The sequence below is a fragment of the Neovison vison genome, chromosome 7 (genome assembly GCF_020171115.1).
Source record: "Neovison vison isolate M4711 chromosome 7, ASM_NN_V1, whole genome shotgun sequence".
Taxonomy (NCBI): Eukaryota; Metazoa; Chordata; class Mammalia; order Carnivora; family Mustelidae; genus Neogale; species Neogale vison.
In genome coordinates, this window is record NC_058097.1 from 18,132,283 (window position 1) to 18,251,213 (window position 118,931).

General features: G+C 46.4%; 5 protein-coding genes, 1 long non-coding RNA gene and 1 other non-coding gene across 17 annotated transcripts; 3 read left to right on the top strand and 4 right to left on the bottom strand.

The window, feature by feature from the left end:
- Positions 1 to 210: 210 nt before the first annotated feature.
- LOC122911348 lies at positions 211 to 7,323 on the bottom strand. Its single transcript, XR_006385454.1, has 4 exons — positions 7,241 to 7,323; positions 6,126 to 6,301; positions 4,260 to 4,417; positions 211 to 1,333 (listed from the first exon to the last, which is right to left on the bottom strand). It is a non-coding gene; the product is annotated as an uncharacterized LOC122911348 (long non-coding RNA).
- On the top strand, positions 6,913 to 24,672 carry ZDHHC1 (zinc finger DHHC-type containing 1). Of its 6 annotated transcripts, XM_044255950.1 has the most exons (14): positions 6,913 to 7,148; positions 10,609 to 10,727; positions 12,616 to 12,775; positions 12,916 to 12,962; positions 14,306 to 14,548; positions 17,581 to 17,756; positions 19,303 to 19,404; positions 19,762 to 19,886; positions 19,985 to 20,143; positions 20,439 to 20,551; positions 23,457 to 23,539; positions 23,782 to 23,875; positions 24,015 to 24,093; positions 24,197 to 24,672. In XM_044255950.1, the coding sequence occupies exons 4-14, from the start codon at positions 12,954 to 12,956 to the stop codon at positions 24,478 to 24,480; spliced, it is 1,467 nt and encodes a 488-aa protein (XP_044111885.1). In that variant the 5' UTR covers positions 6,913 to 7,148; positions 10,609 to 10,727; positions 12,616 to 12,775; positions 12,916 to 12,953; the 3' UTR covers positions 24,481 to 24,672. The 6 variants fall into 6 exon arrangements, with proteins under 6 accessions (XP_044111885.1, XP_044111887.1, XP_044111883.1 ...); XM_044255948.1 differs by lacking the exon at positions 6,913 to 7,148 and having other exon boundaries at positions 10,092 to 10,727; XM_044255952.1 differs by lacking the exons at positions 10,609 to 10,727; positions 12,616 to 12,775.
- Positions 24,673 to 25,619: 947 nt separating this feature from the next.
- TPPP3 (tubulin polymerization promoting protein family member 3) lies at positions 25,620 to 29,280 on the top strand. The gene is made up of 4 exons (XM_044255954.1): positions 25,620 to 25,775; positions 28,181 to 28,374; positions 28,490 to 28,643; positions 28,745 to 29,280. The coding sequence occupies exons 2-4, from the start codon at positions 28,187 to 28,189 to the stop codon at positions 28,931 to 28,933; spliced, it is 531 nt and encodes a 176-aa protein (XP_044111889.1). The 5' UTR covers positions 25,620 to 25,775; positions 28,181 to 28,186; the 3' UTR covers positions 28,934 to 29,280.
- A 4,049-nt stretch (positions 29,281 to 33,329) lies between these two features.
- On the bottom strand, positions 33,330 to 77,896 carry LRRC36 (leucine rich repeat containing 36). Of its 6 annotated transcripts, XM_044255960.1 has the most exons (15): positions 77,824 to 77,896; positions 64,234 to 64,361; positions 61,060 to 61,252; positions 59,733 to 59,829; positions 56,980 to 57,068; positions 48,364 to 48,491; positions 46,376 to 46,421; positions 42,050 to 42,490; positions 41,175 to 41,464; positions 39,061 to 39,226; positions 37,956 to 38,101; positions 37,037 to 37,160; positions 36,225 to 36,339; positions 33,842 to 34,008; positions 33,330 to 33,587 (listed from the first exon to the last, which is right to left on the bottom strand). In XM_044255960.1, exons 1-15 carry the CDS (start codon positions 77,891 to 77,893, stop codon positions 33,571 to 33,573), a joined length of 2,217 nt encoding a protein of 738 aa, XP_044111895.1. In that variant the 5' UTR covers positions 77,894 to 77,896; the 3' UTR covers positions 33,330 to 33,570. The 6 variants fall into 6 exon arrangements, with proteins under 6 accessions (XP_044111895.1, XP_044111896.1, XP_044111894.1 ...); XM_044255961.1 differs by lacking the exon at positions 33,330 to 33,587 and having other exon boundaries at positions 33,669 to 34,008; positions 41,175 to 41,410; XM_044255959.1 differs by lacking the exon at positions 33,330 to 33,587 and having other exon boundaries at positions 33,669 to 34,008.
- On the bottom strand, positions 47,074 to 47,180 carry LOC122914793. The gene has a single exon (XR_006385870.1). It is a non-coding gene; the product is annotated as a U6 spliceosomal RNA (small nuclear RNA).
- A 222-nt stretch (positions 77,897 to 78,118) lies between the features above and the next one.
- On the top strand, positions 78,119 to 106,838 carry KCTD19 (potassium channel tetramerization domain containing 19). Its single transcript, XM_044255956.1, has 16 exons — positions 78,119 to 78,130; positions 82,624 to 82,920; positions 93,444 to 93,594; positions 94,818 to 95,009; positions 96,230 to 96,361; positions 98,112 to 98,322; positions 99,477 to 99,637; positions 101,146 to 101,249; positions 101,737 to 101,879; positions 102,083 to 102,166; positions 102,433 to 102,547; positions 102,855 to 103,479; positions 104,738 to 104,929; positions 105,107 to 105,261; positions 105,592 to 105,693; positions 106,640 to 106,838. The coding sequence occupies exons 1-16, from the start codon at positions 78,119 to 78,121 to the stop codon at positions 106,751 to 106,753; spliced, it is 2,790 nt and encodes a 929-aa protein (XP_044111891.1). The 3' UTR covers positions 106,754 to 106,838.
- On the bottom strand, positions 106,831 to 116,590 carry PLEKHG4 (pleckstrin homology and RhoGEF domain containing G4). Its single transcript, XM_044255955.1, has 22 exons — positions 116,574 to 116,590; positions 115,275 to 115,986; positions 115,021 to 115,116; positions 114,816 to 114,939; positions 114,635 to 114,728; positions 114,474 to 114,548; positions 114,279 to 114,395; positions 114,023 to 114,121; positions 113,783 to 113,931; positions 113,502 to 113,640; positions 113,293 to 113,409; positions 111,491 to 111,673; positions 110,712 to 111,232; positions 110,390 to 110,636; positions 109,633 to 109,722; positions 109,328 to 109,549; positions 109,064 to 109,234; positions 108,806 to 108,983; positions 108,271 to 108,387; positions 107,890 to 108,126; positions 107,689 to 107,804; positions 106,831 to 107,518 (listed from the first exon to the last, which is right to left on the bottom strand). Exons 2-22 carry the CDS (start codon positions 115,783 to 115,785, stop codon positions 107,513 to 107,515), a joined length of 3,609 nt encoding a protein of 1,202 aa, XP_044111890.1. The 5' UTR covers positions 115,786 to 115,986; positions 116,574 to 116,590; the 3' UTR covers positions 106,831 to 107,512.
- Between the last annotated feature and the right edge of the window lie 2,341 nt (positions 116,591 to 118,931).

A 118,931-nucleotide genomic window follows, 5' to 3' on the forward strand; every position in this document is an offset into this window, starting at 1 on the left:
ACCATCTGGTCACACTGCCTCCTGGCCTTCAGCCTAGGGGGCTGGCAATACCTGGGTGAAAGACTATCAACCTTTTTTAAAAATTTGCTTCTAGACTAGAAACATGTCACCCAATGGTAGAATTAAGGCAAGTTGTTAAAACAAATTCTAAGACTTGCTTCTTTATAATTCCATCACGGCTGATTTAGGCCTTTTTTTTTTTTTTTTTTTGGCAGAACAACTGCAAAAGATACAAAAATTAGTTGCTGTTGGCTAGCTGATTTACTTTATTTACATATATAAAATTCACCCCACCCTTGGTGGCTAATACCCCCCTGGGGAAGCTGTGGCTGTTTTCTGATTGCTGGTGGGGAGGCCTGTGTGCGTTGTTTTTTTAAATAAACTGAAACCAGATGGAGGGGGGTTTTGTTCACAGCCTTGCCTACAATTTTCTCCAGCAAATTCCTTGAAAAGCCAACCACCTATGAGTGGTGCCTGTTCTCCTAGGAGGTCTCTCACCGCTGGTATGCAAATGGTGAGCAGGATGGGGATTTCTGAAAGTGAAACAAAATAAGGGGCAGAGGAAGCTTCTTGGGTCAGGGGCTTTCTGGAATGCGGGGTCATCTCATGGAGCCCCAGTTTTAGGTCTGCACTTAGAGTTTGTGTCCTCATTCCCCACTTCTCCCTGGAGTTGGGGGTTGGCCTGGGGAGATGGAGTCTTGGGCTGGGCTTGAGTCAGAATCACCTGGACCCATCACCGGGTGAAAATAAGGTTTCCAGACTCCCCCGTATGTATCCCATTTGTACTGCTAACTGCTGGTGTGAGACGCCACCTCTTCAAATGGGTTGATTTTTGAGTTGGTGGAGGGGGGGGTATATTCCCCAAAAGGGGCCCAAGCCATTCTGGCTTCCATCCTGGGAAGACCACTTGCTCATGGTGGTTATCGAAATATTTTTAATCACCAGCCAGGTCTAGGGCTTTTGTAATGTCCCTCGAGCACCTCGTTAAGTGATTCCTTGCTTGGAGAGATGAAGCAAAGCCTCCCCCTGGTCACAGTGTCAGAGGGTTAGCATTTTTCTTTGGAATGTGAATTGGGTATTGTCGCAGTGAAGTATGACCCAGTCCCCGGGCAGGGGGAGGACACGTCTTTCCCAGCTCCAACCTTCATTCCTAGCTCAGAACACTGTTCTTTTGGATTCCGAGCCTTTTCAGATAATTGTGTCAGGTTACATAAGGTTTCAAGATATGAGCACTCAAAGGAAATTCCGCTGGGAACAGGCCTGAGAGGTTCCGGCGCATAATTTGCTTTCAAGTATTCCAGGAAAAATTCAGGTGTTTCAGGCCTGCACATTTCTGAAATAAAGTAACCACAGTCAGCAGCTTTGCAAGCATGTACCATTGCCCATAGAAGTGAGCAAGCAAAGAGAGCAATTTCATGCAGGATGAAAATACCCCTCCCTGGGGAGCATGTGCAGGCCCCAGGGAGAGGAGGTCATTTACAAAGAGGACCGCTTTGACCAGGTGGCCATAGATATTTTCACCAGCACAAAACACCCTTTACCGCCCCCCACCCTCTCCTGCGTCTTAGGTAACACATGTGGTAGACACAAGCCTTCAGTTTTCCAAGAAACATAAAATAAAAACTGAATTACTGGCAGAGAAGTTTTAAAATCTTTAGTTCCTCGGACTCTGTGGGCACATTTTTCACACATCATGATTTTTATTACATTTGCCTCCAAGGGACTACCCTGCAGCAGCTCTGTTGCATAAGGCGCTGTTTCCAAACACCTTGTCCCCAACGAGACACACAGAATAAGTTTTATCTAGGTCTGAGAGAATTCTGGAGGGGTGACATCGTGTTCCAGGCTGCACTGGTTATAGTCAACAGTGGGAAGGCTTCCAGAATCTTCTCACCAAAGAAGCTGAAAGAATATTCTGAATACCGAGCAGTATTTCTTTCTTAAAGCACAAAGTGGTCATAAAAACCATTTAACACGGAAAAATTAATGGGAGGAAAATGTCCTTTGTGTAGCAAATTTAAAAAAATCTTTACAAGGCATACGGAAAAAAAAAATAGATGTCCTACGTTGAAGGGATAATAAGATAGGAAAGACAAAATTTTTGCACCAAAAATAATTCAACAAGTATCATTTACTTTATAAAAGGCTTCACAAAAGAACTCCTATAGGAAGCACTATCTTTTCATTTATTCCATCTTTCTGCCCTCCCTTCCTTCCTTCAGCAAACATTTATTGAGCGCTTGCTGTGTTCCAAGCTCTGTACTAAGGAGTTAGATAAGCATCATTCCTCCCCCTTGGGGTCTCTCTGGCTGTCTGGAGGGACAGCCCCTAATCAGATCAGTACACAATCAGGAGCCACTGAGAGTGGAAACCAGAGTCCCATGGTGCTATGGGAGTAACAGTGTCTTCTGAGGGTCGGGGAAAGCTAGCCCAGAGGAAGTGATGATCCAGGTAGCAAACAGCATCAGTGCAAAAGGCCTCAGTATGACCTCGAGCCTGGTCCTTTGAGGAAAGGGAGGCCCATGAGGCTGTAGGAATTACCCGGAGCCAGGGGGCACGGGAGGTCTTGGAGGCCACTGTGAGGAGAAGGGTTTGATTCTAATTTCATGGTGTATTGAACTATTGCTCCCTGGGGAGCAGGGAGGGTCATGATGGTTGTAAGTAGGAAGTAAAATAATCAGTTTGGCTTTAAAAAAAATACTTTTTTTGACAGCCACAAGTTGTGAGGAGAATGGACTGAGGGGGATGGGAGCCCACAATGGAAGCACTAAGACCAGTCTGGAGGCTACTGAGCTTGCCGGGGCAAGAAATTCTGGTGGCCATGGGCAGAAGCCAAGTGGAGGGGCCGGTTCATCCAGGGTTCATTGGAAAGTGTACTGTGACCCAGACAAAGTGGACCCAGAGAATGAGAGCGATGGCTGGCCACATCCCACCCGGGCTAATTTGACAATTAAAATTTAATTTTATTAGTTGATGAAATGGATAGCATCATCTTCCCGATGGAAAGATAAGCAAGGTCTAGATGATACGTATGGATGTCTACTACCGGCTGAACACTCCATGTGCTTTAGTAGTACAAGCCACAATTTCAGTCCTCATCACACTTGTGTTGTAGCTAGTCACCTTCATTTCACCAAAGGAGCAAATTGAGACTCACAGAGGTGAACGAGTTTGCCCAGCTGGCGATGGCAGAGCTGGGATTGAAACTGGTAAACTATGGACCTGCCCTGGGATGAGTGACAGGTCTTGGAGGGGCCCAGGTGCACAATGGCTCTAATGAAGGATGGGGCTGGTTTGGCACAGGGCATGGGGATTTTTTAATCTTTAAGGGTGTGCAAGCCCTTAAAACCACAATTGGGCCTTTTCTCCCTGTAGCCTGGTCGCTTCCACCCTGGGCAGACTGACCCTGTGGGGCAACCATTGTGGACAGGAACAAGTTCTGCCCCAGGGGCTGACTTCTGTTCCAGAAAAGTGGGCCTTACATTTTCATGGAAATTGGCCAAAGGGGCAGGAGGAGCTAAGACAACACTCCAAGTAAAGGGAATCCTGTGGGGAAAGGCCTGGGGGTGGCAGCAAATGCTGTAGGTTCCAGGAGCTGTGTAATCCTCAGAGAGGACAGGGCTGGAGAGGTGGACAGGAACTTGTTCTTCAAGTCCTTGGTAGCCGTGTTGTGGTCTTTTAATTCATCCTAAATGCAAAAGGGACCCCTGGAAGTATCTTACACGAAAGACCTATCAGCTGTTATTTTCATATTGAGAAGGTTTCTCTGCTACGGGAGTGGGCAACGTGTTGCTTGCTTTCTTTAGTAGGTGATGCCCTGGGTGGTGTCAGGTTCTGGACTGGGGACCTCACTATGTTGACAGAGTCCGGAAGACTATGATCAAACTGCCTGTGCTTTTAAAGAGCAAGTTTGACCAAGGGTACATGACTGGTTCAGTTTGTAGACATGGACCCTTGATCTTGAGGTCATGAGTTTGAGCCCCATATTGGGTGTAGAACTTAATAAAAATAAATAAATAAATAAATAAAAAGCAATTTGGCCAGAGGGAGTCCTTTTCTCAGAGAGCCTGGCTTGGAATCATGCAGACAGGCATGGAGGGAATTTGAGCTGCCCCTTGGACTTTTGTTTCAAATGAGACCTGTTTTAATTCATTGTATGTGTTTAACCCTATTTGAAACCCACTGTATTAATTTCCTATTGCTACAATAAGCTAGTGCCACAACACATATTTAAAAATAATACACATTTTTTATCTTACAGTTCTGGACGTCAGCAGCTTGAAGTGGGTCTTACTGGGCTGAAGTCAAGGTGTCAGCAGGCTTGTTCCTTCTGGAGGCTCTCGGGAACAATCTGTTTCCTTGCCCTTTCCAGCCTCGAGGCTGTCTGCATTCCTCAGGTCCTGGCTTCTTCCTCCACCTTCAAAGCCAGTAGCACAGTGTTGTCATATCTCTTTGACCTTTGCTTTCATTATCACATCACCTTCTCCCATTCTGACCCTTGGGCCTCCCTCTCATAAGGGCCCTATGACCAACAGTGAGCTGACCTGGGAAATCCTGGATAATCTCCGCCATTTCAATCTCCTTAATTTAATCAAAGTCCCTTTTGCCTTGTAAAGTGACATATTCATAGCTTTCAGAGATTAGGATGGGGACACCTTTGGGAGGCCATAATTCAGACTACAACCCACTTTAACAAATAAAGAGAAAGGGGGAACCTGGCTGGCTCAGTCAATAGAGCGTGTGACTCTTGGATCTTGGGGTTGTAAGTTAGAGCCCCATGTTGGGTGTAGTGATTACTTAAAAATAAATTTTTTATAAGATTTTATTTATTTGACAGAGACAGCGAGAGAGGGAATACAAGCAGGGGGAGTGGGAGGAGGAGAAGCAGGCTTCCCGCCAAGCAGGGAGCCCGACGCGGAGCTCCATCCCAGGACCCTGGGATCATTACCTGAGCGAAAGGCAGACTCTTAACAACTGAGCCACCCAGGCGCCCCCAAAATAAAATCTTTAAAAAAATATGGAGAGAATGATAAGCCCAGCAGCTGGGAGAAGAATGGTCTGGATGTAGGCAGGCAGTTGTTAGGAAGCTAGGGTAGAATCAGCAAGTAAGATGCTGGTGGTCCGGACTGGAGTGGAGTGGGAGGAATGGACACTGGACAAGCTGCCTAGTCTTGGGAACTATCTGGTTTAGATGGGCAAGGACCAGGAGGAGACTGGGTAGTTAGTGGTGCCCTTTGGAGGGCGTGAGCGAAGGAACAACTTTGTGGCAAAGACAGAAAGGGTATATAGGGATATGTTGCATTTAGATGCCCATGGGACATCCAGGAGACATGCCTGGGAGGCAGGTGGACCCAGGGCATAGATGGCTGTGACTCTCAGATTCTCTCCCTTCCCTATGGGCATAAATGGGCTCATCCTCTACATTGATTTCTGGGTCATCATCTCTGTTGGATCCTAAGGTCCTTCAATTCCAGGTAGAGTCATCTTGATTGACATCTAAACAAGAGAAATCATCTTGTATTTCTGAGGCCAGAGTAGCAGTGATATTTATTCCACACCGAGTTTGAGTTTATCAGGCCTGGAAACAAGAATTTATATGGGAGAGAGATTAAATCACTTGCACAATGACTCACAACTGACTTTTGACAAAGCAGGAGTTGTTATGTTGCTTTTACTGTACACAAGTGGCTCATACATTTTAGGCATAGGGATGCTTTCTGTCCAACCTGTTATGAGCAGGTAGCCAGCTAGCTGCTCACCATTTTAGGGCCTTGGAGATATGCATCGGACTGCTGGCAGAAGACAAAGTTTCTTCATTGTTTTTTTGGGGGCGGGGGAAAGCCTGAGCTCATGAGAGAGTCCATTTCCAGTGCTCCCTGGCTTTCAGGGAAGTCAGGTCCAGGAAAGAGTCTTCAGGCCCTGGGACCCAGGAAGCAGGCACCTGTCCCTGGCAATCTTTTTTTTTTTTTCCTTAAGATTTATTAATTTTTTTTTTTTAAGAGAGTGAGAGGAGAGGCGGAGAGAATCTCCAGAAGAATTCCTGCTGAGCGCAGAGCCCAATGCGGGCCTTGATTCTAAGACCCTGAGATCATGACCTGAGCTCAAATCAAGAGGCAGAGGCTTACCTGACTGAGCCACTCACGTGCCCCTGTCCCTGGCAATCTTGGGGCAGCAGGCATGGCCCCTCAGAGCCCGACCCTGGAAGTCCTGTGATTGGGACAATGGCCGAGGCCTCAGCACCAGAGAGGGCTCGTGACTTCTGAGACTGCTGCTGCAGGAGATCCCGAGTCCTTGGAATAACCTGGGTAAGAAGAGTCCAGTGGAGACTAAGACTGCATTTCCTACCAGCCTGGAGGATGGGGGCTCACAGTAGGATATATACTTGATTAAAAGAAATACAAAAAGGAGATATTTTGTGCTATATATTTTGCTCTTACACTTCACATTTTATATTATGGGGAAACCTGCATATTGGCTGTACCTGTCTTTCTCTTACCCTATAATCTCCCTGAAGGGCAGGGATCTCATGAGTGTTCCCCATGGAATGTCCAGTGCCAGCACATACTCATAAAGTGTGCAGGCTGACTGCGGGGGTGGGGGGGAGGAGTTCTCCCTGACAGTGGTGGTCTAACTGAAGGGTGTCGTTTTGGGGACAAGTTAGGATTTCCAGAAGACATCTGTGGGATGGGGGGTGGGGAGGGGGCGGGGATGGGTTTTTGAGGAGAAAAGTTGAAAGGGAATGGGGAAAGGGGTCAGCTGGGGTTCTAGGGGTCCCTGATGGGCCCCTCCCCAGGCTCGATGCCCGTGCGAAGCAACGCAGCGCGGTTTGGCCGCTGTGGGGCGCCGTAGCCTGCGCGGTTGCCAGGGGAACGGGCCCAGCGCCTGAAGAGTTCCAGCCCGCCGCGGCCTGGCCCGGCCGTACCAGCAGCCCGCTCCAGCAGGATCCCGGGGACTTGCTGGCCCAGCCACCGTCGCGCGGCCCAGGATGGGGCTCTGCTCCGGGCTGCGCCGCCGTCTGGTCCCGGGGATCATATCCGCTGCGAGAGTCTGAAGTGCTGCCGCCCTGGAGGGTGGACGTCCAGGCGCGGGGGCTGAACCACTGGGTGACCTTGGCAGGGCCGCTCTGGCTCGGTCGCCGCGACGCGCAGGTGAGGAGCCCCCATCGCCACCCTCACCTGGAAGCCTGGCCTGAGCCACAAGGGTTGTGGCTGTCCCCCGCCCCGCCGTGCTCTGCGCTCACCTGGGCCTGGAGCCCGTGGCTTGGACTCCAGGGACCAGCCAGAGCGCGGGGCTTCCTTCCAGCATTCATCAGGTTCACGTATCTGCGTCGAGCGCCTACTGTGTGCCAGACGCCGGGCCACGGAGGACTCCAAGAAACGGCTATCTCCAGAACCCACAGAGTATTTGGGGGGTGTGTGTGCTGGCGCCAGATAGAAGACAAAAGTGATTTTAGGTCGAGATAAGTGCTCTGGTGATGTAATGAGGGGGCGGGGGTGGTGGTCAGGCAGGGTCTGCTGTAAAACGTGACTTTGAAGCTAAGACCTGAAGGTTGAAAAGAAACCAGCATTGTAAGTAGGGTAAGGGTGTTTGTGGAAGAGGGAAAAGCAAATGCAAAGGTCCAGGGACGGCAAAGTACCGTTAAGGAATAGAAAGGGGGAGGGGAGCATTGCCGGGTGTAATGGGGGTTTCCATTTTATCCCAGCAGCAGGAGGAAACCGTTGAAAAGTTTGGAGGAGTCTGAAATTTTGAAAAGCTCACCTTCCTCTGGCTGCTGTAGGCAGCGCCTTATGACCACACACTAAGTCAGTTGAGGGCCATCCTAATTCTGCCAGGCTAGCTGTGTCTCCTAGAAGTTAGTCCCTCTGAGACCCAGTGTCTTCATCTGTGAAAGGGAGATGTTGTTCCGCATGTTGTTTATGAGAGACAAAGTGATGGATCAGCCCATGGAGACCAGTGATGGAGGAGGTCTCTGAGATCTCTGAGTTGTGAGGGTTTGTAAGTGAATTCTGTCAAAGCAGTTAAAGCAGTGCCCCCACACAGAAAAAGTACCCTCTAAATGCTAGTATCACTGAAACGATGGAGGCTTGGATTAGGGTGCTGGCAGCAGAGATGGTAAGAAATGCTGTAATTTTTCTTATTGCAGGAGAGTTGGATTTAGAGATAGGTGAGGGGTGCTCTCTGCTTTTGTGGAACTGGTGGTTCGCTGTGGGAGATGGGTTTGTAAACAGATAATCACAGGAGCTGCAGTAAAGGCAACATTGGTGCTTAATTAGCCAGTTTTTTTTTTTTTTCCTTTTGTTTTTCTTACTTTGTTTTGACACAACTTTGTTCTTAACGACTGTTTCTTGGTGGGTGTTCCTTAGGGCTTGCTCCTACAATCATGTGAGTTGATTTCCTGGTTAAAATCAACAACCCTTGGCTCTTCAGTGGCCTTGTTTTCACTCCATGTTACTCCACCCTTCTTGTCCCCTTTCCCTGGCTGCACTTGAACCCCAAACAGTTTGCAGTGGTTGCTTTAGGAGGAGAACGGTACAGACAATGTTTTCGGACCATGTCAACTCAGGAATGATTGAGGTTTCAGGCTTTTCTTGCTCTAGTATCAAACTTCTGCATGTTGTTTGTGTGAGGAGCCCAGCTAGATCTAAGAACAGTGATTGGCGAAGACTAGGAGAACAGCTTGAAGTTCCAGTTTATTTTCTGGGCCTTGTTATGATGTGCATCTTTTAGTCAAACTGGTGCCACTTCCCAGAATTTTAAGGCAAGAGACTTCTCTGGCACCTATGAGGAATTTTTGTAAACAAAGTATTTGCCCCAAAACTTCTTCTATAAATGACTTTTCACATCGTAAAACAGTGTGCACCATGCCACATTTTTCTCCAGCTCCTGTTTAGGTTGAAATTGGGCATCTGTTAAATCTTAGTGAAAATTATTTTAAAAGCAGATCCAGGGGGGAAAAAGATGAAAATATGGTAAGAAGTATCCATGGAAAATCATTCCGGTGGCAGCCATAAATCCTCTAGCTTTTCTTAGCAAAAAGCAAAGATGGCTGTGAGCAAAACCATTCTGTGGTGTGTACCTTCCCTTTGGGTTCTGGAGTCATGGGAAGCAAAGCTGGCCTTTGGCTGAGGACTGGACCAAGGTCCTGCCCAGCAGCTCCTCTGTTGTGCTTCCTGGTGATCCGGTTCCAGCTTTGACATGACCCTTCCTCACAGCTTTGCAGATGAACCATTCAGAATTGCTTTGGAGAGTAAGAAAGCATTGAACTAAAACCGGACACTCTTTTTGCATGGTCGTTAGGCGGGATTTCCTTGCTTGGCAGACGTGGTACAGGGCTCTGGAGCCCACATTTGGTCCGCATGGCAGCACAATGGGGCCTGGAGGGTAAGAGGTGACACTCCTCAATTATTTGACATAATTTTTTTTTTCAAAAGCATTAAATGCACATGCTAGAAAAAAATGTCAAACAGTGCACAAAGCAAATCTCTCTCACCCCAGCCACTGACTCTTCTGCCCAGAGGCTGGCTGCCCCTGTGTCTGTCTTCTTGCATTTCTTTCCAGAGAGAATCTGTGCAAGTAGAAACTTAAACATCTCTCCATCCTGCTTTGTTTTTACTCACTTGGTAGCACGCTCTACAACTAGCTGTCCCACATCTTGCTTTTCCCCTTCACTGTGTGTCGAAGGTCATTTCATTCCTCCTTGTTCAGATGTTGTACAGCATTTCACTGTGTGGATGTCCCACAGTCAGTTTACATTGTTTTTTGTCCTTTATTATTACAAACAAGACTGCAGTGACTCTATGTGTACTTTGTGACCATATGTATAAGATAAATATCTAGAAATGGAATAACTGGGCCCAAGGGTATGTGTTCTTAAGTTTGGTAGACATTGCCAAATTGCCTTCCAGCTAACTTTTTTTTTCTTTGTAAGTGAGCCCAACACGGGGCTTGAATTCACAAACCTGAGATCAAGAGTTGCATGCTCTGTTGAAGCCAGGTGCCCCCCCCCCCCACCCCCAGCTAACTTTTTAAAAAAGCTGTGTAAAGGAGACACCCAAAGAGGTGGGTCTGAAATTTGCCTCTGGCTTGCCCAATCTGAGAGCGGTAGGGCAGGAACCAGAACCTGGCTCTGTCTCCAGGCCTAGTCCTCTTGCCTAGCTCCAACCTGCCTCTCTCCGTTGGTGGCTCAGGCTCCCAGGCCCTCAGTGCCCCTCAACAGCCCAGTTTCTTCTCCTCTGACCCCATCACTCTACCCTCCCAGTTCAGTGGCCTCCTCCTACAGATCCTCTTTAGTAATTAAGTTGATTTTTTTCTGAAATTCTAAGGCATCTTGCAGGAATGCAGGGTTGCCCACTGCCTCTCCAGGGCTGGGACTTTTCACCTCTGGTTGGTTGTTTTGAGGGTGCCGTTCATGAATCTCAGAACAGCATTTCCAAAAAAATTTTTTTTTTGTTTGGGGGGTGAGAGCAGAGGTGGGCAAGAGGGAGGTGGATCAATCATATAACGATTCTGCAGTTCATAGTGAGAACTTGAAATGTTAAAGAGTTCCCTCATTTAAATCAGGCATATAAATTAAGGTCACCTAACTTTCTTTTGAAAATGCTATTTTAGGGTTTTAGCAAGTGAGTGTTAACAGGAAGAGACTGTTGTCATCCGGACAATGACCTTCACCTTACTGGGAGTACTGGGAGGGGCCTGTACAGCCCCCTCCAAGCCACCTAAGAAGCCAGGTGGGTTCTTGGCTTACCCAGGCGGTGGGGACCTTTGCCCATAACACTCCATGGGGCCTCTTCACTCTTCACTCGTTCCTCCATCTCCACCAGTTTCTGTGACTGCAGAAGGTACATGAAAAATCTTTTACTAAGGCTCATATATACCTCTCAGCCCACCAGAGATGTAGCTGGGGGCATTGGGTAGTCTAAGGGACCTTGTGGCTTGACCTCCATCTCCTGACCAGTTCCTCCCCAAGCATAAGGCGGCTGCCTTCCCTGGCCCACCCTGTCGTGCTGTCACCTTTCCCCTCTTGCTCATGCCCTCTTCCCCACTAGGACTAGAAATTTTGTAAAACACCCACCACCCTTATGTGATTCCCCTGCTTTAAAGTTCCTTTGACTCCTGGTGGCTCTTTAGTAGTACCCAAGCTTCCTTGGGTACTAAGCCTCCTAGGCCCCATGGGTTCTGACCCTGCAGCTTCTCAGGACTCAACTCTCTCTCTGGCTCCATCCCTTGCACACCCCCTGCCCTTCCCCCATCCACCCTGTGTTCTGTTACACTGAATGGGTGGCCCTTGCAAGACCCGTTTACCCACTGCCCTGTCTGGGCCCCCAGAAAGCAGGAGCCTGGTCTCATCTGTGTTTACATCTTCAGCACACTCAGGGGGCTGGGCCGCCAAAGTGCTGACTGGGCCAGTGTGTGAGTGCAGAGGCTGGCCAAGTTGTCTGGGAGCAGAGCCATGCATCGTTCAGTCTGGTCTCCTAGAGAAGTGCCGAGAGGGAAAAGACAGGGAAGTTCCTGGGTCTGGTGACAGTACTCGGTCCCATCCCTGCTTGAGGCCCCATCTTGGATTCTCTCCGACCTCTCAGCCCTTTTAACCAAAGTCCTTTGGGCCCAAAGAATGTCCCCACAAGGGCCCAGGTTTTGGGGGCAGGTGGCGTGCCAGCTTGGGTGTCTGCTCTGGAGTGCTGTCACTAGAGCAAGGGCTTTAGGCCCAGTAGCAGCATCCCCGTGCCCACAGTCTCATATGAGCAGCACCGTCCCTGGGCCAAGGGTCCCTTGGTTTGGAGTCAGAGCCACCCTCAAGGCCTTAGATGGTGACTCCTCCCACTTCAGGTAATCGGGGAGGCAGCAGCACCGGGGGATGCCTATGGCCACTGCCAGCCCACTCTGGGCAGTGGGGATAGGTCAGCCATGTGTCTCTGCACTTTTCTTTAGAAACTTCCTTAAGGAGTAGAGCTGCAGAGATTTGAGGAGGGCTCCCAATTCATGGGTTCTCTTTGAAGTAGTTACCCTGTTGATGATGTCACTGGAGAAGTGAGGTGCAAGCCACAAGGATTTGCCCCTGAGCAGTCACCCAGCTCGGCTGTTCACCAAGCTTCACCTGATGACCTTTGACTGTTTCCAGAAATCAAAGATTTGTTACCTCTGAGGACATCGAAAATGAAGTTGTGCCAGTTTTTTTGTTTTGTTTTGTTTTTAAAATCACCTTTGTCCCTTTGATCAAAGGTGAGATGGTTAGAATGACCATGCAGTGGCCTAGAACTCATGGTAACATGTTTTTTAGGACCACTGGTTTAAGAAAGCAGCTTCAACCAACCCCATCACTTTGAAAATTAACCTCACAGAGTATCAGATGCAGCTGCTTCCCTTTGGAGAAATGAGGACAAGCCAGAGGGCTATTTTAAGGGTAATTACAATATCTGTCATTTAGGGAGCATTTATGTGTTAGGGCTTTTCTTACAGGGTCACTGATCTACACACAGTCCTGGGTAGCCATCCCTACCCTCCCCCCGTTTTCCAGATGAAGAAACTCAAGCCACTCAGCCAGGACTTGAACCTAAATCTGTTTCCTCCAAGCTGGGGCTCTTTATTCACCTTTCTTTTCACTGTTTCTTATTGAAGACAAAGCAGATGACCCAGGGATTCCACTTGAGTCCCTGAGAGAAAACGAAGGCCACGCCATTTAGCTCAGAGATGAACAGGGCAGACTTGACTTGCAGGAGGCGCTAAGCCTCGGGCGTGATGAAGGGCAGTGGCTAAGTGCGAATGTCCAGCATTCAGGGTAAGAGCCAGTGGTGGGGGCGCTGGGGCAGGAGGGGTGTCTGTATGGCGGCTGTGCAGACTGAGGGCAGAGTGGGCCATGGTTTTGCATGGGCTAGGATTCCACATCATTTATTGCACCCACATCTCCCTTTATTTCAGATGTTTTCAAGTCAGCAAACATTTACTGAGCAACTACTATGTACAAGGTATGTTGTGGATGCTTGAGGGAAGGCGTGTGGGGAATAGGGGTGAGTGAATCAGTATTGTTGCTACCCTTAGGAGAAACTGGCAGAACAGGGGGATGACACAGTGTTCCGAGTGGCAGAGTGACTTGCCCAATAAAGACTAAGCATGAGAGCCCCCTGAATCTGCTTGGGGCATCAGGTAAAGCTTCCTGGATGCTTAGATTGGGCTCTGACGGTCAAGTCACATTTTGCTGGGCTGAGAAGTGAGGAAGATGTTCTTGGCAGATGTTGCTGAGGGGTGTTTGCTGTACTTTCTGGCATAGTCAGACTTCCTGACCCACGGGCATGGCCTTCTAAAAGTAGAGTCCAGCTGCCTGGGTTTTGTCCCCTGCTCCTGGTCTTCCTACCACGAGTTCTCCCAGTTGTGGCACTGCCTGCCCAGGCTCTAGTCCCGCTTCAGTCCCAGAAGATAGTGGGGGTGGGACTCTTCCTTCTGGAATGACTGCACACCCTGCCTGCCTTGCTTGTAATTTTGCCCACGAGGCCACCTCTTAGATGGAAGGATGGTGACTTGGAGGCTGGGGGAGTGCTGCCACCTGGTGGTCGGCCTCTGAAGGAGGCTCTGCCTCCCGTGAGATCTCAAGTGAGTCAAAGAGTATCAGCTCACCTTCCTGTTCCCAGTGCACCAGGCCCCAGTTTACCTGGAGAAACATGGTCATCTGCTGGGAGTGAAGCAAGGAGGGATCCTCCCTTCTCAGTTGCATGCTGGCTCCTCCTCAGCTAAGAAGTCTCAGGCAGCCCTTCTGAGGCATAGGAAAGATCGTTTAGGGTCTCCCACTGGCCCCTGTCCTAAAGGGAGTATGTGCTGGCCCCGGGACAGAGGCCAGACCCCCTTCTGAGCACCCCTACTCCCTGTTTGCCCTTGCAAAGAGTAAGGGGGCCCTCTCTGACACTTGCATTTGGGCCTCAGGACGGAGATGACTAACAGAATCAGCATGTGTTCTCACAGCTCTGGCTTCAGCCTGATACTGTTAACAGATGACAACATGTCCTACTGGGTTTAACTTTGATGGCTGTGGAGATGGAGCACTTCGAGTAACAGGCGGCCCATTGTGTCCTAAATAAACCCTGGACCCTCCTACCTTGTCTTGGTGGGGGCCAGGGCCAGAGCTTGCTCTGGGGCTTTGAGAAGAGCGCTACGCTACCACCCTCCCCCACCAACTGTTGTCCTCATCCTGGGGCGCTAGTTCCCCCCGGCTGGGAGATGGCTTCACCTCCCAGCCTGCTCCCCCCTGCTGAAACCTGGCTGTAGGCCCATCCCGGGCCTCAGGTTAACGCTCTCTCTACTTTTTTTTCCTCTGGAGATGAATATCTGCAACAAGCCCTCCAACAAGACAGCTCCTGAGAAGAGTGTGTGGACGGCGCCCGCACAGGCCAGCAGACCCTCGCCGGAGCTGCAGGGCCAGCGGTCCCGCCGGAATGGGTGGAGCTGGCCCCCTCACCCGCTCCAGATTGTGGCTTGGCTGCTCTACCTCTTCTTCGCTGTCATTGGCTTTGGGGTCCTTGTTCCCCTCTTGCCTCACCACTGGGTGCCCGCTGGCTATGCTGTATCCTTGGGAAAGTGTAGTACCTGGAAGTACTGGGGCAGTGGACAGGGCATGGCAGGGGCCAGAGGCTGTGCTCTGGGGCCCCCGAGAGTGCAGGCAGGCCCCTTCACTGCCAGGGAGGACCAGCTGCCTGCCAGCCTGGCTTCCAACCCCTATTTGACCTCTAGGCCTGATGGGGTGAACAGATGGACCTAATGTGCCTCGGAGCATTTAAAGCCCACACAGCTGGGAACCTCATCAACTGAGGTACCACAAGAGTGATCACAGAAGAAAGCCTTAAAGCTAATTATGTCCAGAGCTTGACAGGGGATAAATTAGGGAGTAATTATTCCATTTACAAAAGACTTTTTCACTTTTCAAAAAGAGTCATGGTAGAATTCTTTTATATACTAAGTTTCCTGGTATATTTAAAATGTGGTTTTATATAGGGTCAAATAATTATGCTGTACCCGGGGCTGTTTAGGAGCTCCTTGGTTCTGTAAATCAGACTCTTAGGGTGAGGTTGAATTGACAAGAGGAGGGATAAAGATGCCCTGGAGGCTCCTGGGAACAGTAACAAACACAAACTTGCCTGAGCCTGGTGGTATGACAGCCCCAGTTGTGGCCACAACTCACAACTGGGAGCAGGGGACATGGCTACCAAGCTGGGAGATCAGAGTGCAGCAGGTGGCCATGTGCCCCTCATCGTCCTCATCCTAGACCCCAGAAGGGGGTCTGGCCTGTGGGTCTCCAGGAGAGAGTGCCCTGGTGTGTGTGTACTTCACGAAAATGATTTCTTGGGCTTCTTGGGGGAGGAGGACTAGAATGAGCTAAAGGAGGTTCGCAGGGATGAACTTGAAAACTTTGAGCATAGAGTCAGCAGCTCCTTTCTCGGCTGTACCAGGCTGAGCAGCTTCTGCCAGCTCACCGGTTCTCGGCCTCATCCTCTGTCTGGCAGGAAGAGTCCTGCCAGCATCCCAGAGGACAAGGAACGTGCAGGAGTGTGTGTGTGAGCCCTGGAATGTGTGAGCTAGAAATGTTAAGTGTGCTTTGTTAGGAACTGCAGAGCCCTCCTCTGATGAGTGACAAGGACAGGTGTGTGGAGAAGGACTCTAGAGAAGGTGGTTGTTCTCAGACACCAACAATGTCACTGGGGGGGCTTCCTGGTTCACTAGGGCCCAGGGCCATCAGCTCTGTGAAAACTGGCCTTTCCCTGAGGTGACTAACAGGCTTTAGTCAGTGCTCTTAAGTAGAATGCTTCATGAAACATTCCTCCCGTGATCTGCAGTGGGCACACCCAGCACCCAGGATTACCTGGGTTTTGGCCACTAGGGTACCTGGGAAGCCGGACAAATAACCACATGGTGGTTATAACTCATGGTGGGAGTAAGTACAGTTGCTCCCAGTACCCAGCCAAGCCCCGCCTTTCCTTTCGTTACCTACCAGGTGCCTGCCTCTTGTCTGTTCCTCTCCAGGTCTCAACTGAGGTGATCTGTCCTCTGGGCAGCCTTCTGGATCCCATCAGACTAAATGAGGCCATAGTTACTTAGTCTCTTGAACTTCCTCTGTTGTAATCAACCTATTATGTGATTAACATATTACGTCCCACCTGACTGTAGGCTCCTTGGGGTGAGGGACTAAGTCTGTCTTGCTCTTCCTATTGCCCTTAGGGCCGGGTGTAGAGAAGGACCTCAGTGAACAGTTGAATGAATGAACCAAGGGGTGGGGAGGGGAAGGAGTGTTGGAGCAGCCAGGAAGCTAAATGTGTGCTAAATATTCCGTGAGTCTGAAGAGAGGCTGCAATGGTGAGGAGTAGAGGTTGGTGATATGAATAGTAAACTTTAGCTTGAGAGCCATTGAGAGCCACTATAGAAATTGAAGCAGGCAAGGTTTTAGGTTTAAGCTATTCAAAGCTCACTTCGGGACCAAGTGGAGGGCCGGCTCAAGGGCACGCAGACTGGAGGAACAGTCAGGAGACTATGGAATAACCCAGGGAAGGGGTGAAGGCCTGGCCTCCAGCAAGGGCCATAGGGACAGAGAGGTTGTGATAGTCTGTGGGACTCGAATTCAGTTGTGGTACAGCACCTTAGGGCAGAGCCTTGCTCATGCAGACCTGTAGGGAAGTTTAGCCACTGGGAGGAGGAGGAAGAAAGAAAAGGAGGTTGGGCTGCGGATGGATGGGAGGATAAATGGTGGAAGGAAGGTGTCTGCCTGGTTAGCAAGAGAATGGATGGATGGATGGATGGATGGATGGATAGACGGATGGATAACTGGATGTATGATAGATTGGGAATGGCTGCCTGGGTAAAGTCTCTTGGCAAATTTTTACTAATTTAGACTTTGAAGCAAGTTGTCAGCATCCTTGTCCCCAGTATTTGGTCTAGTCATTGAGCAGATAGGTCCTAGAAGATCTATGTTTTAGCTCCAGAGTTAGCCATGCTGCCCCTGGCCAGGCCCTGAATATGTCAGGTCACCTTAGCACCCTCAGCCCTAGGTCTCCAAGTAGCTGGTCTCCAGTAGGGGAGGTGCTGGGTATATGGAACACTGTTTACAAGTGATTCTGCATCTGGCCCAGTTGCTGAGAAAGGATGGCTGCTTCCCTCTCAGAGTTGACTTCCTATGAAGGCAAGAGAAACAAAATTAGAATTTATATTTTGGGTTCCTCGGCCTTAGAGGATAATTTCCTTCAGTCTCACTTCATCATTTAGCATCTGAAACTAGATCATTTGGATTTTGAGGTCAGATCAGCCAGCCCTTGTGCCTGTCCTGGAGGAGTGAGGCCAGAGCCCTGGGGTTGGGCCCCTCAGCAGCAGTAGGCAGTGGCTTGTGAGCTTTGTTACCAGATGGCTCCTCTCTCCCATCTAGGGCATGGGTATGCTGAAGAGGTCTGACAAGAAAGCTCTTGTGGGGCTGGAGGTAGGAGGTGGCACAGGCAGAGAGAGTCACATGAGAGAGTCACATGGAGGTAGCCAGCGGTTGTCTGGCTCCAGAAAGTTGGGGAGGGCCTTCCAGCCAGCAGAGTGCGGAGTTGAGTCTTTAACCTGCTGGGCCAGTGCATGGGCGCCATCTTTGCCGGCCACCTCGTGGTTCACCTGACTGCTGTCTCCATCGATCCAGCAGATGCCAATGTGCGGGACAAGAGCTATGCAGGGCCACTGCCCGTCTTCAACCGCAGCCAACACGCACATGTCATTGAAGATCTGCACTGCAACTTGTGCGACGTAGATGTGTGAGTGAGTGTGGGCTGAGGGTGTGTGGGTGGCGAGTGTGCCCCGGGAAACTGCCAGTGGGCACTCAATGCAGAGAGGGGCAGGCCCAAGGCTTTAGAGTGATCCTGATGCCTCAGAACCCTTGTGTTTTACCTAGTCAAGAATCTTGATAGAGTGACAGAAAACTGGGTGGAGAAAGAGATTGGAAACAGAAGATGAGGAATGGCATTTCCAACAGTTAAAGTAGGAAACATTTGGCACTGCCACAGACTTTCCTAATGACTAACTCTGCCAGTAACCCCAAACCTCACCCCCCCAATTCTCACAAGCATTTCCAGAGAGGGGCAGGAGGGGAATTAATGCTTGAGTACTTATCATGTGCTAAGTGCTTATGAACAACCTTGCAGGGTGGGCAGCATCTTCATCAGCAGAGCCCAATGCTGCAAAAGACTGAGAGGCCTGCCTGAGGTCATATTGCTGTTGGATAGCAGAATAAGATTCACAACCCAGCCTGCTTGGCCCCCAAGCCTGTACTGTTATACTCAGTTACGCATGAGGAATCTGAGACCCAGAGATGCCAAGTAACTTCTTCCAGATCACACTGCTAGTGGGAAGAGCAGTCAGAACGTGCAGAGCCCATACCCCCTTGGCTGTCCAGGACTGCCTCCCTAGGCCCCTCCTTACCCTCCTGGAGCTTCCAGCCTCAGGCAGGGGTTTGCTCCACAAACTAGCTAGCAAGGCTAGCTCCACAGTTCTAATCTTAAGATCTAGCAGACTGTTGAAGGTGGTGTGTCCATAGGACAGAGTAAGAGCCAATGGCATTAAGGCACTGGAGAGTTTGGTGTCAATCATCCTTTCCTTCACTAGGCACCAGTCAGTGCATTGTTCTTTAGTGGATGCTATGGTAGTGGCTACCCACTCCGTATTGTTCTGAGGGAAAGGGTTGCAGCTCTCTCCTTCACACCCCTTTGGGCTTGCATCCCCTGCAGTGAAGTGTTCATCTAGATGTCAGCTTGCTCCTCTACTTTTGGCTCTCTTTAGGTAGCCCAGACAGACTGAGGTTTTCTGGAAGAATGCCAGTAAAATTCCCATAGACTGGCAGGGAAACAGGGACTCAAAAAATGGAGAATTCAGAAAAAACCAGTGCATGCCCTGGACCTAGCAGCGTTGCCTGGTCCCAGACCTGCACCGTCTCCTGGCTGGGCTCAGGGGTCCTTGCTTGGAAAGGAACCCCCATTTCCATTTCATACCACCGTCATGCAGGTGTGCAGTCCCAGAGCGGGAAAGTGTAAAGCCTTCCAACCACTCCTTACTGCCTTGGAGTCCCCTGGCCTTTCAGAAGCGAGGCCTCCTGTGGGTGCTCCGCTTCGCAGTGCCGCCAGAGGGCGTGCACGCCACCTGTCGCCACGCTCCATGGTGGAGCGGAGGGCCTGGTGGATAACCTGCTTCAGGTCTGGTGTCTGGGTCCCTGGTCCCTCTGCCGCCCCCTCCGCTGCCCAGCAGTCTGCGGGAAAGTGCGGAAAAAGCTAGCCAACCATGTTGTGCCCCTTCCACCCCTTCCCGCAGGAGCGCTCGCTCCAAGCACTGCAGCGCCTGCAACAAGTGTGTATGCGGTTTTGACCACCACTGCAAGTGGCTCAACAACTGTGTGGGCGAGAGGAACTACCGGTGAGAGCGAGACACAGGCCGCACCTTTGGCTGGGGATGCATGGGTCTGAGTGTGAGCCAGGGACCCTGAGTCTGCATATGCGGCGGGGCAGGGGTGCTGTGCATTAGCGTGGGCTGGTCTGAGGGCGATGCTCCTGATGGCTGCCTCCTGGGACTGCTGAGGGTGGGTTTGGGGTCTTCTTCGTGCTGGGGCAGCCGCCCAAATTAATCTTTGCCGTAAGCCATTGACTGCATGAGGAGTTGGGGCTGTGGGGTTATAGGCCTGGGTCCCCCTCCCATCCATGGGCCCTTCTGAGTTCTGGGCCCTTACCCAGCTGGAGCACCTGGGTGCTGACAGCTGCCCACGGCTGGGCCCAGGCTCTTTCTACACAGTGTGGCATCTGCCCTACTGGGTGTCCTGCTCCTCGTGCTGGTGGCCACTTACGTCTTTGTGGAGTTCTTTGTCAACCCCATGCAGCTGCGCACCAGTCACCACTTTGAAGGTCAGTTCCAGCTCCTGGCTCACTCTCACCCTCCAACCCTGGGTCTGTTCCGGTCACTGGTCATAGCCCCAGATGAGCAGTCTGCCTGTGCCTTGCAGTCCTGAAGAATCACACAGATGTATGGTTTGTGTTCCTGCCCGCTGCCCCTGTGGAGACACAGGCTCCTGCCATCCTGGCCCTGGCGGCCCTACTCATCCTTCTGGGCCTGCTTTCCACAGCCCTGCTGGGCCACCTGTTCTGCTTCCACATTTATCTCAGTAAGTTGCCCCCTCCCCTGCCCACACACACACACACACACATACACACACAGACACCCCTAAACCTACGCCTGCCTTGCAGGGGATAGGGGTCCCTAGGCCGCAGGGAGGTACCAGCTGTGCTGTAGAACCCTGAAGCTTTCTTAGTACTGCATTTCTGTGGTGCCTTGGTCTCACTTCATGGGTTAGTGTATTTGGGGACAGTGGTTTTAGGCTGGGGCTGGGTACCCTCCCTTACCTTCTGAACTCTAGGATCCCCTTTCCACTGCATTGAGCCCTCTCCTCACCCCCTCAGTGTGGCACAAGCTCACCACCTATGAGTACATCGTGCAGCATCGCCTGCCACAGGAGGCAAAGGGGGCCCACAGGGAGCTCGAGTCATGTCCCCCCAAGATGCGGCCCATTCAGGTATAGAAGTGGCTCAGAGGGCTAAGGGGGTGGGTGTTGGGGCCTGGGTGTGGGAGGGGTTGTGGGCTGTGTTGCAAGCAGCAGTGATGAGACAGGGCAAAGGGAAGTAGGCCTGGAACCGCAGCTGGATTAGGAGATGCTGGAGGCAATAGGAGCGAGGCCAAGCCTATACTAAGCATGTGTCTGCTTGCTCAAGAGTGGACACAGCCAGAGGGAGCTCTGTGTTTCCCTGACCCCATGTACACTCCTGCACAGGCTCCAAGCATGTATTGGAGGTAGGAATGTGGGAGCCTGAAAGTAGGAGCCTCAAAGTGAGCATCTTGGGGTTGTAGAAGGGAGAGGGATGGACTAGCAAATAGGTAACTAGGATGGAGCCATCAGTTCTCTATACCCCCCCACCCCCATGACCCTGAGCCCTTGTACCCACTACCCTATTTAATCCTTAAAAGAGCCCATGAGGCAGGTAATGTAACTGTACCCATGTTACAGATGAATCTGTTGAGGCCAAGAACGGTTAAATAAGCTGGGTTTGGGCAGAATTAAGGTCTTTGCACTCTGAAGCAGGAACCCTCCAGCCCAGCTCCTGACCAGTCTATCCCCATTCCCACGCCCCATGGCTTCCTGAGGTTAGTAGCTGGGGGAGGGGGTGGTCCAGTTCTTGGAGCCCCCAGGGACTGGGAAGGCAGGGGGCCCAGGCAGGCCTTGCTGGGAAGGCTGAACTCTGGATCCCAAGTCCTCATGGCAACTAGATACAAACACAGGCTGGTGGGCGGGTTGGGAGAAGGCTTGGGACCCCGCCTCTCCTGTTGTCATTGCTAGGGGTGGGCCAGGCTCCCAGGCCTGGGAGGCCTGGGGGAGTGCTGACTTTTGGTGGCAGCCCCCCTGCCACATCACTGTATAGATAAATTGGTGCCTGGCACTGAACCCATCTAAATGCAGCGGCAGCCATCCTGGGAGTGGGCATCTTCTCCATACCCACTTCACAGAGGAGACAGGCTGAGAAACATAGGCAAGGGACTTTCTCAAGCTTCATAATCAGTACCCACTGAGGCAGGGCTTGCCCTAGGATGCTTAGACTGGAGGGCTCTAGACCCCTGCCCTGTAGTCACTGCCTGCCTAGGCTTGGAGTCAGGTGTGGCAGCAAAAGCAACAAGGGCGTTTAATATCCTCTGCAAGTGACCTGAGAGAGGCCTCCCCAGGGGGAGGAGGGATATGCTTGTCCCATTGCAGAGAGGACAGTGCGGAGGTGAGAGGTACCGTTTTGAATGTGCACATTTTGAAGGGCTCTGTGAGAGGATCCTAGGAACAGCTGTGATGAGGGGAAGGAGGTTTGAGTGGGGACACCCTGGTATACCCTCAAACTTCCCCAGCTGGCTAGGGCCTGGCTCTTGTCTCATCCTGGCCCCTCAGGTTTCTGGGCCATCCTCTGCTGCTGCTTCTCCCACCCTTCCTGCCCCACCCACTTCTGGAGCACAGGGGCACTAGGGTAGGCTTTACCCCTTTCTGCCGGGCCCTGGAGGGGTGCTGAGTCCACACTGAGGAAGAGGAAAGATGTGACCTGAGTGTTACCTGGAGGTCCTAGTCATTGCCTTGAAGCCCCAGTCTCACAGCTGGCCTCTGACCCCTCTTCTAGTGTTCCTCGGATGAGGCTGTCACCCCCCCCACACTCCACACACACACACACACTACTTTTCACGGGGCTAGCCTGGGCATTGACTGGGGATGAGGCTTACCCTGGACTTCAATCTCTGTATCTGTACAGCCAGCATGGGACCAGCTGGGCTCTGTCCCCCAGATCTGCCAGGGCCCTGAAGGCAGCCTCCCCACCCCCACCCTGAGCAGGAATGCGGGAGGGGCCCCACTCTGGAGCCGTTGCCCCCAAACATAGGCTTGTTTTAGAGACAGTGTTGCTGTTACAGTGTCATCTCTGCATTAGTCAGGACGCCTGGGTCTCCATGGAAACGACTTCAGAGCAGGCGACAGCTGTCCCGTTGCCCTCCCCCACCCGGTGGGGGTGGGGCATCGTTGTCCTGGCTCTGCCCTACACCCTCCATACCCAGGTTGGCTTTTTCCTAGCTTTCGTCTCATCTGCATCCTCATGGGCGTCCTGAGTGCTGGATGGTAGCCCAGCCCATTTCTGTAACCTCCTGGCCCCAGGTCCCTGTACTTTCAGGGGTTGGGTCTGCCACTCCCAGTGTGGCTGTGAGGATCAGTGATTAAAGTAGACACAGAACTTGCCTATAAGCCTGATCCCCGATGGGGCTGTGGTGCTGTTTTTTTCTCCACTTCTTAATGCCTCCTCTTTTGAGGTGGGGGAGACCTCCCATTGTCCCACCAGTCCCATCACTGCCCCCTTCTACCTCTCCCACCCTCCCAGGTAGCCAAGATTGTGGCTGGTACCTTGAGGACTTAGCTCCAGTCCATCATGCACACAGCCTTGGGTCCACACTCCGGCATATGAGCGGCTAGCCAGTCTCCCAGCCAGGGTAAAAATCAGTTCAGAGACTGGAGCCCTGGGAGAAGAGAAGAACAGGAGAAGGTTACTCTGAGAGCCTCTTCCCCACCACCCACTTTGGCCAGAGCAGACTGGGTGCATTCAACCTATGAGGCTGGGGGCTTCCTAGAGGAAGAGTTTGACTAGATGAAGTAAAGCAGATGGTAGGGAGGGATAAGTTCCAGAAATGGGTGTTTTAAGCCTTGGCCTGCAAGAGGGATTTGCCCAGTATAGCTGGAAAGCTTGGAGGATAGTCATAGATCCCTGCACGCAGACTTGCCAGAGAGACCAGTGAGAAGGGGGTGTTCTATATAGGATGGGGTATTGTATACAGGATGGGATGGGCTCAGGACCCAGAAGGCCTTGCATCCAAACCTGGCCGCCAGCCTCCCTGACCCACATCTTCCCCAGGAGATGGAGTTCTACATGAGGACCTTCAGTCATGTGCGCCCAGAACCCCCTGGCCAGGCCAGGCCTGCCACAGCGAATGCCAAGTGAGTGCACCCTGGGCATGTGCCACCTGGACATCTCATTGGCATGGCAGGGACATCTGAGGTGGGGGAAAGGGGATAGATCAAGGCCAAAGTATAGGTCTGGGTCCAGACTGGCATGCCCTTAGAAAAATCAGTGCCCCTTTCTGTGTGCTAGGAAGAGAAGCTTATTTGAGGACCTCCTGTGGGGCGGGATTTGAGGGAACAATGGCCATCCAGCGATCATCCTTCCTCTTCCCCCTTAGTCTTTCCCAGTTCTTTGCCACCCAAGGCCAAGTGGAAGCCCCGCCACCCTCTTCCCCAGAGACTCGGGCTCTGTCCCCCCGGATCCAACCCCAGGTAAGGGGGACTGTGCTGGCCTCCTTACCCAGGAGGAAGGGGATGGAAAAGAACCCTCTAACCTGCCCCACTCCTCTGCTTCTTTGGGGGATGTGCAAGTCTAGGGAAGGGGGACTCAGGTTCTCCCCTCTCTCTGCAGAAAAAGAGGAAGCGGCGAGCATATAAGGTGCCAACCTCTGGGACCTTGGACCCTGAATCGCAGCTGCCTAGGCTGCCTGGTGAGTGTCTCTTCCTGACTGTATCCTGAGCTCTGAAAGAAGGAAAGGTAGGGTCTCGAGAGTGTCACAGTCCCCAGTTTCACATTTTCCTCCATCCCTGCAGGGCCCCGGGCCCCAGGCCACAGCTCCAGCTCCTTGTCGGATTCCGCGGGTGCCAGCCCAGTGCACGCCGCTGGGCCTGCAGGCGCCTACCACTCGGTATCAGCCGAGTCCATGGACGAGATTCCAGTGGCACAGACCCGCCTGGGCAGCGCCGCTCTGGCCGCCCCAGGGGGCAGGGGCCGAGAGCCTGGGCTGGCGCTGCAGGTGCGTGCGCCCGCGGTTTTCGTGAGCCCGAGCAGCGGCAGGCCGGGGGCGCGGGGCGGCCCGGAGGCTGACCTGGATTAGTCCGGAGGAGAGGCAGGAGGGCCAAGGAGTAGCGGCCAGCCCGGATTCTCTATGCAAACACCCCCACCCTCGCCGCACCGAGTGCACTTTAGGAGCCCCTGCGGTCGGCGGGATGGGACCCCTTCCCCCACGACTCAGCAATACCCGCCCCACCGGCCATCATGCTCCAATAAATTTTTTTTTTTTAAATGCTTTTGTGGACTTACTGCACACTTTCTTAGTGGCAAGGTCCACAGGCCATCCTGGAGCTAGACCATTGTCAGTAGGCCTAGGGGTGGGGTGGGAGGGGCTCGTACATGGAGTCAGCACCCAGATTGTCATATGGAAAGGTACACGTGGACTGAAGGCGCTCTATTACAAGGCTCCTGGTTGTGGAAAGTACTTGGAAGGCTGCTTGGAGGTTGTTATTTTTCTTGAAGATTAGGGTTTATATTTGAAGAGGGAAAGCAGGCTTTGGATCCGGAGGCAGGAGCAGAGACTTCGAGGCTGATACCGGGGTAGGATGGGAATAAAGGAGTACGCAGACGCCAGAGGTCCTGGAACTTTTTCCTGCAGTTGGGATGGCAGTCGGTGTACCAGGATTCTGGGGCTGGTCACTCGATTCGCTTATTGTTCCCTCTTGCTCCCAGTGCTCCCGAGTTGTGGCCTGGGGATGCTGCACGTTAATTGGAAAGCTGTGATCTTGAGCTCTAGACCCCACTACCATTGACGGAGGGGCCTTCTCGCTCTTCTCCCCAGCCTAACCCCCCCCCCGCCCCCACCTTCTGTACCCTTCCACCACCCCCTCCCGCTCCAGCTCCCAAATGGCCTTGGGTTGTGGCTCTGAGAAGCTTCATCTCCCCCGTGGAGGTGGGGGCCTGCTTTGAACTTTGGGCGAAGCCCCGGATGAGGCTGTTTTCCCATTAGGGGGTCATCCGAGGATGTCCAGAGCTGCAAGGAGCGGGCCTCTCCCAGCGTGAAAGCCATGGAGCTGCCCTGGATAAGGCTTAAGCAGTAGCTCCACCTACCCACCCGCCCCCGCCCCTTGGAGCGCAGAGGGGGCGGGGTCTAGTGGGTGGGGCCAGCGTGACCTTGGTCATTCTCCCGCTGAGACAGCCCTCGGGGTGGGACTCGCTGTCTCTATGGAGACCGAGAAACAGGGGATAATACGGCGGAACCGCCCGGGCTGCAGTCCCGCCCTGGAGCCGGCAGGGAGCAGAGCTTGGGAGCCGCCTGGTCTCGTGTCCGTCGGTCCGTTCTAGCGTCTTTCTGTCAACTGAACACGCACTGCAGGAACAGCCACCAGGTGGAAGCAGGTAAGAGACCCGGGCGCCGACCACCCTAATCCATATCCTGCATGATAAGGAAGGAGGTGGGATGGGAGCGCCCTGGAAGGGGTTCCAATCCCAGATGGTACCGAGCCAGTTGAGCGGCCCAGCCCTGGGCCCCAGGCGTTCCTCCCCCACCTCCGCGGCCGGCTGATTGATGACTCCAGCTGTCCCAGTGGGGGCCAGCGGGTGGCCTCCGTTCTTGGGCGTGGCTGCTGCATCCTTGGCCTGCTAGACTACTGGGACTGCGGCCTGTGACCGGACTCCACCTGATTAGTACCAAGAATCCTTCCCACAGACAAGAGTGAGCACTGGATGCAGGATCCTGCCAGTCACCTGGGACAAGCATCTGTGGCCCGCAAGCTCCCCCAGACTTTATCCTTGGTCTGGGTCTCTGGATCCCTGGTGGGAGGCTGCAGTAGGAGGAGGGAAGGGGAGTGCTGTGTGGCCTGGGATTGTGGGCCCACAGAGTCACTACAATGTAGGGGCTGTGGGACCAGTCCCAGAAATTGCAACTTAGGGACGGGTGAGGGTGGTTACTGGGAGGGGGTTTTCAGTGTTAAGGCCAGCGGTAAATATAAAGGGGGTGTAGTTCCTTAGGGGCCCAGGCTGTGGTGACTGGAGGCCTTAGGATAAAAGGCAGAAGTAGATGTTTGCGGAGGACATGACTGAGGGTGTGGTCAGGCGGCTGCACTGGAGATGCAGTGTGTGCTCAGGAGTCGACATGGGGGCTCTCAGTGCAGTACCTAGGAGTCTGGAAATGCACGTCTGTGGGTGTGGACACTTGGGGAGCTTCAGGGCGGGGTTGAGCATGAGGCCAGAAAACTGTGAGTTGCGGACAATGGTTACAGGTCTATGGAGAGGGGGTGAGTTGTGAAGCTCCGGTTGGGGGGCTCAGTAAGAGCTGTGGGTATGTTGGGGGGGTCCTAATCCCAAGACTGGGTGTGTGTGGATGGAGGCAGCTGTAGTGGAGGGCTGAAGGTATGATCAAGGAGGCCTCAGTACTGGGCTGTGATGCATGAAGGGAGTTTCAGTGCAGGGCTGTAGGTATGTTCAGGGGACTGCAGGGGGACTGTGAAGGTGTAGTAGGGACACTTTAGTGCAGGGCTGAGGGTATTATTGGTGGTTTTCTGTACTGAGCTGTTAATGGATGTGTGTGTGGGGGTGCTGCGGTAAAGGTCTAGGCCCTCAGTCCCACAGCTGGTTAAGGGCGCGGTCAGGGGAATAAGGCCGAGAATGTTGAGTGCCAGGGTTGAGTGCATTCAGCTATGGCAGTGTGGACTGGTGTGACGGTGCTCAGGGTGTGGCCAGGGGCTTCCATGGAAGATTGAAGGTGGGGGAAGTATTGAAGGCTGAGGAAGTATGCTTCAGCATAGGGTGTAGGTGTGTGGATTATAGAACCAAGGCCATAGTTCCAGTCACCAACATGCCTCTGGGGGCTTATAACTCTACAACCCCTACCCATGCTAGTCCCCAAATCACCTGCTCCTCCTAAGCTCTACACACTGGGAGGTTACAGCACCAATGGATGGCAAGGGGCCAGGCGGCCATGGTTGTGCTCCAGGCGCTGGGAGTGCTGGTGTGCCGCACCCGTGGGCCCCAGTTCCCTAGCCCAGCCCAGCCCAGCAGCACTGGGAGCTTCTCTCTGAGCCACTCTGACACCATCCTGCCCTTAGCAACATTCTCCCAGTAGCACTACCCTCCCTTAGCAACTGTCTCCAGGCTTCACAAACTGTGGCCAGGCCAGCCCCAAACTCCTGCTCCCCTCATGTTTTTGTTTAACAGCAAATAGTAACAAGGCCCTGGCTGGGCCAGCTGCACCCCTGCCTAAGGCACATAACCCCTGCTTATGCTTTGGCTCCCTTCTCAGCCTGGGCTGTGTCTTGCTGGGTCCTGATGACCCTGACAGAGACCCTGTCCTAAATACCTGCCCAGCTAGCAGCCAGGCATGGAACTCCTAGGGAGGGGGGCCAGCCCTGCCAACCTCACTTCCACCCCAGCAGGCCTCGTGCCAGGGCCAGACAAAGCCATGGCCCCAGCTGCTGCCCTCACAGTCTTTCTGGACAGTGCCACTCTGTTCCCAGCCTAGTGTGGGCATCATGATTTCATCTTTTGAACTCTACTCTAAGCCAGGGCTGGCACTAAGTGACAGTACCTTTCCTTTTGGGGCTCTGAGGCCCAGGGACATACGGAGTACTAGCCCCTTTCCCCAGGCAGCTCCATGTACGATTCTGAGGGTTTATGGCACAAGTGCGCATAACTCAGTTACAGCAGTTACTCAGACCTTGGTAGATTTTGAGGTAGAGGCAGTGATGTTCTGTGCCCTGGGGAGAGTAGGGGTATCTTGGCTGAGAGGTGACTGAGGTGGGTCATGTCTCCCCCGCCCACCACAGGGTGGCATGGCAACGAGCACCGATGTGGCTGGGCTGGAGGAAAGCTTCCGCAAATTTGCCATCCATGGTGACCCCAAGGCCAGTGGGCAAGAGATGAATGGCAAGAACTGGGCCAAGCTGTGTAAGGACTGCAAGGTGGCTGACGGAAAGGCGGTGACAGGGACGGATGTCGACATCGTCTTCTCCAAAGTCAAGTGAGCCCCAGGCAGTCCTTGCTTCTGATGTTCCCAGAAGGTGGGGAACTGGGGGGCTGGAACCAGGGAAGACATGGGGAAGGGGGAAAATTAATGGTGCCCACATACCTGGCAGGGGAAAGTCTGCTCGGGTTATCAACTATGAGGAGTTCAAGAAGGCCCTAGAAGAGCTGGCAATGAAGCGATTCAAAGGGAAGAGTAAGGAGGAAGCCTTTGATGCTATCTGCCAGCTGGTGGCAGGCAAGGAGCCAGCCAATGTGGGAGTCACCGTAAGTACCTTGGCTGACGGGGATATGGGGAATCATGGCTGGGGGTGGAGGGCTGGGTTCCCTAACCAGGCATCCCTGGGGGAACAACTCTATCCAAACAGAAAGCAAAGACAGGAGGTGCTGTGGAACGGCTGACTGACACCAGCAAGTACACAGGCTCCCATAAGGAGCGCTTCGATGAGAGCGGCAAGGGCAAGGGCATTGCTGGGCGTCAGGACATCCTGGATGACAGCGGCTATGTGAGTGCCTACAAGAATGCGGGCACCTATGATGCCAAGGTCAAGAAGTGAGGCCTGCGAAGGCCCCCAGTGCGGCTGCCCCCAACAGATGCTCAGGCCTGGGCCTAAAGGGCATGTGGAGCAAGAGAGCCCTGTCCCCTCCCTGCTGGACCTACCACCCAGCGCTTTCTACCCAGCCCCACTAGGACTCTCACCCAGACTGCTCTGCATCCCCTTCCCCTTCCTCTTTCCTCCATGACTTCAGCTATCTGGGGAGAGTCTGTGCCTATTGCCTCACTGCCCCAACCTAGCCCCAGGCATGGCTAACCCCTGCGTGCTTGCCTCATATTTAAGCTGCTGCTCTGGCCAAGTGCCTAATTCTTACCCAGACCTCAATAAAGACACCTTTTGTACCAATATGGCCTGGTCAGGTTTATAATAATAGGGTTAATGACATTCACACCTTCATGACCTCTGTTGCCACTCACTTGCATGTCACACTCTGCCCAGAAAAAGACATACATCAGGCCCCTTCCATTAGCACAGAGCCAGACTGCCTGAGGATGCTCCTTAGGAAATTCTAAGGCATCTCACCTCTGTTTTTACCCATAATCTTAAGATCACAGCTTGCTGTCCTATTAGGGTTCAGTCTTGGTCTCTCCAGGAAAGAGGAATGAGACAGCAGACTAGGCCTGGGCCAGGTATTAGGGAGGGCCCAGTGCCAGGCCTCAGGTGTATGTCTGCTGACAGGTCCCTACCTCAATGGGGCCACCAAGGTTAGTCATTTTGGGATCTAACTGAGAAGGTCAGAGAATGCAAGACCAGTAGGAATGTTAGAAAGTAGATAGTCCAACTCCCTAATTTTAGAGCTGAGGCCCAGAGAGTGAGGGGGCTTCTGCAGAACAGAGCCCGGAACCATGTCTCTTGCCCCAGGCCAGGCTTTTTCTAACAGCAAGCCCTAACACTGATTTCCAGAAATGGTGCTGGATGGCCAGTGATAGAGCCTGGCACCCAACACCAGCCTTTGGCAGGTGAGCAGGATGTCCAACAGTGAAGGGGCTGCTTACTGATTCCCTCGCATTTGTTCAACATCCCAGGTTGGGAGAGGAGAGGGGAAATCTCTGGTGCCTGAGATCAACCTGTTTTCTTCTCTAAGGCTCTGGGTATTAGGCCATAGCTATTTCCAAGCCCAAGGCTTTGGGGCCAACTCTCCTTCCTTCCCACTGACAAGCAGACTAGATGGAACTTAGGGCCTGCCCAGGAGAGGGCAACTCCCAAGGATGCTAGAAAAGGCTTAACAGATACACACCCACAAATGCCCCCCCCTTTTTTTTTCCTGACATAGATAAGGCAGCAAAGCTTATAGCTCTTTATTCCCTCATCCCATAGACTGTTCTGGGATGTTCCTTCCCCAGGTAGGCCTAGAGTCCCTGAGTCCAACTCTATTTGGGGTGGGGCTGGAGAAGAATAGTATGGGCAGGGACACTAGGGAGATGAGATGGGGATTTCAGTGGGGAGGTCAACACCTGGACACAGCAAAGCCTAGTCTAACAGCTGGCAGCTATGGGATCCTCCTGACTCAGCTGACCTCATACTGCCCAGAGAGGAGTTTCAGAGAGCTTTATCTCTCCCACCATCAGACAGTGAGAGGAATGATTTCTTCAGCCTTATGGAATTTGTTGAATTGCAAACTTAAGTGAGCAAAATAAGACTGAAACCCAAATCCTTCTGGCTTGCATTTACTAAAATAATTCCCATAGTGAAAATTTAACTGTATTGTCAATTGGTCCAGGCTATTAAGCAGGTGAGTACCATCCATTGTATAGGGGAGCAGCAAGCTCAGCTCCTCCTCTGACTAGCAACATGGTTTAGAGGAGTCCAGAGAGAGAAAAGGCTGAGCCACAAAACTCTACCTTATAGGAGTAAAGCACCTCTTCTTGAAAAGTAGTTATGGAACCTGAGAGAAATAAAGGCCCTCCTGGAGCCAGTAAACTCCTTAAGGACTGATGGATCTAGCAGAATCTGGTATGTGGCATTGGCCACCCAAATAATGCTCCTTCAGCCCTTCAGTTATCACTTCCATCCTCCACAGTCTCCTCATGGTGGAAAGCTTTGGGTACCCTGGCTAGCAAAGCTACGTAGGCAAGGAAGAGAGGTTAGGTTCTGTGGGACAGAGCCATTAAAACTCTATGTATGGCTGGCAAGAAGACTACACTTGTCAGATTGGCCCTGCTCCTCCTTTTGGATGTAGAACTTGCCTGAGAATCCAGTTTCAATCCCAGCCCTGTTTCCCTTTTCCTCCCAACAGTGCCAGGCCTATGGTGAGAAATCCCTCTCCACTGACTTTCTACTTGCTTCAGGAACCTTCCCCACTCTATGTTGAGCCCACTTAGCTCCACAGGGCAACAACTCTTTGGCCCTCTCTTTGACACCCCATCCCTGTCCCTGCCCTCTGGACCAAGGGAAATTAGGAAACACAGTTGACTCCCCCAGACATGGCCAGCAGCCCTAGAGAGGTGCCTGGCCTGGGGCAGGACCAGTCACTTTCAGTGCCAATAGGAAATAGGGTGAAAGGTAATTGACTCAGTCTGCTCCTCCTTAGAGGGACCCTAAATGTGTTTTAGGTCTAGCATTATCAGATGTCCATAGGGCAAGGAAGGGAGAGCTGGGGTTGAGAAGTTCATTATTTTCCCCTCAAGGATCTACCCAGTAAGTTGGCCTGTGTACTGAGCCAGGACCCTGAAATACGACAACTCAGGGCTATAAGGCTACTGGCTGAGCCTACCCTACCTGGGCAAGGTTTATAGTTTTGGGGGTCCTTTTAACGGGGCCAGGGCAGGCCTAGGAAAGTCAGGAAGGGGGCTGTTCTTACTACTTCCACAGAGTACAAGCTCACTTGAGTTCCTGCAGGGCCATGCTCCTCAAAGAAACTTACGGCTCCTTTGTACATGCTTCTTTTGAGAACCCATGTAAAATTCAGAGGTCTGTGGATTTTATTTATAACTTAGAGGTGTGCGATCTTGGTTGTGATCTTCATGTCTCATTATTTTGGCTATAGCTCTCCTTCCCTGCAGAGTACCTGGGTCAGGGGAGCAAATAAGTGTGTAATCTTTCCACCTGTCTGTCTCACTCTCTGACACGACCCTGGAGATGAAGAGAAGCACAACACGGAGTTAGGTTGACAGTCCTTTGCCTTCTGCATGCTCCCTGGCAACATTAGCTGCCTGGACTACCGTGAAGCAGAAACATACCTAGAGCCACTTTCATTATCTTTCCCATCGATTTTTAAATGCCCAAACAATCAGGATTTGGAAAAATTATGCCTCGGGGCTGAAATACAGGGTACTTATGTAAAGTGAACCCAAAACTAACATCTGGAAGCTTCATCTCTGGTCTGGACTACACCAGTCTTCGCTCACATCTCTGCCTCCTCTTTGGTTTCCCCTACTCCACATGGCCCTCAACCCACTCCTCTTACATAGAAAGCTTCTCAAACACAAATGTCACTCCTTTGTCTTCCCATCTAAAATCTTCAAGGACCAGTGCGACCTAGTTCCTACTCATCTCAGCACCTCAGTTCCCTGAACGGACCATGTTCCTTCCCATTGTCTCTGTCCCTGGCCCTATGCTTTGCTCGGTGACTTCTTATTCATTCTTCAGGTCTCAGTTAAAAGATCCTTTCTTGGGGTGCCTGGGTGGCTCAGTGGGTTAAAGCCTCTGCCTTCGGCTCAGGACATGATCCCAGGGTCCTGGGATTGAGCTCCCATCAGGCTCTCTGCCTGGCAGGGAGCCTGCTTCCTCCTCTCTCTCTGCCTGCCTCTCTGCCTACTTGTGATCTTTCTCTGTCAAATAAATAAATAAAATCTTAAAAAAAAAAAAAAAGATCTTTTCTTTAGGGGCACCTGGCTGGCTCAGTGGGAGGAGCATGTGACTATTGATCTTGGGGTCAAAAGTTTGAGCCCCACATTGGGCATAGAGATTCCTTAACATAACTACAATAAAATTTAAAAAAAGAAAAAGAAAAAGAAAGATCATTTCTTTAGCAGACATTTCCTGACACCATATCTCCCAGGCTAGGAAGGTCATATATATATATATATTTTTTTTTCCTTCTCCCAGGAGAATATATATATTCTCCCAGGATCATGACCCACATCATGACCCACATCTTTCCCGCCCTGCAATCCCTCTAGGGACTTCAGACTTTTCTGTGCATTCTTGGCCTGGGAGACTCCACATGCCCCTTCTATCTGTTACCACTATAATTCTGCAAACTTCCACTCATATGACAGGTCCTCACTGATGCCTTCTCCAACTCCCCAGAGTGGGAAGTCCTTCCTCTGCCTCTCTCTCTCTCTCCCTGTTTCTCTCTCCAGGGCACCTTTGGGCTTGTATTTAGACCTGTTTGATACCAATACCAAATACCATCACACGAGTTTTGCTTTTCTCAACTAAACTGTTGGTTGCTCCTGAGCTGACCCCAGACAGTGTCACCTTTTCACTATCATAGGAGGAAACTCAAAACGTGTTTGATGGACCAATCAATACAGAATCTCCGAAATTTGTTCTAACACAAAACATACCTGGCCGTTGATGTTCTTTTTTAACCTTCGACTACATAGTTTCAAGTGACACTCAAAAAAATGTCTGATGTTTTTTTCCTTTCAACATTTTCAGCCAAATGTTTCTATGTGATATGATGCGTAGGATTAAGTGCCAACTATTTCTGTGGGCAGGGAGAAAGAATGACCCAATGGGAGGAGATTAAAAAAAAAAAAAAAAGGAAATAAAAAGGACCAATACAATGTAATCAGAATAAGATTTTTTCTTAATCTTGTAGGTAAATACCACCATACTAGTGGCAATGACACCGAGAGCGCCCCTGGGGCTGAGGGGGAAGCTGCAGAGAAGGTGCTCAGCACTAGCTCCATAAACTAGGCTCTGGAACAGAGTCTGAGACACTCTGTATTAGATACTGACCCGTGTCATGTGCCACTGGTGAGGAGGAAGACAGCGTGCTTTTCCCAAAGGGTGACGATCTCCCCAAATGATGACTCTTCTCAGGAGGCAGGAGTGCTTTCCCAGAATAACCTTTTTGCTCTTTATTCAGCTGCTGCAGCAGATACTCATTAGTTACCACCAGGGATCTGAGGCACAGGCGAAAAAGACAGTCATGAAGTCATAAAAGCAAAGCAGATGCTATTCAGACCTGAAATGTTTACTAAAGACAAATGTAAAATGAAGTAACATCTTTAAATAGAAAGAACTGACCAATTTATGAGTGGGTTATTTTAAAAGCAGGCTGACAGTTTCTATCTTCATTACAGTTCTGTTTGATTATGTTCCAGACTGACTGTAGCAATAACATAAGTTCACATTTTATATAGTGATTGTTCTTTTCTTTCCAAAGCACTTTCATGATGAGGTAAGTGGAAGTACTGGAAGACTGGCACCTGACCAGGCCTCCAATTTCTACCCCCAAATCTTAACTTCTACTTCATCTAATTGATCCTAATTAACTAATGGTGCTAGTCATGACTGTATTCTTGGACTCTGTATTACCATGTAATATTAAAAGCTATCAGAGGCTAACAAAAAAAAAAGCATGCACAATATTGTTCATTGTAATACTATTTGTAACAGCAAAAATACTTTCCACCTAAATGTCCATCAATAGAAGACTAATCAGGGGCACCTGGGTGACTCAGTGGTTTAAGCTTATGCCTTCAGCTCAGGTCATGGTCTCAGGGTCCTGGGATCGAGCCCCTCATCGGGCTCTCCGCTCGGTGGGGAGCCTGCTTCCCCCTCTCTCTCTGTCTGCCTCTCTGCCTACCTGTGACCTCTCTCTCTCTCTCTGTCACATAAATAAATAATCTTTAAAAAAAATAGAAAAAAAAAGAAGACTAATTACAGTTGGAGTCCTATGCAGTTATAAAAAGGAAGCAAAATTAACTCTATATACTGCTGTGAAGTGATTTCTAAGAAAAAACGTTAAAACAACATTATGCTTTTTATATTTGTCTGAATAAGATAACATTTTGTAGATTTGACTTTGGGACCATGTAAATAAATGTTTTACATAATTACAAAACAAGAGTAAATAAAAACAACTAAATTCCTTATGAATCAAAAGCAAAATGAAACAAATTGAGGCTGTATATTGAATTGATGGTTTAACAACACACACAAGAATTCTTTCAAGTTACTTTAAAATATAGCAATTTGAGGGGAGCCTGGGTGGCTTAGTGGGTTAAAGCCTCTGCCTTCCACTCAGGTCATGATCCCAGGGTCCTGGGATCGAGCATTGGGCTCTCTGCTCAGCAAGGAGCCTGCTTCCTCCTCTCTCTCCACCTGCCTCTCTGCCTACTTGTGATCTCTGTCTGTCAAATAAATAAATAAAATCTTTTAAAAATATATATATAGCAATTTGACTATACATCACTTAAAGAGATATACCCTAATGTTTTCAAAATGCGGTCCCCAAATCAGCAACAGCATCACCTGGAAGCCTATTAGAAATGTAAATTCTCTGTACCCATCAGAACTGCTGAGTCAGAAACTCAGGCTGGGGACCCAGCAATCTATATTTCACTAAATTTTTCAGGTGATTCTGATACCCTGTTTGAGAAGGATGATTTTATGCTGCTTCCTCTACTTTTGTGTTTGAAATAATTATAATGAATAGTTAAAAAAAAGCCATCTAGAAAAGGTCTGGGTCTAATTCTCTGAATATGAAGCTATCCTAATTCGCAAGATATTCATGAAGTAAAGTGTGAGGATGCAAGTATGGGGATGGGGTTCTTATGTTTAAACTTCAAGGAAAGTCATAGCAAAGGTGTTTTGCAAATCAAAATGTCAAGAGCTTCTGTAAATGTACTAATAGTCTTGAAGCTTCTGATTTGTCTGGCTGGCATTCTGAGGGTACCATTTTTTGAAGAGGCTGATGTTGTCGAGCTCCTCTGAAGAGAACAAATACATTGGACTTTCATCACTCTCCCTAAGTGCTTGATGTCTCTCCTGAGATCACTGGGAGGCAGGCATTTCCCAGAAGAGCCAGATGGCTGATTTTAGGGGCACACAGTGACAAAGGAAAGCTAGCTGACTCAAACAAGGATCCTGTTGGATCTAGCGAGAAACTACTTATTTTTAAGGTGCTGCAACCCACTGATGCCAGCAAAGACATTTAGTCCCTCATGTGTCCTGGAACACAGAAGACTTACACACAGATACACCTACATGCATGAGGTTTACACACAGAATGGAGTTATTTTGAAAAGGATCCAGACATCATCAAATAAGACAAAGCTGATAAAGGAAAGTAAGTATCTGCCTCCAGAAGCTAGCTAGATAGGCCCTCTCCTACCTCTGACTTTCGTGGAGAAGGGCCACTGTCTCCTCCAGCTTTTTCAGCTGGGCAAGCTCCTGGTTCAGGCAAGCCACCTGCATGTTCAGCTGTTGGTTTTTGCGCAGAAGATCATCTACAAAGGGTACAATAGCCAGGCGTGAACAGGATTCCAAGCCACTATCTTTGAGCAGAGCTTAAGTAGTCGGGTGGCCATCTAAACAATTGAGGGCCCCACTGCCTCCATCTCTGCACTCCATTCACCATTCCTTCAGAGACAGCAGATATGGGGCTTAGGAACAGAGATATCAGAATTAAAATTCAATCATTTAATACTGCACATTAGTTTATTTTTCAGAATTTCACTAGGGTTAATAACCCTGCCCCACCATGGTCATGAGGATTCAATCCTCGTTTAGCAGAGTCAACACGTTAGACCTCTCTATATTCTCCATTTTGGTTTGTGAATGTAGGTCCTTCAGTGCTTATGGAATTTGTGAAAACATCTGGAACTGTGTTAGGCACATAGTAATAACTCAATGAGTATGCACAAACTGAATTTGTAGTCAAGGTACTCATACCTAGTTCCCCCAAAATGTTACCGTTGCCTGCAATAATGAAGCACGGGAACTCTGGTCCTAAGGAAGTCAGTCTCATAGAACAGTACTTCTTAAACTTTAATATGCTTGCAAATCACCTGGGGGTTTTGTTAAAAACAGATTCTAATTCAGTAGGTCCGAGGTGAAGCCTCAGTTGATGAAGCTTATTAAATGGGTCATCTATAAACAAACAGTTGTCTTGGGACACACCACATGTTGCTTTCCTGAACTCACCATAAGTGTGTGACTGGTGCCCACTCACAATCAAGGTAGCAGCACCTTCCTCCAACTGCTTGATTTTTTCTGACAAAACGAGGTTTTCTTCTAGCACTCTGACCAGTTTTTGCTTCAAACTTTCCTTTAGATGAGAAAACACAATACAAATACATTAAGAATCTGAAAATCTGTGGAGGGCTTTTAGAAAACTGAAAAAACATTTTCCTCTTTTAGTGATAAACTAAATGGAGCTCAGCATCTCTCTGACTTTCTCATTAGAATTTTAATTTTGGTAAAAATAGCTCAAGTGCAGCAAACAAACAGCACAAGGAGATGCAGTCTTTCCTGTGAGTTATTCACTACTCTTGCAGGACAAGTGCTTCTCGGACAGTGGCCAGCAATTCTGAGTCACCTCTCTAAAGTTCTAGAAACTTAAGTTGGTGTGTGAAAATCCTCTTAGGCTAAGAAAAGAGGGGAAAAGCCTACAGATATGGGTCCCTTCTTCCTTTCCCAAAGTCAGCAGCCTGATCCTCTAGGAATGGCTCCTGTTTCAAGGCTCTCTGTTCCATCAGAAGGGAGGAAAGACACAATCCCAGACACACTAGCCTTCCCTCATTGGAATTAAACCATAAACTTCCAAAATGCGAACCTAAGTATTTTCATTCTAAAGTAATTTTTTTTCCCTTTCTCCAAGTCTTTAGAATTTTTGGAATAGGGCTAAGATTAGGGAGTCATCCTTGCAGAACCTCCAAGTTGTTCCTATGCTGGCAAGTTTTGTGTTCCTGATTTGCCTTGACTGACTTCTCTGGATTTTGGTTCCCAAATACCTAGGTTCATGGTGATGATGATGTTTATGGCACAAAGCTGTTCTAGTTTTGCTGCTCTGTCCTTTTCTGGTAAAGAAAGAGTAGGAAAGGAAGACGAGAGAGAAACATACCATGTCATTAGGGACCACATGCCCAGCTTCCTTCAGTTCCATCTCTCTCCTATGGAAGGTTTTTGATGTATCTTCAGGATGTGAGTGACACCACTGCTGGGAAGGAGCAGGGACTACCAAAGTCAGAAGTAAATCTCGGGCAGGACCTGCCAAAAATTCAGGTTGGGCACACGGGCCAATCTTAAAAGCTAAAGCACAGTATTCCTAGTCAACGACTACCAGCTCAGTAGGACAAATATAATCTACTATTTCCTTTTTACAAGAATTTGCTAAGTATAAGAGGTGTTTCATAATGGATAAGAAATTCCATCCCATGCCTTCTATGGAGAAACAACAGTAGACCTTCATGAGTACACCCTCAATAGCCCTGTGCTATTATTCTCTAGTCACTGATGAGTGGCTCCTGAGGATAATTTCCTAAAAAATGAGAGCAGAGAGTCAATGTGGGAAGGAAAATAACTATACTAAGATTTTTTCTCTTATGTGTCCCTTTAGAAATGAAAAAAAATTAAGCCCAAGCAACTTTAAAGTTTCTAGTTCTTCCTAAACGTTTACCACCACCAAAATCTCCTTGAACTCTTTCCATTTAACAACAAATAAACACGTGGGGGCAACATTTGCAGTACTATTTTTCCTCCAACTTCCTAAAAAAGAAGCCCTAAGAAGAGTCCAAGTCATTTATTCATTCATGTTTTTCAAATCATAACATTTTAACAGGCATTTTAGAATTCTGATGATCAAGCCCAATTTTTATTGTATTTATTATTGGCACTGTCCCAAGGATCATAAAATCCTTTCATAATCATTAACACCACAGTGCTCTGTTTTACGTATGTCATCACTCTACATATTATCCAAAAACTAGCAAAAAAAAAGTCACAAAAGGTATAAAACAATTGGTACATGAGGGAAGAATATTGATAAACAGGGAAGACGACTATGAGAAAAATGCAGATTTGTCAATTACTGTGCCACTGACAAATTTTGATGATCATGCAAACAATTTTTTCCTTGCGAGTTAAGGGGGCTGAGTGGCTTTTATAGGAACACAGAGCAGAAGCAAGGTTCTGACCCTTCTTCAGGAGCTGAGAATGCATTCACTTACTGAGAAACTTCTTGTTAAGAAGGAGAGAGCCAGAGCCATTCCAGTGCTTATCCACAAGCTCCAAGAGCTGTCTGAGGACAGTGGCCACATGGGAGGTTCTGGCAGAGATCGGCGGACTGTGGTTTCCTGGCAAACCATGCAAACTGCCCAGGTCACTAGAGAGAGGCTCAAGAAAGAAAAAAAAAACCACCACCAACCATTTGTCATTCTTACACAATATGGGAAGTAAGATCCTGGACATTTAAAGTGTTAACATTAAAAAAAAAAAAAAAAGGTGGTTTCATCTCTCAGTTTGGATTTAAAAAGAATGTTATTTATGTCCAAGCAAATATAGTAGTATATTCAAGGATAATTTCAAAGGTAACAGTACACTCTATCATAATCAGTAGAGATTTTTAGAAGAAAACATTAAGTTTTGACACCTAGAACTATGGCTCAGTATATTAAGTCATGTAGTATAAAAAGATTAAACTTGCAGAACATTTTAAAAACATTTTACAGGGGCGTCTGGGTGGCTCCGTGGGTTAAGCGTCTGCCTTCAGCTCAGGTCATGATCTCGGGGTCCTGGGATCGAGCCCTGCATCGGGCTCTCTGCTCGGCAGGGAGCCTGCTTCCTCCTCTCTCTCTACCTGCCTTCTGTTCTGCCTACTTGTGATCTCTCTCTGTCAAATAAATAAATAAAATCTTTAAAAAAAAAACATTTTACAGATCACAAAATGGGGAGCATTTAAAAAAAATTTTTAGTTTACTTAAGTAATCTCTATATCCAATATGATGTTCGAACTCATGACCCTGATATCAGTAGTCACATGCTCTACTGACTGAGCCAACGAGACCTGCCAAAAATGCAGGTTATTGTATTTTAAGACATTTATTTATTTTAGAAAGAGAGAGCATGAGGGGAAGAGTAGAAGGAGAGAGAATCTCAAGCATACTCCATGCTCAGCATGCATCCCGATATAAGGCTCAATCCCAATGACACTGAGATCATGACCTGAGATGAAATCAAGTCAGATGCTTAACCAACACTGCCACCTAGGCACCCCTGGGGAGTATTTTAAAAATTGTAACTCATAAGTTTATATTTAGTATGTTAACATATAGTAAACATAAATGTTCTATAACATTTGAAAGATTTTCTTGATTTGAAAGAGAGAGAGAGAGAGAGAGAACACGGCCACAGGGGAAAGGAAGAGGAAGAGGAAAAAGCAAACTCCCCACTGAGCAGGGAGCTAGACACAGGGATTCCAGGACCCTCGGATCACAACCTGAGCCAAAGGCAGATGGTTAACTGAGCCACCCAGATTCCCCTGTAATATTTTAAATGTTATATGTTAAATGCTAGTGTTGGATCTACTACTAAAGACACTTTTTATTTAGTAAGAATCTTATATAGAAGTATGTATAGGTAGATCTGCCCAGTAAAATTCACAATTATTTTGTATTTATTTATATATGATATATATATATATGTTTATTCATTTATTACTAAATGAATAAAAAAACTGTGAATAATTTTAAATTTTAAGATTTGGGGGCGCCTGGGTGGCTCAGAGGGTTAAAGCCTCTGCCTTCGGCTCAGGTCATGATCCTAGGGTCCTGGGATAGAGCCCCGCATCGGGCTCTCTGCTCAGCAGGGAGCCTGCTTCCTCCTCTTTCTGCCTGCCTTTCTGCCTACTTGTGATCTCTGTCAAGTAAATAAATAAAATATTTTTTAAAAAGTTAAGAAAAATTTAAGATTTTAAGATTATAAACATTAGTGCTACAGAGTTCACTCTTCAGCCAACTCAGAGCCCCTGGCAATTTCTGTATTCCCTGCTGTGGTAAACTCTGTCTGCCACTTCTTATTATCAGAGTATGTCCCCACAAAATTTATACTCTGGAAGTAGATTAGGGAATGTTCTCACTGTAACAGAAATGAGAAAATGCAGCAGAAGGGGAATGCTTTTCCTAAGGACAATAGAGCACAGGATTTGGCCTGGTAGTATTAACCACTGGCCTCTGAAAATCCCTTTGAATTTGTACCAAGTACCCTTGGTCAGAATCACTACTACCCTCAACAGGTCTTGGATGTGATGTGTTTGATGAACAAGCACAAACAAATCAATACTTGCCTCGCTTCCCGTAGCATCTCTGAAACCAGTCTTTGGATTCAGGGTGGCAAGAATATTGTCCTTCCGTTTGAATCCTCTCCTTGATGGGCTTAATGACCTCTTGGTCAGATTCTCTCTGTGTTCGGAGGTCCCAGTAGGCAACAGCAGTGTCCGTAGAGAGTCTCCCAGGGCGGAATTGTTTGGGAAAGATCCATGTGCTGGTGTTACATCACTGAGACTTGTAGATAATTGTTGCTCTACATTAACAAGCAGAGCAGGGTCACTGTTGAAATGTGTTGTGGCATACAGATCTGTGAAGGAAACAGGCTGGGAGATGATCCTGCCTTTCAGCTCCTTCATGTCTTACTTTCAACCCTACCCCACCAGAAGTCCAATGGTCATAATAACCTCTCCCTACTATACTATACACCTTCAACTCTATGGATCCTTTTCCTCCCCACCTCCACCTGAAAATACCCAACTCTGGCTAAATCCAACTGTCCACATACTACAAGCCTACATGAGAGCAGTAGGCAAGGGGTGGAGAATAACATGCATCTCTTCTGTCTTCACTACTATGAAGTAGTATGTGAAGTGTATTGCTCCGACTGTGGCCAGAGAAGGCTAGACGTTACTAGAAATATGTCCTGGCATGATATTTAGCTATAAGAGTACATAGCTATGAAGCTTACATTTCTGCATATTTTCTTTAATGATATATCTATATGTTAAACTCATATCCTGCAGATTTCTGGAAGTTTCATTGGCTACTGATACCCCAAAATCAAATTAAAAAAATGCTAATGCAATTTAAGAAATGTTAACTCCAAGATCTTCAGTTATACCTCTATCTCATGACTAGGAAAAAGGCCTATAAACTCACAGGAAGCTATTACCTGAACTAAGCTTCAAAAGCCTTCCGGTGCTAGAGTCAGGGTTTGACAGAGAAGTCAGTAAGTCTCCACAGGAATGGGATGTGGTGGCCTTCATGTCATTTGAAGGCTTTATGCTATATTCACGGTAGTTCTTGATTCTCTGAGGCCTTTTTCCAAGACTTCCATGCAGGGACAGATTGTGAGAATAATGACAATCATAATTTTCTAGACCAGCATCTGAAGGTAACTGATAGGGATGGATCTGGCTAGAATCACCCACATCCAGACGTTTACCCAATGAGACATCATGGGTAAGCTGGTGATTATCAGGTTTTAGTATCAAATCCTTTTCTGGAGAAGAACCTGAAGACTTATTGTCCAAAAAAGATAGTCGGTACCCTTCTCTAGTCATCTTCTCTGGGGATCGGACCGTAGACTGACGAGGAGAGTAGCGTCTAAATTCTAACCACCGCCAAGGAGAAAAGAAAAGACAAAATACAATGAGAATTCTTCTTGGCTCAGTTAGGGTACCTCTGTTCACTAGGGTACCTATGTTCACTAGACATACCTCGGTCTACCAGAAAAAGTTCTTAGGAAGCGATGGTTTATAATTTTGATAAATAGTAGCATAAAATGATAAAAGGACTTTTACATGGAACAACAACAAAATGTGTTGGATGCTGTGTGAACAGTAAAGAATCTTTAGCATTCTGGAGATAAATTTCATGTCAACCTAATCCCCTAGGAATTTCCTCCTAAAACTATAGTATCAGAGTTTTCTAGATGCTGTTTTCATGCAAAAATTTTGGTGTACCCCATATGACAATAGTTGTGATCTTCTGTCTTCAGTCTATACACAATAATTGGTAGGTCTATGATTTCACAGACTCCTCACAATAAAGCTAAGCCCAACCTCACTCTGAAACTCCAGCCAGAGGTCCTATATTCATACACTGGGAACCAGTATCCTAAGCCAATTAAAAGGCAGGGAATCAAAAACCTATGAAAATCCCTAACCAGCTATAAAGCATTTCTTTCAGACAGCTGTATGTCATTGATAAAGAGTGTCAGAGTGGGGCAAGTAGAAGTCTTTGTGCTCTTTGGAGTTTCCAGAGTTTCAAGTGCTTAAAGGGCTTCCTTAGGAAGCATACCTGAGTTAGTCACATTAACTTAAAAGAAGTAGAACCAAGCATTTTTTATCTTTATAGCACCTATAGAATATCAATGTTTTACCCAGGGCCAGCCTACACAGTGAGGGAAAGGAACAGTATTTTTATGCAACAAAAAGAATCTAACAACAAATGATATGATTAGATAATTCAGACTGTGCCTCTTACTGAAGACATTAAAAAAGTGGGATGACACATGTTATTTAAAGCATCAAAGAGCTTATTAGCTGGTAAGGATTTTCTAGACCAAAATCTAGGAAACAGCAAGAACACATATAGGTAAGTCTAGCACTGAAAGTCACACTTACCCTCAGAAGTTTTAGGATAAAAGGGACAGAAGTTCAACATCTACCCAAAGTAAGGAGTAGGACAAACCATCCTTACCCCCAATTCCACCCTCACCTACACATTAAGATGGAACCCCAAGCAGAATGCAACCTTCAGAGTAAAAGTAAACTGGAAATAAGTCAGCCCTTGTACTGACTGACAATCCAGGTTTGTATCAACTGAGTGGGCCCAGGGAACCTTGAGCTTTGAGCCTGGATTTAAGTGATCCCAGAATGATAGTGCTGGTAGAAGCAAATGAAAATCTGATCTGGAAAGGATACCTTTATGTAAGACTTTAAATAATTCCTTTAAATAATTTTTCAAATACATAGCAAATAGCCAAAGCAAAGAAACAAAAAGGGAAACAAGACAACATAAGTATGAGTAGAAAAAAAAGATAATAAACTTCAGGTATCGGAATTTATAGATATAGCCTATGCAACAGCTATGTTTACTATGCATAAGGAAATACAAAACAGGGGCGCCTGGGTGGCTTAGTCGTTAGGTGTCCGCCTTCAGCTCAGGTCATGATCCCCAGGATCCTGGGATCGAGCCCCACATCAGGTTTCCTGCTCTGCAAGGGAGCCTGCATCTCCCTCTCCCACTCCCCTGGCTTGTGTTCCTGCTCTTATTGTCTCTCTCTCTCTGTCAAATAAATAAATAAAATCTTAAGAAAAAAATTAAAAACAAGCAGGAAATTTTCTCTTTCTAAAAACTGAGTCAGCAGACTTGAAAAAGAACAAAATAAAACTTTGTTTTTGTGGGGCACCTGGGTGGCTCAATTGGTTAAACATCTGCCTTCAGCTCAGAACATGATCCTGGTGTCCTGGGATCAAGTCCTGCACTGGGCTCTCTGCTCAGCAGAAAGCCTGCTTCTCCCCACCCCCTGCTCATGGTCTCTCTCTCTCTGTCTCATTATTTCTCTCTCTCCTTCAAATAAATAAATAAATAAAATCTTTAAAAAAACTTACAGAACTGAGAAATAAAAATAATGAAATTAAGAACTCAGCAGACAAGATTAACAGCAGATTGGGTGCCTGGGTGGCTCAGCGGGTTAAGCCTCTGCCTTCGGCTCAGGTCATGATCTCAGGGTCCTGGGATGGAGTCCTGCATCGGGCTCTCTTCTGGACAGGGAACCTACTTCCTCTTCTCTCTCTCTCTCTCTCTCTCTCTGCCTGCCTCTCTACTTATTATCTGTCAAATAAGTAAATACAATTTTTTTTAAAAAAGAAAAAAGATTAATAACAGATTAGACACAGCTGAAGAAAATGTTAGTGAGGGGCACCTGGGTGGCTCAGTGGGTTAAATCCTCTGCCTTTGACTCAGGTCATGATCCCAGGGTTCTGGGATCCAGCCCGAATCGGGCTCTCTGCTCAGCAGGGAGCCTGCTACCTCCTCTCTCTGCCTACTTGTGATCTCTGTCTGTCAAATAAATAAATAAAATCTTAAAAAAAAAAAAAGAAAAAGAAAATGAAAGATGGGTCAGAAGGAATTATCCAGGATGCAGATCAGAACCCCCCACAAAATGAAAAATACAAAAGAATAAAAGAAAAAGAGGACAAAATAAAAATTTCTACTACATATTTATTTAATCAAGAGTCCCAGAAAGACAGAGGGGAAGAAAGAGACACAAACAATATTTGAAGCACTTTCCAGAATTAATAAGACACAATTAACAGATTCAAGTGTAATAAATACTGAACAAGATAAATCAAAAGAAAACCACATGTCATGCCAATATTGAAGAAAACCAAAGACAACTGGCAAATCTTAAATGGAGCCAGAAAAAAAAAGACAGATTATCCCTGCAGGACTGAAAGACCTCCAGCTGACTTTTCAAAAGCAAAAACGAAAACAATACAGTGGAATACCTTCAATATTCTGGAAGAAATAACTACCAATCTAGAAATTTATACCTGGCCAAAATACTCTTTAAGAGTGATGGTGGATGGGGCGCCTGGGTGGCTCAGTCATTAAGCGTCTGCCTTTGGCTCAAGTCATGATCCCAGAGTACTGGGATTGAGCCCTGCATTGGGCTTCCTGCTCAGCGGGGAGCCTGCTTCTCCCTCTCCCACTCCCCCTGCTTGTGATCTCTCTCACTGTCTCTCTATCTAATAAATGAGTAAAATCTTAAAAAAGAAATAATGGTGGAATATAGGCATTTTTACACAAACAAAAACTGAAGGTGTTCAACAGAATAAACCCGCACTAAAGGAAATTCTAAAAGACATTCTGTAAGTTGGAGAAAATTGATCTCAGAAGGGAAATCTAGGATGAAAAAAATAAATGAAGAACAAAGTGGTAAATACAAAGATAAATTTAGATGAACATTGACTGTATAACAATTTCATGTGGCTTTAAAAATATAGTGAGAATTAAAATCTGTAATAATAATATTTAAATCAGGAAAGACTAAAAGGAGTAAAGTATTTTAAGGTCTTTAAATTATCCAAGAGAAGAGTTAAGGTATTGATTAATTTTTTTAATTATATAAGTTTAGGGCATATATTATAGTTTGGGGAATAATAATAAAGGTATTGAAACAGTATATAACTTATAAATAAACCAATAGAGAGAACAAATTGATGAATAAAGACATAAATCCAAAAGAGGGCAAGAAAGGTAAGAAAAAAGAAACAAGGAACATCCAGCCAGTACAAAAGTCAAAAAGGAAGTCAGAATATCCACTCTTCAACCAGAAAGGCCTCACAGGTCACTAAGCATCCAGGGGAGCCCCAACAAAAGCAGAAAGAGTTAGTTGTATAGGGCCCCAGGGCTGAGATATCTCCATCTTCTCATCTAGGTTTCTCTGATTAGTTGGACAAAAATACTTCCTGAACAAAATATTTACCATCTTCCTGGTGATTGTCGCTTGGGATCTCCCTTCTTGCCACTTCCTGCAACAAAAAAAAAAGTTTGAATGTTTAGGAAAACAGAGTTGATGGGCATCCAGACATGAGCTTACAAGACATTTCCTTTAAAACAAATACTAAGGGGTTCCTGGGTGGCTCAGTTGTTAAGCATCTGACTTCGGCTTAGGTCATGATCCCAGGGTCCTGGGATCTAGCCCGGCTTTGGGCTTCTTATTCAGTGGGGTACCTATTTCTCCCTCCCCCACTCCCCATGCTAGTGTTCCCTCTCTTGCTGTGTCTGTCAAACAAATAAATAAAATCTTTAAGAAAAAATAAATACTAAAATATTTTAAAATAGTAATTGAGATAGTTTCTAAGTCACCTAAAGAGAATCTCCAAAAGCAAAGGAATCAACTAAATACTAATCTGTCTTTTTTTTTTAATATGTCTTTTTATAAGATGAAAGTATGGTAAACTCAAACTGAAAAAAAAAATCTTACTAACCTTTTACTAGTACAGTGTTGACTATCCAAATGTGGATTAATCAGAGCCCTTGCTTCTTTTCTTTCTCCTTCTGGCTATTTTCAGCAATTTCATTGCTTGTAATTTATCACAGAAAATGCAGACAAAAGGAGAAGTAGAATATAAAGTAGTTAATTCTGCTTCCTGCATAATACTTATACACATGAGTCTTTTTTTTTTAATGGAACGCTTCATGAATTTGCATGTCATCTTTGTTCAGGGACCATGCTAATCTTGTCTGTATCATTCCAATTTTAGTATGTGTGCTGCCAAAGTGAGCACACACGAGTCTTATATAATGGTTGTATAACCCTCCCAACAATTTTTTTCACTAAAAACTCATACTTTTTTTGTTGTTGTTGTTTAGATTTTTATTTATTTATTTGTCAGACATAGAGAAAGAGAGAATATCATCGGGGGAGCAGCCGACAGAGGGAGCAGTAGGCTCCCCGCTAAGCAAGGAGCCTGATGAATGACTTGATCCCAGGGCCCTGCGATCATGACATGAACCAAAGGCAGATGCTTAACTGACTGAGCCACCCAGGTGTCCCTAAAAATTTATTCTTTTTTTAAAAAAGATTTTATTTATTTATTTGACAGACAGAGATCACAGGCAGGCAGAGGGGGAGAGAGAGAAAGAGAGAGAAGGAAGCAGACTCCCCACTGAGCAGAGCCCGATATGAGGCCCGATTCCAGGACCTCAGCTGAGATCATGACCTGAGCCGAAGGCAGAGGCTTAACCCACTGAGCCACCCAGGTGCCCCTAAAAATATATTCTTACTTCTTGCCTCATCTTGCACAATCTCTACCTCCCCACTGCCCACAACTTCTATGCCATCTTTAGCCCTTAACTTTTCTTCTTTTATGTTCCAATGAAGAGGTAGCTTTGGGAAAGCCATGCTTGAGATGCTGAGATTGAGTAATTAAAAAATCAGAGGTAAGGGCACCTGGGTGGCTCAGCAGGCTGAGCCTCTGGCTCTTGGCTTCAGCTTAGGTCATGAACTCAGGGTCCTATGTGGGCCTCCGAGCTCAGTGGGGAGTCTGCTTCTTCCCTCTCTCTCCCCCAGCTCATGCTCTCTTTCTCTCTCTCTCAAATAAATAAATAAATCTTTAAAAAAAAGTCAGAGGTTGAAAATGTAAGGAGTGAAGTAACAGGAGATGGAGAAATTTTAAAACCAGCCAAAACCTCTAATTGTTGTATTCCTGTTTGAGAGCCAAAATACCTGGCATAAAAAGTACTAAAAGTTGTATGTATAAATATACCACTTTTAATAATGGGATAGTAGGGGAGAGGGAAAAGGTAGGTTGAAATTAATGGAGAAGGTCCTCTGCATCCTGTTTGCCCTTCTTTCTTTGATAAATCAAACAAGTCTACCTAGACCTTCATAAATAATTGAAAGTCCAATGAACTGTTAGTATTAATCACTGACTAGTCAACAGATCAACAGGAAAATGAATACATTACCTGTGTTCCCAGCGGGAAAGTGTCTAATTTCTGATCTGGTATACCACTGCCCGGGGTTGCAGAAGTACTCATTAGGGAATCCTTTATTTCCCGATTGGGGAAGGGAATAAAAAGTCCTTTGTTTGAGTCTGTGTTAAAAGAAAAGGAATACAATGAAGCACTGACCAGACTTCAAAGACAACATGTCTTATGGAAAGATACAAGAAAGGAAGTCACAAGATTGAGAGCTAATTCTGGTGCCACCAGTTAGAAACCATGTGAATTTGGGCAAATAGCTTAACCTCTGTAATTTTCTCCATTGTAAAAGAGTGATGATCAAAATCTAAAGTATCTATCTCTTAGGGTTGAGGTAAGGTTGAAACAAGGTAATCGGGGGTTCCTGGCTGCCTCAGTCAGTGGAGCATGCAACTCTTGATCTCCTGATTGTGAGTTCAAGCCCCACACTGGGTACAGAGATTATTTAAAAATAAAATCTTAAAAACAAACAGAACTATCTCCTAGTCCTGGCCACCCTAGAAACTGTTAGAGCCAGTTAAGATTTTTATTAGATTGGAACGCTTGTAGAGAAGTTTTTGCACATTTTTTTTTAAGATTTATTTATTTGAGAGAGAAAGTGTGTGCACATGAGAGCAGGGGGAGGGACAGAGAGAGACGGAGAGAGAATCTCAAGCCGACTCTGTGCTGAGCATGAAGCCCAACATGGGGCTCCATCCCCATGTTCTGAGCCAAATCCAAGAGTCAGTCTCAGCTGAGTCACCCAGGCGCCCCTGCACATCCTTGATCAGTACTTACAATTCTGGGATCTGGATTCTTCTGGGGGAATTTGGATGAAAATAAGTTTCTTGTTTAGGGAGGTTTGTTTCCCTAGCAGGATTGTGTAAGAATTAAGATAGTTTTAAAAACTTGGGCCTTAGTCAAACAATGTGCTCTTCTGCTAGTTCTCATCTGTAGGCTCTGGCAACAGAAAGCTGTTGTAAGCCAGGGCAGCTGAGACTACACAGTGAATAAAGCCAGCTTTTTGAAAATCCAGCCCTTCAGTCCATTTGGGGCTCTAAAATGCTTCCTACTTGTGAGTTGCCTCCTGGGACTGAAATTTCCTATTACTCCAATATAAAAATGCACTTAGATGTTTCTATTTGACAGAACTACTTTTAAGCTCTCAAAGTTTATGTTCTCTGGCTCCTATTGCACTAGTAACATAGAAAAAACAAAACAAACAAAGTAAATCAGAAATTACTGGTCTTAACCTGATTCTTTGTAAAAAAAAAAAAAATAAGGATGGTAAGAACACTGCAATTTTGGGTTCAGGCCTCCTTTTACCTTCATCCTACAGAACAATACTTATACTTCCCAGGTGTCCCAGGTGTCCAAGACCCTGCTCCACCCTGGTTTTTTTCTACTGTATTTATATTCTTCTCCAGTTTCACAGGTTCTTTTTCTTTCAAATTCCCCAATACCAAAATTTTTTGCTAAATGCTCCCATATCTTCTCTTTATTACCTAAATTTGGATGACCCAAAATATTTTTTTCTTTAAAGATTTTATTTATTTATTTGAGAGAAAGAGTGATAGAGATGGCAACAGAGAGCAAAAGCCAGGAGAGGGAGAAGAAGGCTTCCTGCTGAACTGGGATCCCAATGCAGGGCTTGATTCCAGGACCTGAGATCACGACTTGATCTGAAAGCAGACTCTTAACTGACTGAGCCACCCAGGCGCCCTGAATGACCCAAAATCTCCATCTCAACTCTCCTCTCTTTTCATCTCCAGACCTAAGTTTTTTTTTAACTGCCTCTAAGGAGTGCCCCTGTCCTAGATAAATAAAAAGTATTTTCTAAACCAAACTCATTATCTTCATTTCCAGGCCTGCTGCTACTGATGTCCCCCACCCATTTCAAAACCACATCTCAGGGGGCACCTGGGTGGCTCAGTGGGTTAAGCCACTGCCTTCAGCTCAGGTCATAATCTCAGGGTCCTGGAATTGAGCCTCGCATTGGGCTTTCTGTTCAGCAAGAAGCCTGCTTCCCCTTTCTCTCTGCCTGCCTCTCTGCCTACTTGTGATCTCTTTCTATGTTAAATAAATAAATAAAGTCTTTAAAAAAAACACATCTCAGTAATGGTATTATTACTACTCAATCAATCCCTCAAGATAGAAATTAATTCTTTGATTCTCATTCACCTCAAATTTCAATCAGTTACCAATGGCTATAGAATAACTTTTGCGGGGGAATAAGGAATCTTTAACTTATCTTATAATTATAATTATAATAAGTATATAATATTTAATTATAATTATATAGTAATTATAATAATTACCTCACAATTAACCTTTCACAGTGTACAACTTAGTGATTTTCAGTATATTCACAAAATTATCGACTATCACCATGATCTAATTTCATTATCCAAAAGAAACTCAATTAGCTGTCACTTTCAATTCTCTTTCCTGCCAGCACCTGACAACCTTCAATATACTTTCCGTCTCTATGGAATTTCCTATTCTGGACATGGCATATAAATGGAATAATATGATATTTGACTCTTTGTGTGTGGCTCCCATCACTAAGCATGATGTTTTCAAGATATACATTATAGATGTATTCTTTTTTATTCTTTTTTATGGATACACCATATTTTCTTTATCTATTCATCAGCTGATAGACTTTTGGGCTATTATAGATAATGCTGCTTTATTCCTGTACAATGGTGATTGTGATGAATTTTTCTTTGCTCTTTTATTATTATTTTTTTATTTTTTTGTCAGAGAGAGAGCACATAGGCAGGCAGAGTAGCAGGCGAAGGCAGAGGGAGAAGCAGGCTCCCCGCTGAGCAGGGAGCCCAACATGGGACTCCATCCCAGGACACCGGGATCATGACCCGAGCCGAAGGCAGCCGTCCAACCGACTGAGCCACTCAGGCGTCCCACTATTTTATTTTTTTAAAGATTTTAGTTTAAGTAATCTCTACACCCAACATGGGGCTTGAACTCACAACCCTGAGACAAAGAGTCACATGTTCTACCAAGTGAGCCAGCCAGGTGCCTACCCCTCTTTGCTGTTTTAAAATAAGATACCTATTAGACAAATATATTTAAGGTACAATTCTGCCAAAAGGTAAAAGGAATTGGCTAAAAGAGTGAACAGGACCCCTTTCAACTCACAGAGTATATATGTGTTATTTTCTTTCTTTCTTTCTTTTTTTTAAAGATTTTATTTATTTATCTGGCAGACAGAGATCACAAGTAGGCAGAGAGGCAGGCAGAGAGAGAGGGGAGGAAGCAGACTCCCTGCTGAGCAGAGAGCCCGATATGGGGCTCCATCCCAGGACCCTGAGATCACGACCCGAGCCAAGGCAAAGGCTTTAACCCACTGCACCATCCAGATGCCCCTATATGTGTTATTTTCATGTAAATTATCTTTAGTAAGGCATTCATTGTTCTCCAATAATCTGACCTTCTATCCAAGTCACAAGGTCACTCACAGTCTATGACCTGCTATACTCATTACCACTTTCACATAGCTATTCACACCAATCTCACCAAGCTCTCAGGCTATCCCAGGGCTCCACAGCCTTTAATGACTAAGGACTTCTTTTCCACACTGTCCACAAAACATTTTCACGCATGCTCTTAGCACAGTCTGGGTTTCTATAGCATATGCCCATCTATATCAGTGTTTTTCAAACTCAATATTCTCACAAACTCTGAGAATATGAATCCAGTTCGAAAAACTTCAATTTAAGCAGCTCAGTATATAAAAAGATATTTTTAAAAAGCAGATTGTATTGGGTGACAGTTTGGCAGTTTCTTACAAAATCAAACACTTGGTATTTGCCCAAAGGAGTTGAAACCTTATGTCCACACAAACACTGCACATGGATGTTTATAGCAGCTTTTTTCAAAATTGCCAAAACTTAGAAGCAACCAAGATGTCCTTCAGTAGGTGAATGGATAAAGAAAGTTTGGTACACCCAGACAACAGAATATTATTCCGTACTAGAAAGAAAGGAGCTATCAGACCATGAAATGACATAAAGGAACCTTACATGGATATTACTAAGTAAAGAAGCCAGTCTAAAAAGGCTACATACTTAATGATTCCAACTATATACTATTCTGGAAAAGGCAAAACCATGGAGACGGGAAGAGAGCAGAGTAAGCAGCACGCTGCACCTGTCCTCCACCTAGGCAATAATTACACTGGCAGAATCTGTCTGATGTAACTGTTTTGGAATTCTGGAGTCTATTGAAGGCCTGTAATTCCAGGGGAAGACCTGGAAGTTGATTGAAATTAACCTCAGTCAATTTCATCTCTTGACAATATCAGTAATATCAGTAACAGCTACCCATGTCCCACCCTTCATGCAAAAGAATGAAGGTATAGTACACCTTACCTGGTCATCCCTTCCTCCCTCTAGCTTGGCAACCACTGATCTTTTTACTGTCTCCATAGTTTTGGGTTCCCCCCTCAATTACTTTTATTGTAGTTAAATATACATAACACAAAATTTGCCATCTTAAATTTTTAAGTATACCATCTATCATTTTAAGTGTACAGTTCAGTGGTATTAAATGCATTCATAAGGCGCCTGGGTGGCTCAGTTAGGTTAAGTGTCTGCCTTCAGCTCAGGTCATGATCCCAGGGTCCTGGGGTAGAGCCCTACATCAGACTCCTGCTCAGGGAGAAGCCTGCTTCTCCCTTTCCCTCTGCCCACTGCTCTGCCTGCTTGTGCTCACTCTCTCCGTCAAATAAATAAAATCTTTAAAAAAAATTTAAAAAATGCATTCATAATGTTGTGCAACTATCACCACCACCATCTCCAGAACTCTTCATCTTCTAGAACTGACACTATATCCATTAAATTATAATTCTGAGCCTCCCTGTAGCCTCTGGCAAACACCATTCTATTTCCTGCCTCTGTGATTTTGACTGCTTTAAGTATCTCATTCAGTGGGATCATATAGTGTCTGTCTTTTTGAGACTGGCTAATTTTGCTTAGCAAATGCCCTTAAGTTCATCCATGTTGTAGCACATGTTAGAATTTCCTTCTGTTTTAAGGGTAAATAATATTTCACTGTTTGTGTATACCACATTTTGCTTCTTCATTCATCTGTTGGTGGACACTTGGATTGCTTCCATGTTTTAGCCCTTGTAAATAATGCTGCTATGAACATGCATAAACACCTCTTCAAGACCCTGCTTTCTCTTCTTTGGCAAAATGCCCCAAAGTGGAATCACTGCATCATATGGTAATTTTATTTTTATTTTTTCAGGAACTGCTATACTGTTGTCCATAGCATCTGTACCATTTTATATTCCCACCAGACAGTTGGACCAGCAGTTCCAAATTCTCCACTTCCTTGCCAACATGGGTTATTTTCCAGTTTTTTTATAGTAGCCATGCCAATGAGTATCATTCTAAATGATTGGTGGGAAAGCACTGTTTGGAACAACTGAGCCAGTGGGAACTGTTCTCCAGAAAGCTTTCTTCTAGCCTGTGGCACAACCATTAACATGGCATAACCACTTTAGTCATATTGGATTACGAACAGTGCTTACAAGCAACACTCCCCAGGGGTCTAGCACAAATACAATTTTCAGTGGAAAGCAAAGCTCTTTCACGTTTCAAAGTAGCAACATAAATTTTATATTAAAAAAAAAATCCAGGCAACAGCTGGAACTTCCAAGAACATTTAGAAATGGGTCCTGTATCTGGTAAAGTAGTTTGTTTTCAGTAGAGACTACGCATCTTATCTTTTTTTAAAAGATTTTATTTATTTGTGAAAGAGAGAGAGAGACAGAGAGTACAAGCAGGCAAAGTGGCAGGCAGAGACAGAGAGAAGCAGGCTCCCCGCTGAGCAAGGAGCCCAAAGAGGGACTCCATCCCTGGACCCTGGGATGACGACCTGAGCTGAAGGCAATGGCTTAACTGACTGAACCACCCAGGCTTCCTGAGACTATGCACCTTTTTATTTTATTTTATTGTTTAAGATTTTATTTACTAATTTGAGAGAAAGAGAGATCACAGGTAGGCAGAGAGGCGGGCAGAGAGAGGGGGGAAGCAGGCTCCCCACTGAGCAGAGAGCCCAATGCAGGGCTCGATCCCAGGACCCCGGGATCATGACCTGAGCTGAAGGCAGAGGCTTAACCCACTGAGCCACCCAGGTGCCCCGACACTATGCACCTTAAAAAAAAAAATTTATTTGCGAGTCAGAGTGTGGGGTGCAGGAGAGGGGGCGGACAGGGCCAGAGGGAGAGAATCTTACCAAGCCAGACACCCCCCAAGATCATGATCTGAGCCAAAACCAAGAGTCCCACACTTAACCGACTGAACCACTCCAATGCCCTGAAACTATGCACTTTAAAACATTTTAACTCGTGGGGGTGAACGTTTATGTGTGCTAATGATGTAATATGACATAAATAACATAATAATAATAATATGACATAAATGAACTCAGCTCATACACAAAAAAAGCAGTCAAATTATAGTTCAAAGTATCTTTATCATTCTGGAAATGGATATATAAATGTTTTTACCTAGAAAAAATACAAGAAGGCTGTATAGCAAATTATTAATTGCAATTCTCTCTAGGGGACAGGCTTATGAGTGATTAAAATGCTATTCTTCATGCTTTTTAGTATTTTCCAAAATTTTTATAATAGGATTTCATCAGGGGTGTCTTGGTGGCTCAGTAGATTAAGCATCAACTCCTGGTTTCTGCTCAGGTCATGATCTCAGGGTCATGAGATCAAGTCCTGTGACACGCTCCATGCTCAGCAAGGAGTCTGCTTGAGATTCTCTTTCCTTCTCCATCCCCATCTGTCCTGCCCCTGACATGTACAAGAACTCTCTCTCCAAAATAGATTCATAAATAAAATCTTAAAAAAATAGAATTTCATCAAATTTTATTTAATTTTTAAAAAGATTTATTTATTTATTTTAGAGAGAAAGAGCACTTGAGCAGGGAGGGAAGGGGCAGTGGGAGATTGAAAGAATCCTAAGCAGACTTCCCACCGTGTTTTTATTTATTTATTTATTTTAAGATTTTATTTATTTATTTGACAGAGAGAGATCACAAGTAGGCAGAGAGGCAGGCAGAGAGAGAGAGAGAGGAGGAAGCAGGCTCCCTGCCGAGCAGAGAGCCCGATGTGGGACTCGATCCCAGGATCCTGAGATCATGACCTGAGCCGAAGGCAGCGGCTTAACCCACTGAGCCACCCAGGCGCCCCTATTTATTTTTAATTAATTAAAATCAACCACTTTACAGAGTGCTTGATGGGGGGAGGGACAGTAGGGGAAAGAGAATCTTCTATTTTTTAAAAAGATTTTACTTATTTGAGAGTGAGAGAGACTGAGAGAGTTAGAGAGAAAGAGCCACAAGCAGGGGGAGTGGCAGGCAGAGGGAGAGGGAGAAATAGACTCCCTCTGGAGCAGGGAGCCCAATGCAGGACTCAATCCCAGGACCCTGGGATCATGACCTGAGCTGAAGGCAGACATTCAACCTACTGAGTTCCCCAGGCGCTCAGGGAGAGAATCTTAAGCAGACTCCCTACTGAGCACAGAGCCTGACAGAGGGGTCCAATTCTATAATCCCGAGACTACAACCCAAACTGAAATTAAGAGTCAGACACTTAACTGATTGAGCCACTCAGGTACCCCAAAATGTCATCAAATTTTAAATATAAAAAATGTCATTTAAAATGAAATAAAGAAATCCATGCTCCAAGACATATGGGCACTGAGATTTCCAAGAAAGAAAAATAAAAATCATACTTCACTATGGCTTATGTTACCATAAAAATCACATGAAAATGACTTGCAGTATGTGTCCACACAGATAAATAAGTAGTAAGGAAAACAAAGTACTTTATGTTCTAAACGGGAAATTCTTAATGTCTGAACTACATAGTCCATCTATTAAAGTTATTCCTGGGATTTTAGGGATTAATTTTTAGAGATTGTAAATAATTTGGTGTATCCTTCAAATGGACAGAGGGCTCTACAGAATAAAATTTCCTCAAGTAAAAAGTCATCTGATGAGGGCCAGATTAATCCATAAGGGTCCACTGTATGCTATTCCTCTCAAGGAAAGCTTTCTCCTTGCCTGTGCCACAATCATTAAATGTGGCATAACCATTTTAATCCTATTAGGTTACCAACAGTACTTACAGGCAACACTCACCAGGAATATAGCCCAAACACAAGACATTCTGCAGTTGCAAAGGTTCAAGGTAGAGAAACCCAGAAGGGCCAGGGTCTGAGCTGCATTGATACAGATGAGTCATGAGTCTCTGGCTAACAGATCAATCACCTTAGCAATGCTCAGGGACCATGGGGACAGGTCATGCAATTTTCAGAATGTACTAATGATGTAGATTGATGTAAATGAAATTGAATTCTGAGTACAGCTTGTACTTGATGGGTTCTGGTTTAGGCCTGCTCAATAAATAGGGCCTTTTCAGGCATTGAGAGAAGGGAGGAAAAACACAGTAAATCTAGTGCTTACTTCAAATCTGTTATTTCTCAACTATTTTGTCTTCATCCTATTCAAGATGAGCCACAAAAGCTGAAATAACTAATGTTCTAAGCATTTTGTGATCAAAGAAAGGAAATTTACCAGTTTCAATTCTGTTATCAACATCGGCATTGACTTTTGATGCAGAGCTCTCATCGGTCACACAGTTTTTCATTGTCTTCTCCCTAGAACTGCCACACAGAATAATTTATTTAAAATTAAAAATTTTTTAAAAAGCTCAAAAGGAGCTTTCTGAGATCACCAGTAAATGCTATTTAGAAAACATTAATTCATGGTACTAAGATTTTTAAAATGTTCTATAAAATATTATTTTCACATTTCAGTTAAACCCATTTTTTAAAGCCATAATATTGTTACTGGGAATAGTGAGAGAGAAGGCACTATATAGTTCAGCCTCTAAAGTATGAAAATCAGGCTCAATAGGTTGAGCATCTGACTCTTGATTTCAGTTCAGGTCGTGATTTCAGGGTGGTGGTACTGAGCCCTGTGTAAGGCTCTGGGCTTAGCAGGGAGGGAGTCTGCTTGAGATTCTCTCTCTCCCTCTGCCCCTCTCCCTGCTCACGCAGATATGTGCTCTCTCTCACTCTCTAAATAAAATCTTTAAAAAAATAATAAAGTATGAAAGCCAGAAAATTCAGGACTTAGACACTCTGTTTTCTTGATACAAACTTAGGTCTAAGTGTTTAAGGGAATAAGATATTTTCTTTTGAATTAAAAAATTCATAGGAAACAGAAAGGAAAGTTCTGCTGCCAAGAATTGTACTGGGAGCAACTACAGCCATTAGTTAAAAGAAAAAAAAAAGATAATAGAGGCAAATGTTTGCTCTTGATTGATATAATACAGTAAGACTTAACTACAGACTGGAAGTACAGATAGCCTAGACTATGAGCCAGGCACTTTATACCCACCATTTCATCTAATCATAAAAGTTCCCCTATTATTCATTATTACCACTGTATAGGTTGGGGGAACTGGGATTCAGAAAGCCTTAAAAAAGTCTTTACCCAGGGTTAGAGATCTTAAAAGATATTAATGCTAGGACTGGGCACTTGAGTAACATTTTACCTCTGCTTTTGCAATCATCACATCATATGGTAACTATGATAAACAGAAATATGATAGTGCTAATTATCTGCCTTATTAGGAAGTGTATTTAGTTACACATTAATTCATCTCTGTATTTCTGTAATAAACAAGGTATCCCGAATGAATTAAAATAAGAATTACTTTATAAAATATATATACAAATAATTTTTAAGGAACATTCCATTTCTTTTTATAGCAGGGTGAATTTTACTCTATGTAAAAACCTCAATAAACTTGGGTTAAAAATAGAGAAATAAAAATATACATATAGAGAACTAAAAATGTTCTCTGAGCATTACATTATAAGACATCTAAAGGATCAGGGCAGAGATAGACAAAGAGAAAGATCCCAGGCCAAGAGAACAGTTATTGACTTCATTCATTCATCATTCAACAAATTATTTTTTTTGTATCTTATATGTGTCAGTGTTCTAGGCACTAGGGATACTGCAACAAATAAGACAAGCAAGGTCCTAATTCTCATGGAGGGGAACAGCAATAAAGAAAAAACTCATTCTGGAGAGGAATATTTAATGTTGTGGAGATATGTTCATATCTTAACAAGCTACAAATGTTATGTATAGGAAGCAAATTACTATAAAATAGTATATATATATTATTTTATTATTAATGTATATTTAGAGATCAATTATATAACATAGAATATTGTATATAAACACACGTATATATACTTAAGACAAAGAGGATGTTTACTATAATATAATTAATGTTTACTTCTCATTGGTGAAAATATGAATTGCTTATTTATTTCTTGTGATTTTTCTGTACTTTCCAAATTCTCAATAATAAGTAATGCTTTACTTATACCACCAGAAAGCAATACTAACAGACACATGTATATTTGTCTTTTGGTAAGTATACAGATGTCTAGAAGGATGTCTACCAAACATTACTAGTAGTTAACTCTTGGTAACAGAGTATGGGGTGATTTTCACTGCATTTTTCTGTATTATGTAAAATTTAATGGAGTTGTTTTTCAAAAATAATAAAGCTACTTTTTAAGAATAAAGAGCATGAGTTTTGGAGTAGAATACATGCTATCTTATTTTGATCAGATTTTAGTAACAAGAAGTAGAAAAATCTACCATTCAGATACTTTAGATCTTCAAGGTCTGTTTACTTTTGATTTGGTAGAAAAATGTTTTCCTTATCTTTTAAGAAATTAATCTCCCTGGTAATGAAAACCTTCTAATTCAACAGGAAAAGACTGCGTACTGATTTATAACTTCAGGAAAGAGTTGGTAAGCATTTATGGGGAGGATATCTCATGGTATCCCTACCTGTAAGCTTTAGAGAATTATCAATAATTATATTCAGGGACACCTGGGTGGCTCAGTTTGTTATGCATCTGCCTTTGGCTCAGGTCGTGATCTGAACCCCACATCTCATAGGGCTTCCTGCTCAGCAGGGAATATGGTTCTCCTTCTTCCTCTGCTCCTACCCCCAGCTTATTATTTCTCTCTCCCAACTAAATAATATCTTAAAAAAATAATAATTATACCCAAAGCAGACCCAGTAGTTCAAGAAAGCAGAAATGTTCCCTGTGAGGGCCAGATTCTCATCCTGAATAAATTTCAGTATGTTGAATAGATACGTTTTTGTTCCTGATCTGAGAATTCTTACAACTTGTGGAGATTTCCACTGAAAATGAAGACATTAAGTAGGAATTCACTGCTATCTGTGTCTGAACCAAACTAAAACATTTTTTAAAAAGTAATCGTCTTACCTTTTTTCCACCTCTAAAAGAAAATTTTCGCTGTTGCCCAACTGACTAAAATGCAGCTTGGCAGCTTTTCTCTCACTTTCCCGCACAGCTCGGTCATCTGGAGGCAAAAACCGTGGTCTGAGCATGTTTCTTTTTTGGAGTAAACAGTAGTGGGTCAGAAAACCATATTCACAGAGTAAAAACTAAAGATCAGTCTCATATTCTTTTGTTAGAGACAGGTCACAAAATAATGCTATTATGTTGTCACTGGAGCAAGTAGTAACTCAGGGAGACTACAGGGATACCATAGCAACAACTGCCACATAGGTATAGCTACCACTGCAGAAAGTAGAGTTTAGGCAGCAAACAATCCAAATGGCCTAGTAGTCTGCTGAAAGTTACACTGTTTCTGATGGGGTGCCTGGGTGGCTCAGTGGGTTAGGCTTCTGCCTTCAGCTTGGTTCGTGATCTCGGGGTACTGGGATAGAGCCCTGTATCAAGCTCTCTGCTCGGTGGGGAGCCTTCTTCCCACCCCCATTCTGCCTGCCTCTCTGCCTACTTGTGATCTCTGTCTGTCAAATAAATAAAATCTTTAAAAAAGAAAAAAAAGTTACACTGTTTCTGAAAGAAATTAGTTTCCCCACTAAGCAAGAGAAATCTTTCTTTCTCCAAGAATAAATTCAATTTATATCAATAAGAAATGTATACTCGGGACGCCTGGGTGGCTCAGTTGGTTGAGCAGCTGCCTTCGGCTCAGGTCATGATCCCAGCGTCCTGGGATGGAGTCCCACATCGGGCTCCTTGCTCGCCAGGGAGCCTGCTTCTCCCTCTGCCTCTGCCTGCCTCTCTGTCTGCCTGTGCTCGCTCTCTCTCCCTCTCTCTCTGACAAATAAATAAATAAAATCTTTAAAAAAAAAAAAGAAATGTATACTCAACAATAAAATTATAAAGAAATACAGACTAGCTCATTTGAAGGGATATTTATTGTTCCTTGTCAACGAAGACCCAAAGAGGAGTTGTATTCATTTTCTATTGCTAATATAGTTCCAAATTTGGGGCACCTGGAAAAATAAATCTCAACCTGGAAACTCTTTGTTGGGGAGGAAGTGGTGGTGAAACCATCAACTGAAGAAAACTAAAGCTGGAAGTAACTGATAAAATCATAGATTGTCATTCAATAAAAAAAAGGACTCGTCATACATCCTGCCAACACAAAAGAATTACATAAATATTGACTAATAGACAAATATATCCTGCCAGTGCACACTGTGGGCCAACACCCAAAAGGATAGGAGGCAGCTGGTTTAATGTAAATTCTGGGGCAAGGAACAGGGGAGGAGGGTCTCACCCAGTTTCTCCAGAGTTTGTAGCGTGTACACAGCAAAGAGCCTATAATCTGTATCTTTCCTGACAACAGGATTGAGTCTCAAATCTAGTTCTCTGAGGAAGGGTAAAGGCTGTAGGCGGGACACCTCCACTAATGAAGGAATGTTGTTATAATACAAATTCAGGTCTTGGAGCGAACATAAATACTGGATGCCCTGCAAGGAAAAGACCACATTATGAAACTGCACATAGGTAAGGACTAGGAATCTCACAGATAAGGGTGGAAATATAACTATTACTTCCATCCTTAAACATGTTACCTGAATCATCTATGAAAAAGGCAGGTTTGAAACTCTTATTTAGATGACTAAGAATAAGAACAATCAGCCCACAGGCACTAGACGTATTGTATATTTAAAAACCTGACATGGAGGGGTGCCTGGGTGGCGCAGTTGGTTGGACGACTGCCTTCAGCTCAGGTCATGATCCCAAAGTCCCGGGATCGAGTCCCGCATCGGGCTCCCAGCTCCATGGGGAGTCTGCTTCTCCCTCTGACCTTCTCCTCACTCGTGCTCTCTCTCACTGTCTCTCTCTCAAATAAATAAATAAATTCTTTTAAAAAAATTAAAAAAACCTGACATGGAAATATCTGCAGTCAGGTATTTGCAGTCAGATAATCTACTTCTGTTGCTCCCCGATCACTCTCCCTTGCAGTGGCTAAGCTAAGTCACTTTTGCCCTTCTCTCACCCTTGCCACATCCACTCTCCTGACCCCAGAAACACATCAATTTTCAAGAGGAAAGGAGATAGGCAAAAAAGATAGTCCTGAGGAAGAAGAGTACGATTAAAAAAAATTTTAAGTGTGTATATGTTGTGTGTTCTTGTATCTCAATGCCTCATGTTTAGGGTCAATGGAGTATGTGGGAAAACAAAAAAACACCATATCTAAGTCTTCCTTGTTGGAACAATCTAGTACCCTCTTGTCCTTGTCCTTGTTTCCCCTTCCAGAATTACCCCACTCCTCCATTTCTCTGGGATACTGGAGAGGAAAAGCCACAATACACCTTCTTTGATGAAATCTACTATTGAAAATAATTGTTTAATTTTCATGCATTTGGCTAGTTCGCTTTTGCCCAACATTAAATTTCAGGACAGTAATTTAGAACATGTACATATATGTACAATCACATCATTTTATAGTAAAACTTCATACCATAGAAGGAACTCTGTCATTGAGAGTAATTTCAGTAAAATTATTTTCCATCATGAATTTATAAAATAATGTTTTTTATTCTTCTGTTATTCAAAACCACCATTCTCTTGTTACAGAAAATTTAAAAACTCAAAGATATACACAAAGCAGGGGCGCCTGGGTGGCTCAGTGGGTTAAGCCGCTGCCTTCGGCTCGGGTCATGATCTCGGGGTCCTGGGATCGAGTCCCGCATCGGGCTCTCTGCTCAGCAGGGAGCCTGCTTCCCTCTCTCTCTCTCTCTCTCTCTCTCTGCCTGCCTCTCCATCTACTTGTAATTTCTCTCTGTCAAATAAATAAATAAAATCTTAAAAAAAAAAAAAGATATACACAAAGCATTTCTGAATAAAGAACCCAGTTTACACTTTGATTCATTTCTTTCTGGCTTTTTTGGATTCCATTAACTTCTGCATTGTGAAATGGTCAGTAGTTAGAAATAGTTGTCAGTGACTTTGGCCCCACTCCCAGCGCAGTACACCATTAGGACTCTCTTTAAATGTGTCTAATGGCCCAGCTCAAGTAATCTTTTAACGTCTCTCAGTGTAAAAGTCAAGAAAATGACTTCTATCTTCCTCTCACTTTTCCCACTTGGCATGAATTCACATTTTCCCCCAAATTATACTAGAAATAATCACAAAACATTTATCCCCTGAGAAAATTAAGTAAAATGATTCAGAACTGTTAGAGATGAACATATGTAGATAAATCATAGATGCAAAAAAATGGAGAAAACATTTACTAAGTGCTTCATATATGCCAAACAGTGTACACATGTTGATCTTCACAATAGTTTTTTGCCCAATTTACAGAAGTAGAAAGAATGCGAGTATAAAAACAAATTATGGTAACGTCCACTCAATTTTTTAGCATGAAAATTAACAAGCAAACATGCATACATACAGGTGAAAAGAGGAGACCTAAGCAAATCTGAACTAATGCTTTCTGAAACTGATGGGCCAAATACAAATGGGGCTACCAAAGAGTCTAACGACCTAGTTTAACTTGCAGCTTCTGCTTTTCCAGTCCTAGCTGGAAATCTTGCTTGAACTTCTCTTTTAGGGTCCTTTGTTTCAGATTTGGGTCTGGCCGGTCTTGTTGAATAAGTATCCCCTTAAAAGCACAAAACTGGCAGGATAATCCAGGAGATCATTAACTAATCCTGAATAGCATTTGTGAGTCTTTCACCTTGAGTCTCGCAAAGAAGGGCTTAATCAAGACAGGCATATAAGTGGGTAAAATGGGAACATGTAGGAGAAATACCATTTGGGGGTCCACCACAAAAAAGACAGAACTTCCACCTCCGTGTGTTCACACTTATGTTTGTAGAGCTTTTTGTGTATTTGCTAATCCTTACACTGCTCAAACCTGCTCCTGTCCACTTTCTTGTCTTGCCCTCTGCTCTCCCATCTCCTGATCTAGAGATTTTTCTTTGTTTCCAAAACCACCATTCCCTCCTTCTTGAAAAAACCCACAGTAATAATCTAGGTCAATGTACCAACACCATCAGAATCCTCCAGGTATACCATAAGCCCACCCCAGACATACTGAGAATCTCTCTCAGAGTAGCAACTAAGAATCTGTACTTTCACAAGTGCTCCGTATAATTTTTTACACACATTAAAAAATATGTCCTATTGCCTTAGCCTGTTATCATTTAATATAATTTTCCCCGAGTACAAAAGAAAATTTCCCCAATATGTTATACCAGAAAATTTTCAAACATAGAATAAAGCTGAGTGAGTTTTCAGCAAATAATAAAATTTCATTTGGAAACACTTAAAAGGAAGATCCTATATTCCCCCAGGCTGACATTATCTCTTATTTCTTCCCATCAAAACTACTATGACTACTACTACTAGTAGTACTGCTAAATAAGAGTTTATTTTAGCAGTAGTACTGCTAAAATAAATTGGGTTGAACTGACTAGTCATAGAATATAGTACTTACCTTCAGGCTTGTGATCAAGTTTCTTGATAAATCTAAGGATCGGAGGTTCTTAAAATTTCTGAAGGCATCACCAATGGAATGAATTTTTACAGCATAAGATCCCTGCAATGAAAGAGACTCCACCAATTCTGAAAAGAGATCACCAGTATATATATTATGAACTCTGCTTAAACAAGAGTCAGAGAACATAGCTCTTCCTTCCTCCCATACCCCATTTGTGAAAGGACCTATATCCAAGATTCATAAGATCAGATTTTCCCTTTAAAAGCAGTGATATCAGGGCTCCTGGGTGGCTCAAGAGGGTTAAAGCCGCTGCCTTCGGCTCAGGTCATGATCTCAGGGTCCTGGGATTGAGCCCCAAATCGGGCTCTCTGCTCAGCAGGGGGCCTGCTTCCCTTCCTCTCTCTCTGACTGCCTCTCTGTCTGCTTGTGATCTCTGTCTGTCAAATAAATAAATAAAATCTTAAAAAAAATTAAAAGCAGTGATATCACCTAATACAACGAAACCAAACCTTGATTTTACAGCACCCTTGTGTTTCTCTATTCATCCTGCATGATGTAATATGTCTTCAGAAGTTCTCAAAACAAATTTAAGAAGAAATGTAGCAATCCCACTGCTGGGATTTAGCCCTATAAATCATACTCAAAAAAACTTTGCCAGGATATATAATATATACACGCGGGTATCAGTTGCAGAAAGGTTTGAGGATCATTTTTAAAAAGAGAATTAAAAAAAAGGGTGGGGGGAGAAAATGATCACAGGGTCTATCCACAGAAGAGTAGAACCTGGTGTCCTAAATAATGGTAGATGGATACAATGGACAAAGTACTAGATCTCTGGTTTTCTGTAAGTAATTTATTCTCTCTGTACTTCAGATTCCTTATCTGTAAAATAGGGATAACAATAGTATTTAACTCATAAGATGCTGTAATGATTAAATTAATATATATACAAAACTTAGAACAGTACCTGATACATAATTGCTATGTAAGTGTTAATTATTGTTATAAAGTTATTAAAAACAATGAGGTAGATTTGTAGGTGATCATATGGAAAGATCTCTAAGACAGTGAGGGAAAAGGTATGTGTGGCAAGGTATGTGCGGAAAGGTATGTGTGGTACGTATGGAAAAGGAAAAACATATGTGTGCATAAAGAATATAATACATATTTACATAATATATCCTATATATGGAAGAAAGTCAACTAGACTTCTAACAGCACTAAAAAGAGGAGAATCTCAAAATTGTCAATAGGAACTCACTGGCAAGTGTGGTGGGCTAAATACAATAGCAATCAAAACTGGAAAGAGGTTCTGCAAGATCCAATTTGTAGGCGAATGCCAGGAGACTGCAATGAAATAAGGTTTAAGGTGCTAGAGCAGTCTGGACCCTAAAACTGAAAAGTAATAAACTGAAGATCGCTTTCAAGACAAGACCCACAACAGGGAGAAATTAGTGGGAGTAGAATCCACATTGAATGGGATAGAAACAACAGGCTCAAAGGAAAGAGAAGGTACAGTGACAAGTGGGGAGAAAAGCAAAGATGGCAGATATCAGGACACATAAAGCTCCATTTTTTAGCACTTTGTGAACATAACAGAAGAGGGAGCTCTAAAACTCTGAAACTAGAAAAGCTATTCTGGCCTACCCTTATCATGTAAAAGTACAGGAAAACTTAACCGCACTTAAAGAGCCACAGGAAAGGATTACAGTAACTTTATATGGGTTAATAAAAGAAAAAAGAGGGGCGTCTGTCTGGGTGGCTCAGTGGTCTAAAGCCTCTGCCTTCGACTCAGGTCATGATCTCAGGGTCCTGGGATCAAGCCCCGCATCGGGCTCTCTGCTCAGCGTGGAGCCTGCTTCCCCCTCTCTCTCTGCCTGCCTCTCTGACTGCTGGTGACCTCTGTCAAAATAAATAAATAAATAAATAAAGTGTTTTTAAAAAAAGAGAAAGAAGCATCCCTAAAGAATGAAAGCACTCTAGAAAGATACATTACAAATGAAAACTGTAACTTAGTATTTTGAAACAAGCTAAAAGATATAAAAACAAAATGTAGCAGTTATCAGAGTGTGGTCCCCAGATTGCTGAAGGTGTCTGAGACATGCACAGGGGTCCATGAAATCAAAACTATTTAAAAAAAACTTTCATAGTAATATTAAAATATTAATTAGCTTTTCCAGTGTTGCACCTATGGTGTAAAAGCAAAACTACTGGGCCTTAGGATAACCAAGGCACATTCACAGTCATAGTGTTCTTTACTATCACATACTTGCAATTAAAAAAAATATATAGCCAGTTTCACTTAAGAATGTCCTTTAAAAAAAAAAGATTTTATTTATTTATTTGACAGACAAAGATCACAAGAAGGCGGAAAGGCAGGCAGAGAGAGAGGGGGAAGCAGGTTCCCTGCTAAGCAGAGAGCCCGATGCGGGGCTTGATCCCAGGACCCAGAGATCATGCCCTGAGCCGAAGGCAGAGGCTTAACCAACGAACCACCCAGGTGCCCCAAGAATGCCCTTTAAAAAGCAGTAAAAATGGTTAATTTTGTTGATTTTGAAACTTGAGCACATGTTCTTTTTATTTGTGTGACTAAATGAGAAATATGCATGAAGTACTTCTACTGCATACTGAAGTATGGTGGATGCTCTGAGGGAAAACATTTGTGTGAATTTTTTAGATTTATTTATTTATTTGAGAGAGAGAGAGCGAGAGTAAATGCAGAGGGAGAGGCAGAGAGAGAGAGAGAGAGAGAAGAAGAAGAAGAAACTCAAGAGATTGAGCATGGAGCTGAGCACGGAGCCAACAGGGCTCAATCTCACCACCCTGAGATCATGACCTGAGCCGAAATCAAGAGATGGATGCTGGGGAGGGTATGTGCTTTTGGGTAAATTGGAAGGGGAGGTGAACCATGAGAGACTATGGACTCTGAAAAACAATCTGAGGGGTTTGAAGTGGCAGGGGGGGGTGGGAGGTTGGGGTACCAGGTGGTGGGTATTATAGAGGGAACGGCTTGCATGGAGCACTGGGTGGGGTGAAAAAATAATGAATACTGTTTTTCTGAAAATAAATAAATTGGAAAAAAAAAAAAAAGAGATGGATGCTTAACCGACTGACCCACCCAGGAGCCCCACTGTGATTTTGAGAAGCCGGCTTAACTAGCTACTTTTTATCTGGAATACCATTTTTACTTGAAAAACCCTGATACATGATGGTTAGTTAGAATATTTGGTTAGTTAGAATGGTTAGTTAGAATATTAGTTAGATAGGTTAGTCAGAATATTTGGTAAGTTAGATGGTTAGTTAGAATATCTGGAGACATTTTCTTGAGAACAAAGTGAGATTGTTATTTCAGGAAAACAAGTGATAGACCTTTAAAGATCTTTTGAATGAGATTGATGATACTTTTTTAAAAAGGTTTTATTTATTTATTTGAGAGAGAGAGAGAGACAGAGAGAGTGAGAGTGAGCACAAGGGGAGAGGAGAGGGGGAAGCAGTTCCCTGTGTCAGCAGGGAGCCCAACGTAGAGCTCAATCCCAGGACCCTGGGATCATGACCTGAGCCAAAGGCACGTGTTTAAGCCATTGAGCCACCCAGGTGCCCCAAGATTGAGGACATTAACAAATGAAATTTTTATTTTATATGTTATCCAGAATGAAATTTATCAGCATTTTAAAGACCTACATAACTCAGTAAGGTAATATTTTTCAAATGACCGATGTATGACGTCACAAAATCATGCATGGGTAAAAGATTCATTTAAATGCAAGATGTGGGACGCTGGGTGGTTCAGTCATTAAGTGTCTGCCTTCGGCTCAGGTCGTGATCTCAGGGTCCTGGGATGGAGTCCCACATCAGGCTCCTGCTCAGTGGGGAGCCTGCCTCTCCCTCTGCCCTCCTCCCTGCTTATGTGCATTCTCTCTCTCTCTCTAATAAATAAATAAAATCTAATAAAATAAATAAAAATTTTTTAAAAATGCAAGATGTACCAAAATGGATTTAATGCAACAAAGTATAAAAAGTATGCTGATATGGTTTTAGATTCCACATACAACTAAACTGTAAGAAACTACCAATTGTCCAGTTTTCATTTCATATCAAAAAAGAATATCCACAATTCATTGAAAATGCTATTAAAGCACTTCCCCCTTTTTGAATCTCTTATCGGTGTGAGGCATCATTTTTAAAAAATATATTTTAACCGGGAGTGCCTGGGTGGCTCAGTCAGTTAAGCATAGCCCTTTGGTTCTGGTCATGATCCCAAGGTCCTGGGATTGAGCCCTCCATTGAGCTCCCTGCTCAGTGGAGAGCTTGCTTTTTTCCTCTCCCGATGCTGCTCCCCGGTGCTCAGGTTCTCTCTCTTTCTGACAAATAAATAAATAAATAAAATCTTTGATATATACATATATTTTTTTCAACCAATACAACAAATCCTAAGAGATTTAATACAGAAGCAGATATGAGACTCTAGAGGTCTCCAATTAAGACATTAAAGATATTTATAAGAATATAAAACAATGTCACTCTATTTTTTTTAATATTCTGAAACCAAAGAGTTTGAAAATTGCTGAAAAATGTAAATTAGACAAAATCAGAAAAATTATCAGAAAGAAAAAGAAGATTTGAAAATAAAGATAGAACTCATATTTTAAAAAATTAAAGGTCATTTCAGGGGCACCTGGGTGGCTCAGTGGGTTAAGCCTCCGCCTTCGGCTCAGGTCATGATTTCAGGGTCCTGGGATTGAGCCCTGCATTGGGCTTTCTGCTCAGTGGGGAGCCTGCTTCCCCATCTCTCTTTGCCTACTTGTGATCTCTGTCAAATAAATAAATCTTTTTTTAAAAAAGATTTTTTAAAAAGGTTAGTGGTTGGGGATGCTTGGGTAGCTCAGTTGGTTAAGCATCCATCTCTTGATTTCGGCTCAGGTTGAGATCTCAGGGTCCTGGGATTCAGCCTTGAAGCCCTGTGCTGGACTCTGTGCTCAATGGGAAGACTGCTGGTGGGGGGATTCTCTCTCTTCCTCTCCTTCTGTCCTACCCCTGCATGCATGCACACTCCCTTTCTCAAATAAATAAATAAATATTTTAAAAAAAGTTAGTGGTTGCATACTAAATGATTGCAACTATATGACATTCTGTAGAGAGGAGCAGTAAAAAGATGAGTAGTTGCTAGAGGTGAAGTGAGTGGAAAGGGAAAGATGAACAGATGGAGCACAGGGGATATTTAGGGCAGTAAAACTATTCTTTTTGATACTAACGATAATATCACAAAAAACCCACCAGATAATTATATACTTCATGATAGAATATATACCCTCACCTATGAAGTAATGGTATACACACTATATATTTGTCAAAATTGACAGCATCGAACAACACAAGGAGTGAATCTTAATGTAAACAACAGGCTTCAGTTCATAATAATATATTGGGGGGGGAGCCTGGATGGCTCAGTGGGTTAAAGCCTCTGCCTCCGGCTCGGGTCATGATCTCAGGATCCTGGGATCGAGCCCCTCATCGGGCTCTCTGCTCGGTGGGGAACCTGCTTCCTCCTCTCTCTCTGCCTGCCTCTCTGCCTGCTTGTGATCTCTGTCTGTCAAATAAATAAAAATAAAATCTTAAAAAAATCATATATTGGTATTGTTCATCAGTCATAACAAATGTACCACACAAATGCAAGGTACTTATAATAGGGGAAACTGGGGAGATGTAGGGGAAGTATGAGGAGTGAAGAGGGAGCTTTTACAGAACTCTCTATACTCTCTGCTCAGCTTTTCTCTAAACCTAAAAATGCTTTAAAAATAAAATCTAGGGCGCCTGGGTGGCTCAGTGGGTTAAGCCGCTGCCTTCGGCTCGGGTCATGATCTCAGGGTCCTGGGATCGAGTCCCACATCGGGCTCTCTGCTCAGCAGGGAGCCTGCTTCCTCCTCTCTCTCTCTGCCTGCCTCTCTGCCTACTTGTAATCTCTCTCTGTCAAATAAATGAATAAAATCTTTAAAAAAAAATAAAATCTATTAATAAAAAAAGAAATGAAGTACACATATGTGTTAAAATATGGATGAACCTTAAAAATATCATGTTAAGTGAAAGAAGCCAGATATAAAAGGCTATATATTGTATGATTATATTTATATGAAATATTCAGAACAGGCAAATCCACATAGCAGATTAGTGGTTGCCAGGGAGGGTCTCAGGGGGAAGCTGGAAATGAGAAGTGCCTGACTAATGGGTATAAGGTTTCATTTGTGGCTGATAAAAATGTTCTGGAACTAGACAATGGTAATGGTTAAGCAAGGAACTAAGTGACACTAGATTATATATAATAAATTTTGTAGTATGTGAATTATATCTCAAAAAATTTTTTTTCTGACTTTGAGTGCAGCATATTGGTAGTCCTGTAGTATGCAATGATCTGGTACCCTAAGAATGTGTTATCATGGGACAAAAGCTAAGGTCAGTTATAATTTCTATCAGTGCCCTACAGCATTTCTCATGCCTTTCACTGTAGTCTGTGTAGAAGAGCAGACATTATAATATTTTTTTAAAGGAACCAGAATTATCATTCAAATGTTAAACTGCCACAGTGATATTCCTTTATGATTCATACGAAGTGCAAGTTCTTAAGAGATTATGCATTCACTTTCAATGTTTATAAAGAGAGGGAAGACAAATAGATCAGAGATAGAATCAAACACTGCCTGTCATAGATGTCAAGAACAACAGAATAACCATCCAATTTTAATATATGAGCTACAGAATCCCAATGCTCAAACCATATTTTACTTGTGAAAATGCTTGTTTATAAAAAATAAATAAATAAAGCTTGTTTATAATGATGAAAGAGTTTCAAACAAATAAAATCAAAAAAGCTCTCAAGAGGGGTGCCTGGGTAGCTCAGTGGGTTGAAGCCTCTGCCTTGGGCTCAGGTCATGATCCCAGGGTCCTGGGATTGAGCCCCACAGTGGGCTCTCTGATCGCTGGGGAGCCTGCTTCCTCCTCTCTCTCTGTCTGCCTGCCACTCTGCCTACTTGTGATCTCTGTTTGTCAAATAAATAGAAATAAACACCAGGGCGCCTGGGTGGCTCAGTGGGTTAAGCCGTTGCCTTTGGCTCGGGTCATGATCTTGGGGTCCTGGGATGGAGTCCCACATCGGGCTCTCTGCTTAGCAGGGAGCCTGCTCCCTCTCTCTCTCTCTCTCTCTCTGCCTGCCTCTGCCTGCTTGTGATCTCTCTCTGTCACATAAATAAATAAAATCTTTAAAAAAAAAAGCTCTCAAGAATCAACCTGAAAGATTTCCCACTAGCTAAAGTTGGGATAAGTTCAGCAGCAATTATGGTAATAATTGCAATAGATTAGAACACACCAAAAACACTTAAGTCCATGAATTTATAATGACACTAACAAAACAAAATAGCTTATTGGTCACCTTTAGAGGATATTAAGAAAAAAACTGATTTTTCCAAAAATTCAAAATAAGCTGAAAAAAAGATCATAGTATTTATTCTGTCTTTCCTGTACACACTGTGCCTCAAGATAACCAAATAGTTAACAGGAAATGTCTTTTTATACGTCTTACCACTAATAAAAATGGAAGACAGAATTAGAAAATTATCATTTTGCAATCCCTAATTAGTGAACTTTACACAGTCATGTTTAATAGCTGATAATATCACAAAAAACTCACCAGATAATTATATACTTCATGACAGAACATATACCCTCACCTATTAAGTAGTCTTGCATAAAACAAACAAACTTGAATCAAATCAAGCTTCACTTAACTAGCAATTCATAGGAACAAGAACAGGGGAAAATGTTAAACATCTTAGGAATGTAATGAGCAAAATCCAGACTGTAAGGAACTATTCAGGGCAAATGGCATAGTTTCTTTAAGGATAATAGAAAATGCAAGGAAAAAAAGAATGGGGGACCTATGGATCAAATAATATTTAAGACAAATTTCAACTGTATAATGCTAAGTGAAATAAGTCAAAGAAAGACAAATACCTTATGATTTCACTTAAATGTGGAATTAAAAAACAAAACAAATGAGCAGAGGGGAAAAAACAAAACCAAACAAAACAGAGACAATCCAAGAAACAGACTCTTTCAACTACTGAGAACTGATGATGACCACCAGAAGGGTGAAACAGGTGATGGGGATTAAGGAGTGCAATTGTCATGGTGAGCACTGGGTGAGGCATGAAACTGTTGAATCATTATATTGTATACCTGAAATAAAAACAACACTGTATGTTAACTATACTGGAATTAAAAATTTTTTACAAAGACAAAGATCAACCAATTACAGTAGATGGTACATAGATCCTGATTCAGAAAAATTTTGTAGGCCAGTTGGTGAATATCAAGTTACATTTGATGATATCAAGAAATTACTATTAAGGGGCGCCTGGGTGGCTCAGTGGGTTAAGCCGCTGCCTTCGGCTCAGGTCATGATCTCAGAGTCCTGGGATCGAGTCCCGAATTGGGCTCTCTGCTCAGCAGGGAGCCTGCTTCCCTCTCTCTCTCTCTGCCTGCCTCTCTGCCTACTTGTGATTTCTCTCTATCAAATAAATAAATAAAATCTTTAAAAAAAAAAAAGAAATTACTATTAAGTATTTTTAGGTTTATAAGTGATTATTTTTATTTTTAAAAAGATTTTATTTATTTGAGAGAGAGAGTGAGAGAGAGAAGATGAGAGGGGAGAAGGTTAGAGGGAGAAACAGACTCCCTGTGGAGCTGGAAGCCCGATGAGGGACTCGATCCCTGGACTCCAAAATCATGACCTGAGACGAAGGCAGTTGCTTAACCAACTGAGCTACCCTGATGCCCATAAGTGATTATTTTTAAAAGAGTTCTTTTTTTTAAAGATATATACATAAAATATATATGGGTTAAATCAGGACAGTGATTTGCTTCAAAATAAATAGTGCAGGGGTTTAGAGGTGGGTAGGTTAGGTGAGGTACACGTGAAAGAAGATTGGCCATGAATTGACAATACCAGCAGAGGTAGGGTGATGGGAGTTCATTATTCTGTTGTCTCTACTCTTATATATATTTATATACTGCCATTAATTTAAAAAATTGTAAAATAAGTGATATATGCTTGTATATGTAGAGGATATTTCTGGAAAACTATCTAAGATACTGCTAAGAGTGATTGTCTTTAGGAGAATTGGCCAGGTCCAGGGAAGGGGGGGTGGTCAAGACTTACTTTTCATTGTTTATATTACCCATATAATAAATTAAGTGAAATATTTTTAAAAGCCAAAGCAGTGGGGCGCCTGGGTGGCTCAGTGGGTTAAGCCTCTGCCTTCAGCTCAGGTCATGATCTCAGGGTCCTAGGATCTAGCCCTGTATCAGCTCTCTGCTCAGCAGGGAGCCTGCTTCCCCTGCTCTCTCTGCCTACTTGTGATCTCTCTTTCTCTTTCTGTCAAATAAATAAATAAATAAAGTCTTTAAAAAAAGAAAGAAACTACCCTAAACTAGTTAAAGTGATCAATTAGTTCCATGTTTCCAAATCTAACAGACATTTTTCTGCTTGCTTAGCCTATCAACAGCATTTGCCACAGCTGACCATTACTTCCTTGATATACTACCCTTTCTTAAATTCCAAGACACCATGACTTTCCTTCTCTATTCAAAGTCCAAACATTGAAATACCCCAAGATTAGTCTTAAACCTTCTTCTAGGGCACCTGGGTGGCTCATTTGGTTAAGCAACTGCCTTCAGCTCGGGTCATGAGCCCGCATGGGGCTCCCATCTCCATGGGGAGTCTGCTTCTCCCTCTGACCTTCTCGCCTCTCATGCTCTCTCTCACTGTCTCTCTCTAAAATAAATAAAATCTTAAAAAAAAACCCCTAAAAACCTATTCTCCATCCACATTCTCTAGTTAGGTGAGTTTACCCATTTCCATCCCTTTAAATATTGCTTATTTGTCAATGTCTCCCCAAATTTACAACTCTAATGCTGACCTCTCTCCTCTGAGATCTAGACTTGTATATCCAGTTGCCTACTAAAAATCTTACATTTGAATGTCTAGCAGGTATTTTAAACTTAACATGTTCAAAACAGTACTCTTGATTCCCCTTCCCCAAGCCAATATTTCCCTTAGTCTTTGTGCTCTCTCTTAAATAAATAGCACCATTGTCCCCCCAGTAATAACTGAAACCAAAACTAAGTGTTATCTTTGAAGCCTCCTTTTCCTCATCTCCCATATTCATCTCCCATTTTTTTTGTAAGTCTTCACTACCCACAAAATACACCTTGACTCTGTCCACTTCTTTTTATCTCCACTGTCATCTCCTAGTCTAAGCCATTCATTATCTCTTATCTGGACTACTATAACAGGCTTCTAATGGGTGAGAGTCATATTTTAAAAATAAGTATTAGATCAGGACACATCCCTGCTTAAAATGCTTTCATGAAAACTGACAAGCTGATTCTAAAATTTTAAAAGAGAATAAAAGACTAAGAATAGCCTAGACAACTTTGAAGGAGAAAGAAGAAAGTAAAGTGAAGGAGGGCACTGACTTTACCAGTTATCGAAACCTACTGTTAACCCATAGTAGTTTAAAAAGCGTGATATTGGTGTAGGAATAGACAAACAGAACAGTGGAACAGAACAGAGGGCGTACAAACAGATTTACAAAGGAACTTGGAATATAGCAGATACTATAAATAGGTTCTAAGGAAACTGGCTACCAGTACAAAAAATACAATTATATCAAATCACACATCATATATAAAAATAAATTCCAGGTTGATTAGACTTAAGGAAGAGCAAAGCAGCAGAAATTTTAGGGAAAAAAATTCATTAGTATAGGGAAAAACTTCAAAATTAAGACCAAAAAATCACAAATCATAAGGAAAAATAAACTTGACTACCTTAAGATGAAAATTTTCTGCATGACAAAGGATAATTTAAACATGGGGAAGGGTGCCTGGGTGGCTCAGATGGTTAAGCGGCTGCCTTCGGCTCAGGTCATGATCCCAGGGTCCTAGGATAGAGTCCTGCATCGGGCTCCCTGCTCTGCGGGGAGCCTGCTTCTCCCTCTCCCTCTACCGCTCTTTCTGCTTGTGCTCTTTCACTCTCTCTCTGTTAAATAAATAAATAAAATTTTTAACAAAAAAAATGTATGGGAGTTTTTTAGTACAGGGAAGTATGACAACAAACAAATATATAAAACAGTCTATAACTGCACCACAAGCTCACAAGAGTATACCTTTGGACAAAAGAAGGAAATACTTTTTAGTTAGCCAGAAAATTCCAACAGTAAAGTACAGAATAAAAGTGAAAGCCTTTCCTCCCCAAAGATGACCACTGTGTTTTACTTAATTTTATAATGCATATACCAGCTCATTACTTTAATTGAAAGTATCTGTTTTATTGATTAAAAAAAGCAGATTGCCAAATAAAAGATATGCTCTTATACCTTTTTTTTTTTTAAGATTTTATTTATTTATTTGACAGAGAGAGATTACAAGTAGGCAGAGAAGCAGGCAGAGAGAGAGAGAGGAGGAAGCAGGCTCCCTGCTGAACAGAGAGCCCGATGCGGGACTCGATCCCAGGACCCTGAGATCATGACCTGAGCCGAAGGCAGCGGCTTAACCCACTGAGCCACCCAGGCGCCCAAGATATGCTCTTATACCTTAAAAAAAATACTTATGTGTGTATGTTTGTATAAGTAATGGAAAAGGTATGGAAAGAGGGAGAGGAAAGAACATTTTTTTACTTTAGATAGTTCTGCATTGCTTGAATTATCAGAATGAGCACAATTAATTTTGTTACTCCGATGACTGTAATAAAAGAAGGAAACAAAAACAAGCAAAAAATATCTGCCATGTGCCATTACAGCTGGAGAATGTAAGAAGTACATGCCCCACCCCCAACAGAAAAAACTGAATCAATATTCTTTAAAAAGGCAAGAAAAGAACAAAAGTGTGTCAAATCAATAAAGCTTTTCTTAGCTTGTAAAATAAGAGAGCTCAAAGTAGTTTGGAAAAGAAAAAATAAACCTGAAATATCTGCATCAGTCTATTCATATACACACCACACCACTAACTTTGGTTGGGGCGGAAGGATTTCCAGAGGAAGGAAAGATTAATAACCTCCTTGTTCATTTATGTAATGTCTGTTATAGTATGCACTAGTTTTTATAAATTTTAAATAATAATTTTTAAGCAAGATAAACCTGAATTATTTCATATTCCACAAATATGGAAGTAAGAAAGACAACTTTTTGTTATGGTTAGAGCGCAGGCTCTGCACTCGAGTCCTGGGTTAATAAACCCTGGTCGCTTTGGGCAGGAAACTAAAACTAATCTTAACATATCTGTAAATAGGCACAATAACAACATCTGCTTTACAGGCTGGTTATGGGGATTAAATATTGCGGGGGAAGGGGGTGGGCAGGAGCATATAACTCAGGGCCTGGCATTAAGGATAGAGTAAATTTTGGGCGTCTGGGTGGCTCAATGGGTTAAGCCTCTGCCTTCAGCTCAGGTCATGATCTCAGGGTCCTGGGATCTGATCGGCAGGGAGCCTGCTTCCTCCCTCTCTCTCTGCCTCTCTGCCTACCTGTGATCTCTCTCTCTTTCTGTCAAATAAATAAATAAATTTAAAAGATTTTATTTATTTATTTGACAGAAAGAGAGAGAGATCACAGGTAGGCAGAGAAACAGGCGGGGGAGTGGGGGGGAGAAGCAGGCTCCCCGCTGAGCAGAGCCGGATGCGGGCCTAGATCCCGGGACCGAGACCATGACCTGAGCCGGAAGGCAGAGGCTCAACCCACTGAGCCACCCAGGCGCCCAAAATAAATACATTCTTAAAAAAAAAAAAAGGATAGAGTAAATTTAATAAGGGTAAAAGCTGAATTAGGAATGCTGGTAACTTTCCCAACAGGTCTACTCCTTAGACCCTCAGAAAACAAGTTCTGCGAATCAGAGCCCAGGTCAAAGGTGGGCTACGCAGTTCGTCAGCCACTGGCCCTTGCTTTCCCAACCGAGGCCCCTTTCGGAGAGTCTCTTAAAAAGAGGGCACACGTTCCGATGGATCAAAGAAAGGGCCAAGTTCTTGAGGCAGAGACTAGACGAAGAGAGGGACTGATAAGGGCACATCCTGTCTCATTTTATCCCAAACACCCTTTCTCATTTTACCGCAAAGGCTTCCTGGGTCTGAAATTTTCAAAAAATGCCAAACGAACGCCCTTCGTGCCCTCCCCAAGAGCACCGCAACCTCCAAAGCGCTTCTCAGCTCGTCCCTTCTCCCGCCAATGGCCCTCTTGGGGCTCCGTTTCCTTCCATTAGCTCAGACTCTGTCCAGTTCCTGGTTTCCGGCCGTAGTGCCCTGTTTATCCACTTTCTCCTCCACTTCAGACTCCGTTCGTCTCCCTCAATTCCTCGCCCTCCTCCCCACACTCTCAGGCTACTTCACGACTCTTCTGCCTCAATAACCCCTCCTCTGCCTCAGGGACCGCTCCTCTGCGCCATTCCCCCGCGTCAACCTGAGGTTCCCCCACCTCTGCCTCAGTTTTCTCCCCTCCGCCTCAGGCCCCCACGCTCCCCGCCCAGGTCCTCCCGTCCTGACCCTACCGGGCTGCTCCAGACTCAGCGCCCCCAGGCGGCGGATGCCTTCCTCGTCCAGATCCCACTGCTCCGCCATGCCCGCCCGCCCCTCACCTGTCTCGGTCCACGAGACAGGCTAGCGCACGCCAGGTCCCGCCCCTCGCCGCAGGCTCCGCCCCCCGCCCCCCGCGTGCCGCCCATCACCCCGGGCCGTTAGGGCACTGATCGCGCGCCTGCCCGCCTGCCTCCAGAGTCCCGACTATGGTATGGATCCCGCCCTGGCGGGGGCGCCAAAAACACCAAAGCGGCGAATGGGGAGGCGATGTGGCCCAGGGTTAGGACCTGGCTCTGGGACGCGGGATGGGATAGGGCTCCAGCTTTGAAGGGTTTGGGGTCTGGCTCTGTGGGGTTGGAAGAATGCGGCTGTCTTAAAGGATGATGTATTCTAGTTTGAGGTTCTGGGGGACTTCGGGTCTGAGAGGTGGAGGGTATGCCTCTTAACGAGGTCAAGTTCTTGATGGCTCAGCGTTTGGAGCTGTTGTCTCTGAGACGAGGCGGTGGCCAGCGGGGGAGTGGTGGGGAGGTGTCCAGATCTGAAGGAGTGGGGTAGGGGGTGGGCGGGGGCAGCTCTCTGAGGCATGATAGGGAGGGACCCCCAGATCGGACCGTTGGTGAACTTGGCTCGGAGGAGTTGAAGTCCTGTCTTTAGATCATGAGGTGGTTCTAGCTCTAGAAATTGATTTGGAAGTGCTCCTTTGGGAGGAAGGAGCAGTGCGGAAAGGAGAAATACTCTTTGGAATGGGCTGGAGATGATTATGCTAGGGCTACCCCATTACCTATAGTCAGTTTGGCAAGAAGCCTTTTGTCCTTCAAGTGCTGCAGGTCCCCAAGCTTGCCTCTGACTGAAGGCTCTCCCCAGGCTGGGATACTTCTAGGCTAGCAAACTCCTGTGCAGTCTTTGGAAAGAGAACTCTAGAAAGAGCAGCCACATCCTTAATCCCTACCCTCACTCCGCCAGGTATCTCTTGAGAGCCCACCTGTGGATGGGTCACGTAGGTGTAAGAAGGAGGCAAACTCTTGAGCCAAGACACCCTTGTCAAAGCCTATCCTTAATAAGAACAGAGGACTGAGAACAGAGCTGTGACTCACCTTCCAGGAGTGGGTTTTCTTTGGCAGCCAAAATCTGCATAGTAGGAGCACTTACACTGAGCTGTCAACCAGCTAGTCACCTTTAAGAAAAGCAGAAAGCAAAATCAAGAGTCCTTGCATATTTATGCTTTCTGGTCTAGGTGGGACCCTTATTTACCATCAGCTTGTCATGCTCAGCTGTAGCCATTTTTAAAGAGGGCCAGGACTCAAAATCCTAGATTGGTTCATTAGATTGGCTTTTCTTCCTGAACTTCCGTGAATCATGACACCATTTAAAAATCTGTAATCTTTCTCATGACCCATTTAACTCTTCCAGCCTCAAATGTGGCATATATAATTGCCCTTCTTTACATCTGAATATAGACCAGGTTATTTTAAGAGAAAGGAACTCCACTCACTTCTTTGTTGTATGCATTTATTTTCCTTCCTCAGCTGTCAAAATGGAAGATACAGGTTTTGTTGGAGAAGTAGGCCTTTCCTCTCTTTAGCAACCACCTCTTTAACACTCTTCCCCCCCCACCAACATTTTAATGCAAATTTTGAAAGATTCAGAGAGGGTGAAAGAACTATATACCCACTGCCTGCATTCTACAGTGACCATCTTGCTGTATTTATCACATGTCCATCTTTCCATCCCTTTACCAATCCATACTGGTTTGCTGATGCATTTCAAAATGTTATAAACATCAGTACATTGCACCCCAATTGCTTCAGCATGCATAATTTTTACTTAGAATTCAAAATTATTTAATGGTTCTTTTTAAGGTGCAATTTTTATGCTATTTACCACCTTTTTTAAAAAGATTTTATTTATTTATTTGACAGAGAACACAAGTAGGCAGAGAGGCAGGCAGAGAGAGAGAGAGAGAGAGGCAGGCTCTGCACTGAGCAGAGAGCCTGATGCGGGGCTCGATCTCAGGACCCTGGGATCATGACCTGGGCCAAAGGCAGAGGCCCCAACCTACTGAGCCACCCAGGCGCCCCTAAATTTTGTTTATAAGGGTAGTGGTCCTTGAGTGTTTTTTTTTTAAAGATTTTATTTGTTTATTTGACAGACAGAGGTCACAAGTAGACAGAGAGGCAGGCAGAGAGAGAGAGAGAGGGAAGCAGGCTCCCTGCTGAGCAGAAAGCCTGATGCGGGGCTCGATCACAGGACCCTGAGATCATGACCTGAGCTGAAGGCAGCGGCTTAACCCACTGAGCCATCCAGGCGCCCTGAGTGTTTATTTTAAAATCTGATACAGATGGTTTGTATGTTCTACTTTTCTATAGTGTTGATAAGCTAAGTCATCTTTTTAAAATTCTTTCTTTATTAACATATAATGTATTATTTGTTTCAGGGAAACAAGTCTGTGATTCATCAGTCTTAGACAATTCATAGCCCTCACCACAGCATATACCATCCCCAGTGTCCATCCCTTCCACCCCCCTCCCCTCCAGCAACCCTCAGTTTGTTTCATGAGATTAAGAGTCTCTTGTGGTTTGTCTACCTCTCTGCTTTCCTCTTGTTTCATTTTTCTCTCCCTTCCACTATGATCCTGTCTTGTTTCTCAAGTTCCTCATATCAGTGAGGATCAGCAGTTGATCAACATTGGGTTGTTTCTAATGTTTGGCTGTTATGAATAATGCTTCTGTGAACATTCATCTGCAAGTTTTTGTGTGGACATAGGTCTCATTTCTCTTGAATATATAACTAGAAGTGAAATTGCTGGGCCATATAGTAACTACATGTTTAACATTTTGATGAACCACTAAACTGCTTCCCAGAGTAGCTGCACCACTTTACACTCTCGCCAGTAGTGTTAGAAGGTTCCAGTTTCTCTAACCCTTGTCAACACTTGTTGTCTATCACTTTAATTCAGGTCATTCTACTGGGTGTGAAGTGGTATCTCGTTGCAAGTTTTGATTTCCATTGCCCTCATGGCAAATGATGTTAAGTATATTTTCATGTGCTATTGATCATTTATATATCCCCTTTAGAGAAATGCCTTTTTAGATTTTTTACTCCCCTTTTAAATTTGATTGTCCATATTTTTATTATTTATTATTGAGTTGTAAGAGTTATTTATGTAGTCTAAATACAAGTTCTTTATCAGATATGTGATTTGCAAATATTTTGTTTCATTATATGGGGTTGTCTTTTTACTTGCTGGCATCTTTTGAAGCACAAAAGTTTTTAATTTTGATGAAGTTTTGTTTGTTTGTTTCACTTGTTCTTTCTGTATCTCATCTAAGAAGGCATTACCTAATCTAAGATCATGAGGATTTCGTGTTTTCTTCTAAGGGTTTCATATTTTTAGCTCTTAATTTTAGGTTTGGTCCATTTGGCGTTAATTTTTGTGTATGGTGTGAGGTGGGGGGTCTAACTACTACTTCTCCTTCTCCTTCCTCCTCTTCCTCTTCTTCCTCTTCTTCCTCCTCTTCTTCTTCCTCTTCCTCCTCTTCTTCTCCTCTTCTTCCTCCCCTCTTCTTCTCTTTCTTCTTCTTTTGCACATGGATGTCCAGTTGTCCCAGCACTATTTTTTGAAAAGGCTGTTCTTTACCCATTGGATTGCCTTGGCTCTCTTGTAAAATTCAATTAACCATAAATGTAAAGGTTTATTTCTGGACTCTCAATGGCATTCCACTTATCCCTATGTTTTCCTTATACCAATAACACATTATTTTGATTACTGTACCATTTTAGTAAGTTTTGAAAGTGGAAAGTGTGAATCATCAAATTTTGTTCTCGTTGGGGCGCCTGGGTGGCTCATTCAGTTAAGTGTCTAACTCTTGATTCCAGTTCAGGTTAGATCAAGCCCCACTTTGGGCTCCAAGCTCAGCAGGGAGTTGACTTGAGATTCTCTCCCTCTGCCCCTCCCCTCACTCTCTCTGCCAAACTAATGAATTAATTTTAAAAATCTGTTCTCCCTTTTCAAGAGTATTTTTTTCTATTTGGTGTCCCTTATATTTCCATATGAATTTTAATGTCAGCTTGCCAATTTTTGCACACACACAAAAAAGGCAGCTGGAATTTTCATAGGGACTATCTTCAATCTGTAGATTAATTTGGAGAGTATTCCAATCCTAACAGCATTAAATCTTCTGATTGGTAAACATGAGATGTTTTTGCATTTACTTGGGTCTTTTAAAATTTATTTCAGCTATGTTTTGAACTTTTCAGAGTACAAGTATTACCTTTGTTTTATTAAGTTTATTCCTAAATATTTTGTTCTTTTTGATACTGTTGGAATATAATTGTTTTCTTAGTTTCATTTTTGGATTGTTCATTGCTAGTGTATTAAAATCCAGATGTGGGGCACCTGGGTGGCTCAGTCAGTTAAACATCCAGCTCCTGATTTTAGCTCAGTTCATGCTCAGGATTGTGAGTTCAGGCCCCTCAATAGGCTCATGCTGGATGTGGAGCTTCCTTGAGATCCTCTCTCTCCCTTTGCCTCTGCCCACTCCCCCAACTCTTGCACACACACACTCTCTCTCCCTCTCAAATAAATACATAAATACAATTTAAAAATAAAAATACAATTGATATATATCTTTCACCCTTGTTGAGCTCATTTATAATAATTTCATAGTGAATTCCTTGGGATTTCATCTGCAAATAGTCTTACTTCTTCCTTTCCAATATGGATGCTTTTTATTTCTTTTTCTTGCGTAGCTCTGTTTTCATTCTTCTTTTAGGAGGAGCCTGGCATGCCTCATGAATCAGCAGAGGATTTGTTTCATTTCAACGTTGGGGGCTGGCATTTCTCAGTTCCCAGAAGCAAACTCGCTCAGTTTCCAGACTCCCTGCTATGGAAAGAGGCTTCAGCCTTGACCTCTTTGGAAAGCCAGAGGCTATTCATTGACAGAGATGGTTCCACATTTAGGCATGTGCATTATTACCTCTACACTTCCAAACTCTCCTTCTCCAGTTGTGCAGAACTGAACTTACTCTACGAGCAAGCACTGGGTTTGCAGCTGATGCCTTTGTTGCAGGTAAGATATTCTTGTCTTCTAAGAGTGATCAGAAACATAGGACTTATATCAATCACTAAGTGTTGGGTCCTTTCATGTATTGGTTGCTGAGATGACCCTCTTAATGGGGAAGTATGATGAATGAGTTAAAGTAATAAGTAAACTGAATAAATGATTTCATCCTGACTGTACCTTACCTCTACCAGTAGCCACCACATTTCCAGGATGGGACTTAACCAGCTGCGGAGTTGGTTCCTTGACTCTTGGAAATTGTATTTTAACATTCTTCTTGAATCTTAATTTTTCTCCAGACTACAGAAACCACTTCTTTTTTTTTTCTTTTTTTCTTTTTTTGTAGATCTTATTTATTTATTTGACAGACAGAGGTCACAAGTAGGCAGAGAGGCAGGCAGAGAGAGAGAGGAAGGGAAGCAGGCTCCCTGCTGAGCAGAGAGGCCGATGCGGGACTTGATCCCAGGGCCCCGGGATCATGACCTGAGCTGAAGGCAGAGGCTTAACCCACTGAGCCACCCAGGCGCCCCCAGAAACCATTTCTATAGCTTATCTTAAGTAGTTTATTCTTAGTTTTTGGACAATGATTTTCCTTTTAACCTAGAAAAGCTAAATATTATGACTGGAAAGGACCATTGGCCATGCTCCATATTAATCCCACTGTCTGGACAAAGTGTTGTTTATGGGATCCATCTCCATAAGCACTGACCCAATAAGTCACAGTTCATCTCAGTGCACTACCAGCTGTGCCTCCCAAACACCTCTTAGAAGAAAATTGAGGTAGATCGTGCATATCTGGGTCATATAGGAATGAGAACATTTCACACTGTTTTTATAGATATTCCTTACTAAATAACTTAATGTTTTTTCTTAAAAATTATTATATATTTGGAAATCAAAACCCTAAAAAAACCCTTAACATAGCCCAACACAAGTTGTTGTAGTGGTCTTTTTTTTTATTTTTTTAAGGCTACCCACCTGAAATAAAATTTTTTTCAACTACCTCTGCAATGGAGTGCTAGAATAATTACAAGTGGCTTCAAAAATACTAACATACCCTGGCATATCAAGATTGCTGATGACTCTATGCCAAAGCACTGATTCTGTGGGGAGAAGGAAGGAGTCACATGTTCATTACAGAAAATCAAAGAGATCAAGGCAATTTTTTGAAGAACCATTTTAAAGAACACAAGCCCGTTATACAAACAGTTTATAAAGCCCTTTAATTCCTTTCCTATCCTCACTTTCCAAACTGAAACAAAATCTATATGGGAAGCAACTTCAGAATAGGAGGTAACAACTCACAGGCCAATGAGTGGGTCCAGTTCCAAAGTTCCAAGTTGTGTGAGCAGTAGAAGTAGTTGAAGAACCATGTGGATCTGCCTCCCTAAAGATACAGTAAAACAAGTGCTTATGTTTTGGAAATAGTGTTTTCAAAGAAATAAACACTTAAGCTGGTCTAATTGAAGTGATGTTTATTCTTTGAAGCAGAGTATAAATACAGCTGGAGAATCAATACCCATCTCAAGCAAACCAACAGCCTCACACATTTCCATCACTTTCCCCACTGCTAAGGCCTGTCCAAAAATCTGGTCCTTGCATAAATGTATGAATGCTTTCCTTGGAGAAAATGGGAGTTTTCCAATTATTAGTCTAAAGACTATTCTCAGGCAGTCCAACTTAATGCATTCAGCCAGTATTTATTGAAAACATTTTGGGTAGCAGGCATTATTCTTGTGGTCTTTAAGGAAAACATGGAATGAACCAACAAAAATAAAATGTAAGCCACAAGTAATTTTAAATTTTCTAGTAGCCATATTTTTAAAAAATTAAAAAGTAACATTAATTTTAATAATATTTTCTTTAACTCAGCATATTTATTTTATTTTATTTTATTTATTTGACAGAGAGAGATCACAAGTAGGCAGAGAGGCAGGCAGAGAGAGAGAGAGGGAAGCAGGCTCCCCGCTGAGCAGAGAGCCCGATGATGCGGGATCTTATCCCAGGACCCTGAGATCATGACCTGAGCCGAAGGCAGCGGCTTAACCCACTGAGCCACCCAGGCGCCCTAACTCAACATATTTAAAGTGCTATCTTTACAGCATGTGATCAGTATTTTAAAACTGATATATTTTACATTTTTTGTACAAAGTCTTCAAAGTCTGAGGTGTGTTTTACACTTATAACCTATCTCAGATTCAGAAGATTGCATTTCAATATATACATACAGCTTCTTTGGAAAACAGTCTGGCAGTTCCTCAAAAAATTAGAGTTATCATGCGACCCAATTGATTCCACTTCTAAGTCTGTACCCAAGAAAAATTAAAACTTATGTCCACACAAAAACTTGTAAGCAAATGTTCAAAGCAGCATTATTCATAGTAGCCAAGAAGTAGAAACAATCCTTGTGTTTCGTCAGCTGATAAATAACAAACAAATGTATATCCATACAATGGAATATTTTTGTCAGTAAAAAGGAATGCAGTCCTGATAAATGTAACAACAAGGATGAGCTTTAAACATTATGCTAAGAGAAAGAAGTCAGACACAGAGGACCATATTGTGTATGATTTAATTTATATAAAATGTGCATAATAGGCAAAGTTATGGAGACAGAAAGTAGATTAGTTGTTGCCTAGAGCTGAGGTACACTGGGGGAAGGATAAGGTGAAGAGGATTGGCAATGACTGTAAATGGGTACAAAGTTACTTTTTAGGATGTTTAAATAGATTGTGATGATGACTGCACAGCTCTGTGAACATACTAAAAACCAGTGAACTGTACAACTTAAATTGGAGATTTTATCATTCATATTATATATAGTAAGAATGCATTTCACATAAAATACATTTCATTAAAACTATAAAAAAATCATTGACTTCTATCTTAATATTAGACCTGGAGTCATCAAACTATACCCTTTGGATAAAATCCAGCCCACTACCTTTTTTGTACAGCATGTTAACTAAGAATGGTTTTTACATTTTTATATGGTCAAATAAAAACCAAAAGAAAAATATTTGTTGGTGCATGAATATTATCTGAAGTTCAAATTTCAGTGCCCGTTAAGTTTTATTTTAACGCAGTCATGCTCCCTTGTTTATATATTGTGGATAGCTGCTCTTCGGCTTTAATAGAGTTAAATAGTTGCAACAGGGACCAAATTCTCAAAGCCTAAAATATTTGCTCTCTGCACTTTTACAGAAAAAGTTTTCCAGGGCACCTGGGTGGCTCAATGTGTGAGACGCCCAACTCTTGACTTCAGCTCATGTTTAGATCTCAGGGTCATGAGCTCATGCTCCACAATGTGTCAACCCCTGGCCTACACTCTAATGGGTCACAAGAAAATTAAGAAGACCAGTTAGGAGGCTCCTGTAGCATCCAGATAAAATACAGTGGTAGTTTGGCCTAAGGTGGTAATAGTAGAGTTAGAAGTGTCCAAATTCTGGATGTGTCTCTGTGAGAGAACTGACAGGGTTTGCTAATGAATTCTTGGTATGAATTGTTGGTAGGGTAAGAGAGAATGGATTAACTCCTTTGTATCCTGAGCAGTAAGCGAATGGTGGATTCCAAGGGATGAGCAGGTTTAGGGGGAAAAATCAGGGGTTTGGATTTGAATGTGTTAAATTTGAGAGGCAAGAAAAGGGTATTAAATATCCAAGTGGCAATGGTGAAAAGGTGGCAGGATGTATAAGGTCTGGAATTCATGGGAGCAGTCTGATCTGGAGGTATAAATTTGGGAGTCATCAAAGCTGCTATGTAAAAATCCATGAGTCTGGATGTTCACAGAGTAAATACAGAGTAGTCATTCCAGGTCTGTACATTAACGTGACAGTGTATCCTGGAGCTTTCTATGTGATTTGGGAAGTCCCCTTTGCCTAAATAAATGTAAGCTACTTCCAGCCTCTCACAAGCCACCACCCTGGTTGAGAGTCAGCTGCTACTCCAGTGTGAAATTTCTTTCAGGGTCCCCCACAAGGGTTCGAGGCTTTTGGCAGACTATAGATTCCCTTTTACTTGTCCCCTCGAAGCCCACTGAGGACTTAGCATGACCGTGCATGCTACTTGTGTTTCCTTTTCCATTGCCTTCTGGGGACTTCTAAGTTTAGAAACTTGAATTATTCTGCCTATGAGCATTCTGCTACCAGCAAGCAACCCAAATGCACCTGCATTCCTTGTGCTCGAGGGGGCCAGGGGGTTTTTATGTTGATCACACAAATGATGCTTTTATGAAAACAGACAAGTAACAGGTCTCACATTTCCTATTACTCATGATGTGAAGACAGATTACCACTGTAATCCTGGAAAGCAAGATTACATCAACAGTAGATACTCATCCCAACAGCATAGCTTGTCTGCGGATGTATGGGTAAGTGGACAACCCTTGACGTGACATCTGCATGCCCTGTCCTGTCCCAGCACATACACAGCCACATGCATGCATGGGTACACACACACACACACACACATTGAAGTTCAACCATGTCCCTAAGCACCCCAAATGACTTCTCCTCACACCTTTTAACTTGCGATTTCTTCTTCCTAGAATGATCCTCCTACATGTGATCCAAGGGAAGCCTAGCCTGACATTTCCAGGCAGCGTTTTGTTTCTCTGCTCTCAGAGTGAATTCCCGTCACCTATCAGTGCTATTCTGTTTGGCTCAGGTATTCATGTATCTTCCTCCTTCACTAGCCTGTATTCTTTTCATATTTGCATTCCCAGCCTCTCACAGCACCCAGCCTGTAACAGGTGTTTAATAAGCACTGAATGATGTACCCAAGATGACCTATGAAGGTTGAAGCTACTTCTGCGGGGTGAGGGAACCAGAGGTAGTCGTGGGAGAGGCGGGTTTGAGATATTGGTAGTTGTCTCTTATTTGGCTCCTTTGGCTGATAGCAGCTCTTCTGCATCCTCTTGTTCTACTAGCCTTGCTTCCTTTGAGTTTCACATTGATACTGGCCTTCCTTGTTTTTATAAGGCAGTTGGAGATTTGTGGGCTCCTCCAAGCTCCTTCCAGCAGTCCACATCAGAGCATTAGGCATCTCTGAGCACTGATTCTGCTTTGAAAAACCTCCATTAAGTCCCTGAGCCTTGCCAGTAGTACATTCGTGAGCCACCTTGTGGTGGTCATACCTACACGCGTCCACAACTGCCCCCACGCTATTAGTCTTACACTGCTTCTGACTGACGTGTTTCTTCACTACTGTCTAGGCCAAAAGTAACATTAATTATCCTTGTGCTAGTAACTAGCCATCTAAATGCGGGTCTATATTTCCCTAAAGAAATTCTCCCTCGGGGCAATGGGTTAAGCCTCTGCCTTTGGCTCAGGTCATGGTCTTGGGGTCCTGGGATTGAGCCCCACATCGGGCTCTCTGCTCAGCGGGGAGCCTGCTTCCTCCTCTCTCTCTGCCTGCCTCTCTGCCTACTTGTGATCTCTGTCTGTCAAATAAATAAATAAAATCTTTAAAAAAACAATGACTTGAGATCCCACAAACTATTGTGGCTGCTGCAAATACAGCAGAGAACAGAACAGGCAAGAAGATCCTCATGATTTTGGAGGTTTTATCTACCAGGGGAGACTAACAGATGACAAATAAATAAGTAGGTGTTATTGAGAACAATAAAGCAAAGTGAGGGAATTAGGAAATGTGTTCTTTTGATTCATATAGCCCCTAAATGGCTTCCCATGAGTAGAAGGCTTTGTGTTACTAGAAGTCAGAGCAAGGACTGACTGAGAGAGTTTTAGAAAACAACCTAATTAAGGTTTCTGGGCCAGTGCATGCAGCATGACTTGACTGGCAGGAATTGTGATCTTTGGGGATTTGTACGTTTTTCGTTTTTAAGATTTGTCAAACATAACCTTCTTTCTTGGGGACGCCTGGGTGGCTCATTCTCTTAAGCATCTGCCTGCAGCTCGGGTTGTGGTCCCAGCGTCCTGGTATCGAGTCCCAGTCAGGCTCCTTGCTCAGCGGAAGCCTGCTTCTCCCTCTGCCTGCTGCTCCCCCTGCTTGTGCTCTGTCTCTCTCTCTCTCTCTCTCTCTCTCTCACACACACACACACACACACACACAATTAAATAGATAAAATCTTAAAACAAAGCAAAACAAAACATACCTTTTTTGGAGAGAATGGTACAGCTCACACTTTACATTTGTAGAAGTAGCAAGAAATGGAGATTTCATTTCTTCAAAATAGATCATTCTCCTCTCAGCTAGTATATCTCTCAAGCTGGTCGGACTGTCCTACACACCCACCCCACAGGGTATACCTGGATATCAAACAGCACCTCCGAAAAGGGAGTCCAGGCCCATCCTCCGGGCTGTTTCCCCAGGCAGGGATTTCCCTCCTGCAACACATCCTTTCCACAGTGGCCAATTTAGAGTTGTTCAAGGGTGCTGTTGTTTCCTCCACTGGGACAGAATTTCAGGATTTGAATCTGCAAGTGAAATAAATGACAGGTTCGAGTTCTTCTGATGCAGTCAGCTTAGCATGGGTTTTAGACGGTCTGCTGTCTCTTGCAGGCTCTCCCTAGTTTTACTCTCTTTTCTTTCTACGTCACCAGACATCTTTTTTTTTAAGATTTTTATTTATTTATATGACAGACAGAGATCACAAGTAGGCAGAAAGCAGGCAAAGAGAGAGAGAGAGGGAAGCAGGCTCCCCGCTGAGCAGAGAGCCCAATGCAAGGCTTGATCCCAGGACCCTGAGATCATGACGTGAGCCGAAGGCAGAGGCTTAACCCACTGAGCCACCCAGGCGCCCTCACCCGACATCTTTTGATCTATCACCAATCAGACCCAAGTGGAGATCATTTGTCTTGTCAGCCTGTCTCCCTCTCCTTCTTCATACCCTTGTCCCTCTCCCCCCAGATCTTCCCTCTGGACTCTAAGTCCCAAGTTGGAATCACCGCATTCCCTACCCTCTGAACTCTCTGGGCTCTGCCCACTGTAATCCTGTGTTTTTTCTCAGTTGTTTTTTGTGTGTGTGTGTGTGTGTGTGTGTGTGTGTGTGTGAATGCAGTCTCCTTCTAGGCCAGCTCATTTTGGGCTCCCTCGTGTTTCATTTTGCTCCTCTTTCCAGAGGACTCAGTTTTCTCTCTCTCCATTTACACATATTCTTTCATTTAACACATCAATTCTGAGCATTTACTACATATTAGGCTCTAGACTAGAAGCTGGGGATGCATCAAGCTGGCTGTCCCCCCCACCAAAGTCTGAAAAGACAGGCCTGAATTCAAGCTAGGGACCCAGAAAGAGAAGTTTGGAGGGGTCTGTGGGAACAAAAGAGAATGACCAATTCTAGCTATGGGAGGCTCCAGGCTTTTCAGACAGAGAAGGGAGGAGAGAAGTGTTCTGGGAAGAGGAAATTGCATATACAAAGTTGAGGAGGCATTACAGTGTCTTTGGAGTTTACAGAGTTTAGAGTCACAGACGATGGGATGCAGACAGAAAGAATGGTAGGAGATGAAGCTGGAAAGGTAGTTTGGGATCTGACCCCTAAGAGGAAGGAAATTAACATATATATTACTTCCTTTAATCCTTACAACAATACCTTCCAGATTTTCCTATCTCCAGTTTGCCTGTGAGGAGTCTGAGGCTTCTAGAGGTTAAGTGACAGATGGGAGGCAACTTGTTAAGAGCAATGGTGAAGAGCATGGATCTGGAATTCTGGGTTCCATTCCTAGCATCTCCACTTATTTGGGGCACTGAGTACTTGTTCCCTTCTTGGGCCTTGTTTCCCATGGCTAAAAAGGAGTGATAATGGATGGCTCAGTCAGTAGAATGTGCAACTTTTGTTCCTGAGGCTGTGAGTTCGAACCCCATGTTGGGTGTAGAGATTACTTAAAAATAAAATCTTAAAAAAAAAAAAACAACTGCCTGGGCAATAAATGTCAGCTCTCAAGTGACCAAGATTCAAAGCCCAGTCTGTCTGACGCCCTTGTGCTTTTTGTGTATATCCTGCTGCCTTTATTGATTGTGAAGGACCTTGCATTCAATGCCAAGGAGAATTTGGAGGTCCCATAAGTAGTGGGGAGCACTTAAGCTTTTTAAGATGGAGAGTGGATTGGACTCATTTGAATGCTTGAAAGATCACAGAGAGGGCCTGGGGATGAGAGGACCGGGACTAGGGCAGGGGAAAGAAAGAAGAAGGTGGAACAGAGAGCAGGGCATGGAGTCTTGGGGCTTGCTGGCTGACTGGTGTGACCATCAGTCAAGTCATAGTCCCTGCTTGAAATCCTTCAATGTCTACTCTTAACCAGGGGAGATATCAAACTCCTCAGGCCAGCTTACAGAGCTCTTCGCTCTCTGGCTCTTGTTTACTGCTCTAGATTCATCTCCTTCCCTCCCTCAACCTCCAAAACTTTTTTCTTGAGATTTTATTTATTTATTTGAGAGAGAGAGAGAGATTGGGAGAGGTCAGAGGGAGAGTCAAGAAGCCGACTCCCTGCTGAGCAGAGAGTCCAACATGGTGCTTGATCCCAGGACCCCAAGATTATGATCCAAGCTCAAGGCAGACACTTAACTGACTGAGCCACCCAGGCGCCCCAACCTTCATACATCTTAAGCTCCAATCAAGGCACATTATACTATATATATACTATACTATATATACAGTATATACTATACTGCCACATTATAATAATAATAATTATAATAAATAATAATAATTATTATTTATTATTATTATAATTATTATATCATCATTATCATCTCATTTTAACTCCGTAATCCTGCTCACCCACTGATGCAGAAACTGTTCCAGTTTCTCTGTTACCTTCCTAGCACCTCATTTTTATTTCTCTTTGCCCAAGGCTAACTAACTCTCTCATACAGAAACCCATCTTTCACCAATTTCCCTCCTCAGGGTGGCTGAGAGCTTGACAAAGAAGCTAAAGTCATGTGCAATGCTGAGCAAAGGGGGAGAAGAAAGCTTACATTTCCTTCCAACGCTGTGCAAAGAAATTCTGGGGTTCCTGGAGCTCCTGAAACTTCAAAAACGATGCTGGCTTTTAATCTCCGTATATATAAATTGTTGGTTTTCTCATCTTTTCTCAGCTTTCCTCCAAGCTGAGAGTTCCTTGAGTCTAGGCATGGTATCTGTGGTCCTAGTAATACACAAGCATTTCTCAAATAAATGAATGACAGACTCTCTTCTGATGTTTCACACACACCCTGTTCGTCCCTCCTGTTACTCAGTGCTCCCAGAACGCACTCCCCATGACCCTGATCTTTTCCAGTCCTTCCACAAATCCACCAGTCACCCAAAGTGAGGAAGATTCTCCCATTTCTAGTCCCCTCCTTTTACAGGCGCTAAGCGATTATGTGGGTGCAGTGTAGAGCCATGGCCACCAGAGGGCACTTTCAATGCTTGGGCTTCCTGTGAGCGACTTCACAAGAGCCTCACCTGTGTAGTTCAGCTTAGAAGCAGGTTCTCATACTGAGTCTAAGGTGTTTTGTTGACTTTGAGGCTCTTAGAGGAAAGAAAAAGTTGTCATGTGATGCCTTTCAAAAACTACTTTTCTGGGCGCCTGGGTGGCTCAGTGGGTTAAGCCGCTGCCTTCGGCTCAGGTCATGATCTCAGGGTCCTGGGATCGAGGCCCACATCGGGCTCTCTGCTCAGCAGGGAGCCTGCTTCCTCCTCTCTGCCTGCCTCTCTGCCTGCTTGTGATCTCACTCTGTCAAATAAATAAATAAAATCTTTAAAAAAAACCAAAACAAACAAACAAACAAAAAAAAAAACAAAAACAAAAACTACTTTTCTATCTATCTCCAGAAATTTCTTGGGAAAATACTTTTTTCTTCTAGAGTAGGGACAGGAAAAATGGGATTGCTGTTATGATCATCTGCCCCTTATACAGGATTTTCAAGGGAGAATGGGTCTTTGAGTGACGGGCAGCACCAACCCACCTTCTGCTTTGAGCTTCAGCCCTGCCTACCTAGTGTGCTCCAGATTATGTACCCGACCCTGGTCACCTGCTCCTTCAAGTGGAGAAGCTCTGGACGTGGAAGACTGCTTGAACAAGTCACAAATCCTTCACCCTCAATTGCTTCATCAGTAAAATAGGAATGCAGACATTTACCACATCTCTCTCACAGAGTTGTGTCAGGGTAAATGAGCAAATGCATATGAAAGTGCTCTCAAAACTGTGGTACCCACTGCCACGTCCAATTCCCTGCTAAGCTCACGTTCCAGGATTAGGATGAACACAAATGATAAGCAGATCATAGCAATTATACAAATTGTTGAGTGGAAATGGTAGAAAATCTCCAGTTTTTAATGATTAAATATAAATTACTCTTTAGCTTTATGTAAGATAAATTCTTTCAAAAATCAGAAGATGGTCATTGAAATTTTGAATATCAGCATATCATCTTGTAGACTAAATTTTTATATTTTTGTGTGATTGTCTAAATTTATTTCAAAACACTTTACCAAAGTGAGTCACATGCTATTTTTCCTGGTATTTGCCCTAGAACTGATAATTATGCAATTTAAAATTTTCAAGGCAGTAATTTTCTGTATCTCACAGACTCTAGATAATCTGAAGGAAGGGAAACACCACCTGCGTGTACGGCCTGCGGACATACCTGTTGCAGAGAGAGCATCTTTGAACTACTGGCGAACATGGAAGTGTATCAGCAAACCCTCAGAATTTCCTATAAAAAGCCCCGCCTTCACAGGTATACCCACTGGCTGACTGTTACTATCGCCCACACCAGCTTCCCTTCTCCTCGCCCTAACAGAGTAGCTTCCTCCGGAGAGCAGTCTGATTGCTGAAGTAGTTCTGGATGATCTCTCTACCTCTCCATCAGCTTCTTTGATCTTGTACCCTGCACATGTCCTCTCCAAGGGTGCTTACCCACTGGAACTAAACATCCTTTTCCACGTTCATTCCTCTGCATACTGGCTTCATTTGGGCAAGGCTGGAGTGTATTCTGCTCCCTCCTAGTAGTCTGAGAACTCCACCAACCATTCAAGTCACCTCTAACTACCACACGAGAAGAGTCCCCAAATGATCACTGTCTGATGGTGACTTGCGGTATAGATTGGCCTGAGACACCAATACAGCCATTCACGATTATTGATGGGTTTCGAGCTTCTGAGAGAGTCAAAAGCATCTGTTTTGTGTCTGTGGCTAACAATGGTTGGTTTGATCAATTAGAAAAAAACCAGATTGGGGGGGTGCCTGGATGGCTCAGTCAGTTAAGCGGCTGCCTTCAGCTCAGGTCATGATCCCAAGGTCCTGGATTCAAGCCCCACATCAGGCTCCCTGCTCAGCAGAGAGCCTGATTCTCCTCCCACGCCCCAAGCCTGCTGCTCTGCCTCCTTGTGCACTCTCTATCTCTCTGTCAAATAAATAAATATAACCTTTATTTTTTAAAAAATATTTTATTTATTTATTTGTCAGAGAGAGAGAGCGGGAGAACACAAGCAGGCAGTGCTGCAGGCAGAGGCAGAGGCAGAGAGAGAAGCAGGCTCCCCACTGAGCAAGGAGCCCGATGTGGGACTCGATCCCAAGACCCTGGGAACATGACCTGAGCCGAAGGAAGCAGCTTAACCAACTGAGCCACCCAGGCATCCCTAAATATAACCTTTAAAAGAAAAAAGAAAAAACCAGATAGGTAACAAGTATGAATTTAATGACTTTGAGTCTATAAGCTAAGCTGCTACAACATGTCCTGCTGCCTTTCATTGTAGATAAACTAGATTTTTGTGTCCTTCTTCCCACCATACTTCCGCGTTTGGTGTTAGGGTTCCATCTGGAGAGAGGGGGATGGGGAAAGGAGGCACCTGGCAGGGACCATCTCTGGGTTGATCTCCCCAGCTTTCTCCAGGACCCTGGGATAAGTGAGAACCCTGGGCTCTGAGAGGTGGTGATGCCACTCTGAACATTCTTTTCCAGGCCTACATGATAAGGCACCTTTGGGACTCATGGACACACCACTGTTAGACACGGAAGAGGAAGTGCATTACTGTTTTCTGCCCCTAGACCTTGTGGCCAAGTACCCAAGCCTTGTGACTGAAGACAATCTGCTGTGGCTGGCCGAGACCATGGCCTTAATCGAGTGCGAGTGCAGCGAGTTCCGCTTCATTGGTGATTGCTCTGTCCTGGGCGGGGGGGCTGGTAGATCCTATCCACCTCGCCCCATCCCGCATCCCATGGAGGCTCAGCTTGGGGCTTAGAGCCTCAGGAACTTCCTTGGGCTGAGGTCGTGGAGGCATGACAGAGCCTTCTGGAAGGCAAGCAGATTCCCAGCATTCGACTCCCACAAACCTCAGGGCTATTCTGTTCATTTGGGGATGGCCTGGATATAAAGGAGCACAGGGGGTGCCTGCAGTTATGAGGGGCCACAGGAGTTGGTGTGAAGGGCAAGGCCCTGAGCTGGGCTCAAAAGTCAGCTACTCTCTAGCTTGCTTTTATGTGTCTACCTGGGTGGGTTCCCAGCCTCAGTTCCCCTCACCATAAAATGAGGAAATATGGTTTCCTATTCCTATTCCTTTGTTTCAAAGAATGGTCCCTACCTGCTCTTATATCCACTAAATCCAGAACAAAAGAGAAGAGCATATGGTGAAAGGTTCCTCAGAATCATTGTAAAATTGTCTGCTTGAGCTAGTGGCCTAAGGAGGGAGATCTTCAACCCTGGACAGAGAGAACCCCCTTCCCTCCACCACCCCAGGATACGCTCTGGTCAGGGTGTGAACTGAGTGAGCTCTTTGATTCCAAGAGGCTGTTGCCGCCTAAATGAATAGGACAGGAAACACCCAAATTGTACTGGGGCCCAAATTCCTGGAACCCCAGCCATTCCTTACAGTCACCTCGAAATTTATCTTGATGTGCTTCTGAATCTCCAAGTTGATTCACACAGGACGTTAGCGTTGACTCCATCTCTGCCTCCCACACTGCAATCCAGGCAGGGACAAACTACAAGGGCCACCTGCCAGCCCAGCTCAGCTGGGTGCTTCCTCTGTAAGCAGCAAGACAACTCCCTCTTTTGGAATGACCTGCTCTTGGGTCAAGACTCACAGGGTAAGTCTCAAGGCCAGTAAGTTCACCAGGAAGTCTTGGCCTGAAAGCCCCAGGCCAGACCAAGGGAGGCCACACCTATGGACTCAAACACAGGAAAACAATGTAACTTGAGGTCTTTCACCTTGAAACCACAGACTTGAAGCTAATCTAACCAAATATGCTTAGAAATTGTTTCAGAACAAAGAGCGCCTAGGATATGTTGCAGAACCACAAACCTGCCAAAATCCAGACCTACAGCTGAATCAGAAATAACCTCCTTAACCATTTTGTTTCCCTTCGTTTTCAAGTGAATTTTCTACGCTCACAGAAGATTTTACTACCAGATAATTTCTCCAACACAGATGTGTTAGAAGCAGAAGTGGAGATTCTGGAAATCCCCGAGCTCACTGAGGCTGTAAGGTTATACCGGATGAACATGGGTATGTCACCAGGGGGACCTTGCCCTCCCCTTGACATGCTGGGGCAGTCCAGGCTTGAGCTGGAAAAGCCAAGATCAAACGTCTCCCCTCCCACCCACAACCACCTTGGGCTTTGGCTCAGCCCAGCCTGGGTGGGAAATCCAGGCCCGAATGTCCTAGGGAAGGAGGTTGGGCCCAGTGCAAGCTTCCTGGGGGTACGGTGGGTGTGCCCTGCTTGTGGAAGTGCTGAGCGCCTGGGAACTTGAAGCACCTGACAGCCACTGCTGTCCTTCCTCCTTCGGGCACAGCTGGAGGGCATGGGAGTCTCTCGGGCACTTTCTCCACTAGTGCTTCAGTTTTCCTACCCACCCCCGGATTCCCTTGTTTCCCTCCTTTACCACCTCTGGCTGCTGTGCCTGTCTGCCTGCTTCTGACACTTCCGGACCAGGTCCAAAGCAGGCTTTCGTGCTCCCAGCCTGCCTCATTCTAGTTTCTTCCTCGCGTGTTTTATTTGCCTTTCATCATCCCATCTCCCAAATCCCGTACGTCTATGAAAGCTACTGTGCATGTTGCAGGGAACCAGCTACCCCGGTGCGGCCTCAGATGGCGTGCTCAGAGTGTAGAGAACTGTCTTGCACGGGTGGAATCTGGTGCATCACCAGACATTCACTCACGGGAATAAGGTCTTTCCCTGTGCTTAGGCCCAGCTCTCCCAGCCTCATCCCCAGGCAAAGTGGGAGTTCTACCCAATCTGCAGGTAGTGGCATCCTGCAGCAAGTCTCAGGAGCCTGTTCTAGGGTCTTACAGTCCTCTCAAGGGGGGTGAGTTCAAATTCCTCCTTCAGGGGCTCCTATTTCTCAGAGGATGTGGGCCAGCGAGAGATGAGCCGTAGGGGTGCCTGCTCCCCCAGAGTCATGAGAAGTTGGAGGGAAAGCATGTTTGCAGTCAGGCTCTATAAACCATGCAGCAGCCCTCAAAGACAAAGCATAGTTTTCACCTTTTATTAAGCACATAACTAAACAGCTCCAGTAGCCTTGGAGGGGGGCCAAGCTGCCCTTAAATCCCAGCTCTGCCCCACCTAGCTTTGTGGTTTGGGGCAAGTTATTTAATTAGCCTCTCAGGATAGCTTCCTCATCTGTGATACAAGGACTGCACGACCCTTCCTGGAGGGGTGCTCAAGAGGGTTGGAAATGATCCATGAAAATCACCCAGCAGCTTGCCTGCTGGCCCACTGTTGCCACTGGAATAGGATCCTATAGATTGTGCACTGGGCCCACTGCAGTAGAGCAAGGGCCTGCCCATGAGCCAGCAACCCATACCCAGTCTGAAACTAACACCACATGGTGGGTCTCTGGGGAAAATCCTGCCTAGGAATGATAGGGGCTGTGATGCACAGCAGGTTCTGTGCTATGGTTGCTGATCCTTCCCCACAGATGGTCAGAGCAGAGCTTAGAACTAAAGGAGATTCCTGAAGAGGCTGGGGCCAAATGGCTGCTCTACTGAAATTTCTGAAAATTGTTAATGATACAGCAAACTAATCCCCCCCGCAACCGCTACCTCCCAACAAATAACTTTGACCTCTAAACCCAACTAAGTATTCACAAAATTATATTGATTTTGAGAGGATCCGGATTTGGCTGTGCAAGGAAATAAGCTCCCTCTAAGCTTCTTTAGGACTAATTCAAGGCAGCAGTAGGAAGCAAGACCCAAAGCTGCTAATAGAGATATGACCATGAGGGGTCTAGGAGTCACCCCATTCTCACCGGCACAGGTGGCTGTTCCCGGACCTCTTGTCCTCCCCCAAGCCCTGGGAAGGGGGGCCGTACAGCAGGCCAGGAGTCTGTGAAGCCGTTGTACATGATGGCGCTGGGTCTGCTTGTCAAGTACCCAGACTCGGCACTGGGACAGCTCCGCATCGAGAGCACGCTGGACGGCAGTAGACTGTACATCACGGGGAACGGGGTCCTCTTTCAGCATGTCAAGTAAGGCCCTCCTCAGAGAGCAGCTTGGTTCCACTCAGGCTGCTCTTTGCCTTTCCTCAGGAACCAAACCGGGGCCCTGTCTATGAGCCAGAGGGAAGTCATGTCCTTGGAGGCAAGCCCATCATTTTAGCTACACCCACCACCACCACAAAACCTAGGCCTTAGAGGAGAGGACTGGTGCTAAGTAGAAGGGTTCCCAGGGTTCAAAGTCTTCAGACAGTTTCATACTTCTGTTTTCTGCAATCCATTGCTGTTTTTAGCCCTGTTCTAGGTCTGAGGTGACCATGCCACAGTCACAACCCTCAGGGTGCTAGATAATTTCTCCGCCATGCAGACCTTTCTACGAAGGTCCTCCCCGTGCCCCTCAACCTTTGGGAGGCTTGGTGAAGTCACAGAAAGGCCAGAACTGGGGGTGAGCTCCAGAAGCAAAGCCAGACAGGCTTTCTGAAAGAGGCAATACCTGGCCTTTGGCTTGGGGGATAAGCTCTTGAATGTCCCCATTAGAACAGGAGCATGGATTCTAATCCTGTTTTATAGAAAGGCAAATTGATGTTCAGAGTGAAGCAGTTCTCTTGGGGTCACAAAACATGGATACAAGTAAACATACAAGTGGGTTTTCCTGAGCCCCTAGGAAGGTCAGCCAGTCCTTGGCATTTTGGGCCTTTGTGGCCCGCACCATCCATCCCTCCCAGAGATGTCCCATCCCTGATATCACAGAGGGCAAAGACAAGTGCCTTTGGAGGCAGGGGTTTGATGTTCAGACCCCCCGCCTCTCTCCTAGGCACACAGGGTATCAGTAATCTCCTAAGACCATGGCAGGTCTTCGGGATACTTATGGGGGTAGGATGGGAGTGGCTGGGTCCTGGCCTGGCTTCTGGAACCTTAGGCATAGCCTAGAACCTTACAGTTAGTTGATTTAGAGGGCTTTGCTAAAGTAGGTCAGACTCAGCTCCAACATGGTGAGCCTTGTGTGTCCAAGTTCGTTCTCCCACAAGACATCACCACATTTCTGGTTAAAGCAGGAAATGACATAGTGGGCACAGGTTTGAGGCAGTGGTAGGGGCAAGGCATTCTAGAGTGAAAAGTTGATATAGGCTAGACTCCCTTGAAGTGTGGTGCTGAGGTTCTCTTTAACAGGCCTTTCTTCTGGGCAGGAACTGGCTGGGGACTTGTCGGCTGCCCCTGACTGAAACTATTTCTGAGGTGTACGAGCTCTGTGCCTTCCTGGACAAGAGGGACATCACCTATGAGCCAATGAAAGTGGCCCTGAAGACTCATCTGGAGCCGAGGACTCTGGCACCTGTGGATGTGCTCAGTAAATGAGAAATCTTCTTTATTTGAATTTAGCATCAGAGGAGGGCTTGGGCATCATAAAGGAAAGTCAAGGCTGGCCAGACCCAGGAACTATAGATGGAAGAGGAGAGGAAAGCCAACATTTGTAGGTTTTCCTAGAGGGAAACTTTCATATTAAGGTACCCCTCCTCACCTCAAGCCCAGGAGTAGCCTTGAGTAGTATACACGGGGCCTGACCTCAGTATGGGGCTGCAGGGGTCTCCAAGGGTATGACTGCTCTGGCTCTGAGAGCTGACATGCTGTGCTCATCTGATTCTCATAGCCATCCAGGGAGGGACAATCTCTGGGTCCATTTAACAGAGAAGCAGAGGCTCGGGGAGGTGACTTGCTCAAATCACACAGTGGGATAGTGATTGAGCTAGAGTTTGAATCTGAGTCCAAAACTAATGTTTTCACCAGCTGCCCTATAATCTCTAACAAACAACCTATTAATAACAAGCTGTTAGATCAAGTTTCTACTGTATTTCTTTTTTTTTTAAGATTTTATTTATGTATTTGACAGAGATTACAAGTAGGCAGAGAGGTAGGCAGAGAGAGAGGGGGAAAGCAGGCTTCCCGCTGAGCAGAGAGCCCGATGCGGGGCTCGATCCCAGGACCCTGGGATCATGACCCAAGCCGAAGGCGGAGGCTTTAACCTACTGAGCCACCCAGGCGCCCCTCTACTGTATTTCTATCATTCAGCAATAATCAAATTTATTCAGCACCTACCATATACCAGGAAAGAAGTAGACACTTAGAGTATAGAAGTGAGCAAAACGGACCCAGTCCTTATCATGGAGTTCACAATCTAATGATATACCTCTTACCTTTTGATTGTATAACCTAGGTATATGCCCTTTACTCCTTAACAAAGCTCATTGGAAAATGGTTCCCAAACATCAGAACAAAGCCTAAGTCTAACCTCCCCCAGGAAAAGGGTCATGGGTTCATCTTCTCAAAGTAAAGCCCCGTTCTCCAGACAGGCCTAGAGGCTTGGTCTCTTTAGCAGTGAAGTGATTTGATGAGAGCTGGCAATGTGACATTTGCCAAACCATAAGCACGAACACACAGAGGGACTCCTCACCACATGAAGAGTCACACACCCAGGACACACCAGCCAGAAACCAGAGGCAGTTGGCAATGTAGGTGGACAGGAACATCAGTGCAGCTTTCCTGAGAGAGGTGGGTCGGGGAAGAGCAGCAGTGTCCCTGGGATTGAGATTTTAGAGGGTTCTCCCTTCCTACCCCGAGTTACCAGCTGACCCTCCAAGCTGCCATTCCAAACCCATCTCACCACCCAGGAAAGTGAGCTGGTCAGCTGCAGGGAAGGCCTGAGAGAAGGTTGGTTTCAGGGATTCCTGCTGCTTCTCAGAGGAGGCAACACAATATGACTAATGAAGATATTGAGTCTTAACCTGCATTATTAACCAAAATATCCCACTAATTTCCTTTCTGGTCATGTGACCTGTTCCTTTTCACTGGTTTCTTCAGATGAGGAGTGGGCGGCAGAAATTACTGTGTACTCCCCCCAACAGATCATCAAAGTTTATGTTGGAAGCCACTGGTATGCGACCACCCTGCAGACCTTGCTGAAGGTATGCCGGCCCCACGCTGCCCTCCTTCCCTTTCGGCTTCTGTGGCTGAGCAGCTGTAGAAGCTTGTCCCCTGACCTTCACACAGCCCCTAGCCCCTGCTTAGACGAAGACCTGCCCCCTGCTCCATGGCCCAAAGTGCTCTTACTGTATGAGCAGCACACTAGGAAGGCCCTCAAGAGTTTGGGTTAGGAGGAGACCAGTCTGAGGGGTCTGGACCAAGGAAGACACAGGTTGGGGTTACGAATGCCTTGAGAGGGTGATCTAGTCCTGAAGCCAGCAAAACTTCAAGGAGGGATGTTCTTGTCCCTGGATGCTCTGCTCCCCACTATGGCTCCCTGTGGCCAACAAGATGGGGAGATGGAAATCCCAAAGCCTCTGTTCTAGAATGGCTGAGAAAATGAAGTAAGAGAAGACTGACCTGTCTCTTACTAAAGACCCAGCCCTTTAACTAACAGACTAACAGAGTCTGGTGTACAACCCCTTGCAGTATCCAGAACTTCTATCCAACCCGCAAAGAGTGTGCTGGATCACTTACGGGCAGACCCTGCTGGTCCACGGGGATGGCCAAATGTTCCGACATGTTCTCAACTTCCTGAGACTTGGAAAACTGTTTTTGCCATCTGAATTCAAGTAAGTGACAAATGGAAGGAAATCGTGATGAAGCCCCTTCCTTCTGCAATGAAAAAATCTCGAGTTTGTAAGCTTCAGGAAGGAGGTTGTATTATTTACAATATGTATGTAAACTGCTGTTCAAGGCAGCAGCTCCGAAGCCTATGCCTCCAACCACTCTCCCTGTGCAGCTGCCCAGGCTGACGACATCTTGTCATCTGCAGGGAGTGGCCCCTATTCTGCCAGGAGGTAGAGGAATACCACATCCCATCCCTCTCAGAAGCTCTTGCCCAATGTGAGGCATACAAGTAAGGAAATTTTGATCTAGGCACCATGTTCTATAGTTTGGACCTTTATAGTCCTCTTAAGATTCCTGCCCTTGGTCCCACCTCCCCGTTCTCCTTGGGGCTAAGGGGGTGGAGGAGGCCCAGGATTGGCTAATGACCTAAGTGAAACCTTTTAAGAACCTTTCTCCACCACTATTTAGAGTTAACTAGCCAAAGGGCAGACCTGACCAACTGGTCGATGAATTAGTAGAAGCCTCTGCTCACTGACTCCCTCTTGGAGTCTGCAGGTCATGGACCCAGGAGAAAGAATCTGAAAATGAAGAAGCTTTTCCCATCAGGAGGCTGCATGTGGTGACGGAAGGGCCAGGGTCACTGGTGGAGTTCAGTAGAGATGCCAAGGAAGTAAGCCCCGGCCTTCTTTGGTTTATTGTTGTCCTGAGAGTGCTATCACAGGGTTCAGGGTAGGCTTGCTACTGAGGGGCATGGCAGAATTAAAGAGCAGGGCCCACATGGATTCCTAGCATGATAACTATGTCCGAACAGCCTAGGATGCTGATGGTATGTCCCTTTGGAGTATGAGAGACCCCTGGGAGGACCGGATTGATCTGGGTGAGCAAGTGAGGTCTTGGAGGCCCAGATTCTTCTTCTCAGGTGAAGCTTCAATGTGGAAGCACAACATTCCCAGAACTGCTGTGTCCTCCCTCCCCAGACCACAGCCTGCATGCCCGTGGACTTCCAAGACTGCAATGACAGGATTCCATGGAACAAGGCCAAGGGGACCCTAACCAGATCCAGCCAGACGGAGGAGTCTGAGCAGTACTCCCGGACCATCCAGGTGTCCCTGTGCCGAGGTGCCAAGAGGGCGGGCAATCCTAGCACATACTCCCAGTGTCCTGGTCTATGTGCCAACCCCAGATACTGGGGGGCCCACCCTGAGAGTCCTCCCAAGAAGAAATGCACCACAGTCAACCTCACACAGAAATCTGAAACCAAAGACCCTCCTGTCACCCCCATGCAAAAACTCATTTCCCTGGTGAGGGAATGGGACATGGTCAATTGTAAACAGTGGGAATTCCAGCCACTGCCAGTCCCCCGGAGCAGCTCCATGGAGGAGGCTACCCTGCAGCTCCCTTCAGGAAGTGAGGCTCCTTCCCAGCCCAGCACCTCAGCTTCCTGGAAAGGCCATTCCCCAGGCTCAGAGAAGGACCTGGGCCCACTCGCAGGGGCTGGAGCTGGAGCCAAAGACAAGGGGCCAGAGCCGACCTTTAAGCCGTACTTCCCTGTGAAAAGAGCTGTTACGCTAAAGGACTGGGGCAAGAAGCCAAGAGAGAAAGGTGAGTCCTGTCCCATCACTGACTTAAGTCTCACTTAACAACAGAGAGGGAAAACCTTGGCCAAGATCACAGAGTGAATTAGTGACAAAAGGGGACTAGAACACTCGATTCACTGACACCAGCTCTGCCAAGCAGCAGAGATGACCAGCACACTGTTATGCCTTGTGGGGCTAAGAGCCTGCATGAAGCATATGGAAAGAGGGTGTCTGTGAAATAACAGGAGCACAAAGAAGGCTGGGGGTTGGGGAGTGAGCAGGGCAAGGAAGGATAAGTCTTGGGTGCTTGTGGAAACACAGGTCTTTGGTCTAGCTCTGGAGGCCAGGTTTCATGTAGGGAAGTGACCAGAAATAGGGCTGAAGACATAATTAATCAGCACAGGTCTTGTGGGGCAAGTTCAGGACCTGGTACTTTATTCTGATTCTATGGGGTGTGGGCAGCCACTGAAGAATTTTAAACACGGGAGCAAGTAGTCATGTGTGCATTCAGAGTTTGCTCCGGGAGTAGAGGAAATGTAGCAGCAGAAGCAGGAGTGTTAGAAGCATAAGGTCATTCTAGATCAAACAGTCTAGGCAGTTGGGGGAGGACGTAGGGAAGGATCCAGCAAGAGAGAGGCCAGGTTTCTGGCTTGTGTGACTGCAGGAGGGTGGCTGATGACGGAGGTGGAATGGACAGAAGGAGCTGAAGAGAGGCATGTTCTATGTGGTGGAGCAGTGTGGAGACAACCTAGGGGAGTATGCTGAGAACTGCCATGTTGGGCTGTTTCCTCTGTTCCCTCAAAGTCTTTCTACAGTATTCTGTTGCCTTCCCTTTTAAAGGCTTAGGGCCCTCCTGGGAGGCACCTCCTTGGGCCCTGCCTGTGAGGCCTGAGTTGGTCTATCAAACATACTCTTCAGAGTGGACATGTATCAAAAGCTCACCCAAAAAGCTCCTCTCATTTTACAGTTTTCCAACAATTTCCAGTCCCCCAGGTAGGGTATTATCAACTCTAGTTAATACTAGCCTCAGTTCAAGAGGAAATCGGAGAGTTCCTTGGAGTTCTGAAATGTAGGGTTGGGCTTGTAATGCTTCTACAACAATGGAGAGAGGAAGGCCAGGACAGGCCCCTACCAGCAGAGGGTGCTACTTCTGAGAAGCTGGAAGCAGAAGCTGCTAGAAGGCTTGGGGTGACTGACTATGCTGGTCTGACACCAGAGAACCCTTCCCTGCTTGGTCTCCAAAGTGGCTTAAGGAGGACCCCCATCCCATGTTGTTTTCACAGAAAGCCCTGGCCCTGAGCAGCCTCTGCTTGAGACCAGTGAGGTGGATAATGCAGGGGTCATCCTCAAAGTGACCCATCCCCCTGTGGTGGGCAGCGATGGCTCCTGCATGTTCTTTGAGGACAGCATCATCTACACCACACAGATGGACAACCTCAGGCATACACCAACTACAGCCAGCCCTCAGCCCAGAGGTGAGAAACCAAAGCCATACCTGGCCCTGTGCTTCTTTGTGGAGATGCCTGAGCCCCTACCCAGGGTACTTCAGGAAAAGTCTCCCTCAGGAGCCCTACGCTTCTTGCCTTCCTCCAGGCAGGCTCTAAGGCCTTAGCCGCAGGCAAGTGTGGCCATATCCACTCTCTCCTCCACAGAAGTGACTTTCCTGAGTTTCTCTCTGTCCTGGGAAGAGATGTTTTATGCACAAAAATGTCACCGCTTCCTGACTGACATCATCCTGGATTCCATCAGGCAAAAGGACCCCAAAGCCATGACAGCCAAGGTGGTCTCCCTGACCAACCAGCTGTGGGTATGTTTGGCAGGCCCCAGGCCTTGTTTCTTCTCCACCTGTCTGGTCCCCCTTTCCCCACAGTAAGTGGTGCCAGGCAAAGGGAAGCAAGTCAAGGGGGAATAGGTCAGGGGCACAAGGGGGGCAAGAAGCACACAAACAGGAAGACAGGGCAGTGTCATCTGAACCAAGCCTTGACCAAGAGCAGTTTGGCATGACAGTGGCCCCTGATCCCTGTAGCTCCTACAGACCAAGGGAAGCCCTGTTCTGCATCCCACTCTGAAAGGCAGGGAGCAAATGTGTGTCAGGCAGCTGCTTCCAGCCCTGCCTGACCAGGGGCTCTTCTGGCAGACCCTGCACATCAGCCCCAAGCAGTTTGTGGTGGATTTGCTGGCCATCACCGGCTTCAAGGATGACCGGCACACCCAGGAACGCCTGTACAGCTGGGTGGAGGTGAGGGCCACCTGTACCCCACTGGGAATGCTGACCCTGTGGACACCTCAAATGGACACTGTCTTGCTGCATGAGTGCCAAGCCAACAGTGCCCAGAAGGCATGACAGGCAGCTAACCTCTGGTCCCTGGTCCCAAGGAGGGAGAAACAGTGGCTGAAATTAACCAGCCCAGAGTGATCAAAAAGCAGTATGCGGGCCACTGGTTTTTGTAGATTTCCTCCAATAGTACCAATTTGGCTTTCATCACTAACACCCTGCCCATGCTTGGGAAGCACATCACATGAGCCCAAGTTTTTGGGGTGCTGAAGCCAGAGAAACTCTTAGGAGTCAGACCTTTTTGATGGGTGATACCAATTTCACCTACTTCACTATATCCTCACTTTCGTACATTCCTTTCATGTATAAGCTGCTTTTAAAAGCATTCTTTACCAAAAAAATGTTCAATAAGGTGAAAGGAATGTCCCAGGTTTGACCCAGGTTTTTTGTTTTTGTTTTTTTAATTCCTTAAAATAATTTTAGAGTTTTAAGTTTTTAACATTGTAGGTGAAAAAGATTCAACTTATTTCTCCTTAATTTGTTATTTCTGCAGTCAAGGACATTATTGTACTTTTCACCCTAAACACACTGGTTCCCAGTTACTATTAGGCCTCTGGCTGGTCTATTGATTAGAATGGTGAAGTCAGCATCTACAGCTAGAAAATGGAAAACCAGTGGCCCGAAACATACATTTTTGACCCTCTGGTCATTCTGGTAGCCACTCCCAGCCAGAGCCTTGTGAGAGGCCTTTGGGCAGAACTGAGCCCAAGAGCATCAAAGGTCCCCACTAACAGGCCTTGCCCTATTCCTACCCCGCTCCCGGATGGGAGGACCCTCCCCACACACACCCACAGAGCTAGGGTAGACAACCAACCAAGAAGTAGGGGATAAAACGAGCCTTTCCTTCTAGCTCACACTGCCTTTCGCCAGGAAATATGGTCGCTGCGTGGACCTGCTCATCCAGAGGGGCCTGTCTAGGTCTGTCTCTTATTCTATCCTGGGCAAGTACTTACAAGAGGGCTAGGGTGACCAGAAATGATGCCCTCACACACCCCGACCTGCCAAGGCTCATTTTAAGAATGTGTGTTCCCATCTGAGGGTGTATCAGTCTATTTTTATTATAAATAAAGAGTAACTTACAAGTCAAGGGCCTGGACTCTCTGAGACATCAAAGACCTAAGAACCAGTGAAATAATTTTAGATAACACTCTAACTGAAAGTTATTCAAAAGATGTGGGGTCATTATAACCAAACTGACCCAGGAAAGAAGAGCTGGGCGTGGGCAGCCAGGGCAGTCAAGGGTTAAGGGCACAGCAGCTGTGGGCTTGCCCCTAAGATTGAGAAGGTTGGCTTTGAGACTAGGAGTTGGGAAGCAACTGCTGGGAAGCCACCTATGTTCCTCCTGAGGGTGGGGGCAGTCCAGTCGCTGCCCAGAGCCACTTGGTGCCCCACCAGCCTAGAGCAGGGAAACACCCACACTCTGCTCTAGCCTAATCCTAACTCATAACTGGGGTGGGAACTGCAGAAGGAACAGAAGAAGGGGACATGCAGCCAGAAGCTCAGGATCAGGGTAGTCACTCAGGCTTGTGGCCAGGCTCCCTAGGAGAGGTCCCTGCCAGTCTGCCAGTGGGCACAGACATCAGAAAGAGTAGTCAATAGGGCAGTGCATGTGGGCTGGAGGTGGCACAGGTGGCAACCACACTCTGGTCACAGCAGATCCTGAGAGAGGTGATGTTTCTTGGGCAAAAGCTCCTGGATCCACTGCCTGCCTTCCAGCCCGGGCTCAGACCTGTGGTTGACAAGCTAGGCATGACTGCCTGTTTCCTCAACTCAGGGTCCGGCGGGGATGTCTGGGGTATGGCCCTGGCCCACTCGCCCACCCACCCCGCATCCCACCTAAAGGAAAGGCAGCCATAGGCCTGGGCTGGGCTGGTAGATACAGGACAAAATGGTACTCACACAGGACAAGTCCTCAAGACCCCTGCCCAGGGCCTGCCCTGACACACAGCTGCTGTCAGACCCACTGGATCCACTGGCTGATGGGCACTGGGATGAGACCTCTGAGTCTTCAGGAGCTAGGGAGGAGGAAGGTTAGCCGTCAGCAAAGGAGGGCCAGACCCTAAACGATACCATCCCGCTTCTGGCTAAACCCAGACCTACTCAAAGACAGCTGACTGCCCAGCTCCACTTCGGCCTCCAGTGCTGCTTCCTCTGGGAAGCTGGCAGAATACAGGGGCCACCGGAGTCCCAGAAGAGCCGGGTCTCTGTACAGGTGCAGATTGAGGGACCCCAGTACAGAGCAAGAGGCAGGGTCTCCAGGAAGGGAACTCAAGGCCCCCAGGTAGGGGCTGTCACAGTCAAATGGGGCCACAGCAATAGAAGCCCGAGAGCGAACTTCTGCATAAGAGAGAAGGTCAGGTTGGGACAGAACAGAGCCTACCTGGGCCAGGGTCCTGAAGGGAGCACAGGCAAGGGCTGACAAAGGTCCACGTTGCCTCCCATGCAGCCTTCCTCCCACACCCCCGCCAGGCTTCCCGCTACCTCGGCACTTCAGGACGTAGTTGACGGTGCGGTCGCTGATAGCTTCCTTGCTGGGGGCGATGTCCCGGAAGGCCTTGCTCCCCACACCCATGGACACCATCTCAGCCATGCGTACTTCTGGGTGGAGAAGGGGCATAGGTGAGGGCTCTCTGGATATCAGCTTTGCCCTTGGCCTCTGTCTACCCACTCCCTTGAGTAAGTCTTTCCTGTACATCCATACCCTGCAGATTAGCTATCCTGTGCACAGAGCCTTTCTTGGTGCCATGCTCTCCTCCCAACAACCCCCCCAACAATCACAATTGCCCTTTTAAATATAAGGCCTCTGATATTCAGAGATTAATACTGTGTCCTGTAGTCAGGTACAGTGATAGCAGGACTGCCTGACTTGGAAGTTCTTTCCCCTACACTGGCTGCTGCTGCTGGACCTCCCTGCTCCCAAGCATTTCCAGGCCCCTAGGCCTGCCTGGGCCCCTGTGGGACACTGTAAGCTGTCCAGAGAGGGGACCTTATATTGAAGTAGGGGGCAGGGACACACCCTTGTTGTGGATGGCCTGCCTCCAGAGCAGATGAGAAATGTCAGCTGTCCAAGCCTGCTTGGTGGCCAAGCTGGCAGCCTGCAGCACAAAGGTGTCCCTGGCCTTGCGACGGCGGAACCAGATCTCAAACCGTAGGTTGCTCTCCCCACAGCACTCCGTGAGGCCCAGGTCTGCCATCTGCGAGGTCAGGAGAGAGGCTTGATGAGGCACTGGGGGAGGCGGGGACAAGGAGCATGGGAGGGGTCGGGTGGGCCTACCTTGAAGGAACGCTTATAGGCAAATGTGTCTGTGCCTGTGGGTCCTCGGCGAGGCTTGCTGAAGAGCAGCAGCTCCTCAAAGAGAAAAACGCGGCGCACGGACTTACGGCGCCCAGTGCGCACCATGAACTCATCCTGCCGCACCAGCTGCCCCTGTTCCTTGAGGTTAACCTGCCAAGATGGTGCCCAGTGAGTGCCCAGCCTCTGCCGCCCCCTCCCCTCCACACCCACTGCACCTGCCCACCACAGTCGGGCATGACTCACATCACAGCCCTGAATGGCATCCATGGCCAGCAGGTCATTGCCGTGTCGCAGCTGGAAGCGCACGAGGCTCTGGGCGGCCTGTAGGGCACTCAGCTCCTGCACGGCGCCCCCGCAGGCCCGTGCCAGCTCCTGTAGCAGCAGCGCATACTTGCTCATGCGCTGAATGGGCTTCAGCAGGTAGGAGGCCAGGTCCAGGTGGTCCCCCAGCATTTGCTGCTTGTCCTGACGGGTACATGGAAGACCATTAGGTGGCTTTGGGGTGCTTCCTCCAGCCCCTCCTCCCACACAGTCTCAGGCCCACCTACCTTGAAGAAGGTATGACCAAAGCTGGTCATCAGGGCATCGGAGCGAGGTTTATTCTTGCTGTAGAGCGCGTACATCCCAAACTGCACCCTCTGTGAGGACACACAGCTCAGCCTGGGTGCAAAGGGGCCAGCTCCCAAAGTCTGGCCCCTATGGGCCAGATGCCCTCAGCTTGAGAGGACCAAAATGCCAACAAACAGCTCCCAGGGAAGCCTCCCCCGATCCAATCTGCCTGGCTTTGAATGAGAGGTAATGTGGCAAGAACAGGCACTGTGCAGAGTGGCGCTTGCCCACAGGGCCTTTGCTCCTCCCGCTGCTCTGGACCACCACTCCGGGACCCCTCACCTCAGACTACCCCTTCTCTTGCTCACTACACTTGGCTGCTTTGACTGGTCTCTTCCTTTAAACTTCATCTTTCCTCTGGATGGAGCACTCCAACTCTAGCCCTGCCCTCTGGCCCCAGCTTAAACATCAGTTCCTTAAAGAGGCCTCTAACTGCCCCACTCCTGCCCCACCACTAATTCACTATCATCCATCTATCCTGGTTATTTTCTTCCTAGCTCCAACTATAATCTGGAATTCCCTTTTTTACTTTTATGTCTCTTCTACTAAAATACGAGCATCCAAAGGGGCAGGGACCCTGCTGGTCTTGCTCACAGCTGTACCCATCACAGAGCCTGGAACTAAGCATGTACCCAGGAGCTCTTTGTTGAGCGTGACAGAATCGGCTAGGGGCCATGTGGCCTGTGGGAGGCTTACGTGGCGCAGGAAGGCATAGGCTACTCGGGATGGATGCTGGGTACAGGCCTCCAGCTCACGTAGGAAGAAATGACAGTGGAAGTCCCGCAGCTTCTCCAGGTTGCCAAAGAGGTGGGCGCGCTGGCCACGGAGGCCCTGGGGCACATCGGGGCGCTCCAGCTCTGGGAAGTAGTTCTCCATGGTGTAGTCAAGAGCACGGACATACTCCCGCTCTGTAGACACCATCTCCGCCAGCACAAGCTGGAGCCTACCAGAGAGGTGGAATCAGGATTCAAGACCTCTCTCCTGCCACTGCCCTCCCTGCCCTGCCCACTGGCTGCACCTGCTGGGGCTCCTGAGGTCAGAGCTGCTTGGCAGAGGCATGGGAGGGGATGACCCTGGCCGGGCACCCCCTCCAGCCTCCGGTCTGTGGCAGGTAGCCGCAGTGGCCACATGGTGGCAGTGGTGGGCAGGCTCTCTGAGACTCTGCCCCAAATTCTGATCAAGACTATGTGCCTTCCTCAAGGGAGGGGTAGCAGATGCAGGTGGGATGCGTCTGACACACAGGCTGGCTGTGCTACCCGTCATGGTCGTGGTCGTGGTCAGCGGTGGCTTCAGTGCAGCCTCTAGCTTCTGGTCCAGGGCCAGCCAGGTGTCCTGGCATCGTGCCCAGGCCCAGCGGCACTCCTGGCGGATGCTCTCAGAGCCCAACCCTGTGGCCAGAGCCCACATTTTTCGGAAGTGGGCAGGAGGCAAGTCAGGGTGCTTGGTCCAATGCAACTGCAGCCGTTGCAGCACGACCCCAGGGTGCTCCTGCTCCAGCTCTGCCAACACCTGCTGCCCTGCCTCAGCCCAGGTCGAGGCCTGTAACACCAAGCCAGGAGAGGCAGTGAAGGTGGAACCCACCAAGACCACCGAGCCTTCCCTTCAACCCACTCCCCATTCCCACAGGATAATGACTCAGGCCATATCCCTCCAGTGGTTGGATTTGGGGGTCAACCTGAAGACAAGGAGAGAGAATAGGCAGAATGTCCTGAAAGAGCCCAGGCTGTGCTGGGGTTAGACAGCTGCCCCTCCATTCTCACTGACCCCCTGGAGCCAAGGTCAGGACACCCCACCTACCTGCTTGAAAAAATGGGAGAGCTTCTCAGCATCTGCCAGCCGCTGCCGCTGCCGGGCCAAAGCCCTGGAGAAGTCAGTCAGCTGGGCTTGCAGGGCCAGAAAGCGGGCCCCAACGGGGCCCAGCTCAGCAGCCTCCCAGCCAGCCAGTGGCTGTAGAAACTTCTCCCCTCGCCTGACCTGCTCCTGGAGACAGAGACTGGGCTCAGCGATCTGGGCCTGGTGGTCTAGCCCAAAGCAGTCCTTTCCACAGACATCTGTATATATCATTGCCACGTCTCTCCTATGACTGAAGACCTGCCCGTGCCCACCCCCCAACTCCCCTCTGTCTCTGTGCCCCTCTCCACAGCCAAACTTCCTAGAGAGGTTGTTATCCTTGGCACCATTGCTTCTTCACCCTGTCAACCTAATGCGACCTCAGTGCCACTCCATCCCCAGCCCTTCTCAGGCCTCATCTGACCACCGCTCAGCAGCCTCTCGTCCTCTCTCCGCTAGCTCCCCGACAACTCTCCACTCACCTGACTCTCCTCATCCTTCTCTGGTGGTTCCTCCTCCTGCTCCCCATCCCTCACCTGGGCCATTAAACACTGATGCTCCTGAATACAGTCCACTCTCTCTCGCCTCAGGCAATCTTGTGTGACCAACTTCAAAGGTCATCTACACACCCACATCCACCAAGTGACCCTCCAAGCCCTGTTCTCCGAGTTCTAGGCCAATACCCATGGGCCTCATTCCCTCATGGCCATCTCCAAAGCACACCCAAGACTGCACTGATGAATCCCCTCCTCCCAGAAGGTCCTGGTCTCCCGGCCCCTCTCTCAAGGAATGGCCCTCATTCACCCCTGCAACCCCCCTCTCCTTCTTACTATGTATCCACCATCAAATCCCAGCAATTTCCCAAATCAATCTCCTCTGCCACCATCTGGCCACGGAAAGCATCATTCCCTGTGGGCCACTGCGACTGCATCTGTGGACTCTACACAGACATCATTCACATCACTGTCTACCCAGAAACCAAGATGATAATCTGAGAACATGGATCTCGTTATGTGACCTTCCCACTTAGATTTTACACTGTGACAGAGCCCAGAAACTTGGCCACTACTTTTCCAGCCTCATTTTACCTCATCTCACTCCATTCTCCCTCCCTTTTCTGCACTGCATTTCAATCTCACTGTCCTGCTTATGGTTTGGCAGGCAACCCATGCTCCCTCCTGCCACAGAATCTTTGCACATGCTGTTTGCTCCCTCAGCCTGGAATGTCTCTTAACCCCAACCCTTCTCCCTCCTGATTAACCCAGATCTATTTTTCAGTTTTCAGTTCAAAAGTCCTTATCTCAAGGGGCCTGGGTGGCTCAAAGGGTTGAGTCTCTGCCTTTGGCTCAGGTCATGGTCTTGGGGTCCTGGGATTGAGCCCCACGTCAGGATGCTTGGCGGGGAGCCTGCTTCCCACCCCCTCTCTCTACCCACCTCTCTGCCTACTTGGGCTCTCTCTGTGTCAAATAAATAAATAAAATCTTTAAAAAAAAAAAAAAGTCCTCATCTCAAGAAAGCTAGCCCAACGCCCCTTCTGGGTGAGGTCTTTATGAATGTACTCAGGTAGAACCATCTGCGTTACTTCTCTCCAGAGCTTCTGCCTGTTTACAAACACATACATAACTTTGAACCTGTGATTACAACTCATATTCTCTACTTAACTCTACATTCCAAGAGAGAAAAGAATAGATGTACTTTCACCCACCCACACTCCCTGTCCCCAGCAAAGTGACCCAATACTTAGGGAATAAACAGGTGACCAAACTCACCTGGGCAACCTGGTCCAAGTCCTGAAAAGGACCTTGGGCCTGGAGCAGCATGTCCAGGGAGGGCTCCCTTAGCTCCTCAAGTGCTGGCCAGCCCACCTGCTGCAGCCACACTTCAATCTGGAGGGGGACAAGCGGGGAAAGGAATGCTGCTGTGGGGTGGAGGTCATGCTTGAGATGAGAGGGCGGGCCCATCTGGGCAGAGTTCCCACCTGGTGCAGTCCACCCTGTTGGGCCTCCAGAGTCTGGACCAACTCTAGTGCCTGTACCCGCCGGTTACTCTGGAGGGTCAGTTGGTGCAGCAGTCCATCTACACGGCCATACTGTTCATCAACCTCATCCACTGCTGGCCTGGTACAGGGTACATGGTCTTAGGGCTCTTAGTTACCCTGCCCCACTCCACCCTGTCCTGGGACCACAGTCCTGGCTGGTTCTGAGCCAGCATAGGATGTGGTGAGCTGGGGCAAGATCTGGGACCTGAGTTTGCATCTACCTGTAGTCTGGGCTCAGGGTCACCTCTGGGACTTCTTGCTTCAGCCATGCCAGCTCCAAACTCCCCTGGCCTTGTAGCCACGCTAGCCGTGGTGAGTCTAGCACATGCTGCATCAGGACCCGTGCCTGCCGTAACAGCCGACCAACTTCCTGTGATTTAAGGCAACAGATAGTGGAGGTGGGCATGGGAGAAAATGAGGGAGACAAGGAGCATTTGGAAAGGTGTCGAGGGAACACTCACCCCAGGTTCCATGGGCCGGGGCACAGCCTTCATGCTCTCGATGGCCCCCTGGAGCAGGGCACAAACCACCTGGCAGCTCCGCAGTAGGGCTTCCAGACGCTGTGAGCAGGGACAGGTATAACCAGAGTAGTGCAGTGCTGGTCCCACCCATCCTGGATCCTGGGCCAGCTTTGCACCGCTGAAGCCAACCCCAAAGAGGCCCCTCTGCTGGCCAGGTTGCCTGCCACCCACCCTATGCCCCATGCACTGCACTGACCATCCGGAAGTCCAGCCAGGCCTGGTGGCAGTAAGGCAGGCCTCCTCCCATTGAAGCTGGCAACCCGGAGGTGGAGACGTGGTTCAGGAGGCTCTGATGAGAAGGCAGCTGCTGCAGCTGCCAGAAAAGAAAGTGGTGACAGAGGCCTAGTGGAGAAACAGCCCATCTCTACCCCTGGCCAAAATGGCTCAGTACCTGCAGCCTGGAAGGCACATCCTCTGGCATCTTTCCCAGTAGCAGCACCTGGTACACTGACCCTGGGGCTACCTCCTGTAAGGCATTGGAGTTCAACCATGTTCCCAACCCTACACAAAAGGAATGATCGAAGGCAGCAGAAGCTACACTCCTGTACTCACCTGCAGTTGGCTGAGCCCCCAGAAGAGAGAAGAGCTTGGGGAACAAACTTGGGCGTCCACCAGCACGGTCAGACCCATGGCCTGTACTTCGGGCCTAAAGGAGAGGCTTCAGTTCAGTATCTAATTCCCCAAACTTGCCATCTCCCAGCTCAGCTCCACCCCTCAAACTTCCTCCCCCAACCTGGGGATGCTGCGCAGGTAGAGCAGGAGACGGATGAGTTCATGGTTACTGCACTTGGGGTGAAGCCAGGCAGGGCTATGGGCACAGAGAAGCAGCACTGCCCGGCCTTCTACATCCCGAGTCCCTGTGGGGAGAAGGCGGTGAACACCTGCCCAATCAAGTCACCCCCCGCCCACTGCCCCTGCCTCCAGTCTTTCCCAACTACCTGGCAGAGTAGCCATGCCACTGGCCAGCAGCTCCCAGGCCAGGTCCTGAGCCAGGAGATAATCAGCAGGCTTAGGGAGGCTAGATCCACTGAGGTCTTCGGAAGGAAAATGGCTTGGGTCTGCCTTGGGCTACCCACCCAGAGACCTCCCCCTCCTCGGACCTGGGCTCCACAGCTGGAGTAGGGTGAGAGCCCTCCACACCTTCAGGAACCCCCACTCCCTTCCAAGACCTCCTTGGCCCTGCCTCCCTTACCTGCCTCCAGTAGCTCTGATGACATCTGAGATAATGGGCCTCCAGGGTCCACAGGATCACTGTCTAAGCCCTCAGGACCCAGGCAGGCTGGCATTAATCTGCTTGGAGCTTGGTCCCTTGCCAAGCCTCCCCCTTGGCTATCACTCTCACCCTGTGCGAGGCTGAGGTGGGAGGACATTGGGCACAGGAGGCTCTCCACTCCAGAGGGCTTTGGTCCCTCTAACTGGAGTGAGGAACCCCCTAATGTGGAACCCTGGCCATCCCCCGACCCATCTACAGCCATCTGTCCTGGGGGTGACTGAGGCTCCCCAGGCAGGGGGCTGCGCTGTAGCCCTTCTCCCTCGGCCGTCCCTGCTGTTGGTTTCAGAGGATTGGGGTCCTTAACCTGCATGGGGGGAACAGGTTCCCCTTCATCCCAGGCATCCCGGAAGCTGCACACTGCAAACCTCCAGTCAGTGGCGTGACCCTGGGAGTTCGGGGACTCATCCCCAATCTCCGGCGGCCCTTCCATCACCCCCTCCTTCAGAGTGGGCCTGCTCAGACCAAGTTAAGAGGGGGTTGGGCCCTCAGTGTGAGGCTTCTGCTCATCCAGGGGATGGGTTAGTGATGGTCGGGATACAGCTCCGTGGGTGAGACAGGCAGAAGGCACTAGACCAGAGGAGGGGCTGGTCTTTGTGCCCAGAGGAAGCACAGACGGAGCGGCAGTTCAGACCTGAAGAGAGGGGAGAACAGCAGGGGTCAGTCCCCACGCGACCGCGCTCACGTGGGCCTCAACCATGAGGGCCCGCACGCTTGGACGCACACTCCCCGGCACGCTTTGCCGATCTCCGGTCTACGCGGATGGGCCGCCGCCATTGCGTGGACGCCGTGCTGCCTAGTGCCGACACCCGCCCCACCGGGCCTTGTCTCGCCACGAGACTCCACGCCCCACCCCTCGCCAGCCCGCCTCACTCACGTCCCCGCGACGCGGAATCGCGTAGCCGAGCCCTCAAACCTGCCGAGCCCTCGAACCTACCGCTCCGCCGTCGACGGCGGGTACAGCGCGCCGCCCGGCGTCCACGGGCGCCGCCTCCTGGCCGCGGGGAGGGAACGCAGGGCGGCAGAGGACGCAGCGCCGCGCCGCCCCCTGGGGGCCGGAGGACGGAGCTACATCCCACCCCAGGCCCGACGGCAGCCGCCCGGACCCCCGGGAAAGCGCGGGGGGGCCGGCCCTTGCAGCGCCCCTCGCCAGCCGCCGTCCCACCCCAACCGTCGGGGCCAGGCGGCTCCGCTCCACTCCCACCCTCAGGGCCCCCTTACTTTGACTTGGCTTTCTGCAGCCCGGAAGGGGCAGAGACTACCAGCCGTTTTGCTGTGCCCACTCCCCGGGCCTGCCTGGGAGCGCCGGAAGCGGCCCCCTGCTGGGGAAGGCGGTGTTAAGTGCCCGAGGTCAGTGATCCGGTGGGCGGCGTGGGGGTCGAGGGAAGGGACTTGCGTGGGGAGGAGTGGGGTACTCGGGGGCGGAGACGGGGTTGGTGAGGTTTCTGCTCTTGAATGCACGCAGCATGGGTGGGGGGGACTACCTCACCCTCACTCCTCACGGGAGAAGAAAAGTGTGAGCCCACGGTCTCAGGAGGTCCCTAGAAAGAGAAATTCTCTAAGCCCAAACCAGCTGCTTGTGCCGCTGGAAACCAATAGGGGTATCTTCGTGGAGGGTAGGAGGAAGGCACCCCTCCCTTGCAGCGCTCAATCTTCCTTACAGGCAGGGCCACTAAGAGGCAGATTGTTTAATTCCACGCCGGGCTGGGGACTGCTGTCTGGGCTGGAGGGAGGGAGGGAGCATGGAGGCCTCTGGGGGTAGAAGCAGACTCAGGCCTACCAGAATCTACCAGGCCCAGACCCTCCACTCTGGTGCGTTCCTGGGCATTTTCACCTACCACCCCTCCCCACAAAGTCCTGCCAAGGAGGCTGGGACTGAGGTTAGGGTCCTGGAACCAGAGACACTAACCCAGGCCTGCTCCTTCACTTACCTGCTGGGTGAGCTCCAGAAACTCGGTACTCAGTTCCCTTTAAGCCTCACCTTACTCACCTGTTTAAAAAAAAAAAAAAAAAAGGAAAGAAAAGAAAAGAAAGTAAGTCATTCCTTTTATTTTCCTGGGGTTGTCGATAGGAGTAGGGAAGACCCCATGTGTTAGATGTTCTGTCGCTGCCAGCATTTGGCATGCCCTCCCCATCATTTCATCGTTAGTCAGGGGATCCTGAACTGGTGAAAGTTACCTGGAGAGTTGACCTGTGAGATTCCTCCCAGCTCTGAGGTGTGAGGTGCCTTTAGGGCATGTGTGCCTGGCTTGACACTCCCCAAAATTTGTGGGAAGACTGTAAGAAGATAGGCTATGTAGCCAGAGGAAGGCACGATGCCCCACAACATGATCAGGCCCTTGGTTCCTGGGAGGGGAGGGGGCAGTGGGTATTATGGCTTCCTTGGCTCTAAAGCAGGCACCTTCTCAGAAGCCTGGAGGTTCCCAGAGGAGCAGACCTGAGCCTCCGAAGTAGGCACAGTGGTAACAACAGCAACCGGCTCCCCCGATCCCAGCTGCCACATCAGCACCCCAAGTCCAGACTCTCAGGCCAGCTACCTAGGAACCTTCTTCTCAAGCTGATCTGACTGTCAGAGGAGTCTTGGAATTGTCCTGCTCCATCCCCAACGCCCAGCCAGGACCAGGTCCCACCCTCCTCTAGCTTTTGTGAGCATCAGGACCAACCTTGGATCCCTCCCCAGCTGTCCCAGGGCCGCCCCATTGAGTCATTGCCTCCTGCTCCCTCCCTCTCCTTCTGCTGCCCACTGTCTGCCCACCCCCAGCCACCAGCCAGGCCTCCTAGGAGTGCTAAGATCTGGGGGGACCTATGGCAGGCACACATACCTCCCCCCCCAATACCAGAGGCAAGTAAGAGGCCTCAAGCCACAGGCCATAGCTGACCCCAGCACAGCCAGGCACGGGCGGGCAGACAGATTCAGGGTCAGGGTCAGGCCTTGGTTTATTCACTCCACATAGAATGTGCATTGTAGCTTCATGGAAACAGAGGGTACTGTCCACTTCTGTACGTCCAGCACTTAACATAGGGCCTGGCATAGAATAAATGCTTAGGGGTCCCTGAGAGTGGTCACATTACACCTGCCCTCCTGAGGCTCCCCATCCTTAAGCCAGCTGTGAACTAGAGTCACAGTCACAGAGGGAAGACAGAAAAGGCAGAGAACTGCACAGCCCTAGGATGGCAAAGATACAGATAGAAATGGGGACACACAGAGGCCTGGTGGGGGAATACTGGGAACTGAGCCTGGAGCCAACCCAGGCCGCTGACCACAGCAGGCTCTGCAGGGCTGAGCTTGCAGGACTGAACAGTGACTCATGGGGCCCTTCTCTGTGGCTCTGCTGGCAGCAAAATCCGCTCATAGCAGCCTTTTCCACTGAGATCATAAAATGGGGATCAGATCATAAAATCTCTCCCTCCCCTGCCCCGTCCCCAGCCTTCCCTCAGCCTCCCATTCCTTGCCAACATGAATCAATCAAAAATACGATGGGGGCTGTGGGCCTAGTGATAAGAGACCCAAAGTCATTGCCCTTACTCTACCCCAAACTTTGCACACGCTCTTCAGTACTGCCTCAGACAGCAAGTGGG

Excerpts from the sequence above, each read along its gene's own strand:
- ZDHHC1 (XM_044255950.1), top strand. Across the intron at positions 23,876-24,014 it reads CCCCCCGGATCCAACCCCAG|AAAAAGAGGAAGCGGCGAGC; the intron begins GTAAGGGGGACT and ends CTCTCTCTGCAG. Across the intron at positions 24,094-24,196 it reads GCAGCTGCCTAGGCTGCCTG|GGCCCCGGGCCCCAGGCCAC; the intron begins GTGAGTGTCTCT and ends CCATCCCTGCAG.
- TPPP3 (XM_044255954.1), top strand. The coding sequence starts at position 28,187 with ATGGCAACGAGCACCGATGTGGCTGGGCTGGAGGAAAGCTTCCGCAAA. Across the intron at positions 28,375-28,489 it reads ATCGTCTTCTCCAAAGTCAA|GGGAAAGTCTGCTCGGGTTA; the intron begins GTGAGCCCCAGG and ends CATACCTGGCAG. Across the intron at positions 28,644-28,744 it reads CAGCCAATGTGGGAGTCACC|AAAGCAAAGACAGGAGGTGC; the intron begins GTAAGTACCTTG and ends CTATCCAAACAG.
- LRRC36 (XM_044255959.1), bottom strand. The coding sequence starts at position 77,893 with ATGGCGGAGCAGTGGGATCTGGACGAGGAAGGCATCCGCCGCCTGGGG. Across the intron at positions 57,069-59,732 it reads CTTTTAGAGGTGGAAAAAAG|TTCTAGGGAGAAGACAATGA; the intron begins GTAAGACGATTA and ends TCTGTGTGGCAG. Across the intron at positions 37,161-37,955 it reads ATGTGGTCCCTAATGACATG|GAAAGTTTGAAGCAAAAACT; the intron begins GTATGTTTCTCT and ends TCTCATCTAAAG.
- KCTD19 (XM_044255956.1), top strand. Across the intron at positions 95,010-96,229 it reads CAGCGAGTTCCGCTTCATTG|TGAATTTTCTACGCTCACAG; the intron begins GTGATTGCTCTG and ends TTCGTTTTCAAG. Across the intron at positions 102,167-102,432 it reads GCCCAATGTGAGGCATACAA|GTCATGGACCCAGGAGAAAG; the intron begins GTAAGGAAATTT and ends TGGAGTCTGCAG.
- PLEKHG4 (XM_044255955.1), bottom strand. The coding sequence starts at position 115,785 with ATGGAAGGGCCGCCGGAGATTGGGGATGAGTCCCCGAACTCCCAGGGT. Across the intron at positions 114,940-115,020 it reads TGGCATGGCTACTCTGCCAG|GGACTCGGGATGTAGAAGGC; the intron begins GTAGTTGGGAAA and ends TTCTCCCCACAG. Across the intron at positions 109,235-109,327 it reads ATGCCATTCAGGGCTGTGAT|GTTAACCTCAAGGAACAGGG; the intron begins GTGAGTCATGCC and ends CCATCTTGGCAG.